Consider the following 144,179-nt stretch of genomic DNA (forward strand, 5'->3'; position numbering starts at 1 on the left):
CATCACCCCCACTGCTCCTTCTGTCTCCTCGCTCTTTCTTCCCCAAGCCTTTGGCAGAGAACATCCTCTGGGTCTTAGAATAGAGCAGCTATTTTTTGTGCCTCTCTGTCTTAGTGGTGCTGGGGATTCCTCAAGCTCACAAATCTCCTGTCTTGTGACTGCTTCTAAAACCCAGCCCAAGTCTTTTCTTCTCAGCTACTTCTGGAGGGTCAGAGTAGTGGCTCGCAAACAGTAATCCATGGACCCATGTGCGAGGAATAACGTTTTTTATTAAGCCAAATTTTATTTCCTTTAAAGGACTATCATGAGATACATTCTAATTTGAGAAGATCTTTTCTTCAACAAAATTGAGACAGTTGCTATGGATATTTATTTATTTTTCAGGTGCTCACCTGGCCAAATAAAAAGTCAGTGACCTCAAGCTGAAGACCAAATTGACCTCACAAATTTTATAATGTATACTTTGCTCAGAACAAAGAAGCCCCCAAACATACAGGACACAAGGCAACCCTCCCTATCTGTCCTCTTTCTGCCGGGAGTACCTGATGCAGAAACCCTCACAGTCACCTTTCCCAGTCCCAGATCTCATAAGTGGCTTCTCTCAGCAATTCTGTCCTCAGCAGAGGTACTACTGCTCTCCTGACCCTGGGCTCTCCAGTTAGAACCTTTGTAGGTAGGTTCAGATGCTTCTGAACTGTGGTGTTGGAGAAGACTCTTGAGAGTCCCTTGGACTGCAACAAGATCCAACCAGTCCATCCTAAAGGACATCAGTCCTGAATATTCATTGGAAGAACTGATGCTGAAGCTGAAACTCCAATACTTTGGCCACCTGATGTGAAGAACTGACTCACTGGAGAAGACCCTGATGCTGGGAAAGATTGAAGGCGGGAGGAGAAGGGGATGACAGAGGATGAGATGGTTGGATGGTATCTCCGACTCAGTGGACATGAGTTTGAGTAAACTCTGGGAATTGGTGATGGTGGGCTGCCGTCTATGGGGTCACACAGAGTCGGACACGACTGAAGTGACTTAGCAGCAGCAGCAGCAGCAGCAGCAGCAGCAGCAGCAGGGAAGCCTGACATGCTGCAGTCCATGGGGTTGCAAAGAGTTGGACACGACTGAGCCACTGAACTGAACTGAGGTTCTCCCTTCATTTAATGGGCCACATTCTCCTCTACCTCTTTGGGCTTCATCTCTTTCTTTGCATGTCACTGCCATGCCCCAGGGACCCAGCATCTCACACTACAGTTGGAGCAGAGCCTCCACCTGTTTCGGGCCAGTGTGCTTCTCAATCTACCCTAACGTGCCATCCACAAGCTAGCACGCTAGTCTTAGTGTGCAAACGCTACCTTAGTCTAAAAGTCATGGACTAGAGGCTGTGCTCAACAGGACACATATTCGTTGTAAAAGAGAGGATCTTCTAGTTTTTTGGGGGAGTGGGTGTCAACATTTGTAGATGCATGTATCAGAAGACTTGATGATGCTGGATTTGTCGTCTTGCGTGCCAATACTTATCTGGAGCAAGGGAAGGTACCCCCTTCTAGTTTGTCCAGGCCAGGCCACTCCCCGCTGGGTACACCCGACCCACCCCATTCGTGAATGTCACCCGCCATCTGTCTGAAGGCACTCTTATTGCAGCCCCTACATGAGTCCCTTCATCCTTGTTTTCAAGGAATTGAAACTCATACATTCTGCATAAAACTGAAGGACAACTATTAAGATAAAAGAGGGCAGTTAAGCTCCTTCAGTGCTTTAGTAAACCAGGAACAGCCCTCCGCCTCCGTTTCCCTGTCTGCGGAATGGGGCTCTGACCCTTTTCTCTGGAGTCAGATGAGACACAATGAAGAAATGCATTTTTGTTTTAATGCTTTGAGTTCCTTGGAGAGCAGGTAACATCAAAATTCAAGGTGTTATTATTAGAGAGTAAGAAATTTTGTTCTATGCTAATTAAACTCACACCTTACCACTTTACACACAGGGAAGAGGCAGCGTGACAGTATGACACGCTACTGAGCAGGAAGAGTTCTGCCTGTGAGCACAAGACAGGCTGACTCCGCCGCGTGCCCGCTGTGATATGCGTGTAAATCTGCCTCCCGCTCTCCCACTTCGCATCCAGCCCGGACTCCCGACATTTGCGGGAGAGGCTGATGGAGCGCTCCGCTCCGCACGGAGCGTTGACTGTTCTCTGCGCCTGTTAAGAAGTTGTCAAGCTGAGGTCAGGCAGGTGAAGATTTAGGAAGGCAGCCCACAAAGTTTCCCCGCCACTGGGTTGCCACCACTTACAGAAACGCCTGCAGGACGCAAGCAAGAAAACAGATCTTTCTTTCGTGATGGCTTTAGCACTCCTCTGGGGATTCAGACGTGGTGTTCCTCCACCACCAGGAGGCTGCGACAGGACGGAGTGCGAGGATGCAGAGGGCCCACGGAGGGAGCCTGGGCGCCGGCGCTATTGATCCGGTGGCCCTGGCGGTAAGGGCCAATTGCGGGAGAAACACCATTTTCCCCCTGCTTTTTGCAGGGCCGAAGAAGAGACTATCCATGGAAGGTAATGGAGCTGTCACTGAGGAGAGAGAAGTGGAAATTCACGGTTCTCTTGTGAGGCAAAGACATCTGTGTTATTGCACCCTAAGCCAATAGTTTTTAAAACAAAGTCATAAAACAAGCTACTGTATATAAGAGAGGTAGAAGCTACGCAGGGCTCCCCTCACACTGTGTGGGCTTCTGAAAAGAAACAAACTTTAAAAAGGGGGGGCAAGATGGTGGGTGTACAGGACACAACCCTGGGGTGGAGGTTGGAGCTGAGCAGCTGGGTCCTTCAGGGCTGTTGCTCCTGGCCAGAAGGAGCGGCCCGTTTGCATGGCCAGGGAGCAAGACTCAGCCGTGACGGAGTGAAGGTAGGAGGTGGCAGGGGCAGTGAGCAAACAGGAAAGATGCAAGGCCCTGTGTCACCACCACCACCACAAGCCCAGGAGAGGCTAATTCCAGACAGGAATGTCCCTGAAGATGTGACTACTGCGTGCACCTGTGCTGAGTACCAGCATCCACCTCTGGCTTTCACAAACATCTACCTGGTCAATTTCCAAACTGGTGTCCTCATTTTCAAGTGAAGAAATGACAGCTTGGAGGGATCCCTTGATCGGCCAATGTCATAATGTGGGTCTTCTGACCTCAAATTGAGTGTCTTTTTTTTCTTTCTTTCTTTTGAATAGTACCTTCTTTTTCCATCTTCTCTATCAAGAGAGATCTGTCTGTTTATCACTGAAGCCCATCGCCCTCCAGGGCACCAGATGTACTGATCCCATGGATAACCATGTGAGACACTGATGCATGCTGTCTGTGGGCACAGCCTGCTGAGATCTTGTCTACAGCCTGGTGGCTTGACTAGGAAGATATCAGCAAATGGGTCAGCCATCCAGATGGTGAGTTGTCCTTGTGGTTTTTTTCTAAGGGGTATGGTTTGGGGCTTACGATCACAGAATTCAGAGTTGGAAAGAGCTTCAGTTCACAATCTGCCCCTGATGCCCTAAGAGGTGACAATCCAGACCTGGTGCACTAAAGAGGTCTGCCCTCACAGACCCTGTGAAGGGCACTGGCCACCCTTTTGTACCAGGTAATCCCACCCAGTGACCTGGGTCTGGATGAAGATCAGAAGTCCAACAATCCGTCAACTGGCCTGTGACCTCTGACCCAGCATCAAAAGATAAGCTGAGCCAATATACTCTGAGGAATGGGAGAGTAAGAAAAATGTTGTTGGGTTGGGGCAGGGACTGCCCATTAGCAGGCTGGTTTTAGGGAGTTAGGTCTGGTTAAAGCCAGAGCCATAGTGACAAGCTGAAAACTCTTGCAAGCTGAAGTTCTGAAAAGCAGAAACTTTGAGAGGGAAAAGAAGACAGTGGGAGGCAGAGTAGAGTACAATAGACCAGTGAAAAGTGGCTGACTCAGGTTAGAGGGGAATCCCCATGGTCTCTAGGGTGGACTGACTCCAGCTCAGGTCAGTATGAGTGGGCCCGGGGTAGCTTGATACAGTTGCACAGGTTGTGCACTTCATAGACAATATCATGGGCTCTTCCACTGGTGATGGCACCAGGGATCCCTGCCTGATTTCCAGTACCCTGAGTTACACACTGGAGGGCTGTGTTGAGCCCCACCTCTGCCTCAAAATGGGTGACTTTTGGTCTGGCCTCTCTTAGGACTTGGTGTTCCCCATCTGTGAAATGGAATAGCAACACCGATTCTACCTACTTCAGTGTGGTTGTGAAGAAAAGAGGAGACTGCAGATGAGAAAAGGCTTGCAAAACAAAATTTTTTAAACATGCAAATATAAGAGCATCCTTTCTCTTAAGTCATCTGTGATGATGGTTCAGACAGGAAATGAATGGAATGAGTCTCCTGGGACCAGGGTGGACACAGCTCATGGGCGACAAGCTTTTTTCCCGGCATAAGGACAAGTGGTAGAGTAGACACTGGGCCCACCCGTTCCCCAGGGTACCGGCTCTCAGTTGCTCCTTCTCTGGAGAACTGCTCTTTGCCATGGGAGCTACCCCTCAAGAAGCTATGCCCTGATTCTTATCACCATGACAACCACAATCAATGATTGACTGATATAAAAGGCATTGGCTTCCAGTTGTGGTTTATGCTCCAGAACACTCTCCCCATGAATTCAAGACTAGAACGTCCCTGAGACCCCGTCTTGCTGGAATCTTCCTCTTGCCCTATTCTGTTCGTTCCATCTCCTATAAACCTCAACTCAGGATGCTCTCGCAGGAACCATTTTCTCAGGAGACCTTTCTGGCTCAGGTCTGTGTCTGGAGAGCCTAGCTCAGAGCCACAGTGGGCTAGGAACTGAGTGTCTGGATCAAATCCTCACACAGTGAACTTGCAGCTCAGCCACCATACAGGGCTCTGGGGTAGAGGAGCAGGAAATAGACTCTGGGCCATAGATTTTTAGGCGGGAGGCTTATTCAATACTGTGCTTGGCATCAACCAGTGCTTCAGGGAGGAAAGCAGGACTGAGTAGAAGGAGAAGTTGAACTGGAAAGGCAGTTATGCCCAAGCCTTGGCCAACCCCACAGGGAGCTCAGGAACTGGGGTGGACCTTCGGAATTGCCTACCTTTGTATACCCACCTGACTTGTCACTGGACATGGGCATCCCCCAGGGCTGCCATATGACCTCAAGGAGGCAACTGTCCTCAGAGGAGAGTAATTTTTGTAGAGGAATTCAGCAGAGAGTTGTCTACTACCAACATTCCCAGCAACCGAGGGGAAGGTCCTTTGATCCCGAAGGATCTTTGTGCATACCCACCGAGTCCTCCCACCCTGGGGTGAGCACGGCCCTCCCCCAGAGTCAGAAGCCGCCAAGTATAAGGGATTCAGAGGCTTTTAAAGAGTACTTTTACTGCATAGCTCGGTACCTGCTGCCACGCAGGTGAATCAGGCATGGAGTCTTCACAGGGAGAGGCTGCCACACAGGATGGGGGCTGGCAGCGTGGGGCAGTACCTTGGCCACACTGGTTGTAAGTCTGCAGAATGTCCAGGTCATTCTGTGCAGCCCCCACTTCAGCTCTGTGAACCCACCTGCCTGCAGAGTTTCTGAAGGGATGTCAAGGAGTGAGTGATGGCTCTTCCTCAGCTCCACTGAAGAAGACTTTTTTCCCCAGTATTTTCCTCAGTATTCATGTGCAGCATCTTTTCCTCTACACTCTCGCAAAGGGTATTCTGAAGAAGTGTGAGGAAAAAAAAAATGAAAAGAATCTTTGTAATGTATATTAGTAACATTTAATTAGCCTTTGATTGCTTATTAAGTGATGATTATTCCTATTATGTCTGTCACAGATGAACGACTACATACTGTCTATGGTTTATGGACCTAAAGTTCTCCGCCGAGTGTCACAAATTCCCATTATGTCCCCAGCACTGGACTTTGCATTTGGAGTTTGGGCAGAGGTGAATGGCCCCCTCCACAGAGGTAGATATTTCCCCATTGACCTGGCCATGGAGTAGAGTTGGACCAGCCTTACTTCTGGTAAGAACAGAGGACGCATTAAGTGACACATTCGTGATGGTGTGTCCTGACTGGTGGGAGGGACTGAAGCCACGGAAACTAACAACACCTCCGGGGCATCATCCTTCAGGGCATCATCTTCTGAAGTGAGTGCCATCAATCCGGCTCTTGTGGATGTCCCACTAGAAGGCCCTTAGAGATCGCAGTCTTCAATTTTTTTTTTTTTTTTGCTGCTAGGAAAACAGACTTCAGAGAGGAAGTGAATGTGGCCACAGACCAGGAGTACAACCCTGAAACTTCCCTGTGTGCAGGAAGCATGCTCTACATTTGAAGCCAGGGAAGATCCTTCTACCCAAAAATACCCCTGATTGTTGTCAATCTCATCTCTGCCATGGCATTCTTCTTGCCATCAGCTCCTCACCTTACCTGATGATGTGACATGTCCACAGACGAAATGTTTGGTGGATGGCAGAGACTGAAGAGTGAAGAGATCTCAAACAGAGCCGCCAGCCAGCAGCTCTCCAGAGAAGATGGAGCAGAAAGGATGGCCACCAGCATTTGACTCTGCGCTTAGCTGCTTCTCATTAGCGAGCTCTCTAGTGGAAGTCTTTGCAGCAACTCTCTGGCTCCCAGTCTTTGTCATCCCACCCACGGCAACCTCTGTTAGTCAATAATAACAGCTTATTTAAAAATAGCAGCATCAACTTGTTTGCACTGTTATTATTGGTACCTGGCTTCTGTCCCCGGAAGACTCGGGAGAGGTGAGAGACGTGCTTCCTCCCAGAGCCTCTCTTCTCTGAACCTGCTTCCAGATCTGGGGAAAGACAGGCACGTCTTTAGCAAACACTCACAGTGTAATTGCCAGGCAGTTATGGTCGACGACAGTAAAATACAGCAGTTGGCGGCACGGTGGGTTCATTAGTCAATAAAGCATTGCCACGCGTTTTATTGAATTGTAACCCTATTTTGACCTGATGAGGACCTTCTGGAGCTCCCACCTCCATATAAATCTGAGTGATTCATTTAGCATTCAAAGTCGGGTAAAAGGAGGATTTGGTCCAATTCAATGTAACCTTGCTCCATTAGCTATCTCTATTATGGTCTGCCTTTGCCCCCCTCTTGTCAGTGGGGACGTTCTGATAAGAGCTCACATCAGAAATAAATCAGGGAGTGAATGGCAGGATGTGCATGAAACAGCTTTCCTATTGGCCACCCAAATATTTATATGTAAGCTGATTTTGCTCCCTGGATGCCCCCCAAAGGGCCCAAACCTGGTGAGGAAGTCAAGTGAGCAATCTCCCAGCTGCCCTATATCCAACTGGCAAATTTATAGAAGTGTTTCACTTTTCTAACATTTGATTCAAAATAAATTTGATACGACCTAATTCATGTTAGAACACTGTGAAAAGCATTTTATTGTTGAGGCTGTGTATTTAGGGACTGAAATTTAGCCCTATCACTAATATTTCCACCCCAAAGTCAGCTAAATATAAAACATAAAAATAGCAGTAGGGTGTAAGTCAATTTTATCCATTCCAAATGTTTGAAATATCATAAATAATTTGCTATGTTGAAAAATCATATCCTGTTTGTAAGCAGCATTCTCATTTGTGTTGGGTCTGTGATAATCTAAACAAGAAGGTGAATCTAAAAATTGTAAGAATGATAAATAGAAAAAATACTGATCAAATATTATGAAAATATAGATACTGACAAAAAACATCCCTTTTGCTTTTAGGAAATGCTATTTTTGAAGTGTAGGAAATATGAAACTTATTATCAAGATCCTGGGTCCATGATTTACTAATTTAAAAGACAACTATTAGAAAATAAAAAGAAAATACAAAAATTTATGGTCTACCCAAGAGAGAATAAGACAGGAAGAATGAGGAATTTTAAAAACCCAGCATCAAGTCCACCCTTTGACCTGACAGTAGGCCGAGTAGGATGAAGCTGAGCCTTTCTTTTTACCCATTCCTGGTTGGAGAGCCCCAGAGCACCTGGTTATTTCCAGGACTTTGACACAGAGCCCCAACAACCGCCTTCTGGGATGTGGTTTGGCTTTTTAACTAATCACGGTCTGCCTCCTCCGAGTGGCCCTCCAGGCCAGTGCTCCTGTTCAGAAACAGCCACAGCAGCATCCCTGGGAAGCACCAGCTAAGGGCAGCCTTGATGCACTGTTCGTTTCAGATGGTCCTCCTGTTCTCCAGGCAGCTGACACTTCCGCAAAGTGAGTTAGGAGCACACGTGGGCAAGGAACAGAAGAGATTTTTTTTCTAGCCAGTAACTGCCGTGAGAAAGTCCATTTCAGTAGCAGCAGAGAGGAGCAGGTTCTCAAGGTGAAGCCTGGCAGGGTAAAGCTATGGGTCTTACGAGGTCCAAACAAAGTTGGCATGGCCATGCAGACCAGAGCCACCTGGATACAAGAAGTGCGAACTTGACTGCAGTTTCCAGTGTCAGTTTCCAGAAAGGGGTGTCTGTTGCCCAGCCAGTCAGACCCCAAGAAGCAAACCCTGTGTGCAGGCAGCCAGGCAAGAGCAGTTATCTTTCTCAGCCTCTTTCTCTTTCCTTCTGCCACATGCAGCCCTGATGCCCATAACTAAAAAAAGCAAGTTCATAATTTAATTTGAGGGGATCGGTTGGCAAATGCTCGTTAAACAATTGGGTCTCTGCAAACGCTATCTTTAGATTTTTTTTAATTGACCTATTATTTTGCTTGCTCTGGCTGCCAGAACCCCCACCGCACACAAGAGATGCTCGCTACCTGGACTTCCTTTGATGAATAGTTTTAATTAAAAAATTCTGTACCATAAGTATTTTAATGTTACAAACATACCAAAGGTATGCAGTCATAAATTTAAAAACACATTTAAATTAATCTATAAATATGCTTAAAAATTGACAGGGCATATTTAAACAGGGGGATGTGGCATAGATAGCTAATGATGACAATTAAGAATCGTGTAAAATAAATGAAAATCAATACTCAGAACAGTTCGGGGAAAAAGGGAAAAAGAGAGGAAGTAAAATAACATGTAGTTTGTCTATTAGAGGAAAAATTAGTAGTGGCTTGTATTCTGAAATGCCTGCTGCAGTAAAGGAAGGGTAGCTGATAACATTCTTTTTTCATTGTCATGGATCATAAAAACTCCCACATCCCTGCTGGGGTGACTAGAGGGACCTGCTTGGACTAGCTGACCTGGAAGGAAGATGGCTCTGTTTTAATTTTCTAAACAACATCCAAACCTTGCCAGTTATACATCTGGAAGGAAACTATCAAAGGTTCCTAGATGCTGACACGTGGACATATTTTTTGCACAATTATTGATTTATTTTGTGCATTTTAAGCTCCATGACAAGTCTTGGGGGTGTTTATATCCCAGGAGGCAAGAGGCTTCTGGGGCCAAGATGACCAGCTATGACCAGCTTCTGCTGTGGGCACCTCAGTGGGCAAAGCTGGCTCAGGGCCTCTGTGAGCATCCCTCTACAGAGCATCATCTGCGAAGAGCTGTGTGTGCTGCTCCTGCTAATTCACCGAGCGCTCGGCTCAGCCCAACCAGGAGCTATGCACTAACCTTCATTACTACATTCATATTAAAAGACAACGCTGCGTCTTTCAATCATGTACTTCCCTCTAATTAAGGCATATTCACTTTTTTCCCCTAATTAGGTATTCTTTGTTGCATAATGTTTGCTCTAATCTTTTGGAATCTTTCTCAATATCCAGTCATTACAGGCTCCCCTCGAATTCAACCAAAGCATGTTATTTTTTCTGCTAATTATATCCTCATTTACAGATTGGCGCCTCTTCTGATTGGCTCGGTACACCAGTTGCTATGACTTCATTAGTTGCGTCTCCTGACCCTGTTATTTCTTGTGACAGGACTTGCTCCTTGTGTCCTGTGGCTCCAGATCCCAGGGTCACTTCTCGCCAGGGCTGAAATAGTGTCAAACACACAGAGGTTTAGAGGGTGGACACCACTGCTGCAGTTGCTAATTACTACACACAGCCACCGTACAAATTACCAATGCTGCTGGGCCATCCCTTCCTCTTTTTTTTTTTTTCTTTTTTAAAATGAATGTTTTAAAGGTGTCATTAACAGGTTAGTTTCATTTTTAAAAACCTGCCTGATTTTTAAAAAAGCTAAGCACGTTTGTCTCCCTGCGATGGTTCCCAAAGAAAGTATCTTCCAAGCACCAAACCTCACAACCTTCAGTTTTGTATGGGGCTGCCACTGTGCCACTGTGTGAGCAGGGAATTCAGGTTTCAACTCGATTATTTTCAATCTCAAAAAATTTTGAATTTTAAAATCTCAAAAGCGATGATAGTAGAATTCTCTCAGTCCAGGAAGACACAAGTAATCAAAAAAGAAAAATAACCAAATTAAAACAAAATTATATAAAACCACAACATACTAACATAAATTGCTGTTGTTACAAAAAATAGCAAGATGAAGCCCTCTGGGCAGCCAAATTTTTTTTTAAAAAAGAGTTTAATGGATTAGATAAGATATATATATATATATAAAGAGATAATTAAAATGAATGAATTACATTTGCATACCAATGGTATCATTTTAATAAGCAGAGTAGAGAAATGGGATGTGAAAATTGGGGGGTTCCCAGGGCAGACAATATGTTGTGATCCCCACTTTTAAATTCTAGGCCATCGGAATAACCCAGTTTCCTGGAATCAGAGACCCAGGAAGAATCAAGCCTGCAGAGTTTAAATGCAAGTTAGTTAATATGAAAAATGCTGTATCTAGTTGTTTGCAAAATTACTTTTGTTGATTAAAAGGCTCTTCAGAACTTCCGGCTGGTGAAAGGGTTTTAAATTGTCTAATGCTGATTGTGATTGCTATGCAGAAAAAAGGCAGTGCAAAGCAAACCATTATATCACTGAATCTTTGTTAAGCAGGCCTTGAAAGTGTCTGACAGCATAATTAATCTTGTGATATGAACAAAGAAACCAACTCAATAGTATTGAAGATGCTTATTAAAAATACTAAATACCTTTTTCCACTTAAAAACCTTTTGAAACAGTGTGGGAAGTGGCATTACCTTTTTGTTTTTGCAGCATTTTCAAGTAAAATTGATACTCAGGTCTACAGCGCAGCAGCAAAACTGTGAAGTGGACAACAATAAGAATTAGTTAAAAAAAAATCATGGTTCCCGACCAAGGATGCTGGCTGGCTCACCAACCTAGCAGCTGCAGGTTCAGACAACGCCCCCTGGCAGCAACACCACTAGCCAAAGAAGTTGAAGCAGAATGAATGGTTGACAAAATTCTCCTTTGATAAGAAAAACCTACCAAGCCTGCTGCCTTCCCTGAAATTGCTCTCTTTTCTCTTGGGGATCTCAACTGAGGGCTCTGCATACAACTATTTGTGATTCCAAAGAGCTTTAGAGGCACAAGACATATTTGGGTTATTTGGTGGTCTTTTTTGTTAGGGCAGAGGTTGTGGTCCAGTTATCCAGGTTTCCTGGGTCTCCTAGGGAACTCAATCATGTCTACATCCTGGGGAAATGACTGAAGAAGACCCCAAGGGGCCACCAGCAATATTTCTAATCTGTGTGGGTGAGACAATGGTCCGTTCACTGCATGTGGGTGGGCAACTGTTGGGGAGGGGCAGGGGCTGTGGTGAGCAGGGAGGTGGTGTGAGAGCTTCCTTTTATTGGCTGGAATTTTTACCTGGGATGGTAACTATAGAGACCACTGATACGCAACACTTTGCTGTCAACAATTTCAGTGTAACTAAATTTCACGTAATTTCAGTGCATGTAGCAATAAGCATTTATTGAGCTCACACATCTGTGGAATGACCAGCGGGGAGTGTTGGCTGATCTTGACTGGGCAGCTCCATTAACTTTGGCTGGAATGGCTTTGCATTCCTGCATCTGCAAGTAAGATGGACTCAACTGACCTGGATGGACCTAACTGAGGCAACTCGGTTCCATGAGACCTCATCCTTATTGGTCCAGGCATTTTCTTCTTTTAGGGTAATGGCAGAAAGACACAGCAGCAAGCATGGGAGGGCTTCTAGGCCTAGGTTTGTAGCTGGGAGCTAATGCCATGAAGTGCTCAGAAAGAGTCACAGAAACAAAATGCTTTGCAAAAGGGCTTAGGGAAGGGACTGAAAGAGACACACTAATGCGTTCATATTTAGTATACTTACATTCTGCACTTTTAGGATAAAGAAAGTGTTAGCATCTAGTTATAGCTTAAACTCTTTTGCAAACTAAGAATGAAAAGCAATTGTTTTTTTAGTATTAAGGAATATAAATTGGAATGAACTATTAGTGTTCCATGATGCTGGCAATGGGAAGAGAGATCAGTGAGAAGAAAACTATAGATTGAAAGGGGACGGTTTAAACCATCATCATTTGCGCTTGATATGTTCATCTACCAAACAAAACACATAAAAAGAAAAATCCATAATCAACAGAATTAATAAGAAAGTTCAGCAAGATAGCTGGATAGACCACCAAACTACAAAAATCAATAGTATTTCATTTTGCCAGCTATAAGCATCCAGGAAAAATGATTTAAAAAGTAAAATATCACTCACAATATCCACAACACATAAAGTTTACAGAAATAACACTTTAAAAGCTCTGATGATAAATTTATATTATAAACATGGTCATATTCTAAGCAGGCCAATTCTCTTGTACTTAAATTTAATTCAATCTAAATATAAATTCCAGTGGGAATTTTGAGAAAATTTACATATTTGTTCTAAAATTTAAATTTGTTTTAAAATTACTCTAAAATTCAGTGAAAGATATAAAAAAGCTAATTCAATAATCAAATGGAGACTATTTAAGAATTGTTATACCAAAAGTAGAGTCATATTACAAAGTCATACCAGTATACACAGTGTGGTATTGGCAAAGAGTAAATAGACCGGTGAGCAGATAGTATCAGAGATCTACAGAGAGAGGCTGAATTCATTAGTAGGTATTCTTGAGAAAACTAGATCAATCCATAGAGAAATATAAAAGAAGATTTCTACTTAACATCACATTCAAGTGGACTCTAAGTGGATTGAAAAATGAAAAGTTAAGATGTAGATATGAATGGTAAAAAATAAACAATTATTAGAAGAAAACATTGCTGTGACATAGGGAGAAGGTATTTTCTAAACAGAATTTTAAAAACTGAAAAGATAGGCAACAATATTTGCCAGATTTACTCACTTCAAAATTGAAGGCTTTTGGAGGACACATCAGATAAGTTAATAAACCAAGGATAGAATGGGAGATTTTACAATATTTTAAATTGAAAAGGGATGAATACCTAGACAGTAACCCCAAGAGAAAATGGTCAAATTCTATGTTAAGGAAATTTACAGAAGAGGAATCTCTAAAAGCTGATAAGTATAAATGGAGAAGCTGAACATCATTAGTAATCAGAGATATGCAGAAAAAAAAATTTTAAGATACCGTTTTATACCTTTACAAAAATTGGACTGCTATAAAACCCCCAGTGTTTGTAGGGACGAAGGATTATAAGACACTTACGCTCTGCTGGAGCATCCATGACTACTTAGCACTATTAAACACACACACTGCCCACAGTTTCCTGGCAAATAGATGTTGAATGAGCAGTGCATGCTGGGAATTTCCTGGAGAGCACGCTCAGGATCAATGTCCCAAGGAGTGAAATTGATAAGAGAAATTGAATTGAAATATAGTCACCACAAGATCTCACCTGTCACATTATTTTACAGGGAGGTCCAGAGCTAGAGGGCCCTGGATCTTGGGTAAAGCAGCTCTGTAAGTCCCCTGGGAGGGACTCAGAGAAGAGGGCAGCCAACCCTCCCAGTAGTTGGGGTTTTGTTGGTCCTGAATAGGCAATCTGGGTGACCTACTCTAGCAAACACTGTACCTATGATCCAGGAATCCTAGCAAATAACAATTTTGCAAATAACACATGGATATTAGTCACAGCATTAACTGTAGAAGCAGGAATTGGGAGCCTGTATGCCTAGTCCTGAGAAGATCGGTAAAATGTAGAGATGTGAAGTAATTCTGAGCAATGGATTATTATGCACACAAAGCAATATGGATCTTAACATCTGTATAAATTAAAATACATGCGCACTGGTAACAGTATGCACTTGCCAAGAATGGAGACTAAAGAACAGATAACAGCGGTTGTCTATGGGGATGGGGTTAAAAGAGAATAAATAAATAGACAAATCAAAAGATGGGTTTTGCATAGATGGATGGTGGAAATATGTTGCAAATTGAGGATTACAATGATCCCAACCCTCTGCTCCACAGTCCCAGGAGAAAAAATGTCAGTGTAGGGACAGAAATTTCTTATCATTATTTAGGTCAACCTCTAGACCATTCCATGTGCTTTCTTTCACATCTAGTCCACATAAGGCCTTTATGGACTTGTGGTCCAGCTGGTATATCTATTTTCCAGGGAAACAGGACTAGAGATTGTTTTCCAGATGTTTTGAACTTAGGTTTTCATATTTGAGTCTAACTAAAGGTTTATGGAGTGCATGAAGAAAGAAGTTTAAGTTCTTCACACTTTTGGAGTTCATTTGAAGAGAATAAATTCAAGCATGGGCTTGGGAAAGATGTTTTAATGGAAAGTCGGCATGGAGAGAATCGGGAGTTGGAAGAGGCAGTGGCTCCAGCAGGGAAGGAAGGCATTCCTGGAGCTAACGCAGTGAAAAGTGCAGTCTTACAATGAGGAGGAGAAACAACATTCAAGAGATGCTCAAGTATTTTTAAACTGTGAAACTGCCAAAGAGAATTTGAGGCAGAATGTATACAGTCCACATGGAGAAAGATTTTTTTATAGAAAAATCCAGTTTCTAGGATATTCTTATCACAGGGTTGGGAAGCAGGAAATAAATTCAGAACAATGGCTCTGTGGAACTCTTAATGCCAAGAGAGTCTAGCCTCCCATCTCAAAGTCTGGACTCTTGAAAGTAAGAAAGTAAATAGAAGGAGATGCGTGAGTAAGTAGTCTGGGCTCTAGTACTGATGGGCACTGCCGTGTTCTTTTTTTTTTTTTTTCTGATGAGTCCTGTCCCTGTTTAGATGTCAGCTTGCCCATCTGTAAAGGAAAAGTTCAACTTTTTTTTTTTTTTTTTCTGGACTTGATATAAGAGAGTGATGTAAGAAAATGTTGACAAAATCTCTGCTCCTGCTGTCAGGAAGATGGAGCAAAACAGCCAAGCCCTATCATATGAGCAACTAATGGGGTTCTTTGCTGAAGAGGAGGAGGAAGGGGAAGAGGGGTTAAGGGGAGGAAGAGGAAGAAGAAAGGAATGGAACTGGGAGGAACTGGGAAGTAATGCAGGAGGATAAAAAGAAGGAAAAGAAAAATAATAATTTAAGTAGAGTGTCTGGTAGTGTTTGTCATGCCCTTAGTTTGATGTTGGAGAAGGAAATGGCAATCCACTCCAGGACTATTGCCTGGAAAATCCCATGGACAGAGAGGCCTGGTAGGCTACAGTCCATGGGGTTGCAGAGTCGGACACGACTGAGTGACTTCACTTTTCACTTTCACTTTCAGTTTGATGTAGTGTGAACATTCACTACTGTAGTGTAGGTCTAGTGTTTTAAAATAAAGAAAAACTTATGTATTTAAAAACATTGGAACTTTTCTGATGGTCCAGTGGTTAAGAATCTGCCTTGTAATGCAGGGGACCAGGTTTCCATCCCTGGTCAGGGAACTAAGATCCCACGTGCTGTGGGACAACCAAGCTGCTCACCGCAATTACAGAGTCCCCAACAATCGCTCATTTGTGTCCGACTCTTTGCGACCCTATGGACTGTAGCCTGCCAGGTTTCTCCATCCATGGGGTTATCCAGGCAAGAATACTGGAGTGAGTTGCCATTTCCTTCTCCAGGGGATCTTCCCGACCCAGGGATTGAACCCCAGTCTCCCGCACTGCAGGCAGACTTTACTGTCTGAGTCACTAGGGAAGCCCCAACAAAGACCTAGTGAAGCCCCCCCGCCACCAAAAAAAAAAATCTTCTGTGATCTCCGTGCAATCCAGTTATGTCATTTGCTGCTCTACTAACATAGTAACAATTTATTCCAATACTAGTGAAAACAAATGACCCTCTTGGACTTACTGAAAGTTGACATATTTGTACGTGGACATACACCTAAAAGATTTAAGGGATTTTTTTTATTTTTGGGGGGGATGTTCTGGATTACACATTTTTCTTTTTACTTACATGCGTTATTGAGCACATGGTATTATAAGTGCCCCAGCATCTGATGTTCCTTCCTATATATGAGCTCTTTCTCACGTTTATAAGACAGAGCCTGCCTGCCTCCATAGAGGTTGAAATGACAACATATTTTTCTAATTTGTTTTGCAAATAGGACAAAAGGACATGTTAACCCTTAATGAAACATTGAAGTGGGGACTGTGAGTAATCATTCTACAGAGATGGTGGCAGTGTGTCCACATCTTATTTCTTATGTCCACCCATAGCATAGCGACCACATGAGAGATGAATGTGTAAGCTCTGTGGTTTTGGCGATTTTGGCCAGAAGGTTTGGGCTCAGCAGTACTGACCACATGGCTTCTGTGGAGTGATCAGGCATCTTTTCCAGTCCCATGATCCCTGTCTACAGGCCTGCTGGATATAAAGATTTCTCAAAATCCTTCTAGTAATTTTTCTTGGTCTTGAATTAGTTTGATTTTACTTCTAACTCTTGGAGCTAAGAATCTTGATGGGGGACATTAGAACTTAGCTCCCATGTAAGATGCAATTCTGCTTCTTTAAATGCCTGACTTAATTCACCAATGAAGCCATCTGGACTTGTAGTTTTCATTGTGAGAAGTTACTTAATTTCATTTGTGGTGGTGGTGGTGGTGGTGGTTCATACATGACTCCAGGAGGTTCATGTATGACTCCAGGATATATTCCTAATATGATAGGATACAATATATAAACACATTCACATTTTAAAAATCACTTAGCATATTATCTATCTTGGTAAATGTTCTAGATCAAATTTATAAAATTGTATTTTGCTGTTATTGGGTAAAATATTCAATAAATGGGAATGAACTCTTATTGATTGATATAGTCACTAAATATTTCTGTATCTTTACAGACTTTAAACTTGTTCTACCAATTACTAGAGAGGAGTGTTGAAATCTTCAACTGTATTTTGTATTTGTCTCTTTTCCTTTTAATTCAATAATGATTTGCTTTATGCACTTCAAAGATACATTTTTCGGTACATACATGTTTGTTTGTTGTGTTTTTTGAAGATTCTAAGTATTGTGTCTTAAGAAATATCTCTGTCTCTAATATTCTAATATTCCTTGCACTGAAGTCTACTTTGTCAATTAGTTTAGTCCTATGTGACTCTACTTACGTAATTAATTTTGTATCATATACCTTTTTCTATCTCTTTCTTGTAAGCTATGTGTGCCTTATTTTTAAAATAGGTTTCTTGTAGGTAGATATTAATCTTTGATATTAAGCAACAAAAAATAAAATTCCAAGGAATTCTTGGGAATTTCTTAAATCGAGTTATCCCATATTTTTCATTTCACTGTTTTGTTTTGCTGAAGTACATATTTACACATAAATTTTTCAGTGACATGTAAAATAATCTCCATCTGAAAGGGAAATATTAACACAAAATAAATGCCATATAAAGTTTATAAATTTGAAAAAGAAAATAGTACCATGAAATTTAAAAGCTATCACTCTTTAAAAATTTTTCATTCAGATATGTTTAAAGAATTGACAGAATATTATTTAAGTTTATAGTATTGATGAGGGTAAAAGAGGAGAGTAAAAAAAGCTGGCTTGAAACTCAACTTAAAAAAACTAAGATCATGGCATGCGGTCCTATCACTTCATGGCAAATAGAAAGGGAAAGAGTGGAAGCACTGACAGATTTTACTTTCTTGGGCTCCAAACTCACTGTGGACTGTGACTGCAGCCATGGAATTAAAAGGCGCTTGTTCCTTGGAAAGAAAGCTATGATAAACCTAGTTTATCATATAACATGCCTGTTAGGTTGCTTTAGTCATGTCCGACTTTTTGTGACCCCATGGACTGTAGCCTGTCAGACTTTTCTGTCCATGAGATTCTCCGGGCAAGAATACTGGAATGGATTGCCATGCCCTCCTCCAGGAGATCTTCCCAACCCAGGGATCAAACCCGTGTCTCTAACATCTCCTACATGGGCAGGTGGGTTCTTTACCACTGGTGCCAATGACAAACCCAGGCAGCATATTAAAAAGCAGAGCCATCACTTTGCTGACATAGGTCCATATAGTCAAATCTATGGTTTCTCCAGTAGTCATGTACAAATGTGAGTGTTAGTCCATAAAGAAGACTGAGCACCAAAGAATTGATGTTTTTGAATTGTGTTGTTGGAGAATACTCTTGAGAGTCCTTTGGACTGCAAGGATATCAAAGCAGTCAATCCTAAAGAAAATCAACCCTGAATATTCATTGGAAGAATTGTTGCTGAAGCTGAAGCTCCAATCCTTTGGCCACCTGACGTGAAGAGCCGATTCATTTGAAAAAACACTGACGCTGGGAAAAATTGAAGGCAAAAGGAGAATGGGGTGGCAGAGGATAAGATTGTGAGATAACAAATCATTCATTCAATGGACATGAATTTGAGCAAACTCCTGGAGATAGTGGAGGACAGAGGAGCCTGGCCTGCTGCAGTCCATGGGTCGCAGAGTCAGACATGACTTAGAGACTGAATAACAACAAATTTAATTTTATATTTACCAATTAAGGTACATGGGGAAAATGTTAAAGGATTTATAAATCCAGTTCTTACTATTTCAACTATTGAAAAATAATTATTTAATATCATATTTACAAAGTGTCTTCCTTTGCATTTCTGCTTCCATCAAAAAGATATGATTAAACCAGTAATAATAAAGTTTATAACTGTGTTCAATAAAAACGGTGTCATTCTTTAAAAAAAAGTTAAGCACACAAAGCATTAATTTTCCTGTGCAGTCAGATTTACCTGTTTCATGATAAATGTTACAAATGTAGAAAATTTTCTTTCCTTTTTTCATTGAAGTTGGTTGAATTCAGGGTGCATTTAAAGTCTCCACAGATTGGGCTTTAGCAGACCTGTTCCTTCAGATAAAATTATTTCCTTTTTAACAATAAAAATATTTTGTCAGCTCGTCTTGATTTTGGTTTTGGCGTCGTAACTGTCGATCTTCAGATTTAACATCCAAAGATGTTAAACATAGAAACTGTTGATGATTAACATAGAAATTGATTTAACATCAATTTCTAATAGTATTTTAGAGTATTATACAGTATTCACATAGTCCACTATTTGTATTTCTCCTATTAAAAGTACTTACAAAGCATTACAGCCTATTATGATTATTACACCATTGGAATATGCTAGTGAACATTATGGGATGGTATTCATGTAGTGTAACATTTGAATCACCTGTCAAACAACACATATACCATGGCACAGGCTCATGTGCTAAAAATACCAATTTAGGGACTTATTTTGAATTCAAAGCTTGTAGTTCTGGAAACAGCACTCAGGATTTACATAAAATATGCTTTATAAACTTATTAATAGTTATTATATTTGCAGGAATGATTTACTGTTAGTAGATGATAGGGCCATATTCACAAGTTTATAATACAACAGCAGCTCCTTCTTTCACCTGCTCCTTTCCTAGCTGCTATAAATGGTTATTAGTTTTGGACTCTGCCTAACAATGCATCCTTCTCTTGCTCTTGGGTTGATATCAGTGGATTTCTTAGAACCAATAATGTGTCTATATTTATTGTGAAGCTTTAATTTACACTCAAGATTTATAACTCTCCTGTTTTCCCAATTTCTAGGCTGATATTTATCAGACTCGTTATTTGGAGAAATATATAAATTTCCCTAAGATGCACAGAAGCAATCCCATATGGAAATATTAATCATATATTGTCTTGATTTTTCATCATCTAATAATCTCTGGCTTTTAATTGGTATGTTAGGCTATTTACATTTAATGTAATTATTAATATGCTAGAATTTACATCTACCATCTTGCTATTTGTTTTATATGTGATCTCTTTTCTTCTTCTTTTTTTTCTCTTTCCTACTTTCTTTTCAATCTATTAAGCACTTTTTAGTATTCCATTTTATTTCTACCTTGGACATATTAAGTATACCTTTTTGTTCCATTTGTTTTAATTGCTCATGGTTTTCCAAGTGTATTTTTACCTTGTTTTAGGCCACTTTCAAATTATGTCATGGCACTTTATGTATAATGTAAGAACTTCAAATATTACAAGTCTACTTTTCCCTTCCCATCTCGCCATCCTTTGTGCTACTTTGACCTTGCATTTTAATTCTACAGATATTATTAACTACACTGTTATCTATATCTATGTTTGTTTGTGTTGTGTTTGTATATCTATATCTCCATCCTTCAAAGGTTATCTTTTAAAAAATATTGCATAGTATAGTATAGATTTTTTCATCTACTTACCATTTTTGGTGCTCCTCATCCTTTCTTACAGATCTGAGTTTATGTTTAGAGTTATTTTCCTTCTACCTAAAAACCTGGGTTCTTTCAGCTCAATCTCACATGTCCCGAAAACTGTTTCAGAGCCAGTGCCTATACTAGGCAGTGAGAATACAGAAGGAAGAGGAAGCCAGAGCCCTCTCAGCAGTTCAAGGGCCTATAGTCCAGAGTATGATGGATCCACTCAAAATCACAAGGCTGAGTGATGCCACAGAGGCATGAACCATGGATGGAGCTGGTGCTCCTGTGGAGGAGACGGATGGCATTATTGCTGGAGAAGTCCAGAGGAGGTGACAAGCAAGCTGGGTATTGACAAAAATAAAACGGAAATTACTCCTTGGAAGGAAAGTTATGACCAACCTAGACAGCATATTAAAAAGCAGAGACATTATTTTGTCAACAAAGGTCTGTCTAGTCAAGGCTGTGGTTTTTCCAGTGGTCATGTATGGATCAGTGGTCATGTATGGATGTGAGAGTTGGACTGTAAAGAAAGCTGAGTGCCAAAGAATTGATGCTTTTGAACTGTGGTGTTGGAGAAGACTCTTCAGAGTCCCTTGGACTGCAAGGAGATCCAACCAGCCCATCCTAAAGGAGATCAGTCCTGGGTGTTCATTGGAAGGACTGATGTTGAAGCCGAAACTCCAATACTTTGGCCACCTGATGTGAAGAGCTGACTCATTTGAAAAGACCGTGATGCTGGGAAAGATTGAGGGCAGGAGGAGAAGGGGACAACAGAGGATGAGATGATTGGATGGCATCACCGACTCAATGGACATGGGTTTGGTTGGGTCCAGGAGTTGGTGAGGGACAGGGAGGCCTGGCATGCTCTGGTTCATGGGGTCGCAAAGAGTCGGACAAAACTGAGCCACTGAACTGAACTGAAATGATCTGTGTGTGAGTACATATTTAAAGTGGAATAGTTTGAGAGCTTGAAAAAAACAAAAAAACCTCTTTGATCCCATGTTCATGCTCACTGGCCAGAAGCCTGAGGGCCCTCCTTGCTGTTAAAGCTCCTTTAGCCACTCTAGACAGCATCTCATGCTCTACTTAAACACAAGTGCTTGAACCAGAGGAGTTTCTGCAACTTCAGGACTTGTCTTCACTAACAGATGACACAAAAAGCCCCTGAGAGGAAAACTCTCTTCCCTGCTGGTGGGAGGAGCTTGCCTGGCTCCTACAGAGGATAAGTTCAGAGCCAGCATAGCAAACTCCCTCTGACAACATCTGATTTCCAAGAGCTGAACCACTTCTGAGGCTCTGTGCTTTTAGCACACACACTGTCAACGTGACACACTCAAGGTTTTCATGGTGGGTACCAGAGGTCCTCCTGCCAGAAGCTCTTGATACAATCAAGATAAGACTGTCAAGGACTTAACACAACTCTGGGATCTTGGAAAAGAAACCTCCCCCAGCTCAACTTGGGGACTGGCCCTTTCTCAGTATAATAGCCTGCCATCTGACTTTGAAGCCAGATTCTTGGGTCAGCTCACGTCTCTGCATGTCTCAAAAACTCCCCCAGGCTTTTCTCTCCTCCACCCATTTCTACAGGCATGTACTCTAATGCTCTGAACTTATCCCTCATCCAGTAAACAAAGCCTCAGTAACATATAAACATGATTTATGAAAACAAATCTTCCCCCAAATCTGCTTCAAAAAGCAGTGTCACATAGCTGTAAGCAAAGATGAAAAGCCATGATTAACAAGGACCTACATCTGCAGCAAGCAGAGATGTAGCTTGGGTCTCTCCCAGCCGAGTGTGTGCACTAGACTGGTTGGTGAAACTCCTAACCAACCTGTGCTGTTTCCCGTGTGCCAGTGTACCGTGCTAAGTGCCTCCCATTGGCGAGACCTCACTATATTCAAGCCATCCGCAGGGATGGAGCCTATTTTCATATCATGTTGTAGATGAGCTTCAGAAAGAGTATGTAGTTTGCACGAAATCACAGAGCTAGTGCATAGAAGAGCTGGGACAAGGTGAGCAGTAGTAAAGAGAGGACTATTTACTAGCAGAGCTGCTTAATTAAGCCTGGTCTAGAGCAGCCAGACCCCAGCTAACCCACATACATTGTCTGTAATACATAACTGTAAAGTCCCTGAATTTTGGAGTTGTCTGTTATGCGGCAATAGTTAACTGATATACTTACCTTCTCAGTTCATTCTCAATCCCTAGGGCCTAGCAAAGCCCCCAGAGTGGTGTAGATGTTCAATAACTGTTGTTTGAAATAATTTTCTTAAAAATCACCTTTAAAAAAACAATTCATCATAAGGCCTTTTAGCTGGCGTATGTACACTGTGATATTCCTCCATGTGGTTTCAGAGGAATCAAGAGACAGGTGAAGATAGAGCACTCTCCTGATGTGGGTCACTAAGGGTCTGAGCTCCTAGGAGTCAGGGCCTGGGACCACCCAGCTACCTTTAGCATCTCCTGGAGGCAGCTGATGCTTCCCACACTGGCTCTGATGAAGCCAGCCTCCTTTATCTCCCACTGGACTGCAATGGTATGAAGTGAACCAACCAGGCAAGGCATTTATTGGGATTCCATGCTGATTCTGAAGGTGTGGCCACTCTACCCCAGGGTGTGTGAGTCTCGCGAGAGGTTGCCAGTGTGAAGTCAGATCCACTTTTTGTCTGATTCTTTTTCAAAGGCAATTTTCCAACATGTCTGAGGAAGCACAGTGCCTGCTCAGGCTGGCTGAATGCTGTTTCCCAGGAGCAGCATTCTGGGAGGTGGACAGCAGGTAGAAGAAGTGTTCTTCAGAGAGCCGCATCCCCATGGGAATGGTGACAGCTTGAGCCTGCTGGGGAGTCGTGTTGTATTCTGAGGTGTGAAGGGAAGGCATGAACCCTGCATATGCTACACCACGCAGTTTTGCCTGCTGCTGCTGGGAGCTTCATTGTAGCTGTGAATGCTCTATTCCTCTCCTTTTCACCCTTGAAGATTCGCGAACATTCAGGATTAGGCTGTGTGAGGCAGCGCCTTCCCCGAACGGTAGGCAATGGAGAATGTGGTTCTGATGGTTCTACCCACTGGGGCCGATGGGCATGTGTTAGGGAACCATTTAAAGCTTGTGGCTAAACAGCCTGCCCTTCCTGAAGCAGCCTTCCCACCACTGCAGGGTGGAGGATTTTGGTCTCGTTGAGGGTTTTTCTTGGTACAGATTTAAAAAGCAAAACACCTTCTAAAAGAGCAGACATGAAGGGTATCTAATCAGAGGCTGCAGGAATGGAGAGACCATCCATTGCACTAAAGGAAACGCAGATTGATGCCCATGTACATCTGACACAATTTTGAGGCTGCCCTTAGGTAGGCTTAAAGTCTATCGTCTGCAAACCACGAATGTGCTTCTGTCGTTGCCAGATAGAACAGGGAGACTTAGAGACTGTCTTAGGATTGTGAGAGAAGGAAAGAAAACAGGAGGACAGAGAGGGGAGGAGAAGAGGAGAAAAGAGGAGGGGCGAGGGAAGAGAAGGAGAAATTCTTGTCAAAATCTTTTTAGTGCACAAAACTAATTCTGTTCATCTTGGATTTGGTGAGCTGGGTAATATTCTGTGCACAGCTCCTAAATGAATTATTAAATGTCAATTCAAGACGGCTTAACTAAAATACCCAATTTAATAACCAAAAGTATCTAAGGTAACAATAACACTTTTACAGGTGAATGTAGAGAGTTGTCAAGTCAAACCATTATAGACAAGCTTTGGGGTTTTCAAATAATCTTCCTCCACATCTCATCTTCTGTCACTAAATATCCACTCTGGAGAGTGTGCTCCTTTTCAATAAAGATCATCCCTCCAGTGCAGGCTTTGCTAGTCAGACCCAGCCAGCAAACCTCTTTTTTTTTTTTTTCCTTTCTAAAATATAAAGCTAAACAAGATCTCAGTCACAACCACCAAATCTTTATTAATGCATTCCTTGTGCTACTTCTGAATATTAATAAAAATTAATAATTAATTTTGCCTTTGGCATTGCAAGATATACTAGTTTTAATTAGTGTACTGTACTCCTATACAATTAAAAAATAATTGATGTCCACGCTTATTGGCGGTGTCTGTGATCTTCTTTTCTGTTGTTGTCAACAAATGCCTTAAAAAACAAGTTCAAGAATGTTGTGCTGTCTGCTTGATTTACACACCCAAAGTAACAGGCAAATCTTTTATGATGAAACAGAACAGTTTTCTGTTTAAATTATACACAAGTATATTAACTAGAAAGAGAAAATTAAAAGCTGATGGCTACAAGGAATAATGGAAAGTCCATAAAAATGTTTTATCTATCAACAAATTTGCCTGGAAAATATCAATGGTTGGCACCATCTCTCCGCTGAAACGTGGAGAGGCCATCTTGGATCTGTTATGTCAATTCCATCAAGCATTTAATTCCAATGTCCTCCTTAATCAGCTTTAGTTATTTAAATTCAGCATATCATGTTACTGTTCTAGTACATCATTTTAATTGTGCCATGAACTACTTTATTATGGGATGCTAACGTATCTCCTTGTGTCTCTCGCTTCCTCTTTCTTTCCTAACAATGCAGACTGTAGAACTCAAGACAGAACTCCTACCGATAAAGAGAAAAGAGCTTCCTTTGAAAACACTCATATCAGGAATTTTGAACAGAGAGAGTGGTTGCTGTTCTAGAGGATACAATTCACATCCCACAGCACATGTGTTTCTTGGCTTTATTTCTTAGAGTCAAGAGTCTTATTTTTAGGAAATCTTTACTAAACAACTACAAATATACATGGGGTGCCAAGAAATGATATACCAAGAGGACATAGACTCAGTAAAGCAGAGGGCAAAGAAGAAAGGGGCAGCATGAGGTATGAGCCTCACCCTTTACCCAGACCCACTGGTGAGAGAGTGTTTTTTAAACAGAAAACCAGAAATTGATGCAAATGTTTCTTTTATCAAGCTAATGATCTTAATAGCAATTTTAAGCAAAAAACGATGCCAAATTATCTGTCCTAAAAATGTAATCTTTGGCTTATTTTCCATAGCAGTTTTGCCTTCATACAACGTATCATGATCTAAGTTGTCTCGGTCATGCATCTGATTACTTGCTCACAGTCTGTGCCTCCAACTAGAATCTTCCTGCCATGAGGGCAGGTGATACTGTCATTCCTTCTCTCCACAGCTGCACTCACCATGCCCAGCACAACGTCCAGCAGACATTTAGCAAACATCTGTGGCTGTTATTAATTCTGACCTAAAATACAATTTTTTGTTACTTGAATGCTTTGAATTTTGAATTTTTTTTTTCCTCACATTTCAAAAGTTGAATGGATAAACAAACTGTGGTAAAACCATATAATGGTCTATCACTCAGCAACAACAAAAAACTAAGCTACTAATACACACAATATCATGAAGGAATCTCAAACAATAGGCTGAGCAATGCATGCCAGTTACAAAAGAATGCACACTGCATGATTTAGTGTGTTTGGAGTCCTGGAGCAGAGAAAGCTAGGCTGTGGTGAGAGAAATCAGGACAGAACTTGGGTCACTTCTGGAGGGGAGTCACTGGACAGGGGCTTCAGGGAACATTCTGGGGTCATGGGAATGTACATCTTGTTTAGTCTGGTGGTTACACGGATGTGTACACCTGCCCAAACTCATCAAACTGTCCCCTTAAGATCTGTGCACTTACAGTATGAAATTTCTTCTTCTTTTTTTTTTTTCTTAATCTTAGCAATACACATTATTTTTCTAATCCACTGGTAAATGTAGGAGGCAACTCACAAAATGTATAGAGTTGGGGGGTTCTGGAATTCCTCTCCCCACATCACTGCCTTCCTTCACAGGTCCCTGGACAGGACAACCAGGGGGAAGAGGTGACAGTCCCTCCTATAGCCTCACCTGCCCCTCTAGGCTGGTGGGTTTTCCCAGCTGGCTTCTCCCTGACCTGAGGGCTGTGCCCTGTCTCTCTGGCCTGATGCACAGGCATGAAAGGCAGGGGTTTCTCCATTATAAGCACGCAGTTTTGGACGCAGAGACGTGCCTGGCTCCTCCACCAGAAGCTGTGAATAACACTCTTAACAGCCCATGCAAATGCTGTGGTCTATGTCTGCATGCCCAGCTGGTCTGCTGATCAATTTTTACTTCTCAAATTGGGTCAGTGAAAAAGGCTGGAGCTTTCTGTTCCTGTGATCTAAATTCTCCCTGCAATCTAAATTCTATTAACACTGGGAAACCTGGAAATACCAAGGCAGGCCTTTGGCTTCGCTGGGGACCACCTTTCAGAAAGGTCCATTGACCTATTTTCTTTGTAGACTTTCTTTTAATTAAAAGGCCAAATTTCCTGGGTGTTAATGGAGGATTAGCTTGAGAATTACAAGGTCATGTATCAAGCAGAGAACAAGCAAGGGACAAGGTGAATGGTACCTCTCTCTAGTCAGGGCTTAACCATATCTGGAGGTTCTTCTTGTTCAAGAAATCACTATGTGACCTCCTCATGTCTGGAGGAAGCACCAAGGCAGGCGAAAGGGCATCTGAATAGTGCACCCTGGTGAGGCGATGGGCTGTGGACTTGGGGGGCCCTCTGGGGAGACTGTCAGTTTCTTCTAAAAATTGCATCTTGGCTTATTCTACCTGGGGCTTCCCTAGTGGCTCAGCAGTAAAGAATCTGCCTCCAGTGCAGGGGACTCAAGAGATGCAAGTTTGATCCCTGGGTCGGGAAGATCCCCTAGAGAAGGAAATGGCTACCCACTCTAGTATTCTTGCCTGGAGAATCCCATGAACAGAGGAGCCTGATGGGCTACAGTCCATGGGGTCACAGAGAGCTGGACATGACTGAGCGATTAAACCACCACCATCTTCTTCTACCTGAGAGGCTCTGATGGTGCCATCCTGACCTCGTTTCCTGTTTTCCTTTAGTCATGGGCAATGAAAGCTTGTTCGGAGCTGGGAGTCAGAACCTGCTTTGTGTTTCCAATTCTACTCTTGTTGGTTAACCTTCTTGGGGGGTTCCCAAGAACTTGTGGGTGTCTGACCTGCACCCAGTGGTCTGGGTTCCCCAAAGTGAATTCTGCACCTGCCCTGAAGCTCTGGCTTATCCAGAATTGTCTCTTGGACAAATTTCTGTTTGGTGTTCTCCATGTCCTCAACCTAAACCGTGTCCAAAGGATGTTGAAGGGTGCACAGCAGCATAGCTCCGGCAGCACAAGCACCAGAGAGTGACTCGTATACATGTGGCATGTGGGGGGTAGTATCTGAGAAGGAAGAAAGATGCTATGTTGGGTCATAGAACGAAGGTAGGCCAGAGAGCTGGGACCATCAGAGAGCATCTCGAAGCAGAGAAACTCGGGCTTCATCTTCAGGGAGGAACAAGTCCAGGTGAGAGAGAAGGTTCCAGGCTCAACAGGCAAAAAGATGTGTTGCCTGGTGAAAGAATGACCACTGTTTAGGCCAGGAGCAGTTTTTATTTCCCTTGCAATTCATATTCCCGTCCTAGGGTTCACAAGTGTTGCCATATCACATAGCATATGACCACATACGGCCACCCAAAAGGGACAGAGGGACAAAGCAAGGGCTATGGGTACAGTAACTGCCTCACAGATCAGGGAAAGGCGTCAGGCAGCTATGGTTTGAATCCCGAGTCTATCAAAAGCATCTCCTCTACATCCCGCCTGTAAAACTGGGTTTGTGGCATCAAAACCGTCAAGAATATTAATGAAGCACTTTGTATGTAGTCCTTCAGTACAGGATAGCTATTATTGTTTTTCTAGGTTGGGATCAAAAACACATTTACCCTAAATAAGGACCCATAAAAGGGGGATTTTAAAGCATAAAAACAACCAAAAGTCACAGAATAATGCAACATGGCCTCTCCAGTCTTCACCCACCTTTTCACCAATCAGCCGTGGCTCCCAGGTGAGCCCTTATCCTCACCCCTGAGCTCCACCTACCATTCCTCAATGTTCAGTGGCATCATCTGAGCCTATTTTGGCAACATTTACCTTTAAAAAGTTTATGTTTCCAAATGGATGCTTAGAACAGAAGTTCCAGCTGCAACAGCACTCAGCTCAATGCTTCTTCAGAACCCAAAGGGCCCAGAGAGGATGGAGGGGTGGCATTTTCAGCTTCATATCCCAGGATCTCTGGGCCACTCTGAGGTCTCAGCCTGTCTCTGTTCCTCACGTTCCTGAGTCACCACGGGTGTGGTGGGCCGGCTGGTGTTTGTAGATCCACCTGTGAGCAAGACTGGGGGAGGGGAAGGGGGAGCCCAAAGGAGTTCAGGGGAACTTCCAGACGGTAGGTGGCGCACTGGTAAAGAATCCACCTGCCAATGCAAGAAACACAAGAGATGCTGGTTCAATCTCTGGGTCAGGAAGAGCCCCTGGAGTAGGAAATGGCAATCCACTCCAGTATTCTTGCCCAGAAATTTCCATGGACAGAGGAAACTGGTGGGACACAGTCCATAGAGTCACAAAGAGTTGGACAACGGCTGAGCGACTGAGCTCATTAAGGAGCTCAGACAGCAGGGACCTTTCAGACACTTATCACATGGAGCCCTCATCACTACCCTTCAGGGTGGAGAGTGGGCACGGTTATTTGTGTAACAGTTTGCTTCTACCCCCTCTCCCTATTAGACTATAAGCTCTGGGATGCCAGGGGCTGGATGAGCCTGGAGCTTTGCTGTGCCCCTGGCCCTGGTACAGTGCCTGGCATACAGCTAGTCCTCAGTAAGTCAGGAAAATGAAATAGTCCCATTCAATGGTATTCATGTCAAGTCTTCTCTTGAGTCCAAAACCAAGTACAACCTTCATGCCCCAAGGCGTTAAGCTGTCTAGACTCTTGCCCCCACCTCCACCCTCCAATTGCCCAGCAGAGCAGAGATTCCTCCCTGCTTCTGGATCCTTACATCCTCTTGTAGGATGTAGGATCCTCCTTACATCCTCAAGGCTCAGCTGCCGCACCTCCCCCATGGACTGCTCTTGTTCATATAGGGTCTTTCCTGCCCACTAAATCAAGGTGTGCTGGAGGGCCAGTGGGTGGCACTAGCAGCTATCAACCCTGGCATTTTCCAGCCCCACTTCCTGACAGAGTTGACTAAAAGTGAACTTGAACCCTGATTTACTGCCACGATCACAAAGGACCTGAACTGTGTTTACCAAGCTGTGCCCTAATGGTGCCCTTTGAGAAAGCAGGCAGGCGCCCATCATTCTGAAGGACTTCCTTCTGTCAACCCTGCAGGGAACACTCTCCAGTGTGGGGGACTGAGGCCTCCCCAGATGCTCTGCTCTCTGATGGGGCTCCCACCCAGCCCAGCACATGCACACCATTCTGTGGCCAACACAGCCGGCCAGAGGAGGGCTGGCAGCCTGGCCTGCAGAGGCTTGAATATTGCGTGTACTTGACTTTTATGTAACTGGCCAACGTGGCATGTCTAACTATACAAATGGAAGTTTTATGATGATAAGATCAGTTGTTACTGGAATATTTATGTGACAAGCTGACAGATATAAAACTACAAAGCTTGCTTTTATGCCTCCCATCCTTTCAGAGAGGAAAAAAAATAAATACTGAGATGATGGGTCACTTTGAAGAGAATTTATGATCCAAATTACCTAATACCTGGTAAACTTCTAATATGCAAGATGAAGTCTCTGTATGCTATTAAAAAGAAAAATTTCATTTCCTAAGACTGCAGCACATGAATTCTTCCTGGAGAGGAATCTGAGGCTCTTGCCTTCTCCTGCCCCAGATAAACATCCCGACTCTGCCACGAGGAAGAGTCTTCACGTGACTGCATTGCCCAAGGATCAACCCCGCCTGTTGCAAAACATCGGTCCATCCTTAGAGGAAAACCTAAACCCTGAAATGAATATTTGTTGAAAGCCTGGGTGATAAAGCCCGGCCTTCCCTTGCCATTGCAGAGTTCGTGGCATCAAACTGGAAAAGATGAGAGGGAGTCTGCAGGAGTCCTGGGTGATGGGAGAGTGACCGCTGCCAACATCTTTCCAAAGATGCACTGAGAACCCAGCATCTTACCTGGTACCCACTGGGACCACTTTTCCCAATCAGATGGGTGTGGAAGTTGATACCAGGCTGATGCTGGGCTGTCTGCAATTAAACATTAGCAACCTGACAACTTAACCTTGCCTGTTGGCTCGGGTGACCCTTGTTACCAACTTCCGGGGAGCACAGCCAATTCCCGGAGCACTTCTCTTATGCCAAGCAGTGGATGTGGCATCCCACGGATCCCGCCTCCTTTCATGCTCACATCTTCTCCATAGATAGACATATAGCTGTACCCACCTGTGGAGGAAAAGTCAGAGGCCCAGGGGGGAGGAAGTAAACCCACCCCGGTGCCCCATCATGGTTGGGAAAGCTCGACAAGACCACAGACGTGGAGTCTTTGCCAGAAGTCTCCAGACAAATGTCTCCTGCCCACCAACCTTGCTCAGGTGGCACACTCTTGGTGGGGCGGGTGTTGGAAACCTCACTTCCCTGTGTCAAAGGTCCTCAGATGCTGGTTGTCTGGATTATAGGAACCAGGGATGGACAAGGCAGAAAAAGTATAATTCTCCTTTTGTGGTGGTTCCTTTAGGATGATGTTCCTTTTGGGGAGCCCCACAGGGTCAGAGTTGAGTGGGCTCATCTTTAAATAGAGAGATGGAATTCCAGAGAGAAGAGGTCCTTCTCCATGGCCACACAGCCAACCAGTCATGGAGGGAACTGCAGCCCAGGGTCCCTCAAGCCCAGGCCAACCCCTTTTCTGTGCTTTTTGCCTTCTTGCTCTTTCTCAAGCATCCTGCCTGCCTCCAGCACATCCTCAGAGTGTAATTACCTTAGGGGTATTTGGGCAGGCTGCTGACCTTTCTTCACAATATGTTGTCTCTCAGGAAAGCATGGAGGTGAGTGTCAATGTGTGTGTATGCGAGCGTGCATGCACGCGTGCTGGGTATCAAACCCAAATTAAACTCTTTTACTGTATTTTATCAGATCGATCTTCTGTGCACGCCTAAGCGTTGTCTCATTTAAATAAAACTTCCATTTGTAACAATCCTATAAATAGAAAGCCGTATTGATCAGGGCCCCACCAGCAGCTGCACTTTGGTTATCACTGAAGCCTGACCAGTTAACGTGAGGGCTACAATTTATTATGTGGCGAGATACAATGCAAGGCCATGCCATTTGGGCTCTAAACACAAGTGTTCGTCACTCAGGCAAGCAAGTTCAGTGGAGTTATCCTTGGGATCACAGTTGGCCCTTGATTTGCCATTTCACAGCGCCAGATGCTCAAGAAGCAAGGCTTTAATAGACACTCCCTGGCCCAGGCCATGTCCGGCAAGCCAGTCTCCCCACAGCAGTGAAGATATAGTCTGAGAACCACACAAAAGCTGAGTTGTTTTACACTTGGAAGAAAAGCTGTAGAGACGTGACTGGGCTGTCATTTGTGTCCTGTCTGCCAGGGATATTGACTTCCCCATGAAGCATCAGCCCCACCAGTATTCACTAAATGCTTACTGTGAGTAGGGCATGGTTGTGAGTGAAATTTATTTCATAAGGAGCTTCAGACTTTGAACATGCATCCATTGCTTTGTTGATTAAGCCGCTAATCATCATTTTTATCTGTCTGCTGGGCATGACTGATAGCTGCTTAGTATCAAATGGTTTTTCCCCAATTCACTGAAACCAGGTGTCAGTGGGATGTTTGTCTTCAAATAGAAAGATCACGTACATACTTATGCTCAGAGAACTGTAGCTCAGAACTCCTGTCTGCCTCACTGGCAAAACCCCACTCACTTTCTGGGGCTCTGAAACTCCCTACCAGGGCTTTCCCAGTACCTCATACAGAGGTACTTCTGGACCCTGGACACCTTACAACCAAGAACTTACAGCCAGATATTCGAGACATTCATTGCCACTGCAATGTGACAAGGACCCATCCACCCAGGAGTTAGTGAAGCTGGCCTCTCACTTCTGAGTCCAGTGCCTCCAGGACAGCTGAACTCCCCTCTGAAGCCTTTCTACCAGTACTGGACATGGAGCCACCCTTCAAGTTCACGTGGCACAGCAGGGTCCAGGTTGCGACTTTCCCCAGCTTTCGTCCTTGTCCTTGGCTACCAATTTGCCAGCAGAGGATGGAGGGGTGAATGATTGTAAGGAGCCAGTCCAGGCCTACTCAGCCACTGGGCACTGATGTTTCCTGCTAGGCCTCTCCCCTGAAGAGGAAGATGGATGGACATCTCCAAACATATTGGATCCAGCTTGTCCACCTACTGGATTACTCTGGGGCCTGGAACCCTGACTGCCATAGTGCAAAGGGAAGACACCAGCTTCCTAGTATCACATGACAGCCCAGGTTCTGCCTGAGGAGTTTAGACAGAGTTCTCAGATGGTTCTCCTGGGATCAGTGTGGAAGAGGGGCATGGGGAGGGGAAGGGCTTCATTTCAGCTGGCTCTGGGTTTGCACCAAGCAGACCTGCTCGCAGATCCTCGGAGCCCTTCCCCTGCACATTTCAAGCTGCATCTTCTTCGGTTCCCTTTCACCATCCACTGCTCCTTCTGTCTCCAGCTCCCAGTAGCCAGCAGGCATCCTCACCTTCCTGGATTTCTCCTGCTTTTGTGCTTCTCTGCTGAACTCCTTCCTCAAGGAGTGGAGTGTTCATACAGGAACTTGGGAGGCAGCAGAAGTGAAGGTCAGCTCTGTGCTCTCTTGCATCAGAATTTCTAGGATCCAACTTTGAAACAGCCTGGACTTACTGCATGAGAAAAGGAAATAAAAGGTGATCACACTCGGCAGAGAGTCACACCTGTGCCGAATCCCACACTGTTTGCACAGCCGCACCCCCTGGCAAACTTGAGTGGGTACTTGTTCTACATCTGTTTAGTTCACAGATTCTTACTGGGAGGTGGTTCTCCCAGGAAAAACACACTACATACCAAAGTGAAGTAAAGTGAAAGTTGCTCAGTCATGTCCGACTCTTTGAGACAGTCCATGGAACTCTTCAAGCCGGAATACTGGAATGGGTAGCTGTTCCCTTCTCCAGGGGATCCTCCCAACCCAGGGATAGAACCCAGGTCTCCCGCATTGCAGGCGAATTCTTTATCAGCTGAGCCACTATACACCAAAGGAGCAATTATTTCTCCTTTAGAACTGTTTTAAGGCTGAAATCATGGTTTTCCAGTTTCCACTGGTTCATGAAAGTTGAAAACCTCATGGGCACAAGTTTGGGCCAGGGTAGTGGGCACTGAAGGGGCTATGTCCATGTGGCCTCCTGGCTATCACTGACACACTGAAGTTCGCTCTCCAGTTAAGAGTGGTGCTGAACTTGCTTATCTGTTGTGCTATAATACAGGTCTTCATAAAGTCTTTTTTACTGGTAAATTTTAATAACTTGGGTTATAGGTAGGATAGAAACAATATCTAAGTGGCATTTAAAAGCAAATCTATTAAATTTTAGGGTACCTGCATTGCATGGTTAGAAACATTATCATTCAGATCCTGCAGAGGGAAATGGGCACCATATGAGAGAAGGAAAATTGTGTACTTTGGAAAACACAATCCAAGTCTAATATTATCTGCAAGAAGAAAATTCTCTGCTCATTACCAGGAAGATTGTTTTTTATCCTTCCCATAACTAAAGTTATTAAAGTTTGAGAACTGTAAAATGCTTAATGAGAAACTGTAGAATAAATGATAACGGCTAAGGTCTGGACTGGTATTTGCTGATGATAAACGTTAAATCTCAATTGTGAGATAGAGCCACAGCCTACATGGGTACCCTTCTTGTGAGTGTGAAATGACTAAATGGTAAAATGGTAAGCAGGTAACCATGGTAACCGTGATGCTATCCAACAGAGGGAGGCATTTCTAGTTGGATTCAAGCCAAAAGTCCAAGCAGTTTGGCCCACCTTCCCCCACTTGCCTCAGTACCATCCTCTGTCTGTGTTCCCCATACAGTGGGGACCAGGACACTTAGGAGAGAAAGGGCAACAGCACCTTGCCCAGGAGAGAAGACAGAGGATGCATAAGCAAAGAACAGTTGCCACACGACTGGTAAGGGTTCGATTGGATCTCTTGGCATCTGCAAACTGAGACCAAAGCACCAACATGATCAGCCAAGGATCAGTTGGCTCCCTGATTCTTTAGCGGAGGGATGATGGGATTGTTCATTGAGCCCACTGCCCTGGGCCAGGGATGTTTCTTCAGGTTGCAGCTTGGTGGGACTGTGAATCAAGTGGTCATTGTGCTATTACATGGATGGTTCACTCTCTCCTAAGCCATTCATTACCCTCTTGGAGTCCTGCTTTAAAGAACCACCTGGACATTGCTATGGATTAGTGGGTAGACTCTTTCTAGGGCTCTTTAAAAATACTAACAGCCAAGAACCACCCTTGGAGTTCTTGTCTTATTAGTTTGGAGTGATGCTGGAGAATGTGTGTGTTTTAAAGGCTCCTGAGGCTATGCTGAGGACCCCAGTAGAGATTCATGAACTTGCAGCAGTGCTTCTCAATCTTGGCTGCACACAGGGCTGCTTTGAGCCTACTGATACCCTATCCCATCACCAGGATTTGATTTGATTGTTCTGGAGTGTGCACTGGTACCTGGAATCTTTCAGGCTCTTAGATGAGCCTAAGGTACAGTCAGGGCTGAGACCCAGTCCTGCCTTGAAGGATGCTCCTGGATGAGTCTCAGGAGATGGGGGAAGCACAGGTGGCTCAGCATGTCTCTTGTTGAAGTCCAGGATGATTGTTGGAACTGAAGAGATGGAATGGCAGCTGGACATGAGAAAGTCACTCGCTGTGCCTACAGTCCCTGGCATGGCTTAGAGAGAGGGAGGATGGTTTCCATGCACACAGGAAGAGTATGAACATGCTGGGTGGTCATATAGCTCCCTACTCATTTCCTAAAGTCTTAGAGTGAAGACATGGAGCACCCAAGGGCTTTCTGTGCTCCTAGTGGGCACAGGAGCTGAGAGAGGGCTCATGTCCTGGTGGGGCTCAGAGAGGGAGGGTGTTATGATTGGAAAGATGTGTTGGGACCATGTATGAAGGGTCCTGAATGCCCTTAATGCTGAGTGGAAAGATCTGTCCATCAACCACAAACAATGGGCTTCTCTGAAGGGTTTAGGACACAGCTGGGGAGTGTGTGGGAGCTGATTTATGATCCCTTTGCAGGGTGTGATTTGAAGAGACAGTAGACTGAAGAGAGGCTGGTTAGGACTGGTTGTAACAGTTCAGAAAAGAGGTGAAGTTTGTCATCTTTCTTCTTACGAAGACCCAAAATTGGAAGATCCACCCAAAAATTGTTTCAGGGTCTATGATCTCTCAGAGGTCTCACTCAGTATGCAGAATACAAATGTGCTCAGATGAAGGGATTGCCAACTCCAAGGAACAAACGGGTAACACAAGTGTGTCCATCAAGCTGCAGAGAAGCCATTGGTGAATGGTGGGTTCCTGGGAAAATTGGAGAAGACCTATGGCAGGAAATATTTCAATGTGAAATTATTGAATACTGTGTCAGCCAGATCTACATTTCCCAGGGTGTTTTCTGAGCTTTGACTTAGAGGGTGGGCACTGGATAGAGTGGCCCAATTCTCTGGCAGCTCCTTCTTCTTCTTGACAGGAGGCACCATCTGCCCACTCTTTGATCACTTCCTTCTTATTTTCGCTGCCCCCTCCCCCGCCACTGCCTTGTATTGTAGGAGAATAGCGTAGGAGAATACTTGCATGAGGAGATGGTGCATGGATGAGGGAGAGGTGCCTGGAGGGGCTCCTGATCGCCTAGATGGTTAACAGTCATGATGGCTATGGATGGGCTTCACACAATCCAGGTCAGGACCAGCCTGCTGAGATCTCCCTGTATCCCCTGCCTAGCAGAAAGCACAGGCTCTCATCACCCACAGTCAAAAACCCCTTTCATCTTGCTTTTTGCTCTGTTATAAGCACATAATTACCCACAGCTCCAAGTCTGAGAGGGGCTGGGGAAGGGAAATAGCTCTATTCGTAAGGTACTGAAGATTGGTGAGCATCAGTTTCCTTTAACTATGAAAGAATGTTGCACAAATCATTAGGTAAAACTTTGATGTAACTCTCCTTTGAATTAAACACAATGATGGAGGCAAAGTCTGTATTAGTGTGCAAATTCCCCAGAGAACATCCTCTCTGCAGAGTGGAATGTCTATTAGCTTTCCGCCAAAATAAAGGTCACCAGACAGAAGCCTTCCTCATGCAACTCTTACTTCCTTGAACAGGCAGTGTAATCAGGCAAGATGTCACACTCAGGAAACCAATGGTGCAATTATACTGAAAATGCCCAGTGCATGGCAAAGTGGTCCCTTATTCTCCTAAGGTCCTCAGAATGTCATGGAATCTGGGGCCTGGCTCAGGGGAGGGAAGGACAGTTGTCTGCTTCAGAGTGCTCCTGCTCACAGATGTTATCCTTCTTATTGTCCTGATTTAAAGAAGAAGCAAATAATCCCAGTGCATCATCTGAAGCACCGTGAGCATCTGAAACTTTCTGTAGATGACGTAATCTGCCAAGAACACACAGAGAATGTGAATCTTGACCCACTAACTTCTGTGCACGAGAATGACAATTTCTTCATTTTTCTATAATTTAATGTCTCATGTGAATCTTCATTATCTTGTGCGTCATGTTAATCTCAGATAATTTGAGGTTCTTGCCTGGGATTGGTTTAAATCCCAGGAGATTATGCAGGGCTAAGTGGCTAGGGAGAGAAAGAAGGGGCTAGTCCTTCGTCCTCAGTCCATACCCCCATCTGCAAAAAAAAAAAAAAAAAAACATGGTCCTGACTGATCCTTGGTTACCCATCTAGGCTGGTCAAAGTTAATAGCATCTAGCTCATCTGAACATTTCATGCAAAGATGGGCACAATAAAGGACAAAAACAGCAAGAACCTAACAGAAGCAGGAAAAATTAAGAACAGGTGGCAAGAATACACAGTAGAACTATACAAAGAAGCTCTTAATGACCCAGATGACCACGATGGTGTGGTCACTCACCTAGAGCCAGGCATCCTGGAGTGTGAAGTTAAGTGGGTCTTAGGAAGAATCACTATGAACAAAGCTAGTGGAGGTGATGGAATTCCAGCTGAGCTATTTTAAATTCCAAAAGGTGATGCTGTTAAAGCACTGCACTCATTATCCCAGCAAATTTGGAAAGCTCAGCAGTAGCCACAGTACCGAAAAAGGTCACTTTTCATTCCAATCCCAAAGAAAAGAAGTGCCAAAGAATGCCCAAATTACAGTACAATTGCACTCATTTCACATGCTAGCATGATCATACTAAAAGTCCTTCAATTTAGGCTTCAGCAGTATATGAACTGAGAACTTTCAGATGTACAAGCTGAATTTAGAAAAGGTAGAGGAACCAGAGATCAAATTGCCAATACATGCTGGATCATAGAAAAAGTAAAGGAATTAAAAAAAAAAAAAACTACTTCTGCTTCATTGACTATGCTAAAGCCTTTGACTGTGTGGATCACAACAAACTGTGGCATATTCTTAATGAGATTGGAATACCAGCACATTACCTGCCTCCTGAGAAACATGTGTGCAGGTCAAGAAGCAACAGTTAAAATTGGACATGAAACAATGGACTGGTTCAAAATTGGGAAAGGAGTACATCAAGGTTGTATATTATCACCCTGCTTATTTAATTTATATGAGAAATACATCATGCAGAATACTGGGCTGGGTGAACCAGAATCTGGAATCAAGATTGCTGGTTCAATATTGCTGATATCAACAACCTCAGATATGCAGATGATATCACTTTAATGGGAGAAAGTGTAGAGGAGCTAAAGAGGCTCTTGATGAAGGTGAAAGAGGAGAGTGAAAAAGCTGGCTTAAAACTCAACATTCAAATAATGAAGATCATGGCATCCAGTCCTATCACTTCATGGCAAACAGATGGGGAAAATGTGAAAACAGTGTCAGATTTCATTTTCTTGAGCCCCAAAATCAATGTGGATGGTGACTGCAGCCACAAAATTAAAAGACACATGTATCATGTAAGAATAGCTATGACAAACCTAGATAGCAAATTAAAAAGCAGAGATATCACTTTGCCAACATAGGTCCATATAGTTAAAGCTATGGCTTTTCCAGTAGTCATGTATGGTTGTGAGAGTTGGAGAGGATGAGAAGGTTGGACGGCATCACTGACTCAGTGGACATTAGTTTGAGCAAACTCAGGGAGATAGTGAAGGACAGGGAAGCTTGGCATGCTGCAGTTCATCGTATCACAAATAATTGGACACGATTTAGTGACTGAACAGCAACAAGCTCATCTGAACAGGAAATGGGATCTGGGACATGCAGAGAGAAGAGTGTCTCTAAATGTAAGCTTATGAGCACAAATTAACTTTTAACTTTGCCAGCCCAGCATCTGCTGTCCCTACCTCTAGTAAAACCATATTGATTTTCTTTGGGGGAGCCATCTCTTCTGAAACCAAGCAAAACCCTGTGTGGCCTTCCCAGTGACAGACCCTTCTGAGTCCCTGAGTTCTGAAGATCAGACTCAAGCAGTTAATGACTAGAACAGTAGAGTCACAGGACTCCTAGTTCCTCTTGGAGGGATATGGATAATATTTTGACATATACCTTTGAGCTGTTCTGTAGAAACTAAGACCTCCATCTATTAAAGGATGATGACCACATCCTGAGCATAAGCACGTAGACCCCAGACTGGTTGAAACCAGAAGGCGAAATTACTTGAAACATCACCCTGTTATTTCACTATCAACCAACCAGATAAAGGTCCATGAGTTGATTAAATTCCCTGCTACCCTCACCCCTAATTTTGCCTCTTAAAAACCCTTGCCTGAAAGCCATCAAGGAGTTTGGGTCTTTTAAGCATGAGCTTCCCACTCTTGCTTGAAGCCCTGCAATAAACACTATACTTTCCTTCACCACAACCCAATGTCGATAGATTGACTTTGCTCTGTATTGGGAAGGAGAATGGAGTTTGACTCGGTAACAAATCCAGATGATAGAGACAGAGCTGAATCTACATCCCAGCTCTAGAGGGGAGATGTGACAGCAAAGCAGCCCATTTCATCACCCTAGCTAGACAGGTTGGTTCAGCCATGAGCATATAGGATAACCCCCTGAGGATCTTACCTGAGTATCTGGCTGGAATTACAGGGGAAGAAGCACTGTGTCCTGGGGGGCTTACTTAACTTGGAAGCTGAGGCTAGAACTTGCTGGGGGTAGTCTGGCCCTATCTTGAGAGACCTTTCCTGAGAAAGAAGACAATAGGCATGATCAAAGAGCTGAAGAATGGGAAGAGCTAGGACTCTAATTGCATTGTTGAGATCCTGGTCCATCTGTACCTGAAATCACCTATACCCTATACTTCTCAATTACATGAATTGATATCTAGAGAAAACCATACTTCAAAAAGATATATGCACCCCAAAGTTCATTGCAACACTATTTATAATAGCCAAGACATGGAAGCAACCTCAGTGTCCATCAACAGAGGTGTAGAAAAAGAAGATGCAGTACATATATACAATGGAATACTACTAAGCCATAAAAATGAGATTAAAGCCATTTGTAGCAACATGGATGGATGTAGAGATGATCATACTAAGTGTATTAAGTCAATCAGAGAAAGACAAATATCATATAATAGCACTTATATGTAGAATCTAAAAAAAAATGATGCAGGTAAACTTGTCTACAGAACAGAAATGGACTCAAATTTAACAGACGGGCTGTCGTTGTCAAGGGGGAAGAGTGAGGGGGAGAGGTGAATTGGGAGGTTGGGACTGACATATGCACAGTACTATTTGTGAAATAAATAATTAATAAAGAGCTACTGTATAGCACAGGAAAATCTACTCAATATTCTACTAACATATGTGGGGAAAGTATCTGAAACAGAATAAATACACTAATAAAGATGTGTGTGGGCAAGTGTGCTCAGTCACTTGGCTGTGTCTGACTCTTTGCAACCTCATGGACACCTGTAGCCCATCAGACTCTTCTGAACATGGGATTTTCCAGGCAAGAAACTGAAGTGGGTTGTCGTTCCTTTCTCTAGGGGATCTTCTCAACCCAGAGATGGAACCTACATCTCCTGTGTCTCCTGCATTGGCAGGTGGATTCTTTTCCACTGAGTCTCCCGAGATTAAATATATGAATGCATGCATGCTAAGTCGTTTTGGGCATGTCCAACTCTTTGTGATCCTATGGGCTGTAGCTTGCCGGGCTGTTCTGCCCATGGGGATTTTCCAGGGAAGAATACTGGGGTGGATTGCCATGCCCTCTTCCAGGGGATCTTCACAAACCAGGGATCAAACCTACATCTCTTTTGTCTCCTGCATTGGCAGGCAATTTTTTTACCCCTAGTGCCACCTGGGAAGCCCAAATATATGAATATGTGTAACTAAACACTTTTCTGAACGCCTGAAACTAGCACAGCATTGTGAATCAACTATTCTCCCATTAAAAATAAAACATTTTTTTAAATCAACAAAAACAGTTTCATGAATTGGTAATTTCTGTTCAAGCTCATTTAAGTGGGTCCAGAAAAATCTGAATAGAACATTAAGAATCTAAAAGTGAAAATCATTTAGGCTCAAGAAACCTAAGGCCAAGACAGATCCAGCTATTCTACTACTACTACTAAGTCGCTTCAGTCGTGTCTGACTCCGTGCGACCCCACAGACGGCAGCTCACCAGGCTCCCCCGTCCCTGGGATTCTCCAGGCAAGAACACTGGAGTGGGTTGCCATTTCCTTCTCCAATGCATGAAAGTGAAAAGTGAAAGTGAAGTCACTCAGTCGTGTCCGACTCCTAGCGACCCCATGGACTGCAGCCTACCAGGCTCCTCCGTCCATGGGATTTTCCAGGCAAGAGTACTGGAGTGTGGTGCCATTGCCTTCTCCAATCCAGCTATAGTGGGGTCCCAAGCTTGTGAAATTTTATCCTTTGGACTCTGTGGGAGAGGGAGAGGGTGGGATGATTTGAGAGAATGGCATTGAAACATATATAATATCATATATGAAACGAGTCGCCAGTCCAGGTTCGATGCACGATACTGGATGCTTGGGGCTTGTGCACTGGTATGACCCAGAGGGATAGTATGGGGAGGGGGGAGGGAGGAGGGTTCAGGATGGGGAACACATATATACCTGTGGCGGATTCATTTTGATATATGGCAAAACCAATACAATATTGTAAAGTTAAAAAATTAAAAAATAAAAAAAAAAAGAAAAAATTTTTAAAAAAAAGAAAGAAAAAGGATATCACATTATTACACAAAAGTAGGCACAGGGCCTTGGAAGAGACTCATACAAATAGCAGACTTGAAACTTAAGCTTCTTCAGTTCCACTGTAATTGAGAGGCCTAGGCACTGGTCTCCATTTCCCCAAAAAAGCCATTGGTAAAATCACTTCATCTCTTTAGGTCTCAGTTATCAAAGGCAAGATGATCAACCTAAGTTAAATCTCAAGCAGCTTAAAAACACCATGCCTACACAATCTTGATGGAAGAAATGACACTATTTAACATGTATTTGTTCATTATTTTCTTGAATGAAAATCTCTTTGTCCTGGACTTGCCCAGGTATTCTGATGGGCCTGGATATCAGTCTCACTGCTCTTCTCAGGCCACCCCGTTAATACTGGCCCAGGAGATGGGCCGTAAGATTCAGCACAGCCATTCACTTCCACCATCTTGGTAGGCAGGGAGCCTGCCAGGAAAGGGAGGAGGCTGATCTCGGGAGAATAATGCCAAGCTATTGTACTCTCTTAGGAAGTGTTTCTTCCTCAGCTGTCTCGCAGAGAAGCTTTCTTAAAGAATGTTTTCATACAAAATTTCTAAAATGCTGAAAATACAATAAGATTAACGGCCCCTGGAGGCTATGGCTTAAATATTTTATCTTCTTAGATATCAGTTACACTGCACTTTCCTCCAAGGATCTAAAGTCTTTTAAATATAGCATCTAATTAATCCTCCTGTCATCTGTGGATGGAGCAGCATCATTACCCTGATTTCACAGGTGAGGACACAGAAACTGTTGGGGGGGTGGGGGGGTTGTCCACGAGCAGAAGCAGACTGATTCCAATCAGTGGAGACCGCGGCCACACCCCTGGTGGCCAACTCAATGGGGGCATCATCTGTAAAAACCCATTTGAGAGGTGCCACTGGCAGCCTGCACACTATAGGGTATTCAGACTACAGCTAACAGCCCCCAGAAAGATACCTGGGAAGGGTGAGGACGTCTCTGCCTACAATACACAGATAACGAGGCCTCAGGGAGCAAGTGACTCATGGCCCTAGGAGGTAACTGATTCAGGATCCAGGTGGCCACGTCTCTAACAGATGTTCTGATTTTTGCATCTTCACAGACAGGTTATTTTGAAAACGATCCCTCATCAATACTGTTATTAGACTAAAATGGTGTTTTCCCCCAGTAACCAGATAATGATGCTGATGATCATTCGCTTCCATCTACTGCGCACCTCCCGCAAAAAGAATCTTCCTGCAGTGCGGGAGACCCGGGTTTGATCCCTGGGTCAGGGAAGACCCCCGGGAGGAGGGAATGGCAACCCACTCCAGTATTCTTGCCTGGAGAATCCTCTTGAACAGAGGAGTCTGACGGGCTACAATCCATGGGGTTGCAAAGAGTCAGACAGGACTGAGCAACTAACACTTTCACTTTCTTTCTTTCCCGTGTCCCAGGCCACATGCCAGACAACAATCACACACGATCTCTGACCCCTACCCTGGTATGTAGCCATCAATAATCTCACTTTTTAGAGGCAGAGATGGTATCTCAATGAACTTAACTCAGTGGCCCCAGGTAGATTGCTGGTGGGTGGCAAGCCAGAATTCTTCCCAGGACAGCTTCCCTGCTGCTCCCTGCTTTCATCTTTCAAACCATTTGATTGTTTAGATCCAGCACCCATCACTTCTGTCTCATCACTTCTGGTGACTTCTGCTGGATAAACACAGGAGCTAGAAGCTCAGGAAAGAGCCGTTTCCACTGATGATAAGGGTTTTGCTGTAGTCATCACTGTTGCCACTACCAGTGGAAGAGCTGGAGCCTGGGGTTTGAGGAAGGAGCAACTTAAACGCAGAAATCACCCAAAAGCTGTCTCGAAGAAAGGCAGCACTCTCATTGGCAAAACTCAAAATTGCTCAGCGTTAACAACCCTGTTCCTGCCTCCTCCCTGATCCAGAGCACCACCCTCACAGTGAAAGCTCGAAGGATGACCAAAGACATCAAAGCCAAGAGTCTCACTTTCGGCATATATAGCAGTGCTTCCTGGGAGACAGAGACGGTGGAGATGAAGGGGAGGAAAGAAATGAAAGAGTAAAGGAGAGAAACGTGACGAGGAGAGAGGTGGTGGATAAGCATATGTCACAGAAAGCACAGAAGCGACAGAGAAAGAAACAAAAGGGCATCCAGCAGTGGAAGGAGAAACAGAGAGAAGGGTGGAGAAGGGTGAAGAGGGAAACAAAAAGGAAAAGAGGAGATGGGAAGAGAAAACCCAGCACCATGATGGGAGCCTCTGACCCGAGTTGCAAAATGACAAGGATTGAGCGAGCAGTTTTTAATACAGATAATATTGTCCGTGTAGTCTATAAATATAAAATTAAATGCTGACCTCTCTGGTCCATGTCAAAAGTCCAAGCCAGTGTCAGCACATATTGTTTTTATTTGTTTCAAGAGAAAATAGATCAACAACATTAACCTCCCAATGAACAGAGAATTGAATGAATTAAAAAGCAGAGCCATAAATCGCGCCGGTTTTATTGGCACGGTGATAAACACGCCTGGGGCCTCACGAGGAGTGGGGTCTGGGATAGTCTGTGTACCCCACAGCCTCCTGCCACCAAGAAAGGAAAAGCGATGTTAAGACAGGGCACCCGTTCGCCCACTCGCACCACCTCTATCCATCACCATATGACAGAGGCTGCACCACACGTTCCGAGACATATCGAGAAGGAGGAGAAACCAGGGACAAGGCAATTTGGAGAGGCCCTCGGGGAGCCAGAGGTGCCCCAGTGGCCCACTCGCCAGCTACATTGGATGAGGGGAGTTGTAAGGGGCAAGGAGGAAGCTAGGCCTGGGATTTTCAGAACACAGCTGGGTCTCCCAGGCCGGAGCATCCTGGGGGCTCCTGGCCAGGGCCCCCTTCCCACCCTCCCAGTTCTAGCTCTCCTCCGGCCAGTTGGTTATTCACAAGAGGAGCTGCTTGCCAGCAGAGGAAATGCATTTTATTTCCAGCTCAGGAATTCACACCATCACTTGGGCAGTTGCTAAATAAAGCTTCATTCCTCTCACAAAGCTAGTTTCACATGGACCTTACGGCACTGCCTTCATGATGAATCTGAAAAATTCTTAATTACAGAGATGGGGCTGAGGACCAGCATTTACAAATAGGAGGCAAAGCATCCACAAGAGTCATGCTCCCAGCCTGCTCACTCTGGCCCCCAGAGACTTTGAGCTTTCCTTCCATCCACATCTCACTTCCTTCATTAACAGGGCTGTGATTCTAGAGGTGGAGAGGCAGGCAAGAGTGGCAAGAATAAACTCTTAAACTCTCCACTGGACTATCCCATAATCCCTCAGCGGTCACCACCCACTGAAAAGAGGAGGACCCAGTGGTTTGGGGAGAAGACTCATAGGTGAAAGAAGTACACACAAGGCAACATAAATCAGACTGAAAATAACTTCCATTTATAAACAAAAGAAATGTTATATATTTAGAAACCGATGGTAAACAAATTGACTGGATCATTAAAGCTCCGAAGTAATTACTCTTTGGAATGATTCTACAAAGCAATAAAGATTCTTTAGCTAGCCAAATATTTTCAGATAAGTGATTATTTTACAAAGCTATTATTTGCTATACAGTTTCTACCGATTTAGTTACAACTATTTTCAGTCTCCCACCGATGGTGACAAAACTCGGTCAGGATGAACACAGAGTTAGCTGGGCTCATGGACAGGATTTTTTAACCAGCTAGTTTTACATTAATTGAAGAGAGAGGCATACTCTCTGCCCATGTGAGGGAATGCTTTGGCGCATTTCCATGGCCCTTTCAAATTAGGATTTCATTCTTTATAACAATAATAATAATAATAGTGGCCGGCACACATAGTGCTCACAACGGGTTTTACCCATATAAATACCTTTTATTTCCCCTGCCAGACAAAGCATCAGTGTGACATCCAGGAAACTGAGGCACAAAGAATGTAGATAGTTGGCCCAGAGCCACCCAGTAAATGACAGAGGTAGGATCCAGCCCAGGCAGTCCAGCTTTGCACATGGCCACTACTCTTATTTCTTTCCTAGGCCCTGCCTGGTGGCCAAACAAGTCTCCACATCGTATTAATTAAAGGCCACCTTTCATCTCACCCCCTGTTCACTTCAGCTTTACTCACAATATTCAACACATGGAAAGAATCTAAATTTCTGTCCACAGAGGGATAAAGATGGCACTTGTATACAATGGAATAATATTCAGCCACGAAAAAGAAGGAAGTCTTGCCATTTGCAACGACTTGCATGAACCTGGGGAGTATTATGCTAAATGAAAAAGGTCAGATGGAGAAAGACAAATACTGCATGGAATCACGTATATGTGGAAACTGAAAAAAAAAAAAATAGTGAATTCCTGGAAACAGAGAGTAGAATGGTAGCTTCCAGGGGCTGGAGCTGGGAGAAATAGACAGATGGTCAAAGGATACAAGCTTTCAGTTGTTTATAAGAACCAAGTTTTTATAAAAACTTGTAATATCTGGAGCTTTAATGTGCAGTGGGTGATCATAGTTAATAACACTGAAATTTGCTAAGACAGTTGATCTTAAATGTTCTCAACACACACACACACAGAAGTGAGGTGATGGATATGTTAATTAACTTGATGGTGGTGACCATTTCACAATAGATACATGTATCAAATCATCACATCATACACTGTGAATCCACAAATTTAACTTGTCAATTATACTGCAATAAAGCTGGAAAACAGAAGACGACTTTTGTCCTTTACAGCTTATGTGCCGTGTAAATTTCCCTGCCCTAAACAAGGTGACAGCGTGGGTCATGAGATGAATGAGCAGAGCTTTTCAGACACTGGTCACCCAGGACTCCATTCCCCAGAGACCGCTCTCATGTCTCTGGGTGTCCTCCAGAGGCATCTCACGGGAGCCCATGAATAAATGTTAATGACCTGATTTTTCTCTTTGAACTAGTCCAGTTAACTGAGACCTGCCAGACAGCCTGGCTCTGGTCAGCTGGCCAGGATCTATCACCAGCCATGGCCTGGGGCTTCTAAGCTAGCTGCTAATTCTTACGCTACACCCATCTCTTGCTGTGAGACATGCAAGAGGGGCATGGCTCAGCTTCTCTGAGCCTGTTTTCTCTTCTCTAAAATGGGAATTCATAAAGCACCACCCTCACAGGGTTTGTAAAGCCTATGTAAAGCACATAGCAGATGTTCCATAAAAGTTAGCTTTTGAATGGGGCTGCTTTTCTAAGTAACAAGAAAGGAGACATGATCTGGGGCTACAGCCCTGGTAGGCCTGGAACCCCTCACCAGGGGGCAGGGCAAACAAACCCACTGACAACTACCACCTTTGGGTGCTAGATGGACATAATCTATCCTTCAAGAAGCATCTCTGGACTTCTGTGGTGGCTCAGTGGTAAAGAATCTGCCAGTGTAGGAAACTTGAGTGCCATCCCTGACCCAGGAAGATCCCATATGCTGCGGAACAATTAAGCCCATGCATCTCTGGAGCCTGGGAGCCACAACTACTGAAGCCCACATGCCCTACAGCCCATACTCCACAATAGGAGAAGCCCAGGCACCGCAGCTAGAGAGTAGCTGCCACTGTCTACAACTGGAGAAAAGCCCAAACAGCAACAAGGACCCAGCAGAACCAAAAAATAAACATTTTTAATGTCTAAAAAGGAAGCATCTCTGAGAGCCAGCTCTGGCCCAGATGCTATGGCCCAGATGCTCTGGCCCAGATGCTCTGGGGGTTCCCTTTTTGAGAGTCACCTGGGGAATTCAGTTCTGGTTCCACCAGCTCCGGTAACTACATGATCTTCTAAGGACACGACTAGCTTAGAACAGAGCTCTACAGTGTACCATACCCCTTTCAAGCCTGAGCACAGATGGACAATCAGAGCTCCAAGCTGTGGACATTCACCCTTGTGCCACCTGGTGCTCAATCCCAGCCCCTCACCTCAAAGGAGGCCTTTTATTGAGGGCTTCAACATGTCCAAAATGAAGAAAGAGACTGATGACTTGGCAACTGAAGTGAGAACACGTGCCATGCTGGAGCCCAAGCAATATTCATTCCGTCCCAGCTAATAGATCCAGAAATAATTCCCGTTAATTTCTCTACCTCCTAGAAAGAGACATTACTAATTCAGATAAGGCATTGCTGAGCTAAATGCCAAAATAATAGACCGAGACCTTCAAGATCCAGATTTGTTTGTCAGGGAAATGCAAGTCATCTTCTTTGGTGGGTAAATGTTGAAAAGAATTTAGGAAGGAGGCTGGACACCTACTCAACTTTCAAGACCGTGACTGCCTCTGCATCAGCGTGTGTGGTAGATTTTCTATTTAGGAAGCAGAGGTCTTGTCTACAATGACTTGGATGGATTGGTGAGTCGACAATGATGAGGTTAATTAATTCAGGTGGTGTAGACACTCCAACTGGGTAATTCAAGATGAAAAGATAGAGTTCAGCACGTGTGAGAAATAAAAGTATTAATCTCCTTTATCACTCTGTTTTATATAGAACTTTTATTAACATGTGCTGGAGAAGGAGGGGCAGAGGATGAAACAGCCACTTGTCAGCCGTTTTCTAAGGGAGACTGGCAGGGCTCTGGCCCATAGATCTTCAGAGAATGATGTTGAGTTATTACCCACCATTAGGAGGGAGGATTCATTTCTCATTTGTCTGGGGTAGAAAAGCTCCTTCCATAATATTGAGAGCTAATAGCTCCACAAAGAGTAGAGTTTTGGTTCCTAAATTACCAGGATTGGCTCTGTACCAAGTCTAAACTCACCCAGCTCTCCATTCCCCACATTCCACTCGGGAATAGGCAGCAGCAAATCTGGATCAGACGTCCTTGGGGAGCAGCAAGAAAGCAGCCTAACATCCAAGCAGCTGATAAAGGATCACATAGCCCTCAAATGGATCCATTTTGCTGAATTCTAAGGTTTTATCGGGAGGATTGACATCATGTGAATTGAGCCTAATATTTTCATCCTTGTTTCAAAAATGGCTTTAGCTCATTTCCAATCTTAACAAAAGGCTGCATTCCCCCAAAATGAAGGGGCTCATTTTGAAACTGATGATTTCTCTCCTGCTTTAGGGGAGAGTTGAGGCAGGTGCATTTCATTTCCACCCTGCAGGCATCTGTCTTCTTCCTTTGCGGACAACTAGCCCCTGCCCCCCACCAGTGGAGACAAAGCTCCCAAAGGCAGGCAGGAGGTGACTGGTTCAGGTATTGATCAACTCTTACTCACATAAAACCTTTCACCTCCCTCTGAGCATGATGGCCAGCCAATGTCTGATATTCACGTGTGGAAATAAACTGGAATATAAAAAATCTGCATCCATGACAACATGGGCTATGATCTCATCTGATGCTCCACACCGAGCAGAGGGCAGCTCCGGGCAAGCTGGAGAAATTGCACACCGGGGACGCTGGAGCTGTACAGCCTGCTGGACAACCTGGGGGACAGAAGGCTCTGCCACCAATGCCCAAACCCACCAACCATCTTTAGTACATGGGGCTGCTGCAGAGCCTGGATGCAGTGAAGGTCAAGGCAGGAAGGAAGCTTGGCCCTAATAGTCATCACTATAATGAATTTCCTACATACAAATGAGTTCTGTTCCAGGAGTATGTTCGTGACTCTGATTTGTTTTGTGAGTCCAACAAAGTTAGCCTAGATACTCAGCTAATACAGTTATGTAGTACTGTACTGTAATAGGTTTGTAATACTTTTCACACAAATAAAACATAAAAATCTAATAAACAGAAAAAATAAAGCAAACATTTTTAATCTTACAGTAAAGGACCTTGAAAAGTACAGTAATACAGTCTAACAGCTGGCATACAGAGGCTGGCATTGAATGAATAAGCAAGAAGAGTTACTGACTGGAGGAGGGAAAAGGGTAGGAGATGGTAGAGCTGAAGGATCATCAGCATAAGGAGATAGAAGGCAGGCTGAAACTTCACTCACACCTGACTTTGATGGCATCGGTTCTGGTTCCTTGATGGATTCAAGCCTAACTATCCCAGGGCTTCCCTGGTGGCTCAGTGGTAAAGAGCTGCCTGCCTGTGCAGGAGACATGGGTTTGATCCCTGATCAGGGAAGATCCCACATGCCATGCAGCAACTAAGTCCGTGTGTCATAACTATTGATCCTGTGCTTTAGAACCTGAGAACCCCAACTACAGAGCCCACGTGCCCTAGCGTCTGTGCTCCACAGTAAGAGAAGCCACTGCAATGAAAAGCCTTCACACTGCAACTGGAGAAAATCTCGAGCAGCAACAAAGACCAAGTACAGCCAAAAATACATAAATAATAAAAATAAAATTAAAAAAAATGTATCTACATTCGTGCTTCCAGACATCCTAGGCTTCCAGAAATAAAGATACTCTACCACTGTACTCTATACACTACTGTTCACTGAAGCACACAAAAGCACAATTACTTGTAGAGGATGTACTCAGTTGACAACGGACGTCAGACCTGTGCACTGACTTACGTGATTGGACATGTGAACGCATGTTTGCGTCTTTGAAAGTTTGGAACTTGAAGTTTTGTACGTAAGGGGCTGACTATTATTTGCTACGCATGTACAAGCCCTGTGCTGTGGGCTGCGCTCTTACCTTCCCACTCAGGCTTCCGATCACACAGGTGATTCAGAGCCAGGGCTCCTGGAACCACTGGTTCAAGAGGAGCTTATGGTGGAAGCCAGCGTTCCATGGTGGAGTTGGGCACATCATAGCCTCAAAGCATCTTCCAGCTCCATGCAACAATTCCTCCAATCAGCAGCCCTGAGAAACCAGCAGGGAAGGATCAACTCCATTTCTGATGATATGGTAGAGGACCAGAGGGCATGTCACTCATTCAAGCCCTAACCAAAATGGTGGTGCTCCTCTGTCCATGGGATTTCCCAGGCAAAAACACGGGTATGGGTAGCCATTTCCTACTCCAGCAGATGTCCCCAACCCAGAGACCAAACCCATATCTCTGGCATCTCCTGCAAGGGCAGGTGGATTCTTTACAACTGAGCCACCTGGGAAGCCCCAACCAAGATACCCATACTGTTTGAGACTTTGCATATAGCTAGAAAGAAAAGAAATTGAAAGATACATCTAATAAATGATGTTATAATTTTAAATATTTACTTTTTACATGTTAACATCTTTAACATACCCACAAGTCGATGTACAATTATTATGATAATTATAGGATTTATAATAGCATTAATTCAGAATACATTGTAGATAGTGTGGGGTGGTGATGGGCCAAAGGCAATGTGAGGATTCCTTCAGCATCCAGCCAGGTGTAACATGGGCTCAATCGGAGGTCGAGCCAGAGCTCTTAGTATCAGGCTCAGGTTCACATTAGCATCGGGTCTGGCTCCCTTGACTCTCAGGTCTGTGAATTTTCTGCCATTCCAGGGCCACTTAGTGTCCAAGTAGGCAACTGTATGCTTGGGGTGGGGGCAGTTCTCCAGCCACAGATCGTCCTTTCCAGCAAAGCCATCCCTCATAGTGTAACAGCTACTACTTTCCCCCAAAATAGCTTGTCGGCTATATGACTAACAGTTTCTAAGACATCTTAGATGTATCAAGACCAAAGACACCTATAAACACAAGTTAATCCCATCAATTTCCACTGCTCCAAGTGCAGGAGGAAGGATGCATTACAAACAGGGTCATCACTCTTCACACTCTGGAAGGTGACCCACGGGACAACTGTACACAGAATGTTCAAAATATTTTCAGCCAGAGACCCCCAGGGAGCCCCAGAGAGTGTGAACAAGAGGTAGCCCAAGGACCCTTGCCTGGGCAGCTTTGAAGAGAACGTCTTCAAAGCTTACTGCATGAGAGGAGGGGGAGATGGTGGGACAACATGTGTTATGTGGCCTCTCCTGCACTAATTTCCACATTTCTTGGTCCCACGGTACATAGATGGTCCTTGGAAAAGCACATCTCCCCTTCTTGTGTCCTGTGGTTTGAATGAGCTGCTCCACTCAAGGCTTGAGTGGTGCCATTCAGAGCATAAAGGTGTGCCCCCAAGTCACGATTGCAGGGAGTATTTCCATCTCCAAGAGCTTTCCGTTAGTGCCCTATTCTCAATAAATAATCCTAGAAAAATGAGACACTTTAATTTGCACTAAAGTGTTAATGACTGAAGAGCAAAGACCAAGTTACATCCCACAGAGAGCACTTGAGTATTGGAGAGTCATGAACCTTGTTGCAGATTCTGTCACAGATCAGAGCCCCTTTTAGAGGCTGTATGACCTTGAGCAGAACAAATCTTTTGACCCCTTTTGGCCATAGTCAAAATGAGGTGGGTCTTTCTTCTGTCTTTCTGTGGTTTAGATGATATTTGTAAAAGCTCAGCACAGGCACCAAGTATCATCATTTCAGGATGAGCAGGGAGGTCTTCATACAGTCACAATAACTTCACTTACCAGGATCACCCAGGACCCTCACCAGGCTCAGAGCCCCAAGCTCTTTCTCTACCTGATGGCTGAATTTGTCTCTCTCCTTTGAAAGTCTCTTGAACTTCCTGATTCATGGAGAAGACTAGCACTGAGCACCTGGAGACCATGAAAGGCCTTGAAGGCAAGGTGGCAATGAAGAGACTCAGGGCAGTGGACAGAGGACTAGAGTGGGTGTCTTGAGTCTTGGTCAGCTGCTTGCCTCTGGCTCCAGTATCTTGGATGACCTTGGAGATATATATATATATGAAAGTCACTCAGTCATATCTGACTCCTTGTGACCCCATGGCCTCTATAGTCCATGGAATTCTCGAGGCCAGAATACTGGAGTGGGTAGAGTGGGTAGCCTTTCCCTTCTCCAGGGGATCTTCCCAACCCAGGGATCAAACCCAGGTCTCCTGCATTGCAGGAGGATTCTTTACCAGCTGAGCCACAAGGGAAGCCCAAGAACATTGGAGTGGATAGTCCACTATCTCTTCTCCAGCATATCTTCCCGACCCAGGAATCAAACCTTGGACATGGCCTTCCCTTTCTGGCTCATCTTCTCTGCACATGGCTATAGTGAGAATCCTGGGGTTGTTCCACCAATTTATCTCTTGCCACAGTTGGATTGGTGTGCTGCAGGCTCAGACCTTGGCTGCCACACAAGGAGACCTACTGTGGCCCTCCTTGGCTTCCCAGGATATTCTTGAGTGATTCATTCATGAGTACTTGGTGTTAATTCAGGAGTCTGCTGACATGTAGAGGTTAGGGAGAGATGAGTCACTCAGTTACACATGGTGAAAGTCTCAGGGCAATGGTAAACTGTTTCTATCTGACTGGGAGCCAGGTCACAGGTCCGAGGCAGACTGAGGAAGGAGGAGACCACCTCTGGGTTTCACAGAGAGACAGTTATTGTGTGTTATCAGATCACATATAAACAAGAATGTACACTTAACGTATGTATCCATAAGGACACATATATATTTTCACACTTGGACATCTAAAGATACAATCGCCTGAGTGTTCCCAATTATTCCTTGATTCTCTGTCCTTCCCAGGCTCTGGACATCTCACACTAAGCCTATTTTACCTTTCCAATGAGTCTATAGCTCCAGGCTGCTCTGAAATAGTGGATATGTATCAGTTAGCTTTTGCCGTATAACAAACTGCTCCAAAATATCATGGTCTCAACAACAGCCTAGCTCACCATTCTGAGTCAGCAATCTGTGCTGGGCTCAGCTGGATGGTTCTTCTGGACTTGGCTTACTGGCATGTCGGCAGTCAACTGCTACGTCACCAGGAGGTTGGATGGTCTAGGAGAACCTCAGATGGGATGGTGTGTCTTACTCCTTGTGGTCTCATCATCCATCAGATTGGCACAGGTTTGTTGTCATGGGGTTCCCAAGGTTCTAAAAGAAACAGCACAGAAGCATGCAAGGCTTCTTGAGGCCTTGGCTCAGAAATGCACATTGTTTTTGGCTTTTGTTGCGTTCTGCAGTCAAAGAAAGTCACACAAATAGTTCAGCCACATGAACTGTTGTGGAGGAGAAAAAGCCTTCATTTCCTGATGGAAGTGGACTTGACAAAGTTGTTTTGTGGGGACAGAGAGAAGGCTATAGTTATGGCCAGGTTTACAAATAGTTGATCAGAGGACCTATAGTAAAGGCCCCTAGAAAAGGCTGGGTCTGCAGAATTATCGAGAGTTCCAACCAAGCAGGGCAGGCCTTGCTCTCCCATGACTCCACCCCACGCCCTCCACTCCTTTGTTGCTGCAGTAACCCTGCTGTTTCCCCAAAACATGAGAAAATCATTTTGCTCTCTTACGTTTTTCACTGACAGTTGAGAATACTTTTTTACCCATTTATGGGTGCAAATTAATGAGATGACAACAGACTGAAACCAATGACAACTGCTAATCTGTAAGCAAAAACAAGGGATGAGGAGCCGAGAGCAGTACAGCTGTTTTATTTTAATTGAGGAATGATTTTATGTTAGAAACACTCAATATTCACAGCAAATTAAAAATAATGAAGTGAATTGATACCAAGGATTTTTTTTTTTTTTGCTTACTATCCCTTTGTAAATCTATTTCTTCACACAAATTGACAGGCCTAATTGATACATACGCTATTATTCCTCATTAGTAGGCTGAATAAAATAATTCTTGATTAAATTTATTGCAATTTACCAATCTAGCATAATGTTTGCAAGCTATAAAAGTCAATCAGCAGGAAACCAGGGGGAAGCAATGACATTATTACATTTTATATAACATGTAAGTGGTCTCCCTGCCCCAGCAAAAAGAAGGCCAACAGAAGACTCCCAGGTGGGTAGCACACCATGAGGTGGGAGCCCCTACCCCAGATCAGTTTTCAAAGGCATCAGCGAGAGCTCCAAGGCCCTCTCTCCCTGTGTAGCTGGCCTGGGCTTGAGCCATCCCTGCCCTCCTGGCTGTGCCTGTCCTCAGGCAGGCCTTCAGTTGTTCATGACAATGAGTTGCAGGGACTTCCAGGGAGGGGCCTGAGGCTGGCAATGGAACCTGCCACTCACACTTGTCCCAACCCAACAGGATATCAGAAGGTGTGCTGCTTAGAGAAAAGATGAGAGAACAAAGCCACATGACCCCCAAGAGCTTGTTTTTCCCAGGTTGCCCATCTTAGAGCATTCACATCAGGGGCGGTCCTGAGTCCAACTGCTCTCCAGTGAAGTTAAGAGCTCCATGGACTTCCTGACCCCTAGGTATCACAGGCTGGCAGCATTAAATGTTATATCCAGCCCCACCATAATGTTTTATTTGGCTCTATGGGATTAAAATAATAAATGAAAATTAACTGCCAATTTTTAACACTTGGTGAAGTGAAGTCGCTCAATCGTGTCTGACTCTTTGTGACCCCGTGGACTGTAGCCCATCAGGCTCCTCTGTCCATGGGATTCTCCAGGCAAGAATACTGGAATTGGTTGCCATTTCCTTCTCCAGGGGGTCTTCCCAACCCAGGGATCAAACCCAGGTCTCCCACATTGCAGGCAGAGGCTTTAACCTCTGAGCCACCAGGGAAGCCTTGCACATACATACTTGGTATCCAGGGTTTCCTTGAAGAATAGGAATATCTGGCCACAGAGGACACCTTTCTGTATGGAACTTGGTCAAACCTGTCCCCTTAGAGTGGATGACGTTCTCTGCTCCTCTTTATCTCAAGTTCTATCCCTTCACTGTTGTCCATCACCTGCCTGCACCTATAGCATCTATGTCTGTGATGCTTTTGCAGTGCACTGTGTGACTTTTGCAGTGCATGATCTTTGAGTGCTCAAGGTTCTGTTCTTTGCAGTTCTGGATCATCTCAAAATGGTTGTGCACTATGAGCTAGATTTCGTTTATTAGGGGGCACTTGGCTCTTGATATGGCAAACCTGTAGCAACACCCAAGACAGGAACGTTTACCCAAAGCATTTCCCCACTGGCTCTTCACCATCCTGTGCCTGGTACAAACACCCTGACCTGGACTCAAGTCTCCCCCACCCACCACAGCCATTTCCATACCTACGCTGTTGAGCATTTAACCCTCCATAACCCCCTCCACCCTCTGCAAACACACTCGTACTGTGTCCCATTCCCCAGGGTTCTGCTCTCTAGACTATGAGCTGTGAATATCCACTCTTCCCCAAAGTCATGATGATGGAAGAGTGTCTTCTGGATTCCTGTATCGTGAAAGTCTCCACCTAGAGCAGAGCTCTGAGAAGGATAGGGGCAAAAATAGCTATCTTGACCAGACAGACCTTTGTTGAAAATTTCATCAGACTCAACAGCATAATGAAGATCTCCTGGAACATACTAATAAATGGTTTTAGACATGGCTCCTATGACTACTCTCCTGATCATTCCTGTTAGTTCTTTAGCAGCAATGAGATGTCATCCTGTAGGTTACAGAATGATTCAGACATGCTCTTCTCCTCTGGCTCTGGGATGTGCCAGGCATGGAAGGAGCAGAAAACATCTCAGTGGGGGAACTATGCATGGCAGAACCAGTAAGGAAGCATCTCTGAGGAGAGACAGGACTTCCCAGACACAAGACTTCATGTATACAACCAAAGGCAGCTAAGACAGAATGAAACAAGTTCTCAAATCAAGGAGGACTCCCCAGCTAGGGATCCCAGGATGAGCCTAGAGGCATGACAGCTTCTCTGCAAGGGCCTTGAATGCTGCTGGGTCTGTATAAACAAGCATGTTCCCAGTAGCCCCAGTGCAAGTCTCTCTTTATGCTCCAATATTGGGAATCTGACTTCTGATGGACACTTTCTCCTACAGATTCCCCAAGAACAGATACAAAGCGCAGTTCACCATTTCCCAATCCCAGAGCTCTCCTCCTACTTCTCCTCCTCATTCCCAGTCCCAAGGGAAGGCTCAACCATACGTACTCAAACTGCAACCCCCAAAGACACCTTCCACATTCATGTGCCCTTAGTCTGAGTTAGTCTTCTCTCATCCCATACCATCAATGTGGCCCAGACCACCACTCTTTCATTCATATGCACCATGCATGCAGTCCACGACATCTGTCTTATTCACTGTTGCCTCAGCACCTAACAAAAATCCCTAACACACAATAATAATAGCAATAATAACAATAGTGTGTTTTCTTATATTGGACACTTACGTGTTGGCACTTGTATAAATGTTTTGTATGCATAATCTCACATAACAATTCTCTGGTGCGAATATCATTATTATTATTACTTACACGTGAGAAAAAGGAAGCTCAGAGAAACTGTGCCCAAGATCCCAAAGCTAGTAAGTCCCAAAGCAAACTAGATCTGCTCCAACTGATCCCAGAGCCTGGTTTCTGCATCCATAAGCTAATTGTCTCTCTGGGCACGTAGTGATGTTCATTGATTAAATGGATGAATCACTGCACCCATCTCCATGCCCCCAGCTGTACTCCTTCCAAATTGTTCTCCACTTTGTAGCCACCATAAAGTGAAGTGAAGTTATTCAGTCGTGTCCAACTCTTTGCGACCCCATGAACTGTAGCCTACCATGCTCCTCTGTCCATGGGATTTTCCAGGCAAGAGTATTGGAGTCGGTTGCCATTTTCTTCTCTATGTAGCCACCATGGCTATAGCTTAACATCTTCAATGGTCCCCAACACCTGAGTCTGGCTTGAAATATCTAACCTCTTCTTTTCACTCCATCCTCGTATCTCCTCACTCTTTCATCAGCCAAACCATCTACCTTAATGTTCCTGGATTGGTGCCCCCACATTATTTCTTGTTTCTGTCCCTTGTACAGCCAGTCCTTCTGCCCACAATGCCTTCCTCCTCAGCTCCCCCAGACCTAAAGCTCTCAACCTAGACCCTGCTTCCTCCTACCTGATTCAGTCCACCTAGCAAAGATGGCACCTAGCTGGCCACACCCAGCCTAATGTCAACATTCACGTGTCCCATCCTCCGTGTCCTCTTGGTACCCTGCCCTGTCCCACAGGACAGTAATTGCCAGGTGTTGTTGTCTCTGCTCTATGAACCTGCCAGTTACTTCAGGTTCAGCGGGTGTGTGTTCAATCTGGGCTCTCCATTGGCAAACACAGTGGCAGACATGTAAATGTCCATGCTTGACATGCCTCTTTATAAGTTGATTCAATAAACTTATTGGTGATCAAAGACAGACAATATGCAACTTAAGTGGGGTTCAAGGATCAACAATCAGGACTTCCCTGGTGAGCCTGTGGTTAAGAATCTGCCTGCCAATGCAGGGGACGGGTTCGACCCCTGTTCCAGGAGGATTCCACATGCCTTGGAGCAACTGAGCCCATGAGTCACAAATACTGAACTCATGCTCTAGAACCTGTGCTCTGAAACAAGAGAAGCCACCACAAAGAGAAACCTGTGCGCCACGACTGGAGAGTGGTCCCCGCTCACCATAGCTAGAGAAAGCCCACACGCAATGAAGACCAGCACAGCCAAAAATAAAGAAATAAAGATGGAATTTCCCAAGCGGCACTAGTGGTAAAGAACCTGCCTACCAAAGTAGGAGACATAAGAGACATGGGCTCGATCCCTGGGTCAGGAAGATCCCCTGGAGAAGGCCATGACAACCCAATCCAGTGTTCTTGTCTGGAGAATCCCATGGACAGAGGAGCCTGGCAGGCTCCTGTCCTTAGGGTCGCAAAGAGTTGGACATGACTGAAGCAACTTAGCACACACACACAAATATAGATAAGATACTATAAAGATACTATAAAGATACTATAAGATACAAATAAAGATACTTCCTTAAAAAAAAAGAAGAGGAATCATCAGTAAAAACTAATGTACCTTGATGAGACAATGTGGCCAGCAATCTAGAGGAGTGATTTCCAGGCTTAGTGTGCGTCAGAATCACCTGGTTGGCTTACTAAAGCACAGATGGCTGGGTCCTACCTTCGCAGTCTCTGATTCAGTAGATCTGGGAGGAGATGGGTGGACTGAAAATGCCTAGCAGGTTTCCAGGTAATTGCTGTTGCTATGAAAGCCACTCTTCTAGAAGATTCTGGAAGTGCCCATCAGAAAACAGTAGTACCCAGTAAGACTAGAAGGAAATGCAAAAGAAGAAATGAAATGCAAGCTTCTTGTCTTGTGAGGTTTCTGTCTCCAGTTTGTGATGCACCAAGCTCTCATCTTAAGGCTGCAAAAAGGGCTTGGAGGACAGCCACACCCAGCCTAATGTCAACATTCGTGTGTATCCCAGCCTCTTGCTGCAGAAATTCTGGCCTCTCACCGACATTCTGGTACAGAATGGCCACCTTTGGCACCTGGCTCTGCATGCCAGGCATCCAGACCCAGAACACAGGCTTTGCTGAGATGCCCTGTGCATCCTGCTGGCCATCAAACAAGGCCTGACCGCTCCTTGTGGATGGCAGCGGCTCCAGGCAAACCAGTGGCCTCCTGCAGACATCTCGAGCAGGAGGAAACAAACAGATTAATCTCTGAAATTTGATACCCGTTCCAGACACAAGTAGCAACAAACTTAGCGACAAAGCTGTCAAAATATGTTCCACAGCCTCATTGGCAAGAGATCTGGACACACGAAAGAAATTCAGCAAAACCAAATCAGTTGCCAAACTGGGAGGTTTGACAGCGTGCTCGGGAATACATTTAGATCAAAACAGGAACACATCCAAAGGAGCGAGTGTCTCCATAAATTATTATGGAATGATTAGAAATAATTAGTCAGTGATTTCAAAATATTACATATATTTTTCAGTGGTATTGAGGGGACGTGTTATATAACGTGGGATTTTGTTTTTACATTGGGTTTTTCTATTTTTTTTTTCTTACTGCTCTCCAGCAGTTTTCAAAAGATAGGGGCCACAGATGTAATACTCCACCATGCAAATCACGGTGGCTTAAAAGAATACGTTTTTAGGCAACAGAATTGCTTCGCAAAGCTTCTAAAGGAAGAGAAATGGCAGAAAGAGAGATTCTTGTTCCCTTCTGGGCCTTTTTGTGGGGCATACTCCCTAGTTGCTTTTCCTGAGTTAGAGTTTGGTATCAAAGGGGTTTACATTTACAAAGATTTACATTTACAAAGGCCTCTAGCAGGTTGTTGGACAAGCCCCTGATCCTGCTGGGGCTCACCCAAGCTCACAGGGAATTCCGACCAGAGCCAGGCTGGAACCCTAGCCTCCTGACTTTCATGCTATTTCTTTGGACAGGACGGACCTGGGACCAAAAGTCACCTATGGACTTTCTGAAGAAACTTCATTCCAGAGACAGATCTTTGGCAACAAGTCTGTTCCTAGCATTCCTGCCACACATGAGAAGAATTCTTGTCCAGGCAAGAGAGGGACACCTCCTGGGCTCTGCTCCTTCAACTGGCCCCGGAGTATCCGACCAGACCTGAACCAGCCAACCCCAGATCTGGGCATCACCCGGGTTGGCAGTGTTCCCTCCCGCCTTACAGTCGTGGGAAGGCAGACCAGGAAAGACCTACCCTCTTTACATTTCAGAGGGACAGTGAGACCCAGCTCTGCCTCCATACACAGTGGAAAGAACATCCCACCACCCAAGCGTAAGGAGCTCCACAGGCCATGTGAAAGAGAGTGAAATGTTGTCCTCACATTACTGTCCCTGCCAGCCTCCCTGGCCCTACCTTTTTCCACTTTCTCGTCGAGAGTTAAGACTTAACATCTTGCCAAGGGGTATTAACTTTTAAGTTGCCATAAAACCAAATAATTATATTTATCAATTTGTTTTAATTACAGAGCACAGCTAAGCATATGTATGAGTTAGCCGAAAAAGCCAGCATGCGCACCTGCTGTGAGGAGCGCTTTCCAAAAGGAGACGTGAGGAAAATATTTGAATTCCATTTCCCTGTTCTAAAGTCCCATTTGGAAAAAAAAAAAAAAGAGGGAAGAAAAGGCAAGACTTCCAACACAGAAGCAGGCCTTTACAGTTACGGCCTTTTACAAGATGATCTGAGCTATGTTCCCTGTCTCTGAGGAAGGCACCAGCATATAAAATGGTAGTGAATTTGCATTACTTCCAATCCATCATTCTTGGGTGTGCAGGGAAAAACCAGGGGACCCGCTGCAACAAAGCTCAGCCTTCGTGTTGACAGATTCTTATTTAAGTGACTATGAATACAACAATTCCACAAATAATTTGTCAAGTGTGTGGCTGAACTGGCTCTGAACCCTGATAAATACCGCCTCTCCTCCCGCTGCAAAGCAGCATGCTTGGTGTGCGGACACCGCGGGGTAGGCACAAGGGTGGAACGATCAATGCTGCTGTATTTCTCTTCTTTGCGGTTTAGCGAAACAAAACAAACAAACCCCCAAATCACTCTGAAGGTGGCTTTTTTCCCTCAGTGTTAAGTATCCAGGATGGAGCTGCCCTTCGATTACACACCAGGCTCTGCAGACGGAGCCATAGGAGTCCCTTTGCAGACCACGCTGATGGCCCCCTGGCCACAGAAGGTTCCAGCTTTCCCCTTGGAGGCTCCAGTCAAGTCACTTGGTCAAGGTTCTCCTGGCTGTGGTCCTAATCGGTGCACCTGGCACCTGGAGCCCAGTGGCTGTGACCCCATGGGATGGCCAGCCGTGCACGGGCTGCACTGGCAGACTTGTAGTTCAAGATGTGCCTGGAAGATGGGGGTGACAAGTCTCCTTGAACAAAACGTAAATCTAATCATCTTTGAAGACTGCAATATACACCTAAATGTCTCTTGCAGATATAATTTAGTATGCATTATTAATTTATTTTTCATAAAGATCCCCAGCTCCTGAGAGGGTGAGTGAGAGCATAGAACTGCCCGGATGATAAGTCTCATTTGTCAGGGGAAGGCGGGCATGGGCATACAACTTCCCTTCCTAAAACCCCATCCAGGAGAATGCACAGACACTTCTTAGGGAAAGAAGCCTCCTGCAAACTAGATGTTTCCAGACGTTTTAATAAAGTGCTGACCTCTAATGGGACATGAACACTCCCGCACCGCTTGCAAAATGAGCAGTAACTTATGATGCTGGACCGCCAGGCAGAAGCGGGACTGTCTGCATGTCAATTACACTGAAACTTTTTGATGTTGGGATTGTAATGCCTATAGAAATAATTAAGAAATAATTAACTCATTCTAACACAAAATGCTAATTATTTATTGTTTATAAAGCAATTTTAAATAATGCAAAAGCTCATGCAGTTGGGGCCATCATGATTTTCCAGTCATTAACTTAACCAGAATTTGCATTTTGGGACTCTAGCCAGTGACTTACATGCAGTCCTTAAGTCATTTTTCAAACACCCTGTCCTATCTTAATCTATTCATCATTAATCACATTTGGTCACTTTACATAGAGAACACTATTCAGATGAAAGATAAAAGAAATACATTAATAAAATGAAAGCAAGTTGGAATACTTCAAAACATAAGGTAGGGGATGAATATGGTTATCACAGCAATTTATACATCGTGCACTTAGCATTAAAATAGGGCTGGTGGAGCTGTTGCTTATTATTTAAAAGGGATTGTACGGAGGAGCCAGCTCTTATCATATCAGACACCCTTTCCCACTGTTCTGAAATGAGAGCATGCATCTAGGCTGGTCCCAGCAGCAGCTCTGCCCTCCCACACCTGGGGCGGGTCAGCAGAGCATGGAGAAATCCAGAGCCTTCTCTAACCCAGATTCCCTCCCCCGGTCACTAGGCCAGCTGAGCAAAGATGCATTCTGGGGCCACTCCTAGGAACTGGTTCATCTTCACCTGATGCTGTCCCCTCAGTTTCCTTGGAGGTCACACAGAGGTCATGCTGGATCCCATTCAGTGGCACCAAGACTTCCTAGCCCAGTAACACCTAACTCTGGGCCTAAAGGTTTGGTCCTCTATGGGCTTTTAGACAATCTGTGCAATGTCCCCTTCCTGGGATATCAGCAGAGCAGAATTGTGAACTTGTTTCCCATATCAATGGAAGCAAAGTGAAAAGGGAGAAGAAAAGCAAGAGAAAGGGGAAGGAGGAGGCAAGGAGGGAAATTGCATCCGCCGTCACCATTTCTCCCACCCAGAAGGTCCACGGCCATCACAAACACATGATATTCTGAGCCCGCTGGGCCCTTCTTGAAGCCCACAGACTGCCCAAGCTCCCCTGGGTGGCTCCTTAATCAGGGCCACGGTACTAAGCATGTACTGGGGCTGAACCACTGGATTTCCATGAGAACTGGTTAGATAATGGTTGTGTCCTTCAAGGATTTCCACCAATTAGGTGGTAGTGGCGTGGGGGGATTGGACTGTGACCAGGCCGTGGGCTCTTTGATGAACCGAGGGACATCTTCAGAGGAGGATGATTAAATCCCTGCCCAACCACACAGTTGGCAGGAGAGACAATCCCCCCAGGCCGGGCAGTGCTAATGCTGGGGTCAGTTATGTGGATATGTGTAAGATTCAGTTTGGAGGCACCACAGGGCCTAAGGTAACCAACATATTCAGTATGTTGGTCTCTTCAGTGTATATTCAGCTGTTTGGGCCACTCTAGTAAGATATCTCAGACTAGGAGGCTTATAAATGACAGAAATTTATCTCTCAACAGTTCTGGAGACTGGGGAATTCACGATTAAGGTGCTGGCAGATTCAGTGTCTGATTAGGGCCCACTTTCTGGTTTGTAGACAGCTGTCTTTTCTCTGTATCTTCATTTGAAAGAATAAAGGAACCCTCTGGGGTCTCTTTAAAAGGCACTAATCCTATTCATGAGGGCTCCACCCCCATGACCTAAGCACTTACTTCCCAAAGCCCCCACTTTCTAATACCATCACAGTGGAGACATCATCACATCCAAACCTTGAGTCTATAGCAATTGGATACAGACTGATAAGACAGACGTCAAATACAGAGAACTCTGAAAATCTAACTAAATTACTTGAAATTTTCTTTGCATGGTGCACAAGCAAAGTGCTGTGCAGAGCCTGAATGTTCCAGGGTTCTAAATAAGTGCAGTAAAATGTGGTACCTGGGCTGTGATCCTCAGCAACCGCACCCCTGAAGTAGGGTGAGCTCTGTGAGGACTGGGGACCACGCTGCTTGAATTGCCTCTGTATTTCCAGCACCTACAACAGTGCTGGCCATGTGGTAGATCTCCTTTCTGATTGACCACTAACAAGATGTTCAGTTCAGTTCAGTTCAGTCGCCCAGTCGTGTCCAACTCTTTGTGGCCCCATGAATCGCAGCACGCCAGGCTTCCCGTCCATCACCAACTCCCGGAGTTCACATAGACTCACGTCCATCGAGTCCGTGATGCCATCCAGCCATCTCATCCTCTGTCATCCCCTTCTCCTCCTGCCCCCAATCCCTCCCAGCATCAGGGTCTTTTCCAATGAGTCAACTCTTCACATGAGGTGGCCAAAGTACTGGAGTGTCAGCTTTAGCATCATTCCTTCCAAAGAAATCCCAGGGCTGATCTCATTCAGAATGGACTGGTGTTAAATAAAGCTAAATACAATTGAGTGATTTTAATGATGTTAAGTATATTCAGCTGACCCACACTGAAGTGCCTGAATCCAGTCACTTCCAACCAGCAGAAGAATCTGGAGAAAAGAGCTTGATTGTAATCTAGCACCCTTTGGGCCATGTCTTTATTTTTAATATTTTACTCAAATCATGTTTTGGGGCTCTCCCATGTGCCAAGTGCTCTGTGAGATTAAACCATTGCCCAGGCTCTGCTTGGGGGGAGGGGCTGGCTGCCAGTCATGATGGAGGCTGGCCAAGAGATGTCCCTCCAGACGGTTCCAGAGTGGCTGAGGTAGACAGACTGGCTGAGTGGCTCAGACACAGAATGGGGTGAGGGAGGTCCCTGGCAGAGCAGTCAGGGAAGGTGAGGGTGAGGGCTTGAGCCACACTGCTGAGAGCACGGTGACTGCCTGCCGTCTGGAATACTGAGCTATTGAGCAGGTCAATGTTCTACAGCCAGACTCCCATCATTGTTGTGAGATGGGAGGAGGCGAGTACGGAGCAAGAGGAAGAGGTGGACAAGGTGAGGGAAAGATGAGGGGCCTAGGAAGAGTCCAATGCTGGGTGGGGCCAATGACAAGGCAGGACAGACAAGCCCTCTCTGGGGTCTGGCCTTTGGGACCAGTGTATGCTGGTCAGCGCAGCTCTTCTGCCCCTCAGGGGACCCTGAAGGCCAACACCCCAAGCTCCAGCCCTCCCAGACACCAGCAGAACCATGCTGGGGGCTAAACAGAAACGCAGGAACAAAGAGACAGAAGAATGAAAGATTTACTTCCAGGGCACGTCCCTTGCCATATGATCTACCATGCCACCAAAAGGGGATGTGAAAACAATATTGTCCTGTCCTCTATTGTGGAAATGGTGGTAACCGTGGTTATGAGACACCATTGCCACCAGGGGAGATGCTTTGCAGGTTGACCATTGTCTTGTACCAGTTTGGACTCAGGGCAAATAATTGAATATTTTTAATGGGTGTTTTTCCAGCATGTCCTTGTCTTTTTTTTTTTTTTTTTAAATTCCTGTAACAAAACTCTTGCCAAAAGAAAATGTTTTCTAAAGTCCCAGTCAAAAAGTAGTAATGTTCTATCCACACATTAATGATTCCAAAATTCTCCATTATGAACAATATTTATCAAAAACAGCCCACTATCAGATGAAAGATGTGCCTTATCTTTTCTTGTCAACTAAAACATTATTCACTGAAAGTTTCTTTCATATCTGTTTCAGGGGTTTCAGTGTCATTTTAAATTGCAAATCAATCATCTATCTCACAGCCCTCGTTCTGGAGGGGAGATTAACGCTCTGGCTAAAATTGTTTACAAAGCCATTTGTAAACCTTCTGCGGATGCAGATGAGGAAAGTTTACCAGTTTAACATTGTTGATCCCAGAGAAAGCCTTAAGCAATGACTTCAGAGGGCAAAAAAATTTGTTCATTTATCATTATTGTCATGGGCTTTCGCAAATGATAACAATTTGTCTTCATCCTATTTTTAGACAATGAGCCACAATAGAGTCCAGAAAGCCATTTTGCCAGATGGGAGAAGGTGCTTTCATTGCAAAATGTTGTCTTTTCTTTCCCTGCCCTATAAAATTGGCTTAAGTGAGAACCAAGGATATGTTTTAATGTCAGGATTCCCAGAAGACATAATGACATACAATAAAGGCATCGCCAGCCTCAGGAAGGATGTGGTTCAAATGCATTGAATACTATTTTCAATCTAAAACCATGACTTCTAGGATAGATAGAAGCATGGTGAAAGCCGGGAAGATAGTTATGGATTTTAGCACGCTTTCATTCCTTATTAATATTCCCTTTTTTAAAATGAAACACTGCAATAGGAAGGCCAATTACTTCTCATTAAGATGAATAAAAATGTTAGAATAAGCTGGACATAAAATAAACATTTAAAGTGATATATGGTGAATTCCACCGAGCTCTGAACTACTAATCAGAAACTGTCTATGGAAGAGAAGATAAGAAAATCCAGTTTTCATTAGAAACGTTCCAGATTCTGGGGGAATTTCATTAAGCTCTTTGCTGGTTCCCCTCCGCTGGTTTCTGGCAGCATCCTGGGGAGGCGGGCACTCTTGTTTTCCTGTCTCTGATATCCAGGGGTCCAGGAGCCCCACTTCTGCAAATAGCCCCAAACCAGTGTTCCCTTCTCTAGGCTGGCTCCCTCGTCCTCCGCTGCCTTTGTGAGCCTGTCATTGGTAATCATTGTATGCTTAGTCCATCTTTAACACAAAGGAATATTTCACCTGTGTTTTCCCTCCATTGAGGACAATAATCAGACAGGCTTTAGAGAGATTCTGTAGTCCAAAATCAGCACCAACAGCACAATAGGTGGTCCTTCTGGTTTGAGCCAGGTGCAGGGGGCACCGGAAACTTCATCTTCTAGAAGCCTTTATCATTGAGCTGACATTTTAGCAAACAGTACTATTGACTCATTGAACACACGGTGGAAACGTGAGAGCATTACTGAGCATTAATCAGCCTGAAAGCACGTCATATGTTCTAAGACAGCCGGGATACACACACACACATGCATGCACACACACACACACACATGTACTCACACAAACACTTTGGAGGTTCATGACAGAAAGGCTCTTGGGGAACCCAGGGAGGTTGATGCTACAGATTGGATTGTCATAGCGCACCCAGTAGGTTCGGAGGAAGTCTGTGGCTGGCCCCACTCAGTGTAGGACAGACAGCGGCATGAAGAGCTGACAGCCCCCCCAGGACTGTGGCCCGCTTTACTTCAGCCAACTGAGCCATGGCCAAGTTTCTGCTTCTCTTCATGCTGTCTTTTCTTTGGCAGAACTGTGGACCTTATCTGACAGAAATCTGTTTCTCCACTAGCCAGTTTCTTAGGAGTGAAGAGATTGCAAGTGTGAGCTCCACGGTGCTTCCACAATTTGAATCCTCATCACAGTCCCATTCCCTGGGCTGCAGCACACCCCTGCCCCTCCTCCTCACCCTGCCCTTCCTCATCTGCACCCCTTCCATTCTAGCTCAGCCCTGTGCCTGTGCCAAGGACTTGCCCAAAGAGCTCAGCCCTAGGGACCCCTTGTCCAAGTTGCCTTCCTGTGTTAGCCCAATCTGAACAGGGACAGTTGTATTTCCCAATTATGACTGTTTGGGGTTTTCTTTCTTTAGTTTTTGGTCAATAGGACTGTATTTATTGGCTGGGGAATTTATCACTCAGTAATTTAAAGAATAAGACATAATTGTCTAAGTAAATTACTTTTTTTTTGCTTTTTTATTTTATTTTTCATTGTGGTAAAATACACATAGTGTAAAACTTACCACCTTAATCATTGTAAAATGTGCTATCCAACAAATCTCCAGAACTCTTTTCAAATTACTAAACAGAAACCCTATAGACCCATTAAATGATTTCCTATCCCAACCTCCCTGCAGACCCTGGCCACCCAATTGACCATTTTTGAAGCTGTATCCAATGTTTTTGTCCTCCTGTATTTTCTATTATCCCTTGGCCATCCCTCTCATTCAAGTCACCAGAGACTCATTGCATCAGGGAAAAAATGGATAGCAGAAAATAGACCAAGATAATTGTCTAACGAATATAAGCCTCAAAAGTCTAAGCAGGAGAAGAGAACAAAAATGGCCCCAAGGAATGAGCAATAGGTGAGGAAGGATGTGAGATGACTTAGCAGAATACATACATGTTTCAGAAGGAAGAGACGGAAAATGACAGAGAGCACTTAGGTGCTGATAGGTTCCCAAGAAGGAGCTGATTCTTGGCCATCCTGGTATTGAGCCCCCACGAAATGATCAGAGCGTCCACAAGCGCCCTGCACTGGACTGAGCAACCGTGGCCCAGCACTGGATGGAGGCATGGCCACTGGGGTACCACAACTCCTCCACCCCAACCCTGTCTCTGTACAGGACTCCAGGGGACTCTGGAAAAGCCCCCAACTTGGATAAGATTGTTCTTGTTGCCTTGATAAAATAAGACCTTGCTTTCAAATTTTTAGTTGAATGGTGGGAAAATACATTTTATTTTTCCTGAATTTCAGGGATGATGTAGTCCACAGGTCTGCCCCTTATGCCAGCAATCAGTTCAGTTCAGTTCAGTCACTCAGTTGTGTCCGACTCTTTGCAACCCATGGACTGAAGCATGCCAGGCCTCCTTGTCCATCACCAACTCCTGGAATTTACTCAAACTCATGTCTATTGAGTCGGTGATGCCATCCAACCATCTCATCCTCTGTTGCCCCCTTCTCCTCCTGCCCTCAATCTTTCCCAGCATCAGGGCCTTTTCAAATGAGTCAGCTCTTTGCATCAGGTGGCCAAAGTATTGGAGTGTCAGCTTCAGCATCAGTCCTTCCAATGAACACCCAGGACTGATCTCCTTTAAGATGGACTGGTTGGATCTCCTTGCAGTCCAAGGGACTCTCAAGAGTCTTCTCCAACACCACAGTTCAAAAACATCAATTCTTTGGTGCTCAGCTTTCTTTATAGTCCAACTCTCACATCCATACATGACTATTGGAAAAACCACAGCTTTGACTAGATGGACCTTTGTTGGCAAAGTAATGTCTTTGCTTTTTAATATGCTGTCTAGGTTGGTCATAACTTTTCTTCCAAGGAGAAAGTGTCTTTTAATTTCATGGCTGCAGTCACCTTCTGCAATTACTCCTTATACTGTCTTAAATCTTCTACTTTCCTGCTCAGACTTTATGCCATGCTGTAAGGAAGCCTATGTGGAGAAGAACTGAGGCTTCCCTCCCACCAAAAGTCTGTCTGCCATGTGAAAGAGCCATCTTAGAAACATATCCTCCTGATCCAATCAAGCTTTCAGATGACTACAGAACCAACAGACATATTCAGTGCAAACACATAAGGGATTCTGAGTCAGAACTGCCTACCTAAACTCCTCTTGAATGCCTAACTCACAGCAACTATGAGACTTCTGACCTGGTGGGAACTAAAAAATATGGATTAACTGACTCTGTTTAACTTCAGCTGAAGAATCTTCATTCCAGCTACTCCTGCTTGTAACTGTGGCATTTTCATTAATGGAAGCAGATGCTGCTCTGATCTCCATGCAGAGAATTCATCCCCTAGCTTAAGGATGTAATAAATGGAGATTGGAAGTAATTTGCACTTGAATATGTAAAGAGTCTATAGGTAATAACCCTTAAATGTAACATCACCATAGACAGCCATTGTCATTTGCTTGTCCAAAGTCACCAAAGAGGAATAGTGAGGTGAGATGTTAATTCTAACTTTTCAGTGGGCATCTGTGTGCTTCAAACCAAAATGTGAAACAAGAAAACTGTGTCATGGTCACAGCACTTTGGTAGCTGAAAACATAGGTGTAACCTTTCCATTTCTTGCAATTCACAAATAGGGAATTTTTTTTTTTTTTTAGAGAATTGAAAATGTGTGTGTGCGCATTTATGTATGTGTGTGTTTATATGTAACGAAGTGGAAAGATCACAACAAGAAAACATGCATCTCACTCTAGTTGACAATGACCAGAATGATCTAGAAAGAATAAAGTGAACAGCAGGTTCCAACTGGCACGAAATCAAAGTGAAAATAAGTTACTGGATAAAATATATCTCCAAGAACCCTTGGCATTCTCCCTTCTCTGAATTAAACTGAGTCTGGTCAATAACAATCATTGCACAACATGTGTCATCTGTGGATATGGATTTACTGCATAGACAGACATGGTCGTGTGAAATCTACAGATCTATGGCCTAGGAGTGCCTAATAAAAATTATCTGTAAATTATATCTTTATTAGTGCTCTTATGCTCACTTCCTGCTTTTTTTTTTTTAATGAGATTGTCTGTATTATTGGCTCTTTATCCAGGAAAAAACTTGAAATTCACTTCTGCGATAAATCACAGAAATTTATCACATTAAGTCCCACTGAATGTTTCATAGAAATATTTTTTGGAGGGACAGAGTTAATGCTTGGCTTTAGAGTAATCAGAACTTGATATGTATCCCATTTTCCTCTAAACTCCTGTGTAACCCTGAGCAACTTACTGTGTCTGTCCAAAATCAGAATTTTTATCTGCAATATTATTTTGTCTGTAATAATAAAAATAGCATGTACTTTTATAGGGCTTACTATATTTCAGACCCTATGGTCAGCATTTCCTGTTTCTTAACTCATAGAATCCCATCACCTAACATGATTCTCTTCTCCCAAAGCCTGACACATATTAGACACTGCAGTGGCCATATATCGTTTAATTTAGAGATAAAATATTGAGAAGCATAATTAATAGAAGATAAAATGATCTCTTTCTCACATATCTAGGTGACATGAATCTAAAATATTTTTACAGCTTTACTCTGTGACTAAGTACACAGACACACATGCATGTAGAAGAACAAGATTTCTAAAAATCAATGTATCATTGCCTTTCCTATAACATCCATTTCCAACCAGTCCACCTGGTATCACTGGGGACATCAGAGGGACACTGGGATTCAAAGACAAATGCCGTCTTAATTGGACAGGTCTCTTTTTAACATTTACCATTTCCTGTTGGGTCTGGCTCAAAGAAGTCAATATTCTTTTTTACAAACAGAGGAAAAAAAAAATGTCATCCAAAATCCACATTTCTAAGTTACTGGTGTGTGTTTGGTGCAAGCGTGTTGATTCCAGTATCCATGTCAGTGCACTACCGCACAGGTTAAGTTAGCCATTTTAGGCACAGGGTTTAGGGCTGGACACATCAGGCCACCTGAATCAGGATCCAGGACAACTCAGTGCAGGCTATTAAGCCACAGACTCATGTCATCAACCACGGTGGTAGAGACCCAAAGCAGTGAGAGAAACTCCATTCTCAGACTCTGTCTGTGTCAGATCAGCTGAGACAGTGAGGGGTGTCTTACTCCTGCTGAGTCAGTTCACACTAAAATGCTGAGAAAATATGAAGGAATATACTGCCTTATCTTCACATTTAAGCCATGCACCAAAGGAATGTGGTGAACCCTCTACAGAGGCACCGTAACTCCGGAGGAACCATGCTTGTGGATTTTGGTGTCAGAGAGACCTGGGTTCAAACATCAGCCCTGCCACCTGCTAGCAGTGTGACTTCACTTCTCTGAGTTTGTTTCCTTGTAATGGCTACACGAGGCAGTATTTATATACTCCCTGAAACATAGCAAGCGCTCAGTAAATGCCAGAAGAAGCAATAAAGTGATAATGATTTTTACCTCTCATTTCTACCTCTTTCCCTGAGCTCCAAATTTGTACAGAAGACTAACTACTCAATATCTCCACCTGGGTGTCCCACAGGCCCTCGGAACACAGCATGATAAATCAAACTCGCCGTCTATGTCTTAAACTTGCACAAACTAAAAACATGGGTCATCACTATCTCTTCCCTTCAGTCTCCATCCGCATGGATTCAATAACGCAGTCCACATGTTCACTGGACTTCAGGTTGGAACTTCACCTCACAAGTCAGAATTTTCTTCCTCCTCCTAAAAATATACAGAAGTAATATGGAGAACAAAAACAGAAAATGCTTATACGTTTTCAGGAAAATTCCAAGACAAATGTAATGCAAGCCCCCAAAACACATGTAAGGCTTTCAAAAGCAGTTGTGATTGGGCAGAAATCAGGAAGATAAAGCTGAAATAAATCTCAATGAGGTTCAGGATGGGGAACACATGTACACCCATGGCTGATTCATGTCAATGTATGGCAAAACCCACTACAATATTGTAAAGTAATTAGCCTCCAATTAAAATAAATTAATTAATTAAAAAAAAAAAACTCAATGAGTAACTGGAGGAGTTCAGTGATAGTAGATCTCAGGAAAGACCAAGTAGGAGACATTTACTAAAGGAAAAAGATTCAGCCTGAAGTGCAAAACTATCCTTGTTTTCAACAGTGGGTACTAAAATAGAGGAAGGGGGCTTCTGCTAGGAACCCCCTTAGCCTGGTGGGGACAGAGAGGCAGAGTGAGCCATCGTTGCAGGAAGCAGTATGTGTTCGAGGCTACGGAGAAGGGGAAACTTTTGTCTTGTGAAATCTGAAGGGTGACCCTGTCCTCTCCTGCCTCTTAACCCTCTTCGTGGCTGGATCCCATGCACTACTTTTTCACATGCCCTCCTTCAGAACTTCCATTTTGAGTGAGCGGCTCGATGCCATAGCAGCAAGAAAGGCTGAGAACTTGAATTTTGGCTTCTACCTTTGTGCTCAGTTGCTTCAGTTGTGTCCGACTCTTTGTGACCCTATGGACTGTAGCCCACCAGGCTCCTCAGTCCCTGAGATTCTCCAAGGAGGAATACTGGCATGGGTTGCCATTTCCTTCTCCAGGGCACCTTCCCGATCCAGGGATCGAAATGGTGTCTCTTACGTCTCCTGCATCGGCAGGCGGGTTCTTTACCATTAGTGCCACCTGGAAAGCCCTCTTCATAGCCATGTGTTACCCCTACCCTCGAACTCATCCTCTGGCTAATGGAGGAAAATCAAACACATCCAATGATAAGTACTACCAAGGAGCAGCCATGACTTTATAGAAAAATACTAAAGGGAAAATTGGAATGAGGTAGCAAAACTTAGAAGCTGAGAAAATATGAAGGAATATAGTGCTTTCATATTTTAAAAGGAAAAAAAATCTTCTCTAGTAGCCCTGTTTTCATAGGGCAGGTAAAAATTATGACCAAATATTTTGTCATAACTTTTTAAAAATGGGAAGCAATAACATCTCTAAAGAAAGCTCACAAAGAAGGAACAATTGTCTTATACATGCTGGCTTGGAGTTAAAGTGTGTCATTCAAGCACAAAAAATCTAGTGATTAAAATCATGTGCATATGTATGAGCACTGAGGACTATGCTAACATGATGTGTGTGTGTTAAGTTGCCTCAGTCGCGTCTGACTCTTTGCGATGCTATGAACTGTAGCCTCATGATGTGCTCTGCATGTAAGTTAAATAAACAGGGTGACGATATACAGCCTTGACGTACTCCATTTCCTATTTGGAACCAGTCTGTTGTTCCATGTCCAGTTCTAACTGTTGCTTCCTGACCTGCATACAAATTTCTCAAGAGGCAGGTCAGGTGGTCTGGTATTCCCATCTCTTTCAGAATTTTCCACGGTTTATTATGATCCACACAGTCAAAGCCTTTGGCATAGTCAATAAAGCAAGAATAGATATTTTTCTGGAACTCTCTTGCTTTTTCCATGATCCAGCGGATGTTGGCAATTTGATCTCTGGTTCCTCTGCCTTTACTAAAACCAGCTTGAACATCAGGAAGTTCACGGTTCACATATTGCTGAAGCCTGGCTTGGAGAATTTTGAGCATTACTTTACTAGCGTGTGAGATGAGTGCAATTGTGCAGTAGTTTGAGCATTCTTTGGCATTGCCTTTCTTTGGGATTGGAATGAAAACTGACCTTTTCCAGTCCTGTGGCCACTGCTGAGTTTTCCAAATTCGCTGGCATATTGAGTGCAGCACTTTCACAGCATCATCTTTCAGGATTTGAAAGAGCTCAACTGGAATTCCATCACCTCCACTAGCTTTGTTCATAGTGATGCTTTCTAAGGCCCACTTGACTTCACATTCCAGGATATCTGGCTCTAGGTCAGTGATCACACCATCGTGATTATCTGGGTCGTGAAGATCTTTTTTGTACAGTTCTTCTGTGTATCCTTGCCACCTCTTCTTAATATCTTCTGCTTCTGTTAGGTCCCTACCATTTCTGCCCTTTATCAAGCCCACCTTTGCATGAAATGTTCCCTTGGTATCTCTAATTTCCTTGAAGAGATCTCTAGTCTTTCCCATTCTGTTGTTTTCCTCTATTTCTTTGCATTGATCACTGAGGAAGGCTTTCTTATCTCTCGTTGCTATTCTTTGGAACTCTGCATTCAGATGCTTATGTCTCTCCTTTTCTTCTTTGCTTTTTGCTTCTCTTCTTTTCACAGCTATTTGTAAGGCCTCCCCAGACAGCCATTTTGCTTTTTTGCATTTCTTTTCCATGGGGATGGTCTTGATCCCTGTCTCCTGTACAATGTCATGAACCTAAGTCCATAGTTCATCAGGCACTCTATCTATCAGATCTAGGCCCTTAAATCTATCAGTTTAAATATCAATAACCTCAGATATGCAGATGACACCACCCTTATGGCAGAAAGTGAAGAGGAACTCAAAAGCCTCTTGATGAAGGTGAAAGCGGAGAGTGAAAAAGTTGGCTTAAAGCTCAACATTCAGAAAACGAAGATCATGGCATCTGGTCCCATCACTTCATGGAAAATGGATGGGGAAACAGTGGAAACAGTGTCAGACTTTCTTTTGGGGGGCTCCAAAATCACTGCAGATGGTGACTGCAGCCATGAAACTAAAAGACGCTTACTCCTTGGAAGAAAAGTTATGACCAACCTAGATAGCATATTCAAAAGCAGAGACATTACTTTGCCAACAAAGGTCCGTCTAGTCAAGGCTATGGTTTTTCCAGTGGTCATGTATGAATGTGAGAGTTGGACTGTGAAGAAGGCTGAGTGCCGAAGAATTGATGCTTTTGAACTGTGGTGTTGGAGAAGACTCTTGAGAGTCCCTTGGACTGCAAGGAGATCCAACCAGTCCATTCTGAAGGAGATCAGCCCTGGGATTTCTTTGGAAGGAATGATGCTAAAGCTGAAGCTCCAGTACTTTGGCCACCTCATGCAAAGAGTTGACTCATTGGAAAAGCCTCTGATGCTGGGAGGGATTGGGGGCAGGAAGAGAAGGGGACGACAGAGGATGAGATGGCTGGATGGCATCACTGACTCAATGGATGTGAGTCTGAGTGAACTCCGGGAGTTTGTGATGGACAGGGAGGCCTGGCGTGCTGTGATTCATGGGGTCACAAAGAGTCAGACACGACTGAGCGACTGAACTGAACTGAACTGAACTGTAGCCTGCCAGGCTCTTCTGTCCAAGGGATTCTCCAGGCAAAAATACTGGAGTGGATTGCCCTGCCCTCTTCCAGGGGATCTTCCCAAGCAGGGACCAAACCCACATCACTTTACTTCTCCTGTGTTGGCAGGCAGGTTCTTTATCACCAGCACTACCTGGGAAGCCCCTATACAAACATAATAATAGAAACTAAAATTGGGTGGTACAAATGAAAGAAAGAGAAGGAAAAGAAAAGGAAATCTGCTAAATGTATTATTACTCATGTTAGAGAATGAAGAAAATAATGTCTGAAGAAATAAGAACTAAAGATGTCATAGAAAATTATAATTACAGGAGTTATGACTAGAGGAAAATACAGACCCTCAAATAGACCACATAGCAGAGGTCTACCCTCAAATATTGGGAGAGCCAAAATAGACCACATAGTAGAACCAAACCAAAATATATTGTAAAATGATGTGTCAGAAAAAAGACCAAATATGTGTCATGTAAATGTAAATAGGCTCAGTTGATCTACCGGAAATACTTTCAGGTTGGTCCACAAGGCCAAGCCAACCCAGTTCACTTGTATGACAATCTCTAGGTTCATCCTCATCTCTGCAAATGGCACTACATGTTCCTTTCTGTGTCTGTGTAATATTCAATTTTATATATGCCCCACATCTTTATCCATACCTCTGTTGATGGAGACGGGTCTCCATGAAACAGGTAAGACCAAGTCACTACAATAGTTGGGCCATGGAAGCAACCTAAATGCCCATCAAAAGAGAAATGGATGAAGAAGACGTGGTATGTAAATACAATGGAATATTACTCAACCATAAAAGAATAGTGCCACTTGCAGAGATGAGGATGAATCTAGAGGTTGTCCTACACAGAGAAGTCAGAAAGAGTAAAACAAATATATCATTTAGATGCAGAATCTAGGGAAAAGGTACAGATGAACTTATGTGCAAAGCAGAAATAGAGTTACGGATGTAAAGAACAAACTTATGGTTACCAAGTGGGGAAGGGAGCTTCAGACAAACTGGGAGATTGGGATTGACATATATACACTGCTATGCATAAAATAGACAACTAATGAGAATCTATAGCGAAAAAAAGCCATATAATATAGCTTATATGTCAAATATGTAAGTGGGCTTCCCTGGTGGCTACCTGCAAATGTAAAGGATCTACCTGCAATGCAGGTAGACCTGGGTTTGATCCCATAGTCAGGAAGATCCCCTCGAGAAGGAAATGTCAATGCACTCTGGTATTCTTTCCTGGACAATCCCATGCACAGAGGAACCTGGCGGGCTACAGTCCATGGGGTCACAAAGAGTTGGACATGACTGAGAGACTAACACACACACACACACACACACACACACACACACGTGAAATGAAAAAGGCTACAAATGACCTTGTCTGAACAGGAATAAAGCTACAGATGTAGAAAATAAACTTATGGTTACTGGCGGGTATCAGGGAAGGGATAAATTGGGAGATTGGGATTGACACATGCACACTACTTTATATAAAATTAATAACTAATAAGGACCTACTGTATAGCACAGGGAACTCTACTCAATACTCTATAATGACCTACACAGAAAAGAATCTAAAAAAGAGTGGATACCTGTATATATATAACTGATTTACTTTGCTGTACACCTGAAACTAACATCTCCTAGAACTAACACCAAAAAACGATGCTTTATTTATCATTCGGGATTGGAAGGCAAGAGTAGGGAGTCAAGAGATACCTGGAGTAAAAGGTGAGTTTGGCCTTGGAGAACAAAATGAAGCATGACAAAGGCTAACTGAATTCTGCCAAGAGAATGCACTGGTCATAGCAAACACCCTTTTTCAACAACACAATAGACAACTTTACACATGGACATCACCAAAGGGGATATACTGAAATCAAACTGATTGCATTCTTTGTAGCCAAAGATGGAGAAGCTGTATACAGTCAGCAAAAACAAGATCTGGAGCTGACTGTGGCTCAGATCATCAGTTTCTCATAGCAAAATTCAGGTTTAAACTAAAGAAAGCAGGAAAACCACTAGGCCAGCCAGGTATGACTTAACTCAAATCCCCTATGAATATGCAGTAGAGGCAATGAATAGATTCAAGGGATTAGATCTAGCTAACAGTGTGCCTGAAGAACGATGGACGGAGGTCTGTAATATTGTACTGAAGACCATGAAAAAAACCATCCCAAAGGAAAGAAGGCAAAGTGGTTATCTGAGGAGGCTTTACAAATAGCTGAAGAAAGAAGAGAAGTGAAATGCAAGGGAGAAAAGGAAAGATACATCCAACTAAATGCAGAGTTCCAAAGAATAGCACAGAGGGACAAGAAGGCTTTCTTCAATGAATATTGCATAAAACTAGAAGAAAACAACAGAAAGGAAAAGACTAGAGATCTCCTCAGGAAGAACTGAAAACATCAAGGGAACATTTCACCCAAAGATGGCACAATAAAGGAAAGAAATGGTAGAGACCTACTTAATGCCAAAGAGATCAAGAGAGATAGAATACATAGAAGGACTGTACAAAAAAGATCTTAATGAACCAGATTACGACAAAGGTGTTATCAGTCACCCAAAGCCAGACATTCTGGAGTGCAAAGTCAAGTGGGCCTTAGGAAGTACTGCTGTTTATAAAGCTAGTGGGTGTGATGGAAGTCCTGTAGAATGATTCAAAACCCTAAAAGATGATGCCATCAAGGTGTTGCATTTAATATGTAAGAAAATGTGGAAGACCCAGCAGTGGCCACAGGACTGGAAAAGGCCAATCTTCATCCCAGTTCCCAAGAAGGGTAGTGCTAAAGAATATGTTAACCATCAGACAATTGCACTCATCTCCCATGCTAGCAATTTCAGTTCAGTCACTCAGTCATGTCCGACTCTCTGTGGCCCCATGCACTGCAGCACACCAGGCTTCCCTGTCCCTCACCAACTCCCAGAGCTTGCTCAAATTCATGTCCGTCAAGTTGGTGATGCCATCCAACCATCTCATCCTCTCTAGTCCCCTTATCTTCCTGCCTTCAGTCTTTCCCAGAATCAGAGTCTTTTCCAGTGAGTCAGTTCTTCACATCACATGGCCAAAGCATTGGAGCTTCAGCTTCAGCATCAGTCCTTCCAATGAATAATCAGGACTGATTTCTTTATGAAGGACTGGTTGGATCTCCTTGCTGTCCAAGGGACTCTCAAGAGTCTTCTTCAACACCACAGTATAAAAGCATCAGTTCTTCAGCGCTCAGCTATCTTTATGGTCTAACTCTCACATCCATACATGACTACTGGAGAAACCATAGTTTTGATTAGATGGACCTTTGTCAGCAAAGTAATGTCTCTGCTTTTTCAAATGCTGCCTAGGTTTGTCATAACTTTTTTTCCAAGGAGAAAGTGTCTTTTAATTTTGTGGCTGCAGTCACCATCTGTGGAGATTTTGGAGCCCAGGAAAATAAAGTCTGTCATGGTTTCCATTGATTCCCCCATCCATTTGCCATGAAATGATGGGACCAGATGCCATGATTTTAGTTTTTTGAATATTGAGTTTTAAATCAGGTTTTCCTCTCTCCTCTTTCACTTTCATCAAGAGGCCCTTTAGTTCTTCTTCGCTTTCTGCCATAAGGGTGGTGTCATCTGTGTATCTGAGGTTATTGATATTTCTCCCGTCAATTTTGATTCCAGCTTGTGTTACATACAGCCTAGTATTTTGCATGATGTACTCTGCATACAAGTTAAATAAGCAGAGTGACAATATACAGCCTTGACGTACTCCTTTTCCAATTTGGAACCAGTCTGTTGTTCCATGTCTGGTTCTAACTATTGCTTCTTGATCTGCATACAGATTTCTCAGGAGGCAGGTAAGGTGGTCCAATATACCCATCTCTTAAAGAAATTTCCACAGTTTGTTATGATCCACACAGTCAAAGGCCTTGGTATAGTCAATAAAGCAGAAGTAAATGTTTTTCTGGAACTCTCTTGCTTTTTTGATGATCCAGTGGACGTTGGCAATTTGATCTCTTGGTTCCTCTGCCTTTTCTAAATCCAGCTTGAATACTTGGAAGTTCTTGGCTCACGTACTGTTGAAGCCTCACTTAGAGAATTTTGAACATTACTTTGCTTGAGTGTGAGATGAGTGCAATTGTGTGGTAGTTTGAACATTCTTTGGCATTGCCTTTCTTTGGGGTTGGAATGAAAACTGAATTTCTCCAGTCCTGTGGCCACTGCTGAGTTTTCCAAAGTTGCTGGCATATTGAGTGCAGCACTTTCACAGCATCATGTTTTAGGATTTGAAATAGCTCAACTGGAATTCCATCACCTCCACTGGCTTTGTTCGTAGTGATGCTTCCTAAGGCCCACTTGACTTCACATTCCAGGATGTCTGGCTCTAGGTGAGTAATCACACCATTGTGGTTATCTGGGTCATTAAGATCTTTTTTGTATAGTTCTGTGTATTCTTGCCACCTTTTCTTAATATCTTCTGTCTCTGTTAGGTCCATACCATTTCTGTCCTTTATTGTGCCCATCTTTGCATACAATGTTCCCTTGGTATCTCTAGTTTTCTTGAAGAGATCTCTAGTCTTTCCCATCGTATCATTTTCCTCCACTCCTGTGCATTGTTTACTTAAGAAGACTTTCTTATCTCTCTTTGCTAGTCTTCGTAACTCTGCATTCAGATGGGTAAACTTTCCTTTTCCCCTTTGCCTTTAGCTTCTCTTCTTTTGTCAGCTATTTATAAGGCCTCCTTAGACAACCATTTTGCCTCTTTGCATTTCTTTTTCTTGGGGATGGTCTTGATCACTGCCTCCTCTACAATGTCATGAACCTCTGTCCATAGTTCTTCAGGCACTCTGTCTATCAGATCTAATCCCTTGAATCCATTTGTCATTTCCACTGTATAATTGCAAGGGGTTTGATTTAGGTCATACTTAAATGGTCTAGTGGTTTTCCCTACTTTCTGGTCTTGTTTTTTTCTGACTGTATAGAGCTTCTCCATCTTCACCTGCAAAGAATATAATCAAGCTGATTTCAGTATTGACCATCTGGTGATGTCCATGTGTATAGTCATCTCTTGTGTTGAAGAAGAGTATGTTTGCTATGACCAGTGTATTCTCTTGGCAAAACTGTTAGCCTTTGCCCTGCTTCATTTTTTACTCCAAGGCCAAACTTGCCTGTTAGTCCAGGTATCTCTTGACTTCCTATTTCTGCATTCCAGTGCCCTATGATGAAAAGGACATCGTCTTTTGGTGTTAGTTCTAGAAGGTCTTGTAGGTCATCACAGACTGTTCAACTTTAGCTTTTTGGCATTACTGGTTGGGACATAGACTTGGATTACTGTGATACTGAGTGGTTTGCCTTGGAAACTAATAGAGATCATTCTGTCATTTCTGAGATTGCACCCAAGTATGGCATTAAATTCACCAATTCCAGTCTGTTTTAGTTTGCTGATTCCTAAAATGTCGATGTTCACTCTTGCCATTTCCTCTTTGACCACTTCCAATTTGCCCTGATTCATGGACTTAGCATTCCAGGTTCCTATACAATATTGTTCTTTACAGCATTGGACCTTGCTTCTATCACCAGTCACATCCACAAGTGGGTGTTGTTTTTGCTTTGGCTCCATCTCTTCATTCTTTCTGGGGTTATTTCTCCACTGATTTCCAGTAGCATATTGGGTACCTACTGACCTTGGGAATTCATCTTTCAGTGTCCTATCTTTTTTCCTTTTCATACTGTTCATGGGGTTCTCAAGGCAAGAATACTGAAATGGTTTGCCATTCCCTTCTCCAGTGAACCACAATTTATCAGAAATCTCCATTATGACCCGTCCATCTTGGGTGGCCCTACATGACATGGCTCATAGTTTCATTGAATTAGACAAGGCTGTGGTCCACGTGATCAGATTGGTTAGTTTTCTGTGACTGTGGTTTTCATTCTGTCTGCCTTCTGATGAATAAGGATAAGAGGCTTATGGAAGCTTCCTGATGGGAGAGCCTGACTGTGGAAGAAACTGGGTCTTGCTCTGATGGGCAGGGCCGTGTTCAGTAAATCTTTAATCCAGTTTTCTGTTGATGGGTCAGATTGTGTTACCTGCCTGTTGTTTGGCATGAAGCCAAACTGTCAATGCATGCCTCCACCAGAGATTCCTGGACACTCACAGGCAGGTCTGACTCAGTCTCTTGTGGGGACACTGCTCCTTTTTCCTGGCTCCTGGTGCACACAAGGTTTTGTTTGTGCCCTCCAAGAGTCTGTTTCCCCAGTATTATGGAAATTCTGTTATCAAATTCCACTGGCCACCAATGTCAAATTCCCTGGGGGATCCCCAGGTTGAGAAATCTGTTGTGGGTCCTAGAACTTTGTTAACAGTCAAGTATTTCTTTGGTGTAATTGTTCTGGAGCTTGTGGGCCATCTGCTCAGTGACTCTATGTTGGATAACACTGCTTGACCCAGGTCTGCTGCAGCCAGAGCCCCTGTTCCCATGGCAGGCCACTGCTGACCTGTGCCTCTGCAAGAGACACTCAAACACTCAAAGGCAGATCTGGCTCAGTCCCTGTTGGGCCTCTGGGTCCTGGTGTGCACAAGATTTTGTCTGAGCCCTCTGAGCATCTCTGGTGTGTATGGGGTTTGATTCTAAATGTGATTTTGCCCCTCCTTCCTACTTGTTGGGGCATCTCCTTTGCCCTTGAACATGGGGTATTTTTTTTTTTTTTTTGGTGGGATACAACATTCTCCTGTTGATGGCTGTTCAGCAGCAAGCTGCAATTTTGGAGTTCTCCCAGGAGAAGATGAGCATACATCCTTCCACTCCACCATCTTGAAAAAACTATTTTTCAACGATGGTTTTCAGGTCCGCTCTGAAGCAACATGATTATGGAGGCTGAGAAAGTCCCATGAGCTGTAGTTGCCAACGTGGGGACCCAGGAGAGCCAATAGTGGTAGTTCTAATCTGGGTTGGAAGACTTGGGAACCAGTAGACTTGATGGTATAAATTCCAGTCCAAGTCAAATCCATAGGCAGGAGAAGACCAGTGTCCAAGATGAAGTTCAGTGCCATGCCTTCACAAGCCTCCATCCACACTGCTAATTAGTTTTATCTGTGCCCATGGAATCTTTTCCCTCATAGGCTCCCAGCAACTTGAGGGCAGGACCTGTGTCTTAATCATCTCTGTTCATTCTTCAGCATGAGAACAGGAGTTCCAAAAAAGGACATGGCAAACAGGAAAGATTTGACAACTGCTTCAATAGTTCTTCATTGAGGTCATGGTTACTTTGATTGTGGATATGCTTGCAGTTCTGAGAGATTCTCCAGGGGATCATCCTGACCCAGGGATTGAACCCACATCTCCTGCATTGCAGGCAAATTCTTTTCCACTGAACCACCAGGGAAGCCAGCCCATGCTAGTAAGGTCATGCATAAAATCTTGCATGCTAGACTTCAGCATTATGTGAACCAAGAACTTTCAGATGTCCAAGCTGGGTTTAGAAAATGAAGAGGAATCAGAGATCAAATTGCCAACACTTGCTGGATCATAGAGAAAGCAAGGAAATTCCAGAAAAATGTCTACTTCTGTTTCATCGACTACGCTAAAGCCTTTGACTGTGTGGATCATAATAAACTGTAGAAAGCTCTTAAAGAGATGGGAATATCAGACCATTTTAACTGTCTCCTGGGAAACCTGCATGTGGGTCAAGAAGCAACAGTTAGAACCCTGTACGGAGCAACTGATTGGTTCAAGATTGAGAAAAGAGTATAACAGGGCTGTCTGCTGTCACTGTGTTTGTTTAACCTATATGCTGAGCACATCATGAGAAATGCTGAGGTGGATAAGTTACAAGCTGGAATTAAGATAGGCAGGAGAAACATCAACAACCTCAGATATGCAGATGATATCACTCTAATGACAGAAAGTGAAGAGAAACTAAAGAGCCTCTTGATGAGGGTGAAGGAGGAGAATGAAAGAGCTGGCTTAAAACTAGATATTAAAAAAACTAAGATCATGGTATCTGGCTCCATTACTTCATGGCAAATAGAAGGAAAAAGTGGAAGTAGTAACAGATTTCCTCTTCCTGGGCTCTAAGATCACATCAGATGGTGACTGGAGCCATGAAATCAGAAGACAATTGCTTTTTGGCAGGAAACCGATGACAAACCTAAACAGTATGTTGAAAAGCAGAGACTTTACTCTGCTGACAAAGGTTTGTAAAGCCATGGCGATAGTCGTCCCAGTGGTCACATACGGTTGTGAGAGTTGGACCATAAAGAAGGCAGAACATCAATGAATTGTTGCCTTCAAACTGTGGTGCTGGAGAAAACTCATGAAATTCCCTTGGACAGCAAGGAGATCAAACCGGTCAATTGTAAGGGAAATCAACCCTGAATTTTCATTGGAAGGACTGATGCTGAAGCTCCAGTATTTTGTTCATATGATATGAATAGCTGACTCACTGGAAAAGTCCCTGAGGCTGGGAAAGATCGAGGGCAGAAGCAGAAGAGGGCTTCACAGGATGAGATGCCTGGATGGCATCATTGATGCAATGGACATGAACTTGGGTGAACTTCAGGAGATGGTGAGGGACAGCAAGACCTGGTGTGCCGAAGTCCATGGAATTGCAAAGAGCCAGACACAACTGCATGACCGAACAACAACAACAACAATACCTGAAACTGATACAACATTGTAAATGAATTGTACTCCAATAAATTTTTAAAAAGAAAAGAAAACAAGAGATATTCAAAGGCACACCAGACAGATGTAAACAAAAAGAAGCAGAAACCATGCTCTTACTATCTGAGAAGGTAGGATTCAGAATCAAAGCTTAAAACGAGACATTTATAATGCTAAAGGGAGAAATTCAAAACCATCATATAACAGTTCTGAATACCTGCTTCAGATGACATAGCAACAATTGCGTGACAGAAATTACAGGAGATGCGGGGAGGAACAAGCAGTAACACCAAGAATAGGACACAATTCAGCACTCTTTCCATGACAGACCAGTGGACAAAAATTTAGACTCTAGCAGCCCCAGATAACATAATTACTAAGACAGACTGGACTGAGTCACACAGATTACATACTTTGAGAACAGATCATTTATTTTCTTTTCAAAGGCCCATGAAATATTAATACAAGAATCAATCACATTGTAGGCCACACAGGGACCCCAGTAAATTCCCCAAAACCAGAAACAGCAGAGACGATATTCTCTGATCACAATGTAATAAAAATAGAAGTAAATAACAAGATCAGAAAATAAAAATCCCTTGCCACCTGAAAACTAAAAATAAACTGAAATCACTCTGAGACATAGTCTAAGCTAAAGAGCAAACACAAGTCAGAAATGAATAATTTTCAAAAAATAGTAGTGAAGATACTATATATCAGAACCTATAAATACAGCTAAATAGGATTCAGGGGAAAAAGTCATAAACTCTAAAGCTTAGGTCAATAGAAAAGAATAAAAGCAGATGAATTAGGTATCTGACTAAAAAAGAGAGGAGTAAAACAAGCTAAAAAGTAAAGAGATAATAAAAGTAAAAGCAAAAATCAGTAAGTTAGAACACTAGAAACCCACAGCCCACAAGCTGTATCTTTAGGAGAGGGAGAAACACAGTAAGATAGCCCTGTAGTCAACCTACCCAAAACAAAAAAAGAAGAAGAAAATACAAAGAAAGAAATGAAAAATGAAAATAGACCAATGTCCATTGAAAAAATATATGAAAAGCTATCTAAAAGAGCTTTTGATAAAAAGCAGTTGTGGGCCTGGGGAAATTTTATTAAATCTTTTAGAAAATCAGGTGGTCCAGTAATGCCTAAATATTCTAGGGCATATAGCAAGAAAGAAAATTCCCAAGGTCTTTTATGGAAGTAAATATAAAATTATGCCTAAATCTGGTACAGACTAGGCAAAAACCAAAACAAACAAAAGTCACTGTCTAACTTTATTTGGCATATTAGTGCAAAAATCAGATATAAAATATTAGCAAACAGAGTCCATTAGACCATTAAAATAATACAGTATAAAAATGGGTTTTATTTCACAAAGCTAAGAATGGTAAAATCATAGGAGAATCACTAAGGAAGTTATTCGACTACTGACTGTAAGGAGAAAAGTCATATGACCAATTCAGACACTAAGAGAAATTACATGTTAAATTCAACAACAATTTAAAAAAAGATCAACAGCACAATAAAATACGACTAACATATAAAAGCTTCTCAAAAATTCACAAGGAAAAGACAGCCACCAAGTTGAAAGTGGGGGCTGAAAATGTTCACAGAAAAGGAAATATAAATGATTAAACATAAGAAGAGAAGCTCAACTTTACTTTAGTAAGACCCCCAATTTAAAGTTATTTCAAGATGCTCTTTTTACCAATTCAACTGGCAAAAATCCCAAAGTTTGGTAGCATTCTGTTAGGGATGCTGTGGAGAAACAGGCATCACATATTGCTGGTGGGAATATGAATTGGTATAACCCCTGCAGAGGGCAAATCAGCACCATCTATCAAAATTACGTATGTATATACCCTTTGACCCATCAATTATACATTTGGGAATTTATCCTCCAGTTACATTTGCATGCACTTGAAATGATGTCTGTACACAGTTATTCATTAGCTTCTTGCAAGAGGAAAAAAAGGCAAAAAACCTAAATGTCCATCTGTTGCAAACTGGCTAAAAATTATGGTATATCCATACAATATAATACCAGGAAACTATAAAGACATAGTCACACTTTTTATATACGGATATAGAAAGATGGCCAGTGTATACCAAGTAAAACAAACTAACTAAAAAGCCCACAATGTGTCAAACAACGTGTATATTAAGTTGCCTTTTGTGTTAAAAGGGAAATATATATATATATATATATACACACACACACACACACACACACCCATATATACAAATATATGAAACGTGTGCATGTGTTAGGTAATAAGCAATTTCCTACAGTTTTAGGAAATAGTGTGGCAAATATTGGGCTACATCTACTTTTCCAGATTGCTCAACCACTTCTATTCCCTTCACACACAGCCTCCTCTAACCGCATATTCTACCCTTCAGTTGTACCAGCCACTTAACAGCCTCTGGTTATCTTTGTGCATATACTGTGCCCTCTGCCTAAAGCACCAAGATGCCCGCTGTTTGTCAGAAGGGCCACTCATCCTTCAAGAAGGTCCAGTTCCAAAAACTCACCTACACTTAGGAGAGAGAGAATGGCTTCCTTCTGTGGGCTCATATGCACACTCCTCTTTGTCAGATTGTACTGAATTTTTTTTTTTTTTAAGGAAAATTGTTTTACAGAATTTTGTTGTTTTCTGTCAAACTTCAACATGAATCAACCATAAGTATATGTATATCCCCTTCCTTTTGAAACTCCCTCCCATGTACTGAAATTATTGCTTAGTTATATAACATCCCAAGAACACCATGAGAAAGTCAAGGACAGAAGTAACGTGTTATATTTACTTTTGCATCCCCAGGACCTATCTGGCCCAGATTATGCACATAATAAATGTGCCTTTGAATGGGAGGGGTAAACAAGCCACATGTCCATCAACAGATAAACGGGTTAACAAAATACGATATTACATACAACAGAATAGTATTCAGCCTTAAAGGGAAAGGCAATTCTGACACAGCCTACTACATGGATGAACCCTGGAAACATATTAACTGAAATAATCCAGATCCCAAAGGATAAATGTTTGCTATGCTTAGTCACTCCATCATATCCAACTCTTTGCGGCTCCATGGACTATAGCCCACCAGGCTTCTCTGTCCATAGGAATTCTCCAGGCAAGAATAATGGAGTGGGTTGTCATGCCCTCCTCCAGGGGATCTTTCCAAACCAGGGATCGAACCCAGGTCTCCCACATTGCCGGCAGATTCTTTATCATCTGATCCACCAGGGAAGCCCAAGAATACTGGAATGCATAGTCTAGCCCTTCTTCAGGTGATCTTCCCAACTCAGGAGTTGAACCAGGGTCTCCTGCACTGTGGGTGGATTCTTTACCAGCTGAGTTACACAAATATTTGGAATTCATATGACTTTTCTAGGATTAATAACAGAAACAAATATTAGAAACTTATATGAGTAGTCAAATTCATAAAGACAGAAATTGATGGTTGCCAGGGGGCCAAGGGAGGATGGAATGGATGCTTGAATGGGAACGGAGTTTCAGTTTGGAAAGATGAAATGTCCTGAAGATAGATGGTGGTGATGGTTCCACAACAATCTGACTGTAGTTAATGCCACTGAGTCACTATTCTCAAGAACACTTTTATACCCTATTCCCAAAGATGGTAAATACTGTACCTTGTGTCCCTGTTTTTCTGTCAAAATCAATTTTACCGTTAGAAAATTTTCTCTTGAGACTTAATAGAAAGCTGTCAATGAATGGTCACTAAGATCTTGGTACATATGCTGCACCGTTCATTTGTCAATAAATACTGATGGCCAGCTAGGTGGCAGACATAAGGTGCTGGGGACAGAGATGAGAAAGACAGACCTCTTTTCCTCACCCCAAGGAGCAGCCACACAACACTGAATCTGCAGACCTTGAGGAACTTTGAAGACCCTCTGCCTCTCGTTCTCCCAGTCCAGGGGCTCACCCTCTCTGCTGTGCTTCTCTCTACTCTGTAGTAGTTTTTGCTTGGTATACCAATAGTCTGTTAACACTCCACAGCAGAGAACCTTTTCCCTTAAAACAAAACACAAAATGCTTATGAAATACCTTGCCTGGGCAGAAATGCGCTGCTCATTTTCACGTTTTATTTTCAAGTTGGTTATTGCTGGGATAGAGAAGTACTATTGATTTTTGTATGTTGATCTTGAGTTTAGCTATCTCACTGAACTCTATTATTGGTTCTAATAGTGTGTGTGTGTTGATTCCTTCAGTTATTCTGGGGGAGATAATCATATCATTTGCAGATAATGTCCATTTTATCTCTTCCCTTCAAATCTTTACAACTCCGATTTCTTTTTGTTCCCTCATAACACTGGCCATGACCTTTCAAACAAAACTCCCCCCCAAAACCCCATCAGTCAGTGAGTTCAGTCACTCAGTCGTGTCCAACTCTTTGCGACCTCATGAATCACAGCACGCCAGGCCTTCCCTGTCCATCACCAACTCCCGGAGTTCACTCAGACTCACATCCATCGAGTCAGCAATGCAATCCAGCCATCTCATTCTCTGTTGTCCCCTTCTCCTCCTGCCCCCAATCCCTCCCAGCATCAGAGTCTTTTCCAATGAGTCAACTCTTCGCATGAGGTGGCCAAAGTACTGGAGTTTCAGCTTTAGCATCATTCCTTCCAAAGAAATCCCAGGGCTGATCTCCTTCAGAATGGACTGGTTGGATCTCCTTGCAGTCCAAGGGACTCTCAAGAGTTTTCTCCAACACCACAGTTCAAAAGCATCAATTCTTTGGCACTCAGCCTTCTTCACAGTCCAACTCTCACATCCATATATGACCACAGGAAAAACCATAGCCTTGACTAGACGAACCTTTGTTGGCAAAGTAATGTCTCTGCTTTTGAATATGCTATCTAGGTTGGTCATAACTTTCCTTCCAAGGAGTAAGGGTCTTTTAATTTCATGGCTGCAGTCACCATCTGCAGTGATTTTGGAGCCCAAAAAAATAAAGTCGGACACTGTTTCCACTGTTTCCCCATCTATTTCCTATGAAGTGATGGGACCAGATGCCATGATCTTCGTTTTCTGAATGTTGAGCTTGAAGCCAACTTTTTCACTCTCCACTTTCACTTTCATCAAGAGGCTTTTGAGTTCCTCTTCACTTTCTGCCATAAGGCTGGTGTCATCTGCATATCTGAGGTTATTGATATTTCTCCCAGCAATCTTGATTCCAGCTTGTGCTTCTTCCAGTCCAGCGTTTCTCATGATGTACTCTGCATATAAGTTAAATAAGCAGGGTGACAATATACAGCCTTGACGTACTCCTTTTCCTATTGGAACCAGTCTATTGTTCCATGTCCAGTTCCAACTGTTGCTTCCTGACCTGCATACAAATTTCTCAAGAGGCAGATCAGGTGGTCTGGTGTTTCCATCTCTTTCAGAATTTTCCAGTTTATTATGATCCACACAGTCAAAGCCTTTGGCATAGTCAATAAAGCAGAAATAGATGTTTTTCTGGAACTCTCTTGCTTTTTCCATGACCCAGCGGATGTTGGCAATTTGATGTCTGGTTCCTCTGCCTTTTCTAAAACTAGCTTGAACATCAGGAAGTTCAAGGTTCACATATTGCTGAAGCCTGGTTGGAGAATTTTGAGCATTACTTTACTAGCATGTGAGATGAGTGCAACTGTGCAGTAGTTTGAGCATTCTTTGGCATTGCCTTTCTTTGGGATTGGAATGAAAACTGACCTTTTCCAGTCCTGTGGCCACTGCTGAGTTTTCCAAATTTGCTGGCATATTGAGTGCAGCACTTTCACAGCATCATCTTTCAGGATTTGAAAGAGCTCAACTGGAATTCCATCACCTCCACTAGCTTTGTTCGTAGTGAAGGTACCAAAAAAGTGGATTAACTTTATGATATGGAAATAAAAGATTTTTATTCAAAGAAACCATGAACAAAGTTACTAAATGCTAGACTAGAAGATACATGCAATATCTAAAACAGCAAGGCATTATTGTTTCTAGATTATATAAGGAATTTCTGCATATCAACAAGGAGAAAATGTCAACCCAATGGAAAAAGTGATCAGAGGATCTGAATAGTAATTTATAGTTGAGAAAATGCTAAGGCTAACCAGCACATCGAAGAGATGTTTAAAATCCTTAATAATCAGAGAAGTGTAAATTAAAACAATAATGAACTATTGCTTATACGTATTAGATTGGCTGAGTTAGAAAGCTGGTGCCAAACGTTGGAGGAAATGTGGGGATATGAGAATGTAATCCACCTCTTAAAGTAATGTGACCGGTGCAGCAATTCTGAATAGCAATTGGCTAGCTTTAAGTCAACTTCTAAAATCCATCTGCTCAAGGGTATCCCCAGTTCCCATACATGCTCCTAAGTGGACATGTGCTAGGAAGTCCATGGTAACCTTGTCTGCCACGTTGAGGAGTTGAAGGCATTTGGGTTGCCATCTTTGAATGAGTGTATAGATAAAATATGGTGAATGCAAACCATGGAGTCTCATGCATCACCTGGGAAAAACAGTCTAGATGTGTCCTGGGTCTTAAAGGTATAGTGCTAAGTGAAGGAAATATTTTAAAAGTCTATGATGTCTCAACCAATATCATTTATATGAAATTCAATTGCATGCATACAAATCAAGAGTACATATTTTGCAAGAACATATATGAATAAAAAAAGCAAACCCATGTTAAGTGCATCAAAATTAAAGCAATGCTGAGAGGCCAGAAGGTTCTGGAGAGAGAGATGACAGGAGCCAAGCTGATGTCTCAGAAGGGTCACGTGGGGCTTCTAGCTCAGCCAAAGCATCATCTCAGAGTTATCTCAAAGATGCCCACAAGAAGCGGCCCAATCACACTTCATGTCATGAGATGAGAGCCTGTGATCAGCAGTTACAAACTGGTATATTTAGAATGGATAAACAACAAGGTCACATTGTATAACACAGGGAACTATATTCAATATCCTGTGATCAACCAGAATGGAAAAGAATATATATACATGTATATATGCATCACTGAGTCACTTTGCTGTACAGCAGTGATTAACACAATATCATAATTCAACTATACTTCAATAAAAAATAAAATTAAAAATATCAAAAAATAAAAAATATTTTAAAAGAGTAAAGTGGGGAAAAAAAAGCATAGTAAGAATGGGAGAAGAGCCTTTTTGCCTACTCTCTACCTTGTAAAGAAAGGGAGGGGAGGCAAGCAAGTAAGAAAGGAGGAGGGCAGAGGCTTTCCCATCCTCCTCGCCACCCCCAGGCCTCTGCCTTCCCTGTGTCATCTTGTTCACAAAGCGCGAAGGACTCAGAAAGGCGGCCTTGTCTCTTGATCTGGCCAGGATCCAAAACCTCATGTGATAAGTTAGGCCAGGCCTGGAGTCCAGAGCCCAATGCTGTATTCATTGTACATGGAGGGGTACCTGGTTCTCAAAGATTTGATTCAGAGAAAATAAATAATTGGCCTCAGAAGCTCATTAGTCAGGCAGGGAACACACCCAGCCTTCTCTCTGTCACTTTTCTTAGCCACATCATTTGACAACATGGCAGGTTGGGGTTGCACCCCTCATGTCAACGGAGGCCCGCCAGAAACCTGGGGCTGCCAGAGCCGGGCCATGTTGGAGACGGCATTTTTATTAATGTCTGTCAAGGAGACTGGTGGCTTAACAGGCTGACTGTTAGAGATTATATATTGACCTGGCTTCCTGAATGTATTCTCGGCTGGTTAGGGATTGTTACATACAAGTTCACTGGAAAGTTAGCCAGCCTTCTGCTCTCAAAATACTCTTAGGGTTGAGGGGAGCAGAGAGGTGACTCCTGTCTCTGGGCAATTTGGAAAGCGGGAACCAGAAACAATAATAAATGTGGTGAAAATGTATCCACCCCAGGGAGTGGGTCTGGGATCAGGGACTGGACACGAATCCAGAGTAAAGCCTTCCTAAACACACTGGAAAGCATGGACAGACCCATGTCTTAATTTAGGGCAGTTCGCTTGCTCAGCGAGTTCCACGTAAGTCCCAGGGGAATCAAAGTGAGTTCAAGACGAACAAGTTTGGTGCCCACAGCTAAGTCATTAGACTTTATCCCAGGATAATGGCTCAGGCCCTGAAAGGCAGTGGCATCTCCCACCTGTGTGGCCATCTGCAAATGGGTAGGCAAGAGGTCGGGGAGTGTAGGTTGCACGCTACTGCTGGCAGAGTGGGAGTTCTGATTGCAGAATGGTACATGCCAGAAACAAGTGGAGGAATGTCACCAGTCTGGATGCAGACTGGAATACTTGGCTTACTCAAAATACATACTTTGGTAAGAATTTAGAAGGAAAGTTGTGCAGAAGCTTGGACAACAACCCAAATCCAAATCCACTCACAGGAGCGTCTTTTCTGGATGCCATAGGTCTCGAGCGGTCACCCTTCATTAGCAGCTACCAAGCTTTCAAAGAACATGAGAGTAATTAAACATGGTTGTCCTGGACCCTGGGGTGGGGAGATTTGGTCTAGCAGTGCCTCCTGATTCCCACTAGTCTCCAGAGAAGGATGCTTCATCTGTGACCCCTGGAATGCCACTGGGAAGCTACCACAGTTTCACACTGAAAGGAACCAAAGAGCTGGGCCACCATTCCATGGATGAATGAATAAAAATCAGTCCTGCAAATCTGCCCTAATGTTCATTTGCAACAGCTGCCTGCAGTTGGGAAACCAGATCTGCTTTGTGGCATCCTTGATCGAAGACAATCCGTCTGGGGCTCTGCGGCCTCTCCCACCATCGTCCTACCCCTGAGGCAGTCACGCAGTTCCTGTGGGCTGTGTACAGCCCAGAGTCCCTGAGTATCAAATACTCCAGCACTCAAGTGACAATCAGAAGACATGGTCTGAGTGGCACGGTAACACCCCCGAAATGCCAAGCTTGCACCCAAACCTTGGCTTTGACTCGCAAAGAATTAAAGTCAACATGTGTCTGGGCATCAAATCAGAGAGAACTGTCAACTCTTTCAGCTTGTCAGTTCTGCGGCACTAAAATTTCCTTCTTAAAACAGTATCCAATTTCAAGTGTAAAGGAAGAGAATGGATAATACAGATGTTTCATGGATTTTGAAGTATCGAGAGTCTAAAACTATCACTTTTACTTTATCAGCCACCTCAGAAAAGTTCAAAGCATTTTTCATGAACGTTTTCATGCAAAATTTCACAAAAGCAGACGGGAAAGATGAGATCCTCATTTTAAAGGCAAAAATGAAGGGACGGCTAGAGGTCGGCGGACCCTTAGCTTCTTTCTTCTACATGTCTTTCCCCAATCCCAACGGTCAGCGTTACATTTTTAAAGCACTGTCCCTAGACGGGCCAGGCTCTTCTGGACCTACCAGGACTGGAGACCTAAGCCAGGCACTGAGGGGACGGGTGGCTTTGTGCCCAGTAGAGGCAGTGACAAGCCAGAATGCTCTAGGTCTAAAAACAGCTGAACAGCTCTGGCCTATCCTGCCATGAAGAATGTGGACCTCAATGAAGCCAGATAATCTGATTTTTAAAGAGAAGATGTAAATTTAATAGTTTTTGGATAAAATTCAGTGATTTTTTAATTTTTGAAAAAAAATTCATTGCAAGCAAAAAAAAAAAAAAAAAAAAAATCACATCTGTGAGCCAGATACTGCCCAAGGCAGCTGGTTTGCAACCTCAACCTGGCATGTACTGCCACTGATGGCAATTTCTATCTGTGCTTAGGAAAGAGAGTGAAAAAAGAGAACTCCTATTTTAAACCACAAATGACTGCAAACACATCTGCCTGCTAGGGGACCTACACCCTTTTTCTCCAGTTTGGAGTATTTTCTAAGAAAGATACTGTGATGGTTTGGGGCCATAAACCCCTGCTGTCACCATCTTCAGACATAGTCTGAAAGGGACAAGTAGATTTTTAAAATTTATTTTTATAGAAGTTTAGTTGAATTACTATGTTCTGTTAATTACTGCTGTACCTATATACAATGGAATACTACTCAGCCATAAAAAAGGATGAAAGAATGCCATTTGCAGCAACCTGGATGCAACTAGAGATTATCATATTCATCCTACTAAGTGAACTGTGTCAGAAAGAGAAAGGTGAGTAAATTTTTATCTGCTTAGAAAAGAGAGAATGTAGGGTTTGGAGGTCTGAGCTCTGCTGCAAATAAAGCTCCTTTCTTGTTCCTGTCCAGTCTTCCAAGAAAGTTTACTATCTTCGCCTGCTTTTGCTAAGATGAAGCAAGGGAGTGCCCCACACCTGTGTCGATGTGAAGAGGAAAGAGTCACTGGGCAAGTCTCCAAATGCCTGAATGAGAAAAAGAAGTGGGAGAAAGAAGGCACACAGAACTCCTCAGAGATACTGGAAAGGAGGTTTCTTGGCTTCCCTTTGCAGGTAGGACAGGATTTGAGGGTTTTGTTTTGCTTTTTTAAGGTCAGAATGACCCCTGCAGCCTGGAAGCTTGGGGACATGCTTACTCAGGCAGCCAATAAGCTTTGAGTCACCAAGATCAGGGCACAGGCCACAGACCATGAGCTGCTCTATGGTGGACAAACAAGGGCTCACGTTCTGCCAAGAGTCCCAGGGTTATCAGGCCCAGGGGAGTATGTGTGGGATACGCAGCCAGAGTTTGCATTCCAGAAGGTGTGGCCTCTCTGTACTCAGCAACCAAATGGCAAGGCTGGCGGGGGGCCCACCCTGGAGGTACCATGATGGGCATCATGTCACAACCACAGAATGAAGCCTAGGGCAGCTGCGGACAGGGCATTTACCCCTTCCCTGGGCCTTGGAGCGAGCTTCCCAAACACCCAGTTTGGGTGGCAGCAGAAGTGGTCCTGAGTAGATGGAAATGTCCTCAGGATCCATCTTGCAGTAGTCCCTGGGAGCTAAGAAAGCTAACATGTTTGTGAAACAGAAAAGCAGAGCAAGAGATCCCTATGGCTTCCCTTGGAAATAGTTCTTTCAGCTCAAGACACTTTCAGGCTTCCAACAACACACAGCCCCCTCATACCCACCCCTCTGTCCCCTGGGGAAGTAAGCCTTAACACGCAGAGATCTAGCCCGAGGTCTTGTAGTTTGAGCCCAAGGGACAAGACGTCTCCTAGCCTGGCCTGAGTACTCTGCAAGAGCTTCCTTTCTTCCTGTGACCTTCCAGGGGATTTTTGAACCACTGATCATGAGTCACAGCAGAAAGGTGAGTTTCCCTTACTTCTTCTTGGCTGTGATTAATGTATGAATTGTTGGCATTGTGGCTGTTTTTTTCATAAAAAAAAAAAAAATTATAACAGCTGCAAAGGGAACATACTATGCCCACCCGCAGTCTGGCTACCGTCATCTCACATAACCAGATCAGTTTATTTGGTTAAAGCAATGTGAACTGTAACCCTGAATAATTTATTGAACTATTGAACCACTTGGAAAATAATTGAAGCTTGAGCCTAGTTTTACATAACAGATTTAAACTGGAGGGAAATGTATTAGCAAGATCTCAACCTCTAGAAAGAGAAAAGGCAGCCAGGGAGCTGACAGTCCTTATCATAACATACAGTTGTATAAAGCATTTCTAACCAGCCACTGTCTTTGGCGATGACTCAAGAGCATCCCCTATCCCACTCCAGCTGGGCCTGACCACAGAGGAAAGGGAGCTGAAATGTGAGAGGAAGAGGGGCACTGCCAAAATGAGAAGGGACCCCAGAATTTGAGGAGTTGGGGCACAGGGAATGTCTCTCATCCATAGCATTCCATCTGGACAATGACCTATAATCTAAGGGTCTCCTGAAGATGGCCTAGGGAATGTTAGTTGTGCACAAGTAAGATGGGCTCCTTTTACAGGGAAAGGAGGTGTCAGCTCCACCTGGTTCTGTGCCTTGACAAGACAATGTCTGGTATGCCATGTGTACATCTGGGCCCATGTATTAAAAGGGCATCAATAAACTAAGGAACCCAATAAATAGCATTCAGAGTGGAGGAGGAGTTCCAACTGCACACAAGCACAATCAGTGGAGGAACACACTCTCTTCTCATTGCAAAACTTTCCTCATAGTACAAGTATTTTGATACATATACTATAGTTAAGAAAATATAGAAAATACAGATAAATCAGAAATCACAATCTCAAAGGCAGAGGTGTATATCCTTCAAGGTTTTACATACTGCATTATAAGTTGTTTGGAAAATGGAGGTCATGTGATTCCATAATCTGTTTTTAAAATTAGCAATACATATTGTTATTATATATAACAATGTATGTCTTGAATAGGCAAATATTTGTGTCTATAAAAGGTATGTACAAAATTATTTTGAATAGCCACATGGCATTCCTGTACTGTCATTTACAAACGAGTGCAGGTTGATTCTGATTTTCATATTTATATACCATGATGCTGGTATGATAAAAAGCAGAAAGACGTTTTACCAATGAAGCACCCCTTTATGCTTTATCTCTTAATTCTCCAGCTCTGGAGGGGAGATACTACTAATTTCTCTATTTCATAGAGGAGAAAAATGAACTTATAGATTTTAAGTAACTAACTGGCTATGACATCCTGGGCTAGGATCAGAGCTGGAATTTAAACCCAGGCCTGTCTGATGCCGCAGCCAAGATTGTAATTACCACAATCCACTGCTGTCTACACACATCTCTTGCAATTTTCCTGACTACTTCCTGAGGTTAAATGCCTGAATGTAAGACAGGCTGGGACCTGGGACCTGGGACCCTTTGCCACAAAGCTTGCAGCTGGGCAAATGTCTCTTCAAGCAACACAATACAAAGAAACTATAAGGGGCTGAATAACTGCGTGCATATGCAATTGGGGCAAATTATGGACAAGAAGATACAAAAAGACAAAAAAGCCCAACTGCAGCTTCTGGAGAGCTGGGAGCCAAGGCAGGGTACTACTGCGCATGGCACCTGCACACACCACCACCAAATGGGTGGGCAGAGCAGCTAAGCTAAGACCAGGCCCAAACCGGGACCCCTACCCTCACTCTGCATAAGGAGCCAGCTCACCCTTCCTCAAGAAGCAAGGAAACCTGTTGTTTGTTCTCACCCCCTCCTGAGCAGGGGCCCAAAAAGTCTTGCCTAAATTTATTTTGTGGCTTCTGATCAATTTCTATTGATTAAGGAGGCCAAGAACCCTGTATACTTACTGGGACAAAGAAAATTAGAACTTTTAAATCTAGGAAACAGAAAAAGGAGTCACTGCATTCAGAGATCAGTAGGCTCATGGGGTGGCTGCATGTTGATTTATTCTGGGCTCATCCACCAGCCCACGGGAATAGAGTCTTAAGGTGGATCACAAGCACTCTGAAATTGAAGGGTCTCCCTTGTGAGGCAGGGAACACCCTCTCCAAAAGCATTCCAGCACAGTTCACAGAGGTCTCTGATAGAGATGCCAGCCCTGGGCAGGAGACTGAAGACGAAGACCCAGCACGCTTTTCAATCCTCCCATTCTACGATACCACCACTCGTTGGCTAGCTTGTACTATAATTACAATATAACATTGAGGGAGTCTTTATTTATATGCCATAGTTACTAAAGCAGTGTTTCAAAACTATTTCTATAAAAGAAAAGTCATCTTTGATCTCTTAAAAATATGGGGGTAGGTGGTTAGGAGGAAGGGATGAACCCATATATGGAAATGTGTTCAATTGGAGCAAAATGCAAAACTGGCTTCTGTTTTCAGTTAGGAGCCTTTTTCCCTGGCAGTGGCCCGTCCTCCACCTTGCCTGCTGCCCTGCCTGCGTTACTCATGGAAGTCATGCATTATTATAACTTAATTTGCGTATTCACCTGGAGAAAACTGTAATGTGGGCACCAGAAGAGACACAGACCGCTTAGCCTAAGTTGGCCTTTTCTCCCTTCTATTCTAATAGATCTTTTTTTTTTCTTTTTGTCACTCAAAATGAGTGTCTGATGTACTAGCATAAATTGTTAAAAGCAGTTTTAGGTAAAGGAAGAGAGAGTAAAGTGGAGATTTTTTCACAAAAGCCAACCTCAATTTATGTCAAAGAGGGTTAAAAGACCTTGGGATTAAAGCAATAAACTTGCTGCTGTCAAAGCTAAAACCCGCTAACAATTTAGTGCCAAACGCATGTTGTTCAATATCATTTCATATTATATTATGTCACAAAGAGCTGACGGTTCTGCATCACCCTGACAAGGCTGATTTACTCTGAAGAATTCATCGACATTTTGCACAGTCAAAGCTGACTTCATTTTGTTTGGATGGACGGTGGGAAATGTCTCTGTACTTGAGTTTGAATATTAGTCTGAAAATCATTCTTGGATTAAAGATTCAGGAGACCATAGGTCCACAGCTTAGCAAAGCCAGGTCTTTGAAAGACAGGAACAGACTTTTTACTGCTCTCATTGACCAAGTATTTAGACCAAAACTTTAATAAAAATCAACAGAGGTTAAATTAGATTTTTGGGGGGCATCCCTTAAAGTATATGAATTGTTAACGAACTCTTCAGAAAAATAAAATCATATTAGAAGATCTTGCCTGATCCAGACATGAATAATTTATAAATTCCTTAAGAGATGCTAAATCACCTTATTTCCTGATTATGTGTATTCATGATCCCCTTTGCCCACTTTCTTTTACCAGTGAAAAAAAAAAGCAAGTTGCCGTGAGTGCAATTTCAGGGTGTCTCCTGGTTCAAAGATCATGGGACAATGGAAAAAGTCAGTGAGACCAAAGATTCTTCTTGGGACAACACAGAGGGGAAAAATGCACTGACATTATATCATTGCTCCTTGAAGAGTATCAATCAGGCTAATTTTAAAGTCAAAGAAACAAATATACTTTATAAAGTGACTGGTATAAATGTCTACCGCATATGAAATATGTATCTCTATTTATAAGCTTAGTTATAAAAAAGTATGCAACAAAATATTAAGGTCGTTTATTTCTGAGTGGTGACATTAGGGGTAACAGGTGATTCTTTTCATCTTTATGGGTATTTTCCGCTTTTCTTAAAATGTACATGACTTAGCCTTTGTTTAAAAAGGAAACCAGAAAAGTCATAAAACTTTATTAAAGGAATTCATTGTCCAAAGCTATGCCACAGTAAATGTCTTTGTAAAGTCTGGTCTTTAAACCAGAACAAGACATCCCTAATTTAACAGACTCGAAAATTGAAGTTTCAATTATTGCTTTCCCTAATGTCTGGCCTGTATGGTGGTCGATTCGATAACCCACAGGAGGGTAATGCTGAAAATGCTTCCCAATTAGGTGTCTGGGATTCTGTACTGGGCGTCCCCAGGGCTGCTGTGTGTTCCAATTGTGTGACTGGCATGCTATAAGAAGGCCCAACTCCACCACCAAAGGATGCTGAAAGGCCTTGACAGGTGGTCAGAACAATTTCAGGTGACAGTCAGAACTGAAGGGTCCCAGAAAAGGGAGGTGTGCATGTGTGCAATCATGTGTGTGTTCTCTCTCCTACATTTAGGAAAAGAGACTCACCTCAGCCTTGCCCAGCTTCTCCCTCCGAGGCCTCAGACGCACCATCTCGTCCTTCCGTCCTCTGGCGGGATCTCAGCATCACCCACCTCTCACCTGAGCTTCACCACAGCCTCCCCCACAGCCCAAGGGGACACCCGGTCAAGGCCACTTTCTTAAGTATTTTTCCTCCCCAAATATTAAGTAAATAAAAGTGCTATGTCTGCAAAGCAACAGTGGACCCAGAAAACAGAGAGCGGCTTGGCCTGGCCCAGTTATCTGGACTCAGTTTCCCCCACTGTGTGAGGAGCATCTGCTTTGCAGGGTTGGCATGCAATCTGAAGGCATATGGTATGTACTGGGTACCTGCTGTGCCAAGTACGGGTAGCACCATGGGATGAGATGCTGCCCCTGAACCCTAGGGGTCTCCCCATCTAGGAATAAAGTACAACCAAAGTCCAGATGTGAACGTGGGTCGGGGTGCAGATGTGAAAGATGCCGTGGGGGTGCAGACCCACGACTTCCCTGGGGGAATGCCAAGGAGGGTTCATGGCAGTAGAAGTGTGCTGTGGAGGATGAGGAGGCAACTACCTGTGAAACACGTGGATGTGCAAGGCAGTTGTGATTAGGAGATGAACAGTGACAGTTACCCGTCAAGTGAGGCAGAATAATCTCCTGCCTCACAGTAATTCCACACGGCTGAGGAGATGGCAGTTAAACAGTCCCCAGCCCTCTCTCCCAGGAGAAGCAAGCCCTAAGGCTCAAGCTTGTCTCTCTTTCGCACATCCCGTCCTGTTTCTTTGACTGTGTTGCTGTTCTAGGACCCTTTGTTTCCCAAAAGACTAACCCTGCATCTGCCACCCATGGCTTCTCCACCCAACCTCCAGGAAGCGTCCTGCTCACACTCTGGCCAGTCCCACCTCTGCAGCACCTCAGGCTCTTGGCTGCCAGTGGGAGGAGACCAGGATGAGGCCAGTGCCACAGAGCGACAGGAGTTCAAAAGGATGTAGACCCAGGCATCCTCACTGACCACTGGTTTCCCGCCTGACCCTCTGTGAGGAACACAGCTCCGGGACCAGAAACTGCCCTCCAGGCCTTCCCAGAGTGGGTTGGAAGCAGAAATTGGCAACAAATCTACAGCTCAGAGCATGACAGTGCTGGGATGCATAGAGAGGAGCCTCCAAGCCTGGGTCAGAGAAAGGTGCTTAGGTCAGGAGACATCTGACCTGGCTCTCCACAGTGGACCTGCAAAGCAATGCCAAGTCCAGAGTGGGATGCAGCCAGCGAATTATCAAGAATTTATGGAGTGGTTTTGTGGGGAAGGGATGGAAGCTAGACCTGGAAAGGCAGAGGTAGCGTCCATACAGTCTAATGTTTTAGGGAATCTGGACTTTATCCTCTCGGTACTCTGAATCACTGAGGGAGTCTGGGCAGAGTTAAGTGTATAATCAATTTATTGGGTTGGAAAGCACTGTAATTTGATTTGCATTTCCCTAGTGACTAATGGGGCTTCCCAGGTGGCACAGTGGTAAAGAATCTGCCTGCCAATGTAAGAGACATGGGTTTAATCCCTGACTCAGGAAGACCCCCTGAAGTAGGAAATGGCAACCCCTTCCAGTATTCATGCCTGGAAAATTCAACGGGCAGAGGAGCCTGGCGGGCTACAGTCCATGGGGTCACAAAGAGTTGGATAGAGTGAGCACAGAAGCCGTGCCAACCACACAGTGACTGAGGTTGCTGAGCATCTTTCTGTGTGCTTGTCAGTCACTTGTATTTTCTTTGGAGGAAAGTCTCTTTAGATCCTTTGCCTATTTTTAATTGAGTTAGCTTTTATTATTGAATTATAATGGCTTTTTATATATTTTTGATACAATTCTCTTTGAAACTAAGCAGGATTCTGCAGGACCTTCCTGGGGACAGCCCCCTTGGTCCATGGCTTCTTATTTATAGAAAAACTTTAGCCTCCTACACCTTCCCTTTCCTAAGAGAAAATTTAATCAGTTAATAGCTAGAGAAGTAAGAAAATACAGAAACAAAGGAAAGTAGTTAAGAAAGACAAAATAATAATAGTTTAACCATGAAACAAAGTCAAAGACACTTAGTTCCATCTCACAACCTATAGATAATATCCTGATGCATATACTTGAGTAGTTTTGCAGAAACTGAGACCACACCCCTTGTCACCAGGTGAAGGAAGCTGACACTTGCTGACCACCAGCACATAGACCTCAGGCCACTTGGAATCAGAAAACTGATGATTAAGATTCCCAAAATCTCACCATACTACCTCACCACCAGCCAATCAGAAGAATGTACAGGAGCTGATCACAGACCCCATGTCTCTCATCCCTACAGTTGTCTTGAAAACCCCTTCCTCAAAAGCCATCAGGAGTTCAGGTCTTCTGAGCTGTAGATGTCTTTTCTCCTTGATTGTCACCCTGCAATAAACATTGTACTTTCCTTCACCACACCCCAGTGTCAGTGGATTGACTTTGCTGTGCATCAGACAAGCAGACCCAAGTTTCAGTTCAGTTTCAGTTCAGTTCAGTCGCTCAGTCGTGTCCGACTCTTTGTGACCCCATGAATTGCAGCACGCCAGGCCTCCCTGTCCATCACAAACTCCCGGAGTTCACTCAGACTCACGTCCATCGAGTCAGTGATACCATCCAGCCATCTCATCCTCTGGCGTCCCCTTCTCCTCCTGCCCTCAATTCTTCCCAGCATCAGAGTCTTTTCCAGTGAGTGAGCTCTTCGTATGAGGTGGCCAAAGTACTGGAGTTTCAGCTTCAGCATCATTCCTCCAAAGAAATCCCAGGGCTGATCTCCTTCAGAATGGACTGGTTGGATCTCCTTGCAGTCTAAGGGACTCGCAAGAGTCTTCTCCAACACCACAGTTCAAAAGCATCAATTCTTCGGCGCTCAGCCTAGTGATACCTTATCAGATAAGTGATTTATACACACTCTTCCATTCATATTTCATCCCAACAATTGATGCAGCCTCTTGCTGGTCTCCTTCCTTTTTCTCTTGCTCCTCTACAACCGAGAAGCCAGCACAGTCTTTTAAAACATAAATCAGGTTGCATTTCTCCATGCAATATAATCTTTTTAAAATGCTATTCTGATCGAGTCACTCCCCTACACAAAAAATAGGTGTAAGAAAACAAACTTTTTCTCTGGCTTCCCATCACTATTGGGATAAGCTTCAGAGTCCTTTGCTTGGTTGGTAAGGGCCTCAACAATACTGCCTCTACCCAAGTCTCCACCTCCCTTCCCATCACTTTCTCTCTCTCTGCACACTCATCACACCCACCCACACTAACTTGGGTTCAGAATTCCCAAGCTCCTTCCCTTCCATTCCCTTTGTATTTCAGAAGGCTTCCTCTCTCCTCTTTCTCTGGTCAATCTCTTTCCATCCGTATCAGGTTAAATGGCACTTCCCTGGGGAGAACACCATGGATTCTCCAGTCTAACTTAGGTCCCTTTGACACAAGAAGGGCAGTGCCCATCAAACTCATCACACTCTTCTTAGAGGAATTATTGATTGATGGGTGTTAGACTAAAAGCTGCAGAAGCACAAGGCTCGTTTCCTTTGTTTCCAGTACCAAACAGTGTCTGCAGAAGAAACCGGCAGGATTCAGATCTTCTCTAGGCACCAAGGACCTGATGGAGGAGCTGAGGCCATAAGATCCCCTCTCAGAGTGCCATCTCCCCAGATGAAAGCAAACCAGAGAAATCTTATTTTAAAAGAGCATTTATTATTATTTCTGTTCTGTTCTATATTACTTGCACACCATTATTCTCAACAGATTTGGAAATCACAGACTTATAGTTTCACCCAAAGTCCTTGCTGACTTTTGGTGTTGAAAAAATTGCCATCACCATCACCCCACAATTCATTAGTAATCCATCAGCCTTTTGTTTCTCTTAAAGAACAAAGGACCATGTTTCCTACAGTTTGGGAGAGATCCATTGCCCTTTTTTTTTAAAGTTTTATTTTAAGAATGACTTTCTAAGAGGCCTTTGAAGTATAACATAGCCACCCTTGCTAAACATAGTGTTCTCATGAATTTTCACCTGGGATCTGAGAGGAGTCAGGGATAGAGCTGAAAGGGATTTCAGTGGTCATCTTGGATGGGAAATGGGTCCAGAAGGTCACCAAGGCTCACATGGACACTCTGTGATGGAGCTGGGACCACAGCCATGTCCCTGGGTGCCCACTTCATGTTCTTCCTCCTTTATATCCATTCACCCTTTGCTTGGAAATGTTACCCAATTTCCTAGTTTTACCTTTGAGAAACTCCCTTTACCAACACTCTTGGTACTTCTCCTGAAGTTGTCCCATACAAGCTCAGAGGTGAATCATGAGACCATGTTTCAGGCAACCAGTACTTTGCATTCACCTCTCCACAGTGATTGGTTTAGAATTAGACATGTGACCCAGTTAGAGCCAATGAGATGTAAGCAAGTTGTCTGTGGGAATGCTGGTCAGAGGCTTTCTCTCCTTCTACCCCAGGCTACACTGGAGAGTGGGCAGAGATGCTGGAGCAGTTGCAGCCATCCTGTTATCAGAGATGAGAAATGGACAGGGCTTGGTCTGAAAACCCTATCCCAGACCTGAGGCAGTTGGGCCTACAGGCAGCACTGCCGCTATCCTTTTAGTTATAAATGTTAAGGAATTCCCTGTATTTCAGGTTCCAGCCACCTGCCCAAAAAGCATCCTGCTGAATGTAGTATGCTGATTCCCTTATTTCCATGCCTGTCTCCAGAAGTGGGATTCAGTTGCAGGTCATGCAGCCACAGGCATGTGGAAGGTTCTCCACCAAAATGGCCTGAGCATCTGCAGCCTGCTGTGGGCTCACTACCCCACCTCACCCCTGACAACTTTCAGCTTCCTTGGCCACTTGTCTCTCAGCTGGAGTGTTCTTACCTTTAGGGAGTTGAGTGGTCTCGTGTGACAATTTGTACACCAGTCTGCCTCCTCTGCCTCATTACTGCAACAGCCTTCCGTCTCCCACCCCGCACTCATCTGCTGGGATCACTGGAACTTGGAAACTGTACCCTCCGTCTCACCTTAGCCCTCCAGCCCTGCCCTCATTCACAGGGGAGCAGGAGGCCTGCTGGCGCCCCCAGGCTCACTCCATCCCATGACGGCACCTCTGCGGTCTCACACCCCTGCCTCCACAGGTCAAAGGAGGACACAGACACTCATCTGTGTTGTCAGAGCCCCCTCCCTGAGGCTGTGCACTGAGGCTTTTATTCTCCCGCAACACCCACTGACAGCACTGCCCAAGTGGCCGGTCCCCATCTCCTGCTGGAGGCTCTTCAACCACTTAACACGGTTTTTCAATTTCCACTGCTCATGCCCATACGTCTCCATCCCAGCGAATGGATTGCCATGGGAACTTTCTTCTCCAAAATTCTGATGAATGGCATTTTTATCCTGGAATGATCCCTAAGTTAAAGTGAGATTCACCAATATTCATTTTGTGATAATGGCATAGAGCACCAGATCAAAAATTCATGGCAAGCATACTCTGCAACATTCTCCCCCTTGAATGCAGGCAGAGCGAATGTCTGACTCTATGTATACGCATGTACACACACCTGCCACAGCATATCTGCATGTATGCAGTGCACGTGTGCACGCACATGTCTCCCACACGCAGCCCGTGGCACACCCTCTCCTTCAGACTCCGTTCAGTAGTATTTCAGGAATTAACCATTCCAGGGACTGGCTGGGTGATAGGCTTTCTCAATCAAGGAGAAGGCAGATGTGAATTTGGAGGAAGAGAAGAGACAGTAGTGGGCATCTGGTGTCTCCCATCTATTGCTGGCTAGAAGGGAAATCATCAATTCCACTGCTCATCCAAAACATGGTGTAATGTTGGTGAGGGCCAAACAGCCTGGGATGCCTGCTCTCTCCCATGCAAGGAAGTATAGAGGATGAACATAGGCTGGACTTAAGTATCAGGACTGTATCAGCAGGACCTCAAAGTCCACAGCCGATCCCGCACAAGGGGAAGTGCTTAGATCCAAGGAACTCTTCCAGGGTCTTAGGTGAGTGTCTTTAAGTTAAAAGCAATTGTTGAAATAAAGAAGACTTCTCACAAATCATGATAAAGATCCTTGCCTCTCCCTCCCACGGCTGGCAAGAGACAGCCCTCTCTGTCTCAAAACCCTAAAGCCCCTTCTCTGGCCATCAATGAACCTTTCTTCTTTGTGTCATGCCCTGCATGACTGGCCCCACAAAGCCCAGGCCAGGAACATTCCCACTTATTTCCTCCTTTCCTAGACTTATGCCCCTAATCTCTTTTTATTCTGTCATTCCCATGACTTGGAACACCAATGCAATGTGAATAGGGAGTGGGGGGACTGTGGATGGTCCCCCTTTCTGACCATCTTCCAGCCATAATAATTCATCATCACCTACCAGCAAGCAGCCACCATGCTGCATGGCAAAAAGCCACAGCAAATTGTAGCAGTGGCATGAACACCCTGGCTTCTGTTATTTTACTATATATATTTTTTTTTTCTTTTCTTCCTCTTTTTGACAAGAAAGAGAACCCTAAATCCCCATACCCTGCCACGTTACGAATCTTCTGTCCCTAACTGTGCCTCTGGGTCACTCTCGGCCAGTCTTTCAAAGGAAATGCTACCTGGTCTGCCAAACTTTGGTTTATCACCTTGGTTGCTTTCTGCCAGGTTTGCTCTGTCATGACAGCAGTTTCTTATTTATTATGAGGAAGTAGGGTGGTGATAATTAGAGCTGGGATTTTTTGCTTATATACATATTTATGTATAAATACAAGACACATACCTGGCCTCTTCAGCTTCCTAAAATATTCTTCAACTAAGATGTTCATCAACCCCACTGGTGGCCCAGGGCTGTGTGGGTGGGTGTTGTGCCCCACATTTTCTGAACACTGTTGACACAGGGTAGAGCCGAGGGGAATGTTTGTGAATGGTGAGTTATTCCTAGCTCCCCGTCTCCCTAAAAGAGGGAGAAGCCACACTCCCTGCCTTGAAGCCACACTCACCCCTTTCTCTTCTCTGAGTCCCAGCGTGAATATTCTAATCCCTTCAAGGATAAAAGGGGAGGCAAGGCTTTGCTATTTCCAATTTCCAAAAGTGTTGAGGATGAAGTTGACACATTCTTAAGGAAGAAGAAGAAGAAGAAGTGGAGGGGTGTCTCTGCCAGAGTAGAGAGACTAGATGAGGCATTGTGAGATGAGGATACCACCATGGGAACAGAAGCACTTGTAGGGAGGGGCTCTGTGTCGCGGAAGGGAGCCGTGGGCAGAGTAGTTAACAGAATCTTAGCCATTTCGGACTCTGTGGGAGAAGGCGAGGGTGGGATGATTTGAGAGAATAGCACGAAACATGTATATTACCATATGTGAAACAGATCGCCAGTCCAGGTTCGATGCATGAGACAGGGTGCTCAGGGCTGGTGCACTGGGATGACCCAGAGGGATGGGATGGGGAGGGAGGTGAGAGGGGGGTTCAGGATGGGGAACACATGTACACCCATGGCTGATTCATGTCAATGTATGGCAAAAACCACTATGATATTGTAAAGCAATTAGCCTCCAATTTAAATAAATTAAATAATAATAATAATAATTTTAAAAAATTACAGGGAGGAAAAAATGAAGAGTATGGTAGTAAGAGACATGAACTGCTGTACATAAAATAGATAAGCAACAAAGATTCACTGCATAGCACAGGGTATAGACAACATCATATAATAGGGTATAACCTATAATGGAATATAACCTGAAAAATTAAAACTGAATCACTTTGCTGTACACCTGAAACTAACACAATATAGTATATCAAGTATATTTCAATCAATAATAAAATACAATGTCTCTTTCTCACTCCCCAGCTCAGGGATGTTGAAACATAGGTATAGGAAACCCACTTTCCAATGGGTTCCACCTCCTCCCCCTACTTTAGCAAAGCATCCCCAAGTGCACTGAAAGCGTTCTGCAGGTGCGGAGAGGGAGAAAATAAAGTTGAAAATCCTCAAAGTCAGACTCAGCGTGAATTTGAGAGATCTTGGAAATAGCCCCCAACTACAATATTCATAGTCTCACCTTTAAAATGGAGGGGGTTGGATTTGAATTGCCAGGTAAACTAGGACACTCAGCTAAATTTGAATTTCAGATAAGCAATGAATAATTCTTTAGTATAAGTATGTCCCAAATATTTCATGGGACATGCATGTACTAAGAGTTTACTCACTATTTATCTGAAATTCAATTTTAATCGGCCATCTTTTTGTTGGCTGGTTTTTCCTTTTCTGAATCGAGATCAGGCAAAATTTCCAAGAGTTCTTTGAGTTCTGCCATTCTCCCCATTCTGTCTTCACCCCAAAGAGAGGCAGGAGAGAGTCATCGTCACCGTGCCATGGCTGAGGGAGATAAACACACAAGAGGAGAAGTGTGCTTATATCCGTGCTGCCTTCTTTGAGGAAGGCAAACACAGAGGCAAAACAGGGATGGACTGGGAGTTCGGGATTCGCAGTTGCAAACTATTATATGTAGGATGGATAAGCCACAAGATCCTACTGTATATCACAGGAAACTAAATTCAATATCCTACAAGAAACCATAATGGAAAAGAATATGAAAAGAAGGTATATATGTGTATATATATATCTGAATCAGTTCTCTGTACAATGGAAATTAACACAACATTTTAAATCAACTATACTTCAATAAAGTAAATAAATAAAACTAAGTGGGCCAGAATTTGTTAAAAACACGTAGGTTGTTGGCAGTAACTCTGATCCACTGGGTCTGGACACCCCAACCTGCAGAGTCTGGACCACCCAATGTCAGGGAGCAACTGGGAAATACTAATTCATAGGTAAAAGGATAAAATTCTGCGTAATCTGTCTTGGTAACCCAAGAAACTGACACTTACACCAGAGGGGGGAAAAATGGCTAATACTCTGTGTGACAAATTGTATTCATTTTTTTTAAACCACTAATTATTTTACCTGTATGCAATTCCTCTATTATTTTCACTGCTGGAAAATCACAGGGTGGTAAGTGCTGCTAGTACCTGTCACAGACAAGGCGTAAACAATGCAAGACAATAAAACCTCATGGAGCACGGTGTGCTCAATGGTGGCTTGTTGCGCTCACCAGTAAAACAAAACATCAAAGCAAAAAGCATTAACCAATGGTAGCCTGAAAAAAGGAACGTGGCAAGTGAGTCTGAAGACTGAATTCCTAATATTCCCAGACAACAGACTTTACGGATAAAAGACAGTCGGGGGGAAAGGTCCTGGAGAAGGCGGCTAACAAGGAGCTGTCAAGATGGGAACGAGCTGCTCACCAAATGGGTAGCACTGTCCTGCACATCTGGTTAGCACTTTACAGTTTACAAACTGTTCATCCATCTTCCTCCCAGCTGCATGAAATAAGACAAAACCCTCCAGGAACTGACTCATGGAGAAGTCTGATTTGACCAAGGGTACTAAGGTTTAAGGGAATGATGCTGAAGCTGAAACTCCAGTACTTTGGCCACCTCATGCGAAGAGTTGACTCATTGGAAAAGACTCTGATGCTGGGAGGAATTGGGGGCAGGAGGAGAAGGGGATGACAGAGGATGAGATGGCTGGATGGCATCACTGACTCAATGGACATGAGTCTGAGTGAACTCCAGGAGTTGGTGATGGACAGAGAGGCCTGGCATCCTGCGATTCATGGGGTCGCAAAGAGTCGGACACAACTGAGCGACTGAACTGAACTGAACTGAATTAAGATTTAAGGCAGAGATGGTGAATATATATAAAGCAGAGACCAAAAAATCTTTAAAAGTAGCTCATGGATAACCCAGTCTAGTTGGAGGAATACCTGTATATCAAATCACCACACTGATGAATGTCAAATTGGAAAAGGAGTTAAAGATAGGACTTGAGTCCATGAAAGTAGTGTTGGGGGTAGAAGGAGAATCTGACTTAGCCACAGGGCATGAAGGATGGCTCCCTTTTGGGGGTGACATGGAGCTGACAGAGATTAATAGGGTGGGATCCTGGACAAAGTCTGGTGGCTCATATAGCATTAAATAAGGAGGTGAAATGGCAAGGAAAAGATTAGGGCAAGACAGGGTGTGTCAGCAGGGGCTGGATCATTCTGGGCCCCAAAGGCCATGCTAAAAGTTTGAGAATTCTTGAAGTGGTGTTAAGCAAAAGAGTGAGAGCAGTTTCTTTTGTCAAGGCTTTTACTATGCTGTTATCTCCACTGTGTCACCATGATCCAGGCTCCAGAGCCTCACCTTCATTCATTGCAAGAGTTTAGGAGTTCTGTAGGTCTTCAAAGAGGGTTTGCTATCAACAGACGAGCCAGATACAACCTAGCAAAGCCCCAGTTGGAAGTGTGTCTCTCCCGTTGTTGGTCAACAGGCAATGCTGACCCAGTGGGACGGAAGCTTAGCGGATGCTGCTGCATCTACTGGGAAGAGATTTCTATAGCTCCTCTTCAGGGTGGGGCAGCTTTGTCCTGGCTTGGGTGGAGACTGGAGGGCTTCTTGGTCATCAGCCATGAGTGTGGATTGCGTAAGAAGAGGTTGAGTTCCTGCTGTTCCATATTCCTGGGCCCTGAAGGTCTGGTCCTTTTGTTTCAAGTCCCTTGTTATTCATCTCCACCCATATCCTCCACCTCAAGAATTATTTTCAGCTCAGGATATAGGAAATTTTTCTTTTATCTATAGGAATTCTTCCAAATCTATTGTCTACACACCTTACTCCTTTCCATCTCCCTGAGGCTGAACTTTGGATTCTCAAACTAGAATTTTACCTTTGTATTCTGCTCTGAGTGCTATTTTTTTTCCCCTGAGCATTGAATATTAAATGCCTGACTGAATGGGTTAAAGTCAGGAGGAGAAGGAAATAGTGTTATTCTATCACCATGGTTTCCATTTGCGAAGATTACTCTGAATACATCACAGAAAATGGAGGAGTAAGGACAGGTTAGTTGATAGTTACTGCACAGTCAATAGAAGGAGGTGGTAACTTGAAGTTGGTTGATTGAACTGGACACGAAGAGTCCATATTCCATATAGATTAGGAGACAGGACATTGAGTCTGGCAATAATTTGGATATGGATACCAGAGAAAGAGAGTTCAGGAGAACCCAAATTCTCTTTTATAGCTGGTTGAGGGTAGGGGGAGAAGGCAACTGCACCCCACTCCAGGACTCTTTCCTGGAAAATCCCATGGACAGAGGAGTCTGGTAGGCTGCAGTCCATGGGGTCGCTAAGAGTCGGACACGACTGAGCAACTTCACTTCACTTTTCACTTTCATGCATTGGAGAAGGAAATGGCAACCCACTCCAGTGTTCTTGCCTGGAGAATCCCAGGGACGGGGGAGCCTGATGGGCTGCCGTCTATGGGGTCACACGGAGTCGGACAGGACTGAAGCGACTTAGCAGCAGCAGCAGCACAGGGTAGGGGTCACTTCTGGAGAAATGAGAAACTAGAGATGAGGGTCGAGTTTTCTTTTGAACACACTGAGTTTAGAGCGCATTTGGACTATTTAATTTAAGATAGGAATTAGCCAGAAATATGAATCTAGTGCTTGGCAGAGGGGTAATCATTGCAGATAAGCGTACAGAAGCTCAACAATAAAAGAGATCGCCAAAGGAAAAATAAGGAGTAAGAAATGTCTTGGACAACTCTGGCATCTCACAGTTGAACAGAAAACAATGAGCCTTCTAAGAGACTGAAAAGGAAATTGTAGACCAACAGACAGAGAACCAAGTGGATATGCCATCAAAGAATCCAAAGGAAGAGGTGGTTTCAATGCTGTGGCTGTGGTTCCCAGTGCCCAGAGCTGTTAAGGATGAAGGGAAGACAGACATAGAGAACAGACTTATGGACATGGGGTGGGGGGAGGAAGGAGAGGGTGGGATGTATGGAGAGAATAACAGGGAAACATACATTACCATATGTAAAATATATAGCCAATGGGAATTTTCTGTATGACTCAGGGAACTCAAACCAGGGCCCTGGAACAACCTAGAGGGATGGGATGGGGAGGGACGTGGGAGGGAGGGGACATATGGGTACCTATGTTTGGCAGAAACCAACACAATTCTATAAAGTAATTATCCTTCAATTAAAAATCAATCAATTTAAAATAAAAAAGAAGAATTCAAAGCAGCCATTGAATTCAGGGACATGGAAGTCACTGATAAACAATGATACTGTTGGTAGAGTGATGTGGCCAGAAACCAATACAGCGAACTTCATTGTGAATGGGGGTTGAGGGGGGTGAGGAAAGGAGAACAAAACAGTGTCGATGACATAGACGGTCTGTACTTCTTTGCAAAACCAGAGGCCATTCTTTCCTCCAGTTTGTCTGTGGCTGAGACACTAGCAATAGGTTAGAAGCTGATGGGAGATGTGGAATCCAGAGAGGTGCATTTTATTTGCTTGCTTGCTTGTCTTAATTTAGGAATTTTGAGTATGTTCACCCCAATAAGAAGGTCCCAGTGCGGGGAAAGAGTAGTTGCAGAGATAAGAAAGGGAAGGGATAGTTAATACATAGCATTGGTTCCTATAAATGTACTGATAGTTGGGATGGGGCCCAACGCCTTGGTGGTGAGGGGATAGAGAATCTACTTCAGACAGAAGGGAGAGCATTCTCCACCCCACAGTAGAGGTGGGAGGATGAAGGAGGGGGAGGATCTGTGCAGAGGTAAGTAACTAGGGACTTAGCCTCAGGATGCATTGCCCCAGTGTGATATTTTCTACCTTCTCAGGAGGAGGTGCCATCTGCTGAAGGGGGTAAATCAAACATTTGAAGGGAGCAGGCATGTTCCGAAATACATCTCTAAGAACGAGAAAGCAAGTTAATCTGAGAGATCTAGCAGAGGAGTCTAGCACTGGGAGACCTTCTAGGGTTGGCGATCACAGGTTTTAAATAGAAATAGAGAAGCTTCTGATCTAAGAACGGAATTTTTTTGCCACATCAGGCAGCCTGTGGGATCCTAGTTCCCTGACTAGGGATTGAACCTGGACCCTCAGCAGTGAAAGCACCAAGTCCTAACCACTGGACCACAGGGAAGTTTCAAGAATGGAATAGTTGAATTGGCCTCCATCTGTTCACCCAAAGAGCAGAGGCATATTCGTTCCTGATTCACATAAACTCTATTAGTTAAATAAAATGAGCATGTTGTAAATAGTCACACATAGCTAGCTCCATCTCCCCAATAATACAGGTGATCTTTTTGACCCTACATCATGAGAAACGCTGGACTGGAAGAAATAAACTGGAATCAAGATTGCCGGGAGAAATATCAATAACCTCAGATATGCAGATGACACCACCCTGATGGCAGAAAGTGAAGAGGAACTCAAAAGCCTCTTGATGAAAGTGAAAGCGGAGAGTGAAAAAGTTGGCTTAAAGCTCAACATTCAGAAAACGAAGATCATGGCATCCAGTCCCACCACTTCACGGGAAATAGATGGGGAAACAGTGGAAACAGTGTCAGACTTTATTTTTCTGGGCTCCAAAATCACTGCAGATGGTAATTGCAGCCATGAAATTAAAAGACGCTTACTCCTTGGAAGGAAAGTTATGACCAACCTAGATAGCATATTGAAAAGCAGAGACATTACTTTGCCAACAAAGGTCCATCTAGTCAAGGCTATGGTTTTTCCTGTGGTCATGTATGGATGTGAGAGTTGGACTGTGAAGAAGGCTGAGTGCCGAAGAATTGATGCTTTTGAACTGTGGTGTTGGAGAAGACTCTTGAGAGTCCCTTGGACTGCAAGGAGATCCAACTGGTCCATTCTGAAGGAGATTAACCCTGGGATTTCTTTGGAAGGAATGATGCTAAAGCTAAAACTCCAGTACTTTGGCCGCCTCATGCGAAGAGTTGACTCATTGGAAAAGACTCTGATGCTGGGAGGGATTGGGGGCAGGAGGAGAAGGGGACGACAGAGAATGAGATGGCTGGATGGCATTGCTGACTCAATGGATATGAGTCTGAGTGAACTTCAGGAGTTGGTGATGGACAGGGAGGCCTGGCGTGCTGCGATTCATGGGGTCGCAAAGAGTCGGACACGACTGAGCGACTGATCTGATCTGATCCCTGTCATTTGTCCCATCATTTTTGTCCTTTCTCTCTACAGTTTTGGGCAGAGAGCATGTCAATGACATTCAAATAAAAAGATGGGATACAGCTTGTGGAAGCATTGTGAAAAGTTAGCAGTGTGCAAGCCAACTGAGTATGGATATTATTACTGTGTCAGTAGTGACAAGCCTAATGTGGATGATATTAAAATGTGCTTTTCGAGTGTTCTGATATTTTTTCAAAGTGCATCCATACACAGCATCTTTTCTGCTTGCAAAATCACTAATGAGTTGGAAATTATTATTTTCAGTCCAGGAAGCAGGTTGGTTATTTGAAGGCCAGAAGCAAGGGAATATCACCCTGAAGGTGAAATCTAGGCCTTGGGACCCCAAGGAGGGAGCTTGTTCCATTAACACCCAAGGATGCCCAACCTTGAGAATATCTAATATAGATTAATCCATCTCAGAGTTGATACTGGAAGATGAATCCCCAGACTAGTTTTTTTGATTGCAGAGTTTAGTTTTCAGACTTTCAGGCACACACCTGGCCACACCTGTTTACCATCTGCAAGGTACAGAGGTTTGGCCACAGACCACAAAGAACCACTTTCCACAGCTTCCCTACCTCCTACAGTGAGAAAACTTGCTGTGGATCGTATTTGTCTAAAGTTCTTTTCTTCATCTAATCCTTTTGGGACAACTGTGTTGGAACAAAAGCCCTGCCTGGGGGAAAGGACATTTTCCTGCAAGTGCAGAGCCCAGAACCACATGGGCAATGCCTGGCCATATTCTATACATCTAAAACTAATCTCAGAGAGCCTGAGGCTGGTCAAAGGAACCCAGTAAATGCATTCTTTTTCCATGAGCTTTGAAAGAAACACATCGTCCATACAAACTTCCCCATGCACCTCCCTTGAGCATTCATGTTTTGCCAACATTAGCAAAGAAAGGAACATCCAATAACTTTGAAGACAGAAAAATGTGTCTTGCAGTTCCACAGATAAAAAATAGTAAAACCACTATCAGACAAACTGGAACAAAATGCCAAGGACTTGACAGGTCTATTTTTCAGAGATGAGTTAGGAGGAGGGTGTGCACTTGGAAATTGGGACACTGGTGTTGAATGGGAAACTCGGGTCTTGTTCGCCTCCACAGAGCTCTTATTTCTTTTGTCGGTGTGAATCCAGGAATCCGTATCATGGTTTGGAAGATGTTCTTGGGTTTCAGGGGGAAATTAGTTGCGTGCATTCGAAGCTAGGATATGGCTGAGTCTATTCCATTTCTTAAATGTCTAAGAAATATCAAGAGGATCTATGAAGCTTAAGGACCCATGTTAATGCAACACTGGAGAACTTGATTAGAGCCCAGCACTCAGGAAAATCATTTTCAGCTTCACACATGCTACATTTCACATGTAATATGTTGTCTTTGATGTTATTTGCCATTTATTAAATGTATCTGCTAATATGAAGTGTTCCATTTCCTGACTATAGAGTGTTAAAAAGTTCAATCTCAGTTTACACTCACTCTGTGGAAACCTGATTTCCTGAGCCCTTCCTTGAGCCAAGGCTGAGGGTCAAAGGAGCCTTAAAATTCTATTTATTGCGTGCCTACACTATGAAATACGTCTGGGAGATCATAACTAAACCAGATTCCATCTCTGCCCTCCAGAGGCTTACAGTTTGGTGTGGAGAAAGACATACAGAACTAATTAATACACGATACCAAATGCAGTAATATTGCTGTATCAAATGCAAGAGAAAAGACAAGATTCATCCTGATGGGGAGGGAAGGTGGAAGAGACTTGTGGGGGTAGGCAGCATGCAAGCTGGGCATATGCAATAGTGATTCTGGCTTAGAAGAAAAAAAAATGAGAAACAATCCTCAACTTTTTTTTAAAAAGCAACACATTGTCAAAGTGAGGTTCTTATGGGTTAATGTCTCTTGAGATGCCAACTTGATATACACCCGAAGAAACTGCTGAGTCGGAGACCAACCCCCACCCTGCACGAAGGACATGCGATGGGCATAATGGAAAATGTGTATCTCAGTTCCTGATTTCATCATTGGGAGAGTAATATGAGAGAGTCTTGAGAGAAGAGAAAGAAAAGATTTATAGACTTTCTTCTCCAGTGGTTGTTATTCTAGAGTAAGTCCCCCCGACTCCCCTTCACCTGAGAGGACCCAGACGGCCTGGGGCTTCCTGTCATGATCGTCCAGGGGCAGAGAAAAAATACCCCTGGCTGAGTAAAGTTTAAAGAGATGATAGCTCACAGAAAATAAGCTGCCTTTTGATTATGTCACAGAGCACGCTTGTTTATTATACCAGTTACATAGGATAATATAAAAAACTTGTATTGACATTTACAATGTGGTATAACATTCCAGGTGATGGCTAACTTAACAGTTTTCCTAAGGTGTTCATTATTCATCTATTTACGTTTTTCCTATTTGCAAACAAGGTCTCAGGAAACATGGTTGGTTATATCTCCTTGTGCTAATTTCTAAAGCCTCCCTATGACAGATTCTGAAAGTTCAGTTACAGGAGTAAAATTTTCTCTTTGCCCTCCAAATTGGTTGACTATCTTTAAACTATTTAAATACTCTTTATTGTTTTCATTCTATTAGATTGCTTGAATTTTCTTATTGATTTATAAGCATTCTCATGCATTTTGGAGAATTATCTTCATCATATTTGATGCAAATATTTTCTCCCAGTGTCACATTTCACTTGAGACATTTTCTAAGTCTATACATTTTTAAACTTGTGTTAATTTCAAATTTACCCATCTTTTTCTATATTTTTATAGTTATTGAACTAAATTCTAGCATTCTTTTTTACATGCTAACAATGTTATTCATGTGTGTGCATATGTGTCTGGGATTTTAATATATCTTACATTCATTTTGTGAGTTTTATACGTTAGCTATTTAACATGTAGAACCAGGACTCCCAATTTCTTCACCACCTCTTTCTATCTCCACTGATTTCAAACATTAGTGCATCTTATAACTCTAAGATATACAAAGATCTGTTTCTAGATGTTTTAGTCTCTTCCATCTATTTGTATATTCTTAAGGAAAATCTGACTTCTTTAATGATTAGAGCTTCATAAATTTGACATCAGATGGTTAAAGTTCATTCTTTTGATCATCTTTTTCAAAATCGCATGGCTGTCCACAACCATTTATCTTCTATTTGAATTTTAGAATCTGCTTGCCGATTTCCATAATAATCTCATTGCAAATTTGATTACATTAAATTTTTAGATAATTTGGGGGAGAAGGAACATCTTTAAAATAGATCTTCCCAGCCATTAACATTAAGTCATCCTTCCCTTATATTCAAATCTAAATTTATTAAATGTTAGATTTTCCAAGAAATTTTGTCATTATTCTTAGACTTATAAACTCCCAGCTGTTGTATTTTATAGATTGTTTTTGTTATTTTAAACAAAGTGCATTGTACTTGGTTATTGCTAGTGTAGAGAAAAGCTTTTGAATATTAATCTTGTATCTGACCAATCTGTTGAAATCTTATATCAATATTAATGTATTGTTAATTGATTACTTAATTGTTAATAGAGCCTCTTGAATTATTTAAAGTAGTTAATCATATCATTTTCAAGTAAAGGCACTTTTGTTTTTTCCAACTTTATTTCCTCCCTTTTCTCTCTTGCTAATTGGCTAAAACACATAGTTAAAAAAATAGTAAACATTTTTATATTTCCTAACTTTAAAGGTAGTGCTTATGTTTAACCAATACTTTGTATGTCTGCTGTAATTTTTTGATATTTACTTCTATCCCTAGCTTATTATTTCATCATGATATGATGATAGATTTTTTTATGCTTTTGATGGCTATTATGAGAAATAAATGGTTTTACTGTGTTAATGTATGAAATTACAGTAATAGATTTTATTATATAGAAACTCCCAAATTTACATCTCCAGTCCTGAATTTTTCCTTGACCTCTTAACTTGTTATAATTAACTGCTTCTTGAGAGCTCCACTGGAATGAACAATAGACTTTGCAAGCTTAAATACAAAACCAAACTTTCGATTTTAGCAAATGGCCCTTCCATCCATGTTCCATCCACCAGGTCCTCAGGAAAAAACACTGAAGTCATCCTCTGCTTCTTGCTTTCTCTAATATATCATATTCAATCCACTAGAGAATCTTAAAATTCACTTTCAAAACATGTCTGGAATTTCAGCCATCTCCACTTTTATCCTTCTAGCCCAAACCACCAACACTTCTCACCTGGATAATTTCACTTGTTTTCAGCTGATTTCCCACATTTCATGTTTGTTCCCTTCAATCTGTTCTCAAACCAACCACCCCCAGGATCCTCATGGTGTCTACTGCTCAAAATGTTCATTCCCCGGATGCTTCGATTAAAATCCAAAATCATTCCTTGGCTTGCAAAACACAGTCTGATCCATGACACTTTTCAGTGTCTTCTACCCGCTTCTTCTTGGTCATTGGGGTTCAACATAAGTCACCTTGCTATCCTTTCACCCCACCCCCTAAGCTCCATGTTACCACACTCCCAACTCAGGGACTTTGCAGTTGCTGTTCCTCTGCATGGAAAGTTATTTCCACAGATACTCATATGGTTCCCTCCCTCATTTTATTCAGGTCTCTCCTGAAATATCACTCTGCGAGAAGAGCCTTCTTTGACTACCCAGTCTCAATTGGCCCATATTCATCATTTTCTATTTCTTTATCCTGCTTTGATTTTCATCACCACCTGACATTACATTATATATTTTAATCTTCTTCATTGCTTATGTCTCCAATTATAATGAGAATTCCATAAGGAAATTTTCTGTCTATTTTACTCACTGATATATTCCCACTGACTAGAGAAAATTAAAATGTATCCAGACCTTGCCACATGTCCCCTCTAGAGGTGGGAAAACCACCCCCATTTAAGAACCACTGTGTTAAAGGCTTACACTAGAATAAAGGTCTCAAATCAGTAATCTAAGCTTCCACCTGAAAAAATGAGTGACAGTAATGAAACACGCACACAGAAAAATACGATATAAAAAGTCAACAAAACCAGAAGCTGATTATTTGGGAAAAAAGATAAAATACAATTGATAAACCTCTAGTTAGACTAACCAAGGGAAAAAAAGAGAAGATATAAATGACCACCATTAGGAGAAAAAGAGGGAATACAACTAGAGACCCATAAATAAAGATAAATATCTATGTTATAATATTATTATTAGACAAAACAGACTTCAGGACAAGGAATGTGTTTCCCAAAGATACAGAAGAATAAGACAAGCAAATACAAATCCTAGATATGTATGTATGCAGTAACAGGCTTTCAAAATGCACAAAACGACATTGTGTGAATCTCTTTGCTGTCCATCTGAAACTATCATAACATTGTTCGTCTGCTATACTCCGATATAAAATACAAAGTTTAAAAGACAAAATTAAAGTTGGAGATTGTAACGTTCCTATTCAATACTTGATAGAACAAGTAGACAGAAAATCAAGACATAGAGGATATGAACATCTACCAACTTAATTTCATTGACATTTATAGACACTCTACCCAAATTAAGAGAATGTTTGTATCTTCAAACATTCAGAGAATAATCACCAAAATAGACAACATGTTGGACAATAAAAGAATTGCTAATAAATTTAAAAGGACTGAAATCAGAATTAAATTAGCAATAAAAAAACAGATATTTGGAAAATCAAGTACTTGGAAAATTGGACAAGACTCCTATGCAACCTATATACAAAGCAGAAGTCCACAGGAAAAATTAGAAAATATATTTAACCTGAATGAAAATAAAATTATAATAGATTAAAACCATGTGGAATATAGTCCTTAAAAGGGAAATCTATAGTTTTAAATACTTGTATTTGAAAATACTTGTATTTGAAAAAAATCTAAGCTTTCACTTTAAAAATTTAGAAAAAGAAAAGCAAATTAAAAAAAAGAAAGAAGAAAATGGGAATTTTAAAAGATAAGAGCTATCAGAATTCGAGTAAACAAAAAAATAAGGGATAAAATAATAAAACGAAAAGTTTTCTTTTAAAAAAAACCAGTAAATTTGATGAAACTCTAGCTTTGATGATCAAGAAAAAAGATGAGAAGCAAGGATTAACAAGAATATGAATGAAAATGGAGGTACCACATTGTACCCTACAGGCTTAAAAGGATAATATGGGGATATTACCCACAACTTTATGAAAGATAAATTACTAAAACTGACTAAGGTAGAAATGGAAAATCTGAGTAGCTCTATGCCCCTATGAAAGATATTGAAATCATCAATTAAAAACCTTACCAGAAAGAAAACTCCAGGCCCAGAAGGCTTCTCTGGTCAATTCCATAAAACATTTTATAAATTCTATCAAACGGTGGCGGAGGAGGCCGGAGAGCACTTGGCCGCAGCGGCGGCGGCGGTGGCTGGACCGGCGGCAGCAGCAGCAGCAGCAGCTACACACTCCCTGTGCCGCAGCGCTGCCACACAAGCCCCTCGAGCCGCCCACCGCCCTGGAGCTGCCTGACCCTGCGGGCGCCTCCTTCAGCCTCCAGCCCCGGCAGCGCCCCCAGCCGTCCTCCGACTGGCCCTCGACCTTCTGCGCCAGCCGCAGCCTCAGCCCCAGCCTTAGGCACAGCTCCTGGCACAACCCTAGCCCCCACTGCAGCTCCTCCAGACACAGTCTCTACGCCGACATCCTGGAAGCTGGGGTGCTCTTGTCCAAAATCAACTCGCTTGCCCACTTGTGCCCCGGCGCCCCGCAATGACCTGCACTCCACCAAGCTGGCTCCGGGCAAGAAGAAGGAGCCCCTGGAGTCGCAGTACCAGGTGGGCCCGCTCCTGGGCAGCGGCGGCTTCGGCTCGGTGTACTCAGGCATCCGTGTCACTGACAACTTGCCGGTGGCCATCAAACACGTGGAGAAGGACTGGATTTCCCACTGGGGAGAGCTGCCTGATGGCACCCGAGTGCCCATGAAAGTGGTTCTGCTGAAGAAGGTGAGCTTGGGCTTCTCTGGCGCCCATTAGGCTCCTAGATTGGTTTGAGAGGCCCGACAGCTTCGTCCTGATCCTGGAGAGGCCGGAACCGTTGCAAGACCTCTTTGACTTTATCACGGAAAAGGGGGGCGGCGCGGGGGGGCTGCAGGAGGAGCTGGCCTGCAGCTTCTTCTGGCAGGTGCTGGAGGCGGTGGGGCCCAGCCACGACTGCAGGGTGCTTCACCGCGACATCAGGGCGAGAACGTCCTTACCAACCTCAAACGCGGCGAGCTCAAGCTCATCGACTTCGGGTCGGGGGCGCTGCTCAAGGACACCCTCTACACGGACTTCGATGGGACCCGGCTGTATCCTCCATAGTGGATCTACCATGGCAGACAGCCATCTGGTCTCTGGGGATCCTGCTGTATGACGTGGTCTGTGGAGATATTCCCTTTGAGCAAGATGAGGAGAGCCTTAGGGGCCAAGTTTTCTTCAGGCAGCGGGTCTCTTCAGAGTGTCAACATCTCATTAGATGGTGCTTGGCCTTGAGGCCATCAGATCGGCCATCCTTCGAAGAAATCCAGAACCAGCCGTGGATACAAGAAGTCTTCCTGCCCCAGGAAACTGCTGAGATCAGCTTCAAAGCCTGTCGCAGGGGCCCAGCGAATAGCTTCTCCGACAGGTTCGTCCCTCCCTGTCAAATGCTCAAGGGAGGGGAAGTGTCTCCAGCTTCCCAAGTACCAGTGGCACTTATTCTCAAGCAGTACATTGCTTGATACAGAAACATTTACAACTCATTCCAGACCCTAGGCTCCTGGAGGCTGCTTCCCAAAAGGGAGGAAGAGATTCCACTCCACTCCACTCCAGGCGTCCTAGGCCTCCACTCCTCCCCTAGAAGCTTGCCTTCTCACCTATGTCCAGCATTGGTGGACGCTGCAAAATCCCAGGGGTGGGCGGCGGTGGAGAAGTGGGAGTAGGTAAGGATCCTACCATGCAGCTGTTCGCTTCATCAGGAGTTCTGCTGAATGCCGGGCAGGGGGGATGCGTGTTGGGGTGGGTTAGGACTAGCACCATTTTAAGTCCCTGTCACCTCTTCTGACTTTCTGAGGCCTTCTGTGGGGACTCTGGCTGTGCTGGGAGAAATACTTGAACTTGCCTCTTTTACCTGCTACTTCTCCAAAAATCTGCCTGGGTTTGGTTCCCTCTATTTATCCCTCCCTGCTTCCCCCCCCATCTTTCATATGAGAGGTGCCATGGAAGAGGCTACAAGGCCAAACACTGAGCCACCTGCCCCTTTTCCAGCTTTAGTAAAACTCCCAAGTGAATTGGTCTTCCTTTTTGGTTTTTACTTAGCTGTTTCTAAGTTAAGACCTCACTGCTACTGCTGCTAAGTCACTTCAGTCATGTCTGACTCTGTGCGATCCCATAGACGGCAGCTCACCAGGCTCCCCCGTCCCTGGGATTCTCCAGGCAAGAACACTGGAGCGGGTTGCCATTTCCTTCTCCAATGCATGAAAGTGGAAAGTGAAAGTGAAGTCGCTCAGTCGTGTCCGACTCTTAGCGACCCCATGGACTGCAGCCTACCAGGCTCCTCCATCCATGGGATTTTCCAGGCAAGAGTACTGGAGTGGGGTGCCATTGCCTCACACACACACACAAATGCACAAACAAAGCAAATCAACAGAAAAACTGTACATGTGTGTACAGTTGGCACGGCAGTGTGCAAAAGGATTGTAGTTGATCTAATTCTTTTTTAATGTTGCCTTTTAAGTTATTTTACCTGGTTTGTTTTTCTTCCCCCTTGGAAAGATGATGCACTTTCTAACCTGGAGCTCAATGTTATATATTTATTTATTTGTTTGGTTCCCTTCCTGCTCCAAGCTTCCATGGCTGCCGCCATAGTTTTCTTTTCTCTCCTTTCCTCCTCTGACTTGGGGATCTTTTGGGGAGGGCTGCGATGCTTGCTCTGTTGGTTTGTAGAGGGACGGGGACTCAGGTGGGACAGCTGCGGCAGCTCCCTGACTGCTGCAGGGGGACCCCTCGCTGGCTTACCCAAGTGGGCGTGGGTCCATGGGTAATGGGGGAGGGGCGTTGCTGACTTGTGTATATAGACTAGATACATGAAAAGCAGTTCTGGATGGTGTGCCTCCCAGAGCCTCTCTGGGGCTGTGTTCTGAGCAGCATGTAGCCTGCTGGTTTTATCTGAATAAAATATGGTACAAGGGAATAAAAGAGATCTTATTTTTTTTATATACTTGGCATTTTTTGAAAAAAATGCTTTTTGTCTTAAAAAAAAAAAAAAAAAAACTTCCCAGAAAGAAAACTCTAAGCCCAGAAGGCTTCTCTGGTAAATTCTATAAAACATTTAGGAAGGAATAATACCAATACCATACAAACTGTTACCAAAATTTGAAGAGGAGGAAATACTAAGCAATTCATTTTGCAAGGTCATCATTGCCCTTATACCAAATCCAAACAAAAATATTCCAATGGAAAAAAATAAAAAACTAGACACCAATATCCCTTGAGAACAAAAGTTTTAAAATTCTTAGCAAAATATTAGCAAATTTAATTCAGTCATAAGTCAAAATTATAATACACGATGACCAGTCAGGATTTACACTGCTGGGAAGAGAATTTGCAGAGACCCTACTCTCCCCAGTCTCTGGAACCTATACCTGTGCATGCCAGGCTGCTCTCTGGCCCTCCCCCCTAGGGTACCCCTAGATCCCACTCCCAGACTTTCACTCTGTCACCACTCATCAGTGAAATTTGATCAAGGGCTTCCCTGGTGGCTCAATGGTAGAGAATCTACCTGCCAATGCAGGAGACGTGGGTTTGATCCCTGGGTCAGAAGGGATCTCCTGGAGAAGAAAATGACAATCCACTCCAGAGTTCTTCCTTGGGAAATACCATGGACAGGGGAGCCTGGCAGGCTACAGTCCTTGGAGTTACAAAAGGTTCGGACGAGACTTCTCGACTAAAAAAAAAAAAAACAAAATTTGATCAATGCTTTCTAATCTGTGGACAAATGGTACTTAAAAGTTCAAGAACAATCTTGTTCAAAAAGCACCAGCCTTCTTTTTCTTCATCCCAACCATACGCCTGATCCAGCTCTACCAAAGCAGCTCTTAAATCTTTTTTTTTTCCTTTAAAATCCCGAGTGATTTTCTTTTCTTTTTTTTTTTATTGGAGTATAATTGCTTTACAATGTTGTGTTGCTGCTGCTGTTAGGTCGCTTCAGTTGTGTCCAACTCTTTGCGACCCCATGGACTGCAGCCTACCACGCTCCTCCGTCCCTGGGATTCTCTAGGCAAGAACACTGGAGTGGGGTGCCATCGCCTTCTCCTCAATGTTGTGTTAGCTTCTGCAATACAGCAAAGTGAATCAGCACCAAACTGAGAGGTTTCCAGGGCTGGGAGGAGAAAGAGAGGGATGACAGTCCTGGCTTAATGGTTAGAGTTTCTGTTGGGTGATGAGTAAGCTTTGCAAATAGTAGCGATGGTTGCACAGTACTGTGAATGCAATTCATGCCATAGAATTGTATATCTAAATATGACTGAAATGCCAAACATTATGTCAAATAAAATCTTTTTAAAAAGCAACAGCTTTCATCCCTTGGTGTATTCGACCAAGGTCTCCTCACTTCCTGTCCTGCACCAACACACTTTACCCCACTCTCCTTTTTTCAGCTTCACTGACATACAATTGACAAGCCACATGGCCAGATTTTTAAAGTGTGAAAAAATAAATAAATAAAGTGTGCACCCTGATGACTTAATCTACATATGCATTGTGAAAGGCTTCTCCTCCATCAAGGTAATTATAGGTCCATCACCTCACATATTTACCTTTTCTTGTGTGAGAACGTTCAAGTTCTACTCTTAGCGAGTTTCAGTTATATAATAGTGTTACCAGTTTTAGTCACCATGTTACCTGTGAGAGCCTCAGACCTTGTTTATCCTACAACTGAAACTGTGCTCCCTCTGTGCCAGCCTCTCCCCATTTCCCACCTCCCCACTCCTTGGCAACCACCTTTCTACTCTGTTTCGAATCAGTTTGAGGGGTTTTGTTGTTGCTGTTTACTTTTTTCGATTCCACAGGTCAACTTGAAAAAATAGCCACAACCTACAAGTTGAGAGTTACGTTTTATTTGGTGTGAATTTTTAGGACTTCAAGGCTAGGAGATAGCATCTCAAGTAATCCTGAGCGAACTGCTCCAAGGAGGCAGGGAAGGAGCCAGGTTATATAAAAGTTTTGCAGCAAAGGACAGAGAGTCTGAAAATCAAAAGATGATTGTTAAAGAAAATCAGATATCCCAAGCTAAGGAATTTAGCACTCTCCGTGTATGGGAAGAGGAAAAGTCCACTCACTGCAATTATTCCTTTCATATGCATTTTAGCTATCCTGGGCAGTGTCCTGAGTTTTGTGTGTGTGTTTCACATCCTGAGCTGCCTCTGGGCTCACTGTAGGAGTGGCTACAGTCCTGAAGGCTGTTAGTTCCTGGATACTCTACTACTTCCAGAGTGCCCTTAGGGCTCAGAAGCCCACAAGGGAAGGCTGAAATCACTGCTGACTGTGACATCCTTGTTTACTGATATGGCAGGGAATACTCCAATTCTCACATGTATAAGTACACAGGCTTTATCTTTAATTGTCTGGCTTATTGCACTTAAATAATTTCCTCCAGTTTCATTCCCATTGCTGAAAATGATAAAATTTCCCTTTCAAGGCTGAATAATATTCCATTATACTTATATAATAATATATGCAATAATACAAAAACTATATAAAATAATATATAAAATATACATTATATATACTTAAATATATTATATATGTATTATATGTGTATAATATATATAAATGTATATATTATTTATATATACATTTTATATATTGTTTTATATAGTCTTTGTATTATTGCATATATTATTATATAAGTATAGTGGAATATTATTCAGCCTTGAAAGGGAAATTTTATCATTTTCAGCAATGGGAATGAAACTGGAGGAAATTATTAAGGCTGTATATTGTCACCCTGTTTATTTAACTTATATGCAGAGTACATCATGAGAAACGCTGGACTGGAAGAAACAAAAGCTGGAATCAAGATTGCTGGGAAAAATATCAATAACCTCAGATATGCAGATGACACCACCCTGATGGCAGAAAGTGAAGAGGAACTCAAAAGCCTCTTGATGAAAGTGAAAGCGGAGAGTGAAAAAGTTGGCTTAAAGCTCAACATTCAGAAAACGAAGATCATGGCATCTGGTCCCACCACTTCATGGGAAATAGATGGGGAAACAGTGGAAACAGTGTCAGACTTTATTTTTCTGGGCTCCAAAATCACTGCAGATGGTGACTGCAGCCATGAAATTAAAAGACGCTTACTCCTTGGAAGGAAAGTTATGACCAACCTAGATAGCATGTTCAAAAGCAGAGACATTACTTTGCCAACAAAGGTTCGTCTAGTCAAGGCTATGGTTTTTCCTGTGGTCATGTATGGATGTGAGAGTTGGACTGTGAAGAAGGCTCAGCACTGAAGAATTGATGCTTTTGAACTGTGGTGTTGGAGAAGACTCTTGAGAGTCCCTTGGACTGCAAGGAGATCCAACTAGTCCATTCTGAAGGAGATCAACCCTGGGATTTCTTTGGAAGGAATGATGCTAAAGCTGAAACTCCAGTACTTTGGCCGCCTCATGCGAAGAGTTGACTCATTGGAAAAGACTCTGATGCTGGGAGGGATTGGGGGCAGGAGGAGAAGGGGACGACAGAGAATGAGATGGCTGGATGGCATCACTGACTCGATGGACGTGAGTCTGAGTGAACTCCGGGAGTTGGTGATGGACAGGGAGGCCTGGCATGCTGTGAATTCATGGGGTCACAAAGAGTCGGACACGACTGAGCCAATGATCTGATCTGATCTGATATAAAATGTATATATACACATTGTTTTCTAGAGTCATTCATCTGTGGACAAAACATAGGTTCTTGCCTTACCTTGCTAATAGTGCTAATGCTAAGTCGCTTCAGTTGTGTCCGACTCTTTGAGACCTTAGGGACTGTAGCATTCCAGGATCCTCTGTCCATGGGATTCTCCAGGGAAGAAAACTGGAGTGGGTTCGCCATGCCCTCCTTCAAGAGATATTCCCCATCCAGGGATGGAACCCATATCTCTTAAGTCTCCTGCATTGGCAGAGAGATTCTTTACTACGAGAGCCACCTGCCTTAACCTCAGTTCAGTTCAGTTCAGTTCAGCCGCCCAGTCCTGTCTGACTCTTTGCGGCCCCATGAATCGCAGCACCCCAGGCCTCCCTGTCCTATCACCAACTTCCAAAGTTCATTCAAACTCATGTCCATCGAGTCAGTGATGCCATCCAGCCATCTCATCCTCTGTCATCCCCTTCTCCTCCTACCCCAAATCCATCCCAGCATCAGAGTCTTTTCCAATGAGTCAACTCTTCGCATGAGGTGGCCAAAGTACTGGAGTTTCAGCTTTAGCATCAGTCCTTCCAAAGAACACCCAGGACTGGTCTCCTTTAGGATGGACTGATTGGATCTCCTTGCAGTCCAAGGGACTCTCAAGAGTCTTCTCCAACACCACAGTTCAAAAGCATCAATTCTTTGGCGCTCAGCTTTTTTCACAGTCCAACTCGCACATCCATACATGACCACTGGAAAAACCATAGCCTTGACTAGACGGACCTCTGTTGGCAAATTAATATCTCTGCTTTTCAATATGCTATCTAGGTTGGTCATAACTTTCTTTCCAAGGAGTAAGTGTCTTTTAATTTCATGGCCACAATCACCATCTGCAGTGATTTTGGAGCCCCCCAAAAGAAAGTCTGACACTGTTTCCACTGTTTCCCCATCTATTTGCCATGAAGTGATGGGACCAGATGCCATGATCTTTGTTTTCTGAATGTTGAGCTTTAAGCTAACTTTTTCACTCTCTGCTTTCATTTTCATCAAGAGGCTTTTGAGTTCCTCTTCACTTTCTGCCATAAGGCTGGTGTCATCTGCATATCTGAGGTTATTGATATTTCTCCTGGCAATCTTGATTCCAGCTTGTGCTTCTTCCAGCCCAACATTTCTCATGATGTACTCTGCATATAAGTTAAATAAGCAGGGTGACAATATACATCCTTGATGTACTCCTTTTCCTATTTGGAACCAGTCTGTTGTTCCATGTCCAGTTCTAATTGTTGCGTCCTGACCTGCATGCAGGTTTCTCAAGAGGCAGGTCAGGTGGTCTGGTATGCCCATCTCTTGAAGAATTTTCCACAGTTTGTTGTGATCCACACAGTCAAAGCCTTTGGCATAGTCAATAAAGCAAAAATAGATGTTTTTCTGGAACTCTCTTGCTTTTTCTATGATCCAGCGGATGTTGGCAATTTGGTCTCTGGTTCCTCTGCCTTTTCTAAAACCAGCTTGAACATCTGAAAATTCACGGTTCAAGGATTGCTCAAGCCTGGCTTGGAGAATTTGAGCATTACTTTACTAGCGCGTGAAATGAGTGCAATTGTGTGGTAGTTTGAGCATTCTTTGGCATTGCCTTTCTTTGGGATTGGAATGAAAACTGACTTTTTCCAGGCCTGTGATCACTGCTGAGTTTTCCAAATTTGCTGGCATATTGAATGCAGCACTTTCACAGCATCATCTTTCAGGATTTGAAAGAGCTCAACTGGAATTCCATCACCTCCACTAGCTTTGTTCGTAGTGATGCTTTCTAAGGCCCACTTGACTTCACATTCCAGGATGTCTGGCTCTAGGTCAGTGATCACACCATCATGATTATCTTGATCGTGAAGCTATTTTTTATACAGTTCTTCTGTGTATTCTTGCCACCTCTTCTAATATCTTCTGCTTCTGTTAGGTCCATACCACTTCTGTCCTTTATTGAGCCCATCTTTGCATGAAATGTTCCCTTGGTATCTCTAATTTTCTTGAAGAAATCTCTAGTCTTTCCCATTCTGTTGTTTTCCTCTATTTCTTTGCATTGATCACTGAGGAAGGCTTTCTTATCTCTCCTTGCTATTCTTTGGAACTTTGCATTCAGATGCTTATATCTTTCCTTTTCTCCTTTGCTTTTCACTTCTCTTCTTTTCACAGCTATTTGTAAGGCCTCCTCAGACAGCCATTTTGCTTTTTTGCATTTCTTTTCTATGGGTATGGTCTTGATCCCTGTATCCTGTACAATGTCACAAACCTCTGTCCATAGTTCTTCGGGCACTCTATCAGATCTAGTCCTTTAAATCTATTTCTCACTTGTACTGTATAATCATAAGGGATTTGATTTAGGTCATACTTGAATGGTCTAGTGGTTTTCCCTGCTTTCTTCAATTTAAGTCTGAATTTGGCAATAAGGAGTTCATGATCTGAGCCACAGTCAGCTCCTGGTCTTGTTTTTGCTGACTGTATAGAGCTTCTCCATCTTTGGCTGCAAAGAATATAATCAATCTGATTTCGGTGTTGACCATCTGGTGATGTCCATTTGTAGAGTCTTCTCTTGTGTTGTTGGAAGACGGTGTTTGCTATGACCAGTGCTTTCTCTTGGCAAAACTCTATTAGCCTTTGCCCTGCTTCATTCTGTATTCCAAGGCCAAATTTGCCTGTTACTCCAGGTGTTTCTTGACTTCCTACTTTTGCATTCCAGTCCCCTATAATGAAAAGGACATCTTTTTTGGGTGTTAGTTCTAAAAGGTCTTGTAGGTCTTCATAGAACCATTCAGCTTCTTCAGCGTTACTGGTTGGGGCATAGACTTGGATTACTGTGATATTGAATGGTTTGCCTTGGAAACAAACATAGATCATTCTGTCGTTTTTGAGATTGCATCCAAGTACTGCGTTTCAGACTCTTTTGTTGACCATGATGGCCACTCCATTTCTTCTAAGGGATTCCTGCTCACAGTAGTAGATATAATGGTCATCTGAGTTAAATTCACCTATTCCAGTCTGTTTTAGTTCACTGATTCCTAGAATTTCAATGTTCACTCTTGCCATCTCCTGTTTGACCACTTCCAATTTGCCTTGATTTGTGGACCTAACATTCCAGGTTCCTATGCAATATTGCTCTTTACAGCATCGGACCTTGCTTCTATCACCAGTCACATCCACAACTGGGTATTGTTTTTGCTTTGGCTCCATCCCTTCATTCTTTCTGGAGTTATTTCTCCACTGATCTCCAGTAGCATATTGGGTACCTACCAACCTGGGGAGTTCCTCTTTCAGTATCCTATCGTTTTGCCTTTTCATACTGTTCATGGCTTTCTCAAGGCAAGAATACTGAAGTGGTTTGCCATTCCCTTCTCCAGTGGACCACATTCTGTCAGACCTCTCCACCATGACCCGCCCACCTCAGATGGCCCCACACGGCATGGCTTAGTCGCACTGAGTTAGACACGGCTGTGGTCTGTGTGATCAGATTGACTAGTTTTCTGTGATTATGGTTTCAGTCCATCTGCCCTCTGATGCCCTCTCGCAACACCTACTGTCTTATTTGGGTTTCTCTTATCTTGGACATGGGGTATCTCTTCACGGCTGCTCCAGCAAAGCACAGCTGCTGCTCCTTACCTTGGACGAGGGGTATCTCCTCACTGCCACCCTTCCTGACCTTGAACGTGGAGTAGCTCCTCTAGGCTCTCCTGCACCCGCGCAGCCACCGCTCCTTGGATGTGGGATTGCTCCTCCTAACTTGGAACAACGATTTCCTTATTGTAAATAATGCTGCAATGAACATGTATCTCTATCCATTTTAACCTTTATTTTTCCTCCTAAAAACACACTAATTGCAGGAATTTTGGAAAATTGAACAGCACAAAGTAACCATCATGTTCCTATCAATCAGGGATTGATTGATGACTGGTCATATTTTATATATAAGCAAATTCATGCTATTTTCTGAGTATTATGCTTGGAAAGAAATTTCTAACCCCCAAATGATAAAGAACTAATTTGCTTTCCCTAATATTTAAGGCACTTCCCAAGAACCATTTATTTCATAAATAACACTACCTGTGTCATACAATAAATAACTTTATAGATTAGGTTCTATTATAATCTTATTATTCTCTTCCATAGACCTAATTTTCTATCACACAATGTTGAGCAATGTGACTTCATAATATGTTCTAATATCTGATGGTGCAAGATTTCCCTAAATATTTTTCTTTTACAACCTATCTTATTTCACATGTTTATTCTTCTAGATGAAATATAAAAATGTATATTTTCAGTTTATTCTTCTAGATTAAATATAAAAATATATTTTTTTCAGTTTGCCAAAATTTCATTCAGAAGACTTATTGAGATTGAATTACATCTATAGATTGACTCAATACTGTATTTCCATTCCCAGTTTAGATGGCCTGTTTTATTTTTCTCCCACTCTCTCTTTTGTGATATGTAGTATAGTTTTAATATCAATATTTTGCTAGTTTTCTTAGACAAATGATAAAGCACTTAACATAGTGTTATCTTCCTTAATAAAATTTTGAAATTCCTGCCTTTGTTTGAACCTTGAAAAGACTTTAGAGGAAAATATTCATGAGCTTTATGTTTGTGCCTGCTATTGATTGATTGATTAAGAATGAGTGCACTTAAGGTTTGACTTCAAAGACTTACTGTGCTTTCATCTCATAAGTCCGAATTTGTAGTGATATCATCTTATTTTCTATTGTCAATAATTCAGCTTACTGGGGTTTTTTTGCATTTGCTATTTCTACTTCAAATTAGAGGGTATAGATGGAGTTTTTTACTGTGTATTCTAATACACACTATTTAATTTCCACATTAATGCATTAATTTCTTAGCAAGAGGTATCTACCATCAGACTATCTCTAACAGAAATTCCTCAAGATCTGTGCTGTGCACCTTTAAACTCTGATAACCTTCTGACCATTTTATTTAGTGCTGGGAGAGAAGGTCTGAAGCCTAGAAGCAAATCATCCTATTTTCCAAGACTGCTGTTTAGAGGCAACTTTGTGCCCAGTTTGACTTGACATCCCAACTAGCCTGCTCATTCTTCATGTTGCAACCCATCCCACCCCTCCTGGGGGAGACCTTCCCCATTGCTCCCTATGAGGCTCAGTTTCTGCCAACAGGCCCTTCTTGCATCCTGAATACCCTTTAGAATGACACTCCTTCCCCCTCAGAATGTAAGGTCCATGAGATCCAGTACTGCCTCAGCCTGGTTTGCCACCACCTCTCCAGGGTGTAGCCTGACACGTGATTATTAGTGGGCTCTGAGTGTTTGTTCTCTGACTCCTGGAGGGCACGGACCTTCCCATTGCTTGTCTCATTTCCCTCCATGCAGTTCTGGATGCAGAACAGATGCCCAATAAATACCACATTTCAGAAAATACATGGGATTGATTAGTTTTCCATTTCCCAGTTACACTAATCTGTTCCAGGGATCCTTGGAAACTGAATTTTTATTTCCTTTCCTTTTCTTTAGAATCTACAACTCAACAGCTGGAACTAACCCCTAAAGGTTATTTGACCTCAAACTCTGACAGTAACATGTTGGGGATATTTCAGGTATATAAATACATATATTTAATGCCAAGAAAATTGATTGTTCTTGTTTCCTTGAGTTCTCCTTAATTGTCACAAATATCTTTTTTTAAAGAGCTCTTCTTTATCTTCACTGTTCACCTGAAACTACCACAACATTGTTAATCAGCTATACACCAATACAAAATGAAAAGTTCCATTTTTGAAAAAAAAAAGGATTCTTCTTTATACCTAATCTTAATCCTGTTTGCCTCAACGCCACAAATTTGGTCTTTGACTTCCCCCTGGGTATTTTTATCTATCTCTGCTGTAATTGTTTCTTGGCTAGGGTTTTGTCTGTCTGACAGACAGGCAGACAGAAAGACAGACTGTAAGCTCACCCTTAAACTCAAGGAACTCCCTGTTTTCCCTTGAAAAGTTATAGGCAGATCTAGCAAACAGAATTCTTTGCAAAGGCCATGGGATCAAAGAAACTGCACCACAAAATTGTCTCTTGAAGCCATATCATCTTTCCCCTGCAACTTGCAAAGGCCAAGTAGACAATTGCCTACATGGCAGGAAGAATTTCTGACTTTCTTACTTCCAGTTCTCATTTCTGCACAGGTCAAATTCAAGCTCACTACTTTATCTAAGGCGCTGATTTACAGCTCTGAAGACTCCTGTCATATCATGGTCATGATAACTGTCATGACACTGCCAGCCACAGTCAGCCTCCAACATCTGAGCTTGGATTAGTGATGTTCTGAGTACATGATACTTAGGACTGATAAGTTTTGAAAGGGGAGAAGCTGCAGAAAATACCTGGAGCTTAAGATGCTCCACATTCAGGTAGGACAGGAAGAGACATACATCATCATGAAATATAAGGAAATCAAGTTTTGTGGAAATAAACTGGGGTTTCATGTAGAGCAAGAGGGACCAAAGTTGAGACAGAGGGGCCTGGAGAAGTCAGCATATATGAGTGAACAAGAAATGACTTATACTCCTAAGGACAAATCTCTTCCATCAGGATAGCCTTCCAGCTGTGTGTTAAGACATTTAATAAGGTGATGCCTTTCTAGTCCCTGGAGGCTTAGTGACCTCATGATGATTCTGTCTTGGAGAGCCCCAGTGACTTTGAAAGAGGACGATCCTCTCTGAAGCTCTCTGACCCAGTATTCTATTAATAGAATGGCTATTCAGGGTGGCCCAGACTACAGGATAAGGAACGTCCACTTCTCTATCACTCACTTAAACAGAGGCTTTTGACAGAATCTTTTAGACCAGGGGCCCCCCAATCTCCAGACCGTGGACTAACACCAGTCCATGGCTTGTTAGGAACTGGACCACCCTGTAGGGGGAAAGCCATGGGCATGTGAGCAAATCTTCATCCGTATTTACACCTGCTCCCCATTGCTCATTTTACTGCATTATCACAACATGTTAATAACAGAAGTAAAGTGCACAGTGAATGTAATGCACTTGATTCACCCCCAAACCATACTTTGCTTCCATCCGTGGAAAAATTGTCCATGAAACTGGTCCCTGGTACCAACAGTGTTGGGGACTGCTGTTTTAGAGTCTAGAGCAGCCATCCTCCAATCTCTCTCCTAGGATCCATGTTCCCCACCCGCGCCCCCCACCCCTTCCCAACAGCCCATAGTATCCACGGCTTTCCTTAAATTCTTCCATAATTCTCCTATGATTCCGGTGAAGCCAAGCCTTTCCCAGCTCCATGGGTGAAACATGTGACTCAGCTTGAGATCATCAGGATATTCCTTTGCCCAAACCAGCATAATAGTTTTAATGATTAGAACTGACCCTGGTCCCTCCCATCAAGTGATGTTAGATGCACACTGCCCTGGGGACAGCTGGCAGTCAAGTCACCTCATGAGATGAAGCCACATCTACAAAAGGCGGGGGCTAGAGCCTGGTGATGTGGTTGAGTCTCCAGATCAATCAAGCCTGTGTTGAGTCTGCAGAACCTCTGAACATTTGTTAGCCGATCAATTAGTTAACCAGCAGATTCCCTTCCTGTACAAGCCAGGTGGAGTTGGGTATGTCTCACTTGCAACTGCATGTACTCTATCTGATGAGCATTTCTCTGGGCCCAGGCTCCCAGACTGTCAGTAAATGATTCCTTGACATTTACTGCAGGGTTTGACCAGGATCCTCCCCTCTCCAGAGACCTGGGGTGTGAGCTCTCCCTGGCTGTGGCAGCGACCATTCCTTGCACCTAAGATTCCTCCTCTGGGTAGGAGGGGGGCCGGGAGATGCAGACCCAGCATCCCAGGAGCCAACATTGTGCCCCTCCCACCAACTCATCTAGCCACCAGCAACCCTGTCATTTCCCTGCCACTGGGCTGGCTCAGACAAAGCTCTAGTTGAAGAGATTACAGACAGATGCTCTGGCACGAATCAGAGACCCCATGGAAGGAAAGCAGTCAGGTTTTCTCTTAAGCGACAGCCATCATTTTCGGCAGGCAGGGTAATTACAGGTTTGCCCTTCCCAGTGCAAGCTATCTGAAGGTAAAACAATGGTGAGCAGCATGTGCCTGCTTCAAACAAGGAAGGGGAGAGACGGGAGCAGAAGGATTCCATCTCTTTTAATTTATTTTAATAAAGTGAGGGTTTTCCAAAAGGCCAAAGGATCTCATTTGCCACAATGTGGTTGAGATCTGCCAACAGCTTCCCCAAACCTCCTCTTTCCCTATAATTCAATCAGACCCACAGATGGAAGCACTCAGCCGGCATCTTCTTTCTCTTGGCCTTTTCCGAGTCCTTCCTCTCTCACTGCCTCAGCTGGAGAAGAAGGCTCTCACCCCTCTCAACCTCCTCAACCTCAGTTTTCTCCATTCCGCTGAGCTCCCAGGAGGCTCCCCTCTGTCTGGCCCTCTCTGACCAATCCCTGCCCCACAGCACCTTCTGGATGTTCACAAATAGTGTGGCTCTGTATTTTCCTTTATTTTTACTGCACTCACCTGGTCGTCCAGCTGAGCAGATAGTCCTTGAGGATGGTGCCCTGACCTCTTCTCCTGAGACCCAAGGGGCCATCCCAGCAGATGGTGGGCAGGTAAGAGGGAATGAGCAGCCTCTGAATTATTTCTGAGGAAGACACACTCTTAGAATGAGCAGAAAAAGAAGGCAGGACAATCTTGAACAGACCACCATTGCCATGCTTTCCAACCAGTAATCAAACCTGCCCTTCTGAGCTCTGAAACACACTCACCACCCTAGGAGCTGACTCCCAGACTGGCCCCATCCTCCCCTCCTTGGTCCCAGACATTGCTCCAGACGTCTGAAGCTTTCTTCCAGAGATTTCCTCTCCTCTTCTTTCACAAGTTGCCTCCAAATTTCAAAGCCCAGAAACACAAATACCACCTTATCAGCCTAGCCTAAAGAGCAGAAATAGCAAGAATTTAGTAAAAGTCTTATGCCTCTGGGAGGGGATTTTGGCTCATTTCTAGCAAATGGATGGGTTTGTTTTTTTACCTGGGGCTATGGAAAATGAGTTCCCAGTAAACCAACCCCTGCTGTCACCCGGAGGCAGAGTCCTCAGCCATGGTCCCTTCAACAGAGAAGAGGACAGCCCTACCCCTTCTTTCTCCTGTTGGCCCCATCCCTAAGGTTTCATTTTTTAAAAATAAGTTTAATATATTTTTATCAAGTTGGTTATTTATTTATTTATTTGGTCTTAGTCGCAGCACATGAGACACACGTTTCAGCATGTGGGATTTTTCACTGCAGTGCACAGACTCTCTAGTTGTGTCTCACAGGCTCAGTAGTTGTGGGACGCAAGCTTAGTTGCTCCATGACATGTGGCGTCTTAGGTCCCCAACCAGGGATCAAACCTCCATTTCCTTCATTTCAAGGTGGATTCTTAATCACTGACCACCAGGGGAGTCCTTTCACAAAGATTTCTTGCTCCCCCCATACAGTTACAGGGAGAACTAGAGTCCACAAGGATACTGTATGGCCCCCTCTGCTCTTTGATGCAGAGCTCACCCCCAGCTCTGGGGCTTCAAGTGCATATCCTGGGGATCCCCTTCGTAGGCTGGGCCTCCTGATTCCGGGGGCAGGCCAGAGTCCTTCTGCATCATCCAGGGGCCCTCTTGCCCACTCCCCCATAAGCACCTGCTTCTTGTGTGGGGCTGAGAATATTGACAATTGATTTCCTTAACAATGACCTCTCTTCTTCCCAGATGTTACTGTTGTTCAGTAGCTAAGTCATGTCCGACTCTTTGCACCCCCATGACCTGCAGCACGCAAGGTTTCTCTGTCCTTCACTATCTCCTTGAGTTTGCTTAAACTCATATCCATTGAGTCGGTAATGTCATCCAATCATCTCCTCCTCTGTTGACCTCTTCTCCTCCTACCTTCAATCTTTCCCAGTGTCAGGGTCTTTTCTAATGAGTTGGCTCTTCACATCAGGTGGCCAAAGTATTGGAGATTCAGCTTCAGTATCAGTCCTTCCAATGAATATTTGGGACTGATTTCCTTTAGGATTGCCTGGTTTTATCTCCTTGCAGTCCAAGGGACTCTCAAGAGTCTTCTCCAGGACCACAGTTTGAAAGCATCAATTCTTTGGTGCTCATGACCACTGGAAAAACCACACTTTTGACTATACGGACCTTTGTCGGCAAAGTGATGTCTCTGCTTTTTAATATGCTGTTTAGGTTTGTCATAGCTTTTCTTTCAAGGAGCACAATATTTTAGTTTTATAGCTGCAGTCACCATCTGCAGTGACTTTAGAACCCAAGAAAATAAAATTTGTCACTGTTTTCACTTTTTCCCCATCTGTTTGTCATGAAGTGATGAGACTGGATGTCATGATCTTCGTTTTTTGAATGTTGAGTTTTAAGTCAGATATTTCACTCTCCTCTTTCACTCTCATCAAGCAGTTCTTTATTCCTCTTCACTTTCCACCATCATAATGTTATCATCTGCATATCTGAGGTTGTTGGTATTTCTTCCTTCCAGTGCCTTCCTCCATAACATGCAGGGCTGTGTCCAGGAATCTGACAGTGGCTGCAGTCTTGATTGGATTTGAGGAAAGGAGCTTCCCTTCTCCAGGACTGCATCCACAGTTGCCCTCTCTAGTCTGCCACCCATCTCTTCCTTGTCCTGTTTCCCCTGATGTGAAGGACTTTTTTTCAGAAGGGGCTTGTGCCAGATGTACCCCTTGTGAGACTGCCATGCCTGCCTCTCTCCATTCAGGGACCCTGGCCCATCTCCCTGTGCCTTGGTTGAAATGTCTACCTCTGAGCATCGCAGACACCCAGCTTGATTCCCACTGTCTTCCATATGAGTAGGACGTGTTCCATGAGCCATCCAAACTGGATCCACTCTGAAGAATCAAAAGGGTCCAAGAAGGGCTCACTCTATAACCTAGTTTTGAGAAGCATCTTGCTTTGAATGGGTCAGTTCCTGGCATCATGCTGAATAGACCTTTATGAGGCAACCAAAAACCTAGAGTGGATCCCATGTAAAGGAAAAGGGCCATCACAGAGAGGCAAGTCTGGGTGCTAGAGATTTCAGACACTTCAAATCCATCTATCCCAGGCATTTCTTCCTCAATGTTTAAACACATTCATGCTACAGAGGAAATTGAGTCCATATGCCTGAATTCTTTTAAACCTCAAGCCACCACATGCTGTTTTCTGGACCCGTTTAATTGTCCATGAAACCCCAGAGTTGTCTGAAACATGGAGGGTACCCAGGAGAACCCCACCCCCATCGTTGCTGCAGACTGCACCCTGCCAGAGACAGCCGCCTCTCTGGGCACTGTGGGTGGGCAGACAGATGGGGCTGGGCCAGGACATACTGTTAGAATTGTCAGTCCACATATGTGTCATGCTGACAACTGGTCTAGAATGGGAAGAGCAATCACAGGCTGTTTTGACTTCTTCCAGACTTTGTTTCTGAAGGCAGTCAGTCAGTTCAGTTCAGTCACTCAGTCGTGTCTGACTCTTCATGACCCCATAGGCTGCAGCACACCAGGCCTCCCTGTCCATCACCTACTCCCAAAGCTTGCTCAAACTCACGTCCACCGAGTCGGTGATGCCATCCAACCATCTCATCCTCTGTCATCCCCTTCTCCGCCTGCCTTCAATCTTTCCCAGCATCAGGGTCTTTTCCAATGAGTCAGTTCTTCTCATTAATTGGCCAAAGTATAGGAGTTTCAGCTTCAGCATCAGTCCTTCCAATGAATATTCAGGACTGATTTCCCTTAGAATTGGCTGGTTTAATCTCCTTGAAGTCCAAGAAGGACTCTCAAGAGTCTCCTCCAATACCATAGTGCAAAAGCATCAATTCTTCAGCCCTCAGTTTTCTTTATGGTCATACTCTCACATCCATACATGACTACTGGAAATACCATAATTTGACTAGACAGACCTTTGTTGGCAAAGCAATGTCTCTGCTTTTTCATATGCTGTCTAGGTTGGTCATAGCTTTTCTTCCAAGGAGCAAGCGTCTTTTAATTTCATGGCTGCAGTCACCATCTGTAGTGATTTTGAAGCCCAAGAAAATAAAGTCTGTCACTGTTTCCATTGTTTCCCCATCTATTTGCCATGAAATGATGGGACCAGATGCCATGATCTTAGTTTTGTGAAGGAAAATTTACTGCAAATGCATGAACTAAGACTTTGAAGACTTGGTGTTGTCTCAGCTGTGAGAGCTCAGATAAACCACCCAACCTCCCTAATCTCAACTTCTTCCTCTCTCGGCGTGCTTCCTCCACTTCCACAGCATGTTGAGATGAGGACTTCCATCCACACCTGGGCCCTCCTTTCCTTCCCTTCAAGTCCTATAGTAGACTGAGCAGGACTTGGTTTTGTGTATCAGAAATGTTCATTCATTGCCCTACAACTTTTACACTGTGTTCATCTGGATTATTTTTTACAACACTCAAGGGAAGACAGGTGTTATTAGGACTCCCATTGAGGACAGCCCCAAGTTCCACGGAGACTCAACAATGTGTTCAGGACCTTGTAGCCCATAAAGTGTCAAGGCTGCACTCAAAGCCAGGCCCCTGGCCCTGGCCTTTCCACTCCACCACATGTTTCTCGGCCAGAAACACAGTCAGTACCTCCCAAGGCCATTCTTGGAGACAGTTAGTGCTCAGATGGTGCTGGGAAGGGCACCTCTGCCCCAGCAACTCAGTCGCTCACACTCTCTCACCATTGCAGACCGTGCTGTGGTCCAGAGGTACATCCCATCACTTCTGGAAAGGCATGTGCAGTCCACCTGAGGTTTGTCTTGAGATCAACTCAAATCTTGGTTAATGGAAGCTTGTGTCTGGTCCACTGATGGGGTCCCTTGGGTCAGCCCATTCCCAACCCATGATCAGCAGAATGATGTGAGCCAGGCCTTGATTGTGAGGGTCACATATGACACAAACACAGTGCACTAGTTACAGAAACACAGATTTAAGCAAAAATTCACAGACTCAACCAGACAAGTGATAGGGACATCAGGTCTGATTTGCTTTGGGACTGAAATAAAGCCACTAGTTCTAACTCTCTTATCAAGTCTCTCATTATCACAAGATGCCTGTAGTTGCTTCCACTCTGCATGCCATGATTCACATTGCAAAGAAAGAACATCTGCCCTGACACAGATCCTTCTGGTCCAGTTGACTCAAGTAACCATCTTGAACCAATCAGTCTCTCTTGGGGGAATCTGCTGAGGTTACTGGCTCCAGCTTAAGTCCTGTGGTGGGGCCAGTTTAAAGGAGGATGGAACCATTCAAACACAGGGGCTGAGAGGACAGAGGGAGAGTTCTCCAAGGGAAATTAAGATGTGATCACTAACAGACAAGCAAACATAGCCAGGCAGACAAAAGTCCAAATATCAACCTGAGGCACAAGAAAACTCTCATTCTTTCTCTAATGCAATAGTTGGCAAATATTTCCTGCAAATGGCCAGATACTAAATATTTTAGGTTTTGCCGGCCATAAAGTCTCTGTCGAAACTACTCAGCTCTGCCATGGTGGTGTGAAATCAGCTAGACAACACGTAGATGAATGAGCATCACTGTGTTTCAACAAAACTTTATTTAGGGACAGTAAAATTTGAATGTCACATAATTTTCAGGTGTCACAAAATATTATTCTCCTTTTGAGTTTTTAAACCTTTTAAAAAATTTAAAAACTGTTCTTCACTCATAGGACTACATGAAAACAGACAGCAGGCTGAATTTTGCTGGAGGAAGGAGTGTTTGGCCGATCCTCACTCCTAAAGGAGGGTTGTCAGGAGGTGGGGAACAAGGGTGAGGACTTTTATGTGATCAAAGGGCATGAGGTCCAGAAAAAATCATGCATCTATGAAGCACGAATAAGAATGAGCTTGAAGAAATCATTGGAATGAAGTGAAATTCTCAGTCCACTTAGCGATTTACCTATATCTTTTCCCACACTAATTTACAGAGAGAAGTCTATTAATCATTCTGGGTGCAGAAAGGAAATCGCATTCTCAGCATAAACATAAATTATCAGCCTAAAACTCAAATTCCTTCCGAGGGATGGGGCACGCTAAAAGTTTTGAATAGCTCAAATAGAACAAATGGATGAGAGGAGATAATGCATCTTTTGAAATACAAACCTGAAAAGACGTTATGCTCAATTACACTGACAAAAGATTTGGGATCCAGCAATATCCTCTGTGGAATTCGGCAGCTAAACAGGAATGCTAAATCACAGACTCTAACTTAAGCAAGAGTAATCTAGCATAAGCCACATTACATGCGCATCCGCTGGGAGCCTGAATCTGCTCTGATGTTTACAAAATGCCTTTCTCCGTCTCTATTAGAAGGTGGGCTCACCTGCTAAGACCCCTGTGCCTCCAAGTTCCCAAACTGAGCAGTGGGGTGATTTGGAAAGAAAGCAGAGTTAAGGAGGGTGGTGAGGAGGACAGACATGCTAAGGGGGAGTCTGGACTCTTCAGAGGGAGAAGTTTCAGCTCCAAGAAGCAGTGCTGGGGAGAGAAGATGCCAGGAAAGGAAATGGACAGAATTCTATGACCAGGAAGAAAAAGAACTGGCGTGTGGTTGGAAGTCCATAGTATCACCCTGGGCACAAGCAGGGAAAACTGACACTCAGCTCCTGTGACCCCCATCCCACCCCTGATCTCCACTTCTGAAGTTAGAACAGGTCTCTACAGACCAGACTGCAGGTCCCAGATGGAGCACGGATGACCTCATGTGCTTCCCCACCGTCGGCAGCACAGTTGGTGCTCGGTAGGTATTTAACACCCAGGCAACAAGGTCTGGAGATGGGTGTGTGTTAAGTCATCAGAAGAATAGAAAAGAAAGGCTAGACCCTGGAAAACAAGGGCTGCCACACGTTTCCAGAAGGCAGGCTGAGATCCTACGTGATTTATTGGTTGCTGCTGTGACAAGTGTGAAAGGCCGACCCGTGGAGTTTGTACCTCAAGTATCCTGGGAGAGAGACAGATGAGCTAAAGAGGGAAAAAAAGGATTCTAAAGAAACAGAGAAACAGCTGTGCTCTGCGTCACAGCCAAGAGCAAAATGGGGACTTACAGATGAAAGATCCGGGGAGGCAGGTTTGAGAAGTAAGTTGGGTATTCTGGAATGAAAGGGGCTACATGTGGAGCATGGAGCTTCTTGCCATGGAAGCTGGCGGTACACCGGTAGAAGAGCTGTCTTCAAGAATGTTACCTCTTGTTGTTCAGTCGTTAAGTCATGTCTGATTCTCTGCAACCCCATGAACTGCAGCATGCCAGGTTTCCCTGTCCTTCACTGTCTCCCTGATTTTGCTCAGACTCAAGTCTGCTGAGTCAGGGATGCCATCCAGTCTTCCATCCTCTGTCACCCCATTCTCCTCTTGCCATTCAGTCTTTCCTAGCATCAAGGTCTTTTCCAGTGAGTCGGCTTTTCACATCAGGTGGCCAAAGTATTGGAGTTTCAGCTTCAGCACCAGTCCTGCCAGTGAATATTCAGGGTTGATTTCTTTTAGGATTGACTGGTTTGATCTCCGTGGAGTCCAAGGGACTCTCAAGAGTCTTCTTCAGCACCACAGTTTGAAAGTATCAGTTCTTCGGTGCTCAGCCTTCTTTTTGGGCCACCCCTCACATCCAAACATGACTACTAGAAAAAAACATAGCTTTGACTATATGGACCTATATGCTCAACAAGGACCAGCAATGGGACAACCAGGGAACCAGGCTTCTCATCCAGCTATGTGGAGCAGCTGAAAAGCATGTCCCTGCTAGTTCAGTTCAGTTCAGTTCAGCCACTCAGTAGTGTCCTATTCTTTGTGACCCTATGAATCATGGCACTCCAGGCCTCCCTGTCTATCACCAACTCCTGGAGTTCATTCAAACTCATGTCCATCGAGTCGGTGATGCCATCCAGCCATCTCATCCTCTGTCGTCCCCTTCTCCTCCTGCCCCCAATCCCTCCCAGCATCAGGGTCTTTTCCAATGAGTCAGCTCTTCACATGAGGTGGCCAGAGTATTGGAGTTTCAGCTTTAGCATCAGTCCTTCCAATGAACACCCAGGACTGATCTCCTTTAGGATGGACTGGTTGAATAAGGCCTGACAAAACATGGTCCACTGGAGAAGGTAACGGCAAACCACTTCAGTATTCTTGCCTTGAGAACCCCATGAACAGTACAAAAAGGCAAAAAGATGTGACACTGAAAAATGAGCTCCCCCAGGTCGATAGATGTCCAGTATACTACTGGGGAAGAGCAGAGAAATAGCTATAGAAACAATGAAGAGGCTGAGCCAAAGTGGAAAGTCTAAGTTACTTTCACCTTTAGCCATTTGCCATCTCCAGTTTTGAAGGAAGTGATAAACAGAGTCAGAAGGCAGAGAGAGAGAGAGATGCTTAGCCTTCACAGCTGCTTGAGCTGTATTGGAGAATAAGGCTTGAGCTTCAGCTGATGCTGGATTTCCTCACTCTTCTCCAGCTCCAAGCCCAGACTTACGGCCTGGGTGTGGCAGAGGGATATGCAGTAGGCGGCAATGATGGTAGTGACCTGCCTTACATGCCGTGGGACACAGAGTCCAGGAACCTCAGAGATGGGCTTCTTCCTGCCTCCAGAAGTCAGGCAGGTCATGCCTGGGCATGCTCTCCATAAGGTCACACAAGGAGAGGTATCTGGTTTTCAGAGAAGCCCCAGGGGAGGGCAGCTAGACAGGTCTGGGAAGGGCCCTGGGATCTTGGGGAAGGGAGGGGTGTTTGCCTTCCTCCCAACAGGAACTCTGAGGGCATCACAGGAAAGTGGACCCATGCCTTCAGGGAGGCCTGGTCCTTGGGGTTGCCAAGCAAGGCGCTAGCTTCTAGGTGATGGAACAGAAGACATACAACAAGCAGCTCTTTAGCCATCTGCTGAGGAAATACCAGGGTAAATTAAAATGAGAGTGGATTTGTGACTTCTGTCTTTTCCAAAAAGATAGTGTTGGCAGGTTTATGAGAAAACCATTCCCAAACACCTTGAATTTATATGGCACGCTTATTTCAAAAGCTCTTCCACATCTGTTAGCTCTTTGAAGCCCCTGGAGGCAGGTAGGGCAAGGGAGTGCTGGGTGGGGGAAGGAGCCCCAGAGAGCCTGAGCCATGGGGCCCCAGGGGAAAAGGATAGAGCGGCACTCAGTGCCCTGGCCCTCCACACAGGCCCAAAGGGCTTCTCCTCCTCCCAGAGCTCTGGCCAAGCGCCACATGTCATAAGGCTGGAAGCAAAGTGACCACTTAAGAGTTGGGTGGTCAGGGGCAAGTTGGCCCTGGGAGTGCTCCTTTCTCTCACACACTGCCCTGCACCCCTGTGCCCTGCAAATTACCCAAGACTTTTAGAGGCAAAGAAATAATGGCTCCTCCGACAGAAGCAAACAGAGGCTGATTGACAAGGCGGCCCCTCATAATCAGTGCTGCAGTAAACTATACTAATTATGGTGTCAATTGGTAACATTATAAAGGTTGAAGCTACATAATGAAAAAAGAGCATACACACAGGCAGAGCGAGTTCAGTAAATGTAATTACAGGGTGACATTATTGGCAAATAGTATTTTATGAGGGATTTAGAGAGATAAACACATTGCCAAACTTACAAGCTTCTCAGGAGTGGGAGGACCCGGAACTGGCCAGTGACTCGCCACTATGATTCAGCTAGCAGAGCTCTTTCGGGGAGCCCTGAGGTCTTCTAGGCATCCCCTGAAGAGGTGCTTTCAGGTAGGGATCACGGTTTTAATGCCTTGTAAGCTACATAGTATCCTTGTAGGAACAAGGCTACTGTAGGAACAAGGCCTGTCCAGGGCTCTTTATTCTTCAGATCCTAAGATCATGGCCTGCCCTAGCTGAAGGTACCATAGACACTTTATAGCTTTGGAATGGGAACCTGTCCATTCATTGTAACATTACCCATGTTCAACCGT

At 43.7% G+C, this 144,179-nt stretch overlaps 1 pseudogene; it reads left to right on the forward strand.

The window, feature by feature from the left end:
- The first annotated feature begins 2,074 nt into the window (after positions 1–2,074).
- LOC783434 (serine/threonine-protein kinase pim-1-like) lies at positions 2,075–121,060 on the forward strand (annotated as a pseudogene).
- The last annotated feature ends 23,119 nt before the right edge of the window (positions 121,061–144,179 follow it).

Source organism: Bos taurus, chromosome 18 (genome assembly GCF_002263795.3).
Source record: "Bos taurus isolate L1 Dominette 01449 registration number 42190680 breed Hereford chromosome 18, ARS-UCD2.0, whole genome shotgun sequence".
NCBI lineage: Eukaryota > Metazoa > Chordata > Mammalia > Artiodactyla > Bovidae > Bos > Bos taurus.